The sequence below is a fragment of the Giraffa tippelskirchi genome, chromosome 1 (assembly GCF_054371585.1).
Source record: "Giraffa tippelskirchi isolate mGirTip1 chromosome 1, T2T-mGirTip1v1.2.pri, whole genome shotgun sequence".
NCBI classification, from domain to species: domain Eukaryota; kingdom Metazoa; phylum Chordata; class Mammalia; order Artiodactyla; family Giraffidae; genus Giraffa; species Giraffa tippelskirchi.
Window position 1 is genome coordinate 132,882,011 of NC_137275.1, and position 144,179 is coordinate 133,026,189.

Here is a 144,179-nt window from a genome sequence, read left to right on the forward strand (position 1 = left end):
GACTTCAGAATATACTACAAAGCTACAGTCATCAAGACAGTATGGTACTGGCACAAAGACAGAAATATAGATCAATGGAACAAAATAGAAAGCCCAGAGATAAATCCATGCACCTATGGACACCTTATCTTTGACAAAGGAGGCAAGAGTATGCAGTGGAGAAAAGACAATCTCTTTAACAAGTGGTGCTGGGAAAACTGGTCAACCACTTGTAAAAGAATGAAACTAGAACACTTTCTAACACCATACACAAAAATAAACTCAAAATGGATTAAAGATATAAACGTAAGACCAGAAACTATAAAACTCCCAGAGGAAACATAGGCAAAACACTCTCTGACATAAATCACAGCAGGATCCTCTATGACCCACCTCCCAGAATATTGGAAATAAAAGCAAAAATAAACAAATGGGGCTTAATTAAACTTAGAAGATTTTGCACAATGAAGGAAACTATAAGCAAGGTGAAAAAGACAGCCTTCAGAATGGGAGAAAATAATAGCAAATGAAGCAACTGACAAAGAATTAATCTCAAAAATATACAAGCAACTCCTGCAGCTCAATTCCAGAAAAATAAACGACCCAATCAAAAAATGGGCCAAAGAACTAAACAGACATTTCTCCAAAGAAGACATACAGATGGCTAGCAAACACATGAAAAGATGCTCAACATCACTCATTATCAGAGAAATGCAAATCAAACCCACAATGAGGTACCATCTCACACCAGTCAGAATGGCTGATATGCAAAAGTCTACAAACAATAAATGCTGGAGAGGGTGTGGAGAAAAGGGAACCCTCTTACAGTGTTGGTGGGAATGCAAACTAGTACAGCCACTATGTAGAAACGTGTGGAGATTCCTTAAAAAACTGGAAATAGAACTGCCATGTGACCCAGGAATCCCACTGCTGGGCATACACACCAAGGAAACCAGAACTGAAAGAGACACATGTACCCCAATGTTCATCGCAGCACTGTTTCACTAGCCAGGACATGGAAGCAACCTAGATGTCCATCAGCAGACGAATGGATAAGAAAGCTGTGGTACATATACACAATGGAATATTAATCAGCCATTTAAAAGAATGCATTTGAATCAGTTCCTATGAGGTGGGTGAAACTGGAGCCTATTATACAGAGTGAAGTAAGTCAGAAAGAAGAACATCAATACAGTATACTAATGCATATATATGGAATTTAGAAAGATATTAACAATGACCCTGTATGCGCGACAGCAAAAGAGACACATAAGTAAAGAACAGTCTTTCAGACTCTGTGGGAGAAGGCGAGGGTGGAATGATTTGAGAGAATAGCATTGAAACATGTATATTATCATATGTGAAACAGATCGCCAGTCCAGGTTCGATGCATGAGACAGGGTGCTCAGGGCCGGTGCGCTGGGATGACCCTGAGGGATGGGTTGGGGAGAGAGGTGGGAGGGGGGTTCAGGATGGGGAACACATGTACACCCATGGCTGATTAATGTCAACGTATGGCAAAAACCACTACAATATTGTAAAGGAATTAGCCTCCAGTTAAATTAATTAATTTTAAAAAGAGAACTCTTATGCAGATAACCTATGCATATACAGAGTATATACATGTAAGTATAGTCATATACAGGGGCTTCCCAGGTGTTGCAGTGGTAAAGAATCTGCCTGCCAATGCAAGAGATGTAGGTTCGATCCCTGGGTCAGGAAGATTGCCTGGAGTAGGAAGTGGCAAGCCACTCTAGTATTCTTGCCGAGATAGTTCATGAACAGAGGGGCCTGGCAGGCTACAGTCAATGAGGTTGCAAAGAGTCAGACATGACTGAGCATGTACACACACACACACACAGAGTCATATATGGAGATCCATGTATGCTTGTGTATATTACAATATATAATAAATGTAAACATAGTGTCAAAACTTATCTAGGAACCATCTTTACAGTTAAGTATTAACATGCTTTCTGGGTAGTCCCAGCTGTGAGGGGGCCAGAAAAAATATTCGGGTGTAGGAAACTGATAATTCTAACCAATCACAATTCATTCACCAAGACTGGCATTTTGGTGCTTTTTTAAATAAAGACTGTGTCTGGAGCTTCCCTAGTGGTCCAGTAGTTAAGACTTCCCTTTCCAATGCAGGAAATGTGGGTTCAGTACCTGGTCAGGGAGCTAAGATGCCACATGCCTTGCAGCCATAAAAACAGAATGTAAAACAGAAACATCATAACAAAATTAAATAAAAACTTTAAAAATGGTCCACTTGAAAATAAAATGTTAAAGAAAAGAAGACTGTGTTCTGAGATGCAGGAAAAAGAAGGGCCACAGCTAGGGGGCTGCCCAAAGTTAATGTTGCCTCACGTTGTTTTGCCTGATTTCCTATTTTCTGATGCCTTGTAAAATTCCCAAAGGGAAAACATGGTTTTGGTAAAACTTTTTGCCCTCTGAGCCCAATGTGAAGTGCATAAATAGCCAAAATTATATATCTAATTTTTTTGTGTGTCACTTTTTTGTGTGCTTAAAAGATATTGTGACTTTTACACACTGAAGGTTTGAGGCAAGTCTGTGTCAAGAAAGTCTATCACTTTGTGTTTCTGTGTCACATTTTAGTAATTCTCACAATATTTAGAACTTTTTCAATATATGTTTGTTACAGTAAGCTGATGGCTCAGATGGTGGTTAACATTTTTTTAGCAATAAAGTTTTTTAAATTAAGATATGTATTTATTTTAGACATAATCCTGTTGTACACTTAATTGACTACAGTGTAAGTTTTATTTGCACTAAAAACCAAAAAAATTCATTGGACTCACCTTAGTATTAGTAGTAGTTGCTCAGTTGTGTCTGATTCCTTGTGACCCATAGATGATAGCACTCCAGGTTCCTCTGTCCATGGAATTCTCCAGGCAAGAATACTGGAGTGGGTAGCCATTTCCTTCTCCATGGGATCTTCCTGGCCCAGGTATGGAGCCTGAGTCTCCTGCATTGCAGGCAGATTCTTCACTGTCTGAGCCAATTGTGATATTTTCTTTATTTCAGTGGTCTAGAACTGAACCCACAATAGCATCAATAATATCTCTAATTGGCTATTAAATTAAATTAATAAATTGATGAAAGTTGATGTCAGGATTCTTTTCAAAACCTCTGAATCACCTCTATGAAAAGTTTGCAAGATGCCTGACCAGGAAGCTTTCCCACATAGTCTGCACACAGCTGTCAGTCTTTCCCTGGGCCATTCCCTCTGCTGGAATGCTTTTTCTTGCCAGGGTCTCAATACTACCCAATCTCTTCAGTAAGAGATTAATACCTCCCACACCCCTGTTTGTTGAGCCTGCTCTGGCTGACCCCGACAGAATACATGTCCTTTCTTTCTGGATTACTCTATTGCTTGTTCTTCCTGTACTTTGCTGTGTCAGCATGTTTATCCTCTGCTGAACTCTGAGCTGTTTCAGTGAAAAGTTAGGTATATCACTAACAGTTAGCATACTGAGTGCCTGTCACAGAATCAGTATTTGATAATGACATTTTATTTATAGTTAATTTAATGTTTTTGAAGAGTGGTTGCTTACAATATTAGTTTCAAGTGTACAAAGTAGTGATTCAATATGTTTATAGATTTTACTCCATTTAAAGTTGCTATAAAATATTGGCTATCTTTCCCATACTGTACATTACATCCTTGTGTCTCATTCATTTTATACCTAGTAGTTTGTACCTTTTAATCTCCTCTCCCTATGTTACACCTTCTCCAACCCGTCTTTCCATTGGTAACCACTAGTTTATTCTCTATATCTGTGCATCTATTTCTGTTTAGTATATTCATTCATTTTAGTTTTTCATATCACACATATAAATGAACACATATAGTATTTGTTTTTCTCTGTCTAATTTAATTCACTGAGTATAATACCCTCCAAGTCCATCCATGTTGTTGAAAATTGCAAAATTTCATTCTTTTTTATGGCTAAGTAATATTTTATCATATGTGTATATACACATATGAAAATGAATGTGTTAATTGTTCACTCTTGTCTGACTCTTTGTGACCCCATGGACTGTAGCCACCAGGCTCCTCTGTCTATAGAATTCTCTAGGCAAGAATACTTGAGTGGATTGCCATTCCCTTCATCAAGGGATTTTCCTCACCCAGGGATAAAACTCAGGTCCCCTGAATTGCAGGCAGATTCTTTACCGTCTAAGACACCATGTATATACATTATATATAATCTACATATACATGCCAAAGAATGCTCAAACTACCACACAATTGCACTGATCTCACACACTAGTAAAGTAATACTCAAAATTCTCCAAGCCACACTTCAACAGTACGTGAACCATGAACTTCCAGATGTTCAAGCAGGATTTACAAAAGGCAGAGGAACCAGAGATCAAATTGCCAACATCTGTTGGATCATCAAAAAAGGAAGCGAGTTCCAGAAAAACATCTACTTCTGCTTTATTGACTACGCCAAAGCCTTTGACTGTGTGGACCACTAAAACTCTGGAAAGTTCTTAAAGAGATGGGAATAGCAGACCACCTGACCTGCCTCTTGAGAAATCTGTTTGCAGGTCAGAAAGGAACAATTAGAACTGTACATGGAACAGACTGGTTCCAAATAGGAAAAGTAGTACATCAAGGCTGTATATTGTCACCAAGCATAATTAACTTATATGTAGAATACATCATGAGAAACCCTGGACTGGATGAAGCACAGGCTGGAATCAAGATTGCCAGGAGAAATATCAATAACCTCAGATATGCAGATGACACCACCCTTATGGCAGAAAGTGAAGAAGAACTAAAGAGCCTCTTGAAAGTGAAAGAGGAGAGTGAAAAATTTGGCTTAAAATTCAACATTCAGAAAACAAAGATCATGGCATCTGGTCCCATCACTTCATGGAAAATAGATGGGGAAACAGTGGCTGACGTTATTTTTTGGGCTCCAAAATCACTGCACATGGTGATTGCAGCCATGAAATTAAAAGACTCTTACTCCTTAGAAGAAAAGTTATGACCAACCTAGACAGCATATTAAAAAGCAGAGACATTACTTTGCCAACAAATGTCTGTCTAGTCAAAGCTATAGTTTTTCCAGTAGTCATGTATGGATGTGAGAGTTGGACTATAAAGAAAGCTGAGTGCTGAAGAATGGATCCTTTTGAACTGCGGTGTTGGAGAAGACTCTTGAGAGTCCCTTAAACCACAAGGAGATCCAACCAATCCATCCTAAAGGGAATCAGTCCTGAATATTCTTTGGAAGGACTTATGCTGAAGCTGAAACTCTAACACTTTGGCCACCTGGTGCGAAGAACTGACTCATTGGAAAAAACCCTGATGCCAGGAAAGATTGAAGGCAGGAGGAGAAGGGGACGACAGAGGATGAGATGGTTGGATGGCATCACCGACTCAATGGACATGAATTTGAGTAAACTCTGGGAGTTGGTGGTGGACAGGGAGGCCTGGCATGCTGCAATCCATGGGGTTGCAAAGAGTCAGACACAACTGAGTGACTGAACTGAACTGAACTGATACACATGCATACATATATCTACAGAAGAGGACTGTGACACACAATTGATAACCTCAGGGGTTTTCTCTACATATACACAAAATCTAGCTTACACCTATTTTTGTTACAGTTCAACATTTTCTCTTTAGCAAAATATCTTTAGTTTGCAATTTTATATATATATATATATATATATATATATATAATTTCTCACATTTTCTCACATCCCCTTTATTTATTTACCTGTTGATGAACACTTAGGTGGTTTCCATATCTTGATTATTATAAATAAAGCTACTAAGAATATTGGTGTGCCTATATTTTTTTTTGAATTAGTGTTTTTTTGTTTCTTTCAATATGTACCCAGGAGTGGAATTGCTGGATCATATTATATTTTTAAATTTTGGAGGAACCTCCATACTGTTTTCCATAATGTCTGTACCAATTTACATTTCTACCAACAATATACAGGGTTTCCTTTTCTCCACATTCTCACCAACAGTTATTATTTTGTCTTTTTGGTGAAAGCCATCTGGCATCTGTGAGGTGACATTTCATCATGGTTTTGATTTTCATTTTCCTGATGATTAGTGATACTGACCATATTTTCATGTGCATGTTGACCATCTGTATGGTCTTTGGAAAAAAGTCTAGTCAAGTCTTCTGCTCATTTTTTGAGGAGAGTTATTGTTTTTTTTTGTTTGATATTCAGTTGCATGAACTCTTTATGTGTTTTGAATATTAATCCCTTGCCAGACATATCATTTGCAAATATCTTCTCCCATTCAGTAGGCTGTCTATTTTGTTGGTTTCCTTCACTGTGCAAAAGCTTTTAACTTTAAATATATCCCATTTGTTTATTTATTTATTTTTGTGTCCCTTGCCTTGAGGAGACAAATCTGAAAAAGCATTAATAAGACTTCTGTCAAAGAGGGTACTGCCTATGTTTTCTTTTAAGAGTTCTAGGGTTTCTGGTCTTACATTTAAGTCTGTAATCCACTTTGAGTTTATTTTCGTATGTGGTATGAGAAAATGTTCTAATCTCATTCTTTTGCATATAGATGTCTTGTTTTTCCAGCCTCTTATTGAAGACTCTGTCTTTTCCCCATTTTATACTTTTGCCTCCTGTGTTATAGATTGATTGACTGTATGTGTGTAGGTTTTTCTGGGCTTTCCATTCTGTTCCACTAAACTATGAGTCTGTTTCTGTGCCAGTACTGTGCTCTTTTGATTAATGTAGCTTTGTAGTATAGTCTGAAGTCAGGAAGTGTGATACCTCCATCTTATATTTTCTCAAGATTGCTTTCACTATTTGGAGCCTTTTGTGGTTCCATACAAACTTTAGGACTGTTTGTTCTAGTTCTATTAAAAAAAAAGTCTGGGTATTTTGATAGGAATTACATTGAATCTATAGATTGCTTTGAGCAGTATGGACATTTAACAATACCAATTCTTCTAATCCTTGAACATGAGCTGTCTTTCCATTTATTTGTATTGTCTTCAACTTCCCTTATCAGTGTCAGAGTTTTCAAGTCTTTCACCTCTTTGATTAAGTTTACTCCTAAGTATTCTTTTTGATGTTTGATATGATTGTAAATGGGATTGTTTTCTTGCTTTCTCTCTCTACTAGTTCATTATTAGTGTATAGAAAAACCAAATACTTCTGTATGTTAATCTTTTGTTCTGTAACTTTACTGAGTCCATTTACTAATGGGGGAGACTGTAGGGTTTTCTATATCAATATTATGTCATCTGCAAATAGTGACAGTTTCACTTCTTCCTTTCTAATTTGGATGCCTTTTATTTCGTTTTCTTCTGTGATTGCTGTGGCTAGGACTTCCAACACTCTGTTAAATATAAATGATGAGAGTGGGAATCCTTCCTAATTTTAGAGGAAAAGCTTCCAGTGTTTTACCATTGATAATGGTATTTTAAAATGATTCATGTCGAGGTATGGCAAAACTAATACAATATTTTAAAGTAAAAAAAAAAATTTAATTAATTAAATTAAAAAAATAAAATGATATATTCAGTTTGCTGTGTAGTTCCTGTTTACAAACTCTAAAAGATACATGCAAGCACTGGGAAAGAAAGGGTCAAAAGATTTAGCTTCCCTCAAAAAGACACAAGAGTAGCACAAAATTCATTGCTTTTTTCAAGTTTTTGTGATAATTGAAATATATTTCAATTTTTCCCCAACTTTCAGACCTGGTCATCATCAACTGTATGTTTTTCAGAAACTACATTACAATTTGTGCCGCTAAAATTGCCACCTTTAGCTTGAGTCAAATTTTATGAAAAGCTTAATTGTCTTTGTTTTGACTTTTCCGTGCTTATTTAAATTTACGAAGTGATTTTTTATTCTCTCATATTATCAAAGTCCAAACAACAATTTTTCTAAAGAGGAATGCCTCAGGGTCAGTTGTTACAGCAATTATCAATTACATTTGGCTTCATTTAATTGTTTGCAAAATTAGCTTTTGAAAGTACCATTTAATTTTCTTTCCAGTCTCACTTCTCAAGAAGGTAATTAATGGACTAACTCTAATTAAACATGAATGATAAAGCACAGGGAACTTTTAAATTAAATCATCATTGAACTTCTTCTGTGCTATCTATCAATTGGTACTTGGGTACTGAGGGCATTGAATACGTTAGAGAACTCAGTGCTCTCTCCTACCCGCACTACCCCATCCCATTTTATCACTGCCTGTAGTTATGGTCTAATTTATTAATGTAATCAGAATGTCCCATCTGAGTTCATTTCTTAAGTCTGTAAGCTATCAGAAATGTAGTTAAAAATACTCTAGTAGGAGCTGCAAAAAATAATGTCAACATTGATCTGTCTAATCCCAGTGACATAAATAACCATGTCCCTGATATTTAGGCGCTGGTAAGAAAAACATGTCCTGCTGCAAAAATATGTGAGCATCCATTTTATATTCTAGGTGGCAGCTATACCTGCAGCCTGCACCTCCTATCTCATGTTAAGGTATATGACTGAGAAGTACAAAAAGGGACTCCTGGTCAGAAAACTTTGGGGCAACCCACTAAAAATATCTCTGAATCTCATTTTTGGAAAGTTACAGATATATAACATGGCATCTGGTCCCATCACTTCATGGGAAATAGATGGGGAAACAGTGGAAACAGTGTCAGACTTTATTTTTTTGGGCTCCAAAATCACTGCTGATGGTGATTTCAGCCATGAAATTAAAAGACGCTTACTCCTTGGAAGGAAGGTTATGACCAACCTAGATGGCATATTTAAAAGCAGAGACATTACTTTGCCAACAAAGGTCCATCTAGTCAAGGCTATGGTTTTTCCAGTGGTCATGTATGGATGTGAGATTTGGATGGTGAAGAAAGCTGAGCGCCAAAGAATTGATGCTTTTGAACTGTGGTGTTGGGGAAGACTCTTGAGAGTCCCTTGGACTGCAAGGAGATCCAACCAGTCCATCCTAAAGGAGATCAATCCTGGGTGCTCATTGGAAGGACTGATGTTGAAGCTGAAGCTCCAATCCTTTGCCCACCTCATGCGAAGAGTTGACTCATTGGAAAAGACCCTGATGCTGGGAAGGATTGGGGGCAGGAGGAGAAGGGGACGACAGAGGATGAAATGGTTGGATGGCATCACTGACTCAATGGACATGGGTTTGGGTAAACTCCAGGAGTTGGTTATGGATAGGGAGACCTGGCATGCTGCAATTCATGGGGTTGCAAAGAGTCGGACACGACTGAGCAACTGAACTGAACTGACAGATATATAAAATATGTCTGTTACCTTGATTTTGGTAATGTTTTCACAGGTATATGCATATCTTCAAACTAGTATACATTTAAATATGGACAATTTTCTGTATGTCAGTTTATACCTTGATAAAGCTGTTTAAAAAAATAGAATTAGTCTTGAAGTGACTATTCATTTGCTGTCCTTTTGAATACATTATCACAAGTTTGGCACCTTAGGCCAAAACTCTTTTATTAGCTCACAGTTCTGTCGGGCAGACACCTGGACTGAGGTGGCTGGGTTCCCTGCTCAGGTGCTTATAAGGCTGAAATCTGTGTGCTCTCATTCAGATTCCAAGGCTCTAAGTTCACAGGGTTGGGTCAGAATTCACTTCCTTGCAGTTATAGAACTAGCATTCCTGTTTCCTTGATGGCTTTCAGCTGGAGGCCACTGTCCATGTTCCCTTGTCATGTGACCCTCACAGTCTTCAAAACACTCGATGAAAGATCTTTTGACTCTGCTTGGGATGCCACAACAAAAGCACCATAGACTATGTGCGTTAAACAACAGAAATTCATTTTCTCACAGTTCTGGAGGCTGTAAGTCCAAGGTCAAGGTGCTTTCTGGGTTGGTTTCTGGTGAGAGCCTCTATTCCTGATTCACAGATGTCTGCCCTCTTGTTGTGGCCTCTATGTGTGTGCAGAAAAGGGGCTGGACTCTGGTGTCTCTGCCTCTTACAAAGACACTAGTTATATTGCATTAAGCCCCCACAGTATGACCTCACCTAACATTCACTGCCTTCTTACAGGCCTTGTCTCTAAATACAGTCACACTAGGGGTTAGGGTCTCAACATATACATTTTGGTGGGAAACAATTCAGTCTGTGATACTTCCTATCAAATTCTCTCATGCTTTGAAACTCTCTCACCAGGGAAATTCTTGCATCTTTTAAGGGCTCATATGGTCATATCCGATCCATGGATAATCTCTGTCTCTCAAAGTCAGCTGATTTGGGACCTTACTTACTTCTGGAATACTCCTTCAGAGCACTGCCTAGACTTTAGTTTTAAACAGAATAATGCAAAGTTCATGGGGTGAATCGAAAAGGTGTGTCATATTGGGGGCGAGAATCTTGGGGTCCTTCTTAGAATGGGCCAACCCCACCTGAGTCAAAGGATATGATGAATATTGCCATATAGCACTGGTGTGATATTTTATTTATTTTTGGTTGCACTGGGTCTTTTGTTGTTGTGGACAGGCTTTCTCTAGTTGCGGTGAGCCGGGGTTACACTTTGCTGGCGGTGCTTGGACTTCTCATTGTGGTGGCTTATCTTGTTGCTGAGCATGGTCTCTAGGCTCACAGGCTTTAGTAGTTGCAGAATGTGGGCTCCGTAGTTGTGGCTAGCAGGCTCTCAAGTGCATACTCAGTAGTTGTTGCACATGGGTTAAATTGCCTCATGGCATGCGGAATCATCCTGGACCAGAAATTAACCCTGTGTCTCCTGAATTGGCAGGCAGACCTTAACCACTGGACCACCATGGAGGTCCTGACCTGATACGTTAATTTTTAGGAGGCAAGAATTACCTTTTTGTTCCGCTTAGCAGTTTTCCTTTCTTTTGCATTTTGTCTAAACTTGTCCCTTTTGCTATGCACTGACAACAGTGGTAATTTCCTCAAAGTTTAAGACAGGATAACGGCACAAAGGTGAAAAAAGTATAGCTTAACTCTCCCCTTCTAAAGAGCCTCATGATGGAGAGCATTCCCAGGGCACTTTAGATAGCTTCCTGACTTGTAATCTGACCCTGTGGCTCCTTTAGATGGTAGTAGCTCATGTCCATGAGGCTATATTTAAACACCAGATGACAGGCATTTGGAGAGATTTTAGAGTTTTTCAGTTTTGCCCTTGTCATTTAACAGGCTCCTTCAAAAGAGTGGTGCTCAGCATGGTGGCGGAGTCCTGTGCTATGAATGTCTGATCTCCTGCTTTCATATTGCATGATTACCACCTAATTCCTGAGGTGGTATTTTATGCTTATTTTCCCATACTAATTTATCAGCACCACCTCTACTTTTCTCTTCAGTGCTACTACTCTCCTGTGGTGCTCACCAATGCATCGTCAACAGCCTTTCTTGAATTTACACAGTGCTACCAGTCATCCTGACTGCCCAAAGCAAAAGAAGAAGGAATTCACTTCCATCTTCATTCTTTGTCAGCTTGTAGCAATTCCTGTTAAACAACAACAAACCTCTTAAGCTCTTCAAACAAAATGCATGTGAATCATCCATTGTTTTACATTGTCCACTTGTATATTTACATAAGTTCTTCAAGGAATACAGGGTATTTGCATACTATTTCAATGGTCCTTGAGTACTTGCCCATGTTTACAATCAATGCAGAGAAGTGTTCATGATACTTAACTGGCTCTATTCTTTGAGATAACGGCAGTTGATTATCCTAGTGGACAGCTGTAATTTCCATCTTAAAATTGCATTATAGTCCTGGTTTCCTCCACCAGTGTAGCAGGTGATGATAATAGTGGTGTCTGCTAACTTCTGAGGGCATTTCCTTGGTGTCAGGTTCTGGACTAAGTACTTTATGTATCTTACTCTACATATATTACATACTCCTCATAAAAGCACAATTAAGTAGGTATTGTGATTATTCTGTTACATATGAAGAAATTGAATTCAGAGAGCCAACGTAATCAAGTCCAGTCACAGAAACAATAGATTGCAAAGATAGTGGATGGACCAATTATTTCTTAAACCACAGATTATTCTCTGTTGGAACACATCACAAAATATTCTAACAGGTTTTAAAACCTTTTGCCTAGACACATAATCTGGTAGGCCAGCCAGAGCAAAGGCTAAGGAGCCACACAGAACTGAATTCAAATTCCATTCCAGTCATTTACTAATTTTATGTCTGTGTCTAAAGTATTTACTCTTTATACTTTGGTTTCCTTATTTCTCAAAGAGGAAATAAAACAGTCCATGATGAATATATATATATGTATATATATAATTTTTTTTTATTTCACATGACATATGCAGAGATGGGAATACCAGACTACTTTACCTGTCTCCTGAGAAACCTGTATGCGGGTCAGTAAACAACAGTTAGAACCCTGTATGGAACAACTGACTGGATCAGGATTGAGAAAGGAGTACAACCAGGCTGTCTGTTGTTACCCTGTTTATTTAACTTACATGCTGAGCACATCATGAGAAATGCTGGGCTGGATGAGTTATAAGCTGGAATCAAGATAGGTGGGAGAAACATCAACAACCTCAGATATGCAGATGATACCACTTTAACGGCAGAAAGTGAAGAGGAACTGAAGAACTTCTTGATGAAGGTGAAAGAGGAGAGTAAAAAACTGTCTTAAAAACTAAATATTAAAAAAATCTAAGATCATGGTATCCAGCCCCATTGCTTCATGGCAAATAGAAGGGAAAAAGTGAAAATAGTGACAGATTTCCTCTTCTTGGGCTCTAAAATCACTGCAGATGGTGACTGAAGCCATGAAATCAGAAGACTATTACTTCTTGGCAGGAAAGCAATGACAAATCTAGACAGTGTGTTGAAAAGCAGAGATGTCACTCTGCTGACAAAGTTCTGTATAGTCACGGCTATGGTCTTCCCAGTGGTCACATATAGTTTTGACAGCTGGACGGTAAAGAAGACAGAGGGGCAATTAATACCTTTGAACTGTGGTGCTGGAGAATAATCCTGAGAGTCCCTTGGACAGCGAGGAGATCAAACCAGTCAATCTTAAAGGAAATCAACCCTGAATACTCATTGGAAGTACTAATGCTGAAGGTGAAGCTCCAGTGTTTGGTTACCTGATGTGAACAAAGGACTCATTGGAAAAGTCCCTGATGCTGGGAAATATGGACGGCAGAAGAAGAAGAGGGTATCAGAGGATGAGATGGCTTGATGGCTTCATTAATGCAATGGACATGAACTTGGACAAATTCTGGGAGATGGTGAGGGACAGGGAGGCCTGGCATGCTGCAGTCTATGGTGTCGCAAATAGTTGGACATGACTGGGTGACTGAAAAACAACAACATGCAGTCAATTAAGAATGGCTAATGGACTATGGCGAACGGTGTGGAGATTTCTCAAAAAACTGGAAATAAACTGGAAATAGAGCTGCCATATGACCCAGCAATCCCACTGCTGGGCATACACACTGAGGAAACCAGAATTGAAAGAGACACGTGTACCCCAATGTTCATTGCAGCACTGTTTATAATAGCCAGGATGTGGAAGCAACCTAGATGTCCATAAGCAGACAAATGGATAAGGAAGCAGTGGTACATATACACAATGGAATATTACTCAGCCATTAAAAAGAATACATTCGAATCAGTTCTAATGAGGTGGATGAAACTGGAGCCTATTATACAGAGTGAAGTAAGCCAGAAAGAAAAACACCAATACAGTATACTAACGGATATATATGGAATTTAGTAAATCGGTAAAGATAACCTTGTATGCGAGACAGCAAAAGAGACACAGATGTATAGAACAGTATTTTGGACTCTAGGGGAGAGGGTGAGGGCAAGATGATATGGGAGAATGGCATTGAAGCATGTAAATTATCATACATGAAATGAATCGCCAGTCCAGGTTCGATGCATGATACAGGGTGCTTGGGGCTGGTGCACCGGGATGACCCAGAGGGATGGGATGGGGAGGGAGGTGGGAAGGGGGTTCTGGAAGGGGAACACATGTGCACCCATGGTGGATTCATGTCAATGTATGGCAAAATCAATACAATATTATAAAGTAGAAAAATAGATAAATAAATAAATTAAAAAAAAAAGAATGGCTAATGGATGCTGTTGCCATTTCAATAGGAAACTATTGTGATGAATTCGTGAAGTCAGCAAAGAATACTTAGTTTTTAGAGTCACCATGGATACTCCACATTGGCTTTCCCTAGGTAAGTACATAATGGAACCTAAGAGGTAAGAGATAAGGGTTCCCTTCTCCTATTGTCAGATTTTCTTATTCTGCAACTGTATATTTAGAATGCAATTTAGCATTTAAGTTTCTTTCATTGTCAAACATTGAGTGAGCTGCTATGTGAAATAAGATATGATCACTGGGTTTTAACAGTTCATGTTTAAGTAATGGTAGGATGGGAGAAGAAAGAAAAAAAAGGCAGATAACAGCTAACTTTGCTTGGGTACCAAGCAAATTTTATGTACCATAAAAATACAACAATCCTCTATTTAATATCAGCGTAATTACTTGCACCATAAGTCTAGAAATTTCATGGGAATTAGTAGGTAAAATGTCAGCAGCACCAAAGCATAATCTGACAGGTTAAAATTATTTTGCTTTCCTCTTTATATTCTCGGCATATGTAAACTCTTTAATACCCGCCTTCCCCTAATTTTTTTTTTAATTATTTATTTGGCTGCATTGGGTCTTAGTGGCAGCACACGGAATCTTTGTTGGGTCATGCAGCTCATGGACTCTCTAGTTGTGGCACACAGGCTTAGTAGTTGCTGCCCGTTGGCTGGCTCCAGAGCACATAGGTTTTAGTAGTTGTGCATGGGCTCTCGAGTTGTGGCACATGGGCTCTTGAGTTGTGGGGCATGGGCTCCAGAGCAAGCAGATTCAGCAGTTACGGCACACAGGCTTAGTTTCTCCACACATGTTAGATCTATTTCCTGGACCAAGGATCGAACCCTCATCACCTGCACTGCAAGGTCTTTTAACCACTGGACCTCCAGGGAAGTCCCCCGTTCCCCTAATTTGTTTCCCTAGATGCTGTCCTATCCCAAATCTCTGACCCATGGTACCTGAACAGACATTATCCTAGAGAAAGACTCAGACAAAAACACTCCTGAGTAAATACTTGTAGGGGATTTCATTTCATTTGTCTCCAGGTCCAGACTGGCCCTAAAATAGCCACCAGTCTTCCTAGTGCCTCAGCGGTAAAGACTTCCTGCAATGCAGGAGACCCAGGTTGGATCTTTGGGTTGGGAAGATCCCCATGGGAAGGAAATGGCAACCCACTCCAGTATTCTTGTCTGGGAAATCCCATAGATAGAGGAGCCTGGTGGGCTATGGACTATGGGGTCGCAAAGAGTCAGGCACAACTGAGTGCATCAGAGTACTCTAGAACTTGGTATTGTGGGGCACTTCTTGGTGCTATGGTTAGCCGTGTGCAGCTACCAGAGTCCTGGGAGGACAGCTGATGTAGATGGGCTGAGACTGAACTACATTTCCAAGCATCCTCCAGAAGTGCTCACATAGCTGATGCCCCTCAGAATCCAGTACCCTGTTTGCCATCGCCTCACCCTGGTGTGCCTGAGAACCAGCTCAAACTTCTTTTCTCAGACGTGACTTTTTTTAAGTGACATTAAGTTCATTGGGCGAATGTTCATGGGCTAGGAGGAAAAAGTCACATTCTAGACATCAAACACCTTAGGAGAGAAGGTATTGCCTTTTCTTCAAACTAGTATTTTATTTCCAAAGACTATTTGGGCGCTAGATGTCCTTGCATGTCTATAGTGGTTTAACATAACCAGAGGTACATAGGTGGATAAATGATCATTCACTGACTTTGGGAGCATTGGTTCATAGCCCTTATTAGAACTATTAATTTTAGCTCTTCACTTAGGAGCTTGATGAAGTAAGTTGGCTCTGAAACCAAGGAATGCATGTGCCTAAGTGTAAAATTGACCCTTGAGCAACACAGGGGGCTAAAGTGTCAATTCTCCACACAGTCAAAAATCTGCTTGTTACTTAATAATCAGTCCTTTGTATCCAAGGCTCCTCTGTATCTCTGGTTCCCTTTGTGAATTAAGCCAAGTGGGATAGTTTAGTACTGTTGTATGTACTACTGAAAGAATTTCACATATAGGTGGACCTACACAGTTTAAACCCATGTTTTTCAAAGGTCAACTGTATATGTGTATGTGTTTCATACAGTCTTGACCTAACCCAGCTCGCTTTCTGTTGGGTATCTTTGTTCTTAGAGGCTCAGCAGGTTCTATTATATTTGGGATGTTTAAAGGGAGGGAATCATGATTATGACTTTCTGCTTTAGTTTACATTAATTATGAACATAGAGATATTGACTTCTTCTGTAACTTTTATAATTTTTTGAATGACTGTATTCATTTATCTTTTTCAGAGAAATTGAGTATCTTGCAAAACCTCTATTCTTCACTATTATGTCTAAATAATGTTACCTGCTCCTTCAAAGACCTGAGGAATAAGATAGCTTGGCTCTCCTGGAAATAGCCAACCCTGATAAGATCTTGCTCGCTTTTATCTCTTCCTGATCTATGTGTTGGGCTTATCCAATAGCTCAGCAGTAAAGAATCCACCTACAATGCAGGAGACATAGGAGAGACGCACGAGATACAGGTTCGATCCTCGAGTCAGGAAGATCCCCTGGAGGAGGAAATGGCAATCCACTCCAGTATTGTTGCCTGAAAAATCCTGTGGATGGAGGAGCCTGGTGGCCTACAATCCAAAGCATCTCAAAGAGTCAGACATGACTGAGAATGCATGAGTTACGCATTACTTGATTCTAACATAAAAGTACCAATATTTTCACTTCAGGATGGTTCGATCACATACACAAAATATATATTGACAATCTGTTTTGCTTAGAATAATTTTCCTAACTTTTAGGCTCTAATGTAACTAGCAAATTTCATGAGTCAAATATTTATGCACTTCAGTATATGTGCCAGTCTCCGCTCTAAGCATTAGAGATGCTATGTAAGTAGCACGCACACATAAACACACACACTCAGTCACTGTTGAGCTGCCTGTATTAGGTTTTTATTGCTACACTAGCAAATTACCACAAACTTTGTGGCTTAAAATGCATTCAATATCTCACAGTTTGTTTGGGCAAGGATATGGAGTGGCTCAGTTGGTTCTTAGAATTTTTCAAGGTCAACTTAAGATATCAGCTAGAGTACTTTCCTATCTGGAGGCTCTGTGGGAGAACCTTCTTTCCAAGCTCATTCAGATTGTTGACCGAACTTGGTTCCGTGCTGATCTCATCTTCTGGGAACTTCTGGCATTCCTTGGTTCATGGTCCTCCTCAAAGCCAAAACAGGCAGAGAATCAGATTTCTAACTTTATCTCCTACCTTGTTCTGCTGTCTCTCTGACTCTTTACCCTTTTTCTTCTACATTTGAGGGCTCATGTGATTATATTAGAGCTTCCCAGGTGGTGCTAGTGGTAAAGAACCCACGTGCCAATGCAGGTAAACTTTAAGAGACACGGGTTCAATCTGATCCCTGGGTTGGGAAGATCCCCTGGAGGAGGGCATGGAAGCCCCCTCCAGTATTTTCTGCTGCAGAATCCCATGGACAGAGAAGCCTGGCGGGCTACAGTCCATAGGGTTGCAGAGTTGGACGCAACTGAAGCGACTTAGCCATCATCACATGATTATATTAACACATCTGGATCCAGGATAGTCTTTTTAAAGGTCAACTGATTAGTGGCCTTAACCTGACCTACAGAGTCCCTTACAGCAGTATCTAGTTTACCATTTGTTTAAATCATCAGGTTATCAGAATCTTAGAAGGACATCACACTTCTGTCTACCACCTACCTTTTCTCTATGACATTTCTAAAGTTTTGTTTTGAGACAGTTGTTCGATCCATAGCCTACAAAAGTGCAGGTAACAATGAGACGTGAGAAGCAGTCTGCTTTCATTGCCATTTTTCAATCATCAGCAAGTATCTTAGAGGTACACTTGTGTTTCCTTGTAACAAGTATACCAATAATGGAGTTGTCAAAGCAAACATCTTTTATTTTATTTTGTTCTCAATAATAATAGTCAGAAGTGCATAACAGTGAGTCAGCTTTCAAAAAATTAAAAGATAATGAATAAATAGTGGAAATGCAATTTGCTGTAAAGTGATATCTGACTCAGACTGAGTCTTATTGTTCCAAAAGTTTTCCAAGAGAAATTTTATTTGAATTGAACTGAAGAATATTTGGGGAATGCGAGAAAAGTATTCTGAATCATTGGAGAAGATATTTGACATAATCTCTCAGATATTCCTCTACTTCTTTAGAGTCAGAGGTTAGGAGGGTCATTATCCCAGTTCTGCTGAAAATGATTCGACAGTCATTTCAAAATCTGTTCAAAATATTGTTTGTCTGATCATCTGAGTCATCTTGACATCCTTGATAAGTCAGATTCTGACTTATCTTTTCTGTAAACATATTTGAGGGTATATAGAGGTGGTGGAAGGGGCAGTGGTGATAATCAATGAGAGTGAAAGGGAAGGAGAATAGTCATGCTATTTGTGGTGTATGTATTAAAATCTATATGTAATGAAATATTAGGATATTATAAATGGAAAATATTTTGGATAAACCACATAATTATAATGCATAAGTTATTTAAGTTGTATAGTTATTTATTTATAGTGGTTTAAATCCATACATGGTTGATTATTTTTAATATTTTTATATTAGTTTCACATAAAATAATCTTCTGTATTTTATAGTTTATAAAATGATACTAGCTCTTGTGTCAAGGAAAACATGGATGCTAAATGAAGTTTCCTTTAAAGTATACTGTTAGCTCTGTGACTATTCTTTCTCCTTTTAAAGCAATAATATCAAGATTAAAAATAATTTTCATGTGTCCACAAAATTTGTTACTGTTATTTAAGATTTCTAGTAATGATATCAGTATTGTGAAACAACCATTCAAAAGGGCCAGTTTGTAGAAATAACATAAATAATTGAAATTTAGCTTATTCTTCTTGTAAATTACATAGAAAATTACCTGTGAGGGACAGGGATGCGTGTGTGTGTGTGTGTGTGTGTCAAGGTGAACCTAATACTTGAAATCAAATTACATGCATTTTCAACATTTAAGATAAGTTATCAAGTATCCAAAATGTGCTAAGTGTATAGGTGTAGGGGAAATCATTTTGAAAGGGAGACATAATCCTGACCTTTGAGAATTAAAGTTTAACTGGGCAAAAACAGGTTTAAAAAATCAAAAAACCTGGGGAAGGATCTATATGTGAAAGCTTATAAAATGAGCATTATAACTTAATAAAAAATAGCTTCACAATGTTCTTCCCCTTTATTTTTATTATTTAGTTGCCTTTTATTTTACCTTAAATATAAGAAGAGAGTCTAAAATTCTTTGCAGGGGCTTGTTTATAGGGAGGATACACACACACACACACACACACAAAATAAATCCATTTACAGATGACCTTCAATTATTTTAACCCAGGCAATTATTTCAGTTTACTTTCGAACAAATGTGCAATGGTCATGAAACCCAACAATGGTCTGTGCCTGTTACTGAAAGTTTCATTTGGTATTGGGAGATAATAACGAGAATCTGACTGAATGAGAATATAAAAGCCACTAGTTCATAACAGTCCATCTACAAGTCTTTCTAGTTCTGTGTCTTCTGTGCTTATCTAGTCTCTATGATGAATAGATCTTCTAACGAAAATAATGTGAATTAGTACAGAAGCTTAGATTGAATTAGTATCATAAAATTTTCCACTGATGAGCTTTCTAAGGGAAAAAAAGAGAATGTGACACAAACAGCTTTAAGAATATTGTTTTCAATTCCAGTACTGAAATTCTGAGGGTAGAGTCACATTATTTTCTCAAGTTTTAATGTCAAGAAGGGAAAATAACTTATACTTGGAGATGGATTGGGAGCATTTGAAGGACCCAAAATAAATGCATATCCTTCCATTGTATCTATGTAGAATTACAGATTACAGAATTGTAATGCAAGATTAGCAAAGACCAATTGTCTACTGAAATTCTTTATTCCCTTATTTGAAAAGACAGTGTATACTTCCAAGGCTCCTTTGCTGTTAAATGTGGTCATATGTCTAAGTTCTCATCAGTGAGGGTGAATGTTAGTAATCTGAATTTCTCTCCTGCCTGGACCATAAAACACTGTGATGGACTCTCCCTCATACTTTTCCTCCTCTGCCAACTGGATCCAGAGGGAGATGGGGCCAAGGAGATGGCACAGCCAGAGATGGAAGAAAGTTGGATCCCTGAATTATTTTAGGGAGAAAGGCCCCCTACTGAAGAAAATATACACAAAACTGATACATGAGCAAAATAATAATTTTAATTGTTTTTAAACCACTCAAGTTTTCGAGTCTATTTACTATCAATGGAATATTACCAAATAGACTACCATCACTCAATCCAGAAAAGTGTCTCTTTTTCAAGGTTAATGTTTATTATTTCTCTTATATCCTGAGACTGAGCCTTCACAAGATCCCAAGATCAGTAATCAAAAAGCAGCTCTAAATGGTGAGGAAATTTTTATTCAGTTAAGCCTAGATTTGCCTATTTGTAACAGTCACATTGGTTCCAAGTTAAACAATCAATACAAATTGCTGTGATTAATTCAAAGTGATTCTTTTCCTTATCTATCTAGCCCTGTTTTCAGGCAGAACGGTATTTAACACTTTATCCATCAATTAATATACTTTGAGGAGATTGTCTACTAAGTGCTAGAAGTACAGGGTGACAAAAGCAAGCATGCCTTTATGATAAGGTTTGCATCCCTGTAGAAGAAAGATATTAAAACAAATAATTCCTATTTGTTCTATAGGAATCATGCACAAAGAATGGTTAGGTTTCTAAAATTACCTGCTCTCACCACAATAAAATCATAGATTGCACAGATTAGAAAGTAATACGTTATCTAATCAACTACTGCAATTCATAAGTGAGGGAACTGCAACCTAATAAAGGTACCGGTTACCCTATATTCACTTACATTGTTAGTACAGCCACTATGGAGAACAGTGTGGAGATTCCTTAAAAAACTGGGAATAGAACTGCCATATGACCCAGCAATCCCACTGCTGGGCATATACACCGAGGAAACCAGAATTGAAAGAGACGCGTGTACCCCAATGTTCATCGCAGCACTGTTTACAATAGCCAGGACATGGAAGCAACCTAGATGTCCATCAGCAGATGAATGGATAAGGAAGCTGTGGTACATATACACAATGGAATATTACTCAGCCATTAAAAAAAATACATTTGAACCGGTTCTACTGAGATGGATGAAACTGGAGCCCATTATACAGAGTGAAGTAAGCCAGAAAGAAAAACAACAATACAGTATACTAATGCATATATATGGAATCTGAAAGATGGTAACGATAACCCTATATGCGGGACAGAATGAGAGACACAGATGCATGGAACAATTTTATGGACTCTGAGGGAGAAGGTGAGGGTGGGCCGTTCTGGGAGAATGGCATTGAGACATGTGTATTGTCATATGTGAAACAGAGCACCATTCCATGTTCGATGCATGTGACAAGGGCTCGGGGCCGGGGCAGTGGGATGATCCAGAGGGATGGGAGGGGGAGGGAGGTGGGTGGGGGGTTCGGGAAGGGGAACACATGTAAACCCATGGCTGATTCTTGTCAATGTATGGCAAAAACTATTACAATATTGTAAAGTAATTAGCCCCCAAGTAAAATAAATAAATTTATAAAAAAAAAAAAAAAAAAGAAAACTTGGATACACTTAATTGAAGCATGTATTTTATTTGAACTCTATTAACATTGAGAATTTCTCTGTTCCTTAATTAATACCTAAAATTTATTAATATCTTGGTTATAACATATCTATTGAAATATCAAATATGTGAGATTTGACTCATAGTTGTTAGAATTGATTGGATAGTCCCTTGTTAACAAACTGGCTTTATCGTCAGGCAGATATAGATCTGGCATTAATTGGTCTTGTTATTTTAGCCAATATAGATAACTTCCCTATGACTAGTTTTATTTTATTAATAATGTATGCAGATATAAATTGCATCCGTTAGAAATGATTCAGATGAAAATAGAGAACTTTAGAAGTCATCTCAAAGAAGAGGAGGCCTATTTATTTATCTCACATACAGGAAAGTTGAGGTAACTGACTGCTGGCATCAGATCAGCATCACCAGCAGTGATGTTATGGCCAGCATGTCCCTGATTACCTTCCTACCCCCATGCTCCAATACTTTGGCCACCTGATGCAAAGAGTCAACTCATTAGAAAAGACCTTGATGCTGGAAAAGATTGAAGGCCGGAGAAGAAGGGGACAGCAGAGGGTGAGATGGTTGGATGGCATCACTGACTCAATGGACATGACTTTGAGCAAGCTCTGGGAGATGGTGAAGGACAAGGAAGCCTGGAGTGCTACAGTCCATGGGGTTGCAAATAGTCTAACATGACTGAGTGACTGAACAACCCCTGATAACCATTGTATCACTGGATGTTATTTCTGCCTTCCATAGAAAGATGAGGGGAGAGTGAATGTCTTTGCTTTAGTTATTTATATATTTTTAAGGGATGCTATTTTCAGAGAATTCCACATACCATAGTTTAGCCTGAAGTTTTTCACTTGACTCCAAATAGTTATTATATAAGGATAATGTAAGCTTTATATACTGTTATCCCAGATGAAATCTCAGTTCTATAAATCACATCAGTATTGAGGGAATGGATATTGGAAAGGCAAGTAGCAGTGTCTGATAGAGCAAGGTACCTGCCGTACAGACCAATATGAGAATTCACTGAGATGACAGGATCGAAGCCCTTACCAGAGGGCTCTGAACAGAGTAATCTATCAGTACAGCAAGCTATTAACTATTGTGATCTATCCAGGATCACTGAACTTATCAAAATGCTATGTGTTTTCATATTATGTGTTAATATAAAATATTGATATAAAATACAAGCTTCTAATATCCCTTGTAGCACATGATAGGATTATACTTCCCTGTCCTCTTGCAATATAATCAATGAGATATCAGCAGAAGTAACTTGTGTTAAGTCTAGGTTGAAGCTTTATTTTTTATTTTTTTTAATTGGAGTATAATTGCTTTACAATGCTGTATTAGTTTCTGCTGTACAACAAAGTGAATCAGCTACATGTATACATATATTCCTTCCCTCTTGAACCTCCTTCCCACCCCACTAGGTCATCACAGAGCACGGAACTAAGTTCCTTGTGCTATTCAGCAGCTTCCCACTAGCTCTCTAGTCTACACTTGGGAGTATATATATGTCAATGTTACTTTAAAGTCAATATGCAACTTGCTAGGTTTCCATTTCCTTCCTTGGCAGGCTGGCAGTGTTCCAGGTGGCTATGTGAACCTGGGTCCTGGAGCGTTATGGTGGAGCAGAAAGGGCAGTTGCCCAGCCATACCTGAAGCTTGACTGGGGAATCAAGTGTGCAGTTTTAAGCCACAAATGTTTTGGAGTTGTTAATTGGCCATAGCATAGCTCGGAATGCCCTGATTGACACATATTTCACTAAATTCTCTGTTGAATAGTACTTGCTGTTTTTGTCATCCGCAAATGGGTTTACAGAGTCAGAGGTTAATGATCTGCCATGAATCACACAACTAGCAAGCAGTGGAATCCAGATTTGTACTCTAGTTTTCATGTTTTCATAGGTCATTCTGGTGAGCACTGCTGGCTGGCTTCAGGACAGTAATTGAAATGGAAGAGATGGCTTTAGTATATGAATTCTTACTTTGTAGCCTTTTATCAGGATTTTTATCAGTCATGGACTCAATGTTTCATTTTGTCACTGACAATTTTATGATGACAAGAATCTTTTCTATTGAATAGTAAGATAAAAATAATGAGAAGTCAGCTTAGGATTTATGATTATTTTACAATAATTTTCTTTTTCTATATTTTCTTACCTAAAAATTAAGGGCTATAGTTCTTAACAGGCTTTCACAAAGTACTTTGAGAATATCATATTAATGAGTTATGCCAAATAAAATATTTTCTTAAGTTCGCACCTATTATTCTAATTTTTAAGTTACATCCAAACATTAACTATTATGTTCAAATAAATTATAGAACTAAAAAAAAAAATCCCACTACATCTAAATAATCAAGTGTTACTTCTATAATCATCTTCCTTGGTGGCTCAGTGGTAAAGAATCTGCCTGCCACTGCAGGAGATGTGGGTTCAATCCCTGGGTGGGAAAGATGCCCTGGAGAAGGGACTGGAAACCCATTCCAGTATGCTTGCCTGGGAAATCCCATGGACAGAGGAGGCTGGTGGGCTAGAGTCCATGGGGTTGCAAAGAGCTGGGAATAACTGAGTGACTAAACCACCACTACTTCTATAATCATAAAGGCCAGGGAGAAAATAGCAAAAGCAGGATTTAGTTTCAATGTAAATAGAATATATGTTTACCTTTTCAGATGTCAAACTACCTTTTGTCATATCTGATTCAGAACATATTTTCTAGTTTCAGTCAAAGTTTGTAGAACATACCTGATGCCTGTCTCCTTAAATAAAGAGGGAAATTTTTATTCCTTTTATTGCAAAAGTATCTCTCCTTGAACAACATTCTCCATGAAAAGAGAATAATGGATTACTCATTTAACAAACATGTCAAGAGCCTTCTGTGTGCCAAAGATTGTCCTAAATACTGAATGTGTAAACAAAAGTATGAACTGGCTTGTGCCCTGAAGTGTAGCAGTGGGGAATAATAGGCCAAATTATAGTTATCACAGCTATACTGTGTTAAGGGCCCCATGGAAGTACATGCTTAGGGAAAACAGGAATACTCACCTAGACTTTACTGAGTTATGGGAAGCTCTGTGCAAAAAAAAGCATGAGCCACCCTTTTCAGGAAGTATGTTGATTGCCAATGGACATGAAAAGGAAAGCCATTTTAGGAAGAGGTACGTGTCATGGATTAAGGATTGGTGGTATATTAAAATACCATGTTCAAGGAAATCTAAGAAGTTAGTTGTGGATGGCTCTTAGAATTCATTTAGAGGACTTACTGTAAGTGAAAAGATTTAAGAGAGTGACTGGCAAATATAAGGTGCTCAGATCATGGAAGGCATATTCTGTTAAATGAGAATGGGTGCAATTCTTCCTACACGCAGTGGGTATGCATGCTTTTACACGTTGTTCCTATGAACAGATTTATCTTTCAGAAACTTTACCTGAGCATCAGTATGAAAGTTGGATTTGTAGAGAATAAGGACCAGATTCTGAGGGACCATTTGAATACTGTTCCAAAACTTCAGAAGAGATATAATGAGGGTAGAACAGAGAATATAGAGAAGAAATGTGAATTGGAGACATAGGTAAGAAATATAATTGAAAGAAATTCATAATTTTTTCATGGAGAATGAAGGGAAGGTTAAAGAGGAATCACAGCTTTCTGATTTAGGTGATAAGGTAAGTGCTAAGCCATCTACCAGTACAGGAAACACAGAATGAGTCACATGTTGGGTCAAAGAAGAATGAGTTAAATTTGACATATATTACAATTGACATTCCTACAGGAAATAGTGTGAAGGTAACACAAGTTTGGTTATAATATAGGTCAGATTATAATAGTCTGGAGCGTACATAGGAGATTCATTGTTTTAAAGGTGGCAGAAGAATCCCTGATTCCCAGTACAATGAGAAGGGGAAAACATATTTTAAGCAATATAAAAAGAGAGGTGATATAGAAGAGTGAGGAGGGTTATACAGATAGGGAAAGAATTAAGACAAGTCAATGTTAAGTCATTGGAAAGCTATGTAGTTTCAGCAGTGTTATTTTACTTTTTATTTTTAATAGAAAGGACTTAAGCTTGCATATATGTGAAGGAAAGAAACCAGGAAAGCATTTGGACCATGTTAGTGTTGACGGTGCAGCAAGAAACATGCTGACTTAGGAGGGGATAGGATCTAACACTTAGGCTAAAAGAACGTGAAGATAGAGACAGAGGTAGAGTGTGGATGGAAACAGGTAATGGTGGGGAGAGAACATTTAAGGATGAAAGCGTTGTTACCTTCAGTGATTTTATCTATAAAAGCAAAAAAAGTAGTCACAGACTGATATTAACTCCAATTGTGTTCAGACCTAAACTTAAATATGAAAATTATACAAGTTCTAGAAGAACATTGGAGAAAGTCTTTTTGACCTGAGGTTAGGCAAAGATTTCACAGATGCAACACCAAATGCATGATCCATAAAAGAATAAATTGATAAACTGACATTTCTGAAATCACAAGTTTCTGCTTCGTGAATGACACTAAGAAGAGAATGAAAAGATAAAACACAGATCAGGAGGACACATTTGCAAATCACCAATTTGATTAAAAAAAAAGACTCATACTCAGAATATAAAAAGAGCTCTCAAAATTCAGTAAAAGAAAACAAGCAGCCCAATACAAAGTGCAAAAAAAAAAATTGAGTAGACACTTCACCCAAGATATACTTTTGGCAAATAAGCACATGAGAATATGTTCAATGCTGCTGTCTTAATATAATGCAGATTAAAAAAACACAGTGACATGCTACTATATATCTATTATGAAGACTAAAATTTTTCAAGATTGACAATACCAAGTTTTAAATATGAGGCAACAGGAACTCTCAAAGACTTCTGGTGGAAATTTAAAATGCAATAGTCTTGGAAAACAGTTTAGCAGTTTCTTGAAAAGCTAAACATACATAGATCATATGACCCAGCCTTTCTAGTCCTAGATATTCACACAAGATTAAAAAAAAAAAACAAACATGTCCATGAAAAGACTTTAAATAAGTGTCCACATAAGCTTTATTTGTAGTAGTCCCAACCAGAAAGCAACACAAATGTCCAGCATTAGGTGAATGGATGAATATACTGTGGTATACACACTCAATGGAATATTGCTCAGGAATGAAAAAATTTGTATTGATACAGCACAACATGGATGTATCTCAAAGAAGTAATGTTGAGTGAAAAAAGCCAGACCAAAGAGAGTACATTTCTATAGAACTCTAGAAAATTGAACCTGTGGCTTCCCTGGTTGTTCAGTGGCAAAGAACCCACCTGCCAAAGCAGGAGACACAAGTTTGATCCCTGGGTTGGGAAGATGTCCTAGAGAAGGAAATGGCAACCCACTCTAGTATTCTGGCCTGGGAAATCCCATGGATAGAAGAGCCTAGGGGGCTACGGTCTATCATAGAGTCACAAAGGGTCAGACATGACTTAGCAACTGAGCGCACACACACGTGAAGAAAATTCAGCCTAATCTGTAGTGACAGAAAGATAGTTGTTGCCTTGTTTGCTGAGGCTGTCCTAACAAAATACCACAGACTGGGTGGTTTAAACAATACAAATTTGTTTTCTTACCATTCTGAGGACTAGAAGTCTGAGGTCAGGTTTCTGCAACGTTCATTTCATTCTGAGGCATTTGTCTTTCATTTGCAGAGGACTGCTTCTCCTTGTGTCCTCACGTGGTCTTTTTTCTGTGCACATGTGGCCTGCCTGTCTCCTTGTGTGTCTGAATTTCTCCTTATTGTAAGAACACCAGTCAAGTTGGATTAGGGTCCACCTTAATGACCTTAACTTAATCACCGCTTTAAAGACCTTGTCTCCAAGTGGAGTGATATTTTGTGGTACTGCGAGTTAGAGCTTCAACTTATGGATTTGAAGAGTGGGCTTCCCTGGTGATTCAGACAGCGAAGAATCTGCCGGCAGTGCAAGAGACACGGATTTGATCTTTGGGTCAGGAAGATCCCCTGGAGAAGGGAATGACAACCCACTTGCCTAGAAAATCCCATGGACAGAGGAGACTGGTGGGTTACAGTCCATGGAGTCTCAAAGACTTGGAAGGGGGCCACAATTCATCCTATAACATCTGGGATGGAAAGCAGAGAGCAAGACTTCACAAGGATGGGAGGGAATTTGAGGGGACAACAGATATGTTCATTTCTTGGTTATAATGATGGATTCATTGTAGCACATATACATATATATATATATGTTAAAATGATTACATTGTACATTTTAAATATATGCAGCTTATTGAGTCAACTATATCTTCATAAAGCTGTCAAAATATGTTAGAAGAGATGTGACTTAGGCAATGTAAAATGTGTTACAGCACAAGAGTAAATTCTATCTGTACCATTTTAACATGCTGCTGCTGCTGTTAAGTCGCTTCAGTCGTGTCCGACTCTGCGCGACCCCATAGACGGCAGCCCACCAGGCTCTGCCGTCCCTGGGATTCTCCAGGCAAGAATACTGGAGTGGGTTGCCATTTCCTTCTCCAGTGCGTGAAAGTGAAAAGTGAAAATGAAGTTGCTCAGTCCTGTCTGACTCTTAGCGACCCCATGGACTGCAGTCTACCAGGCTCCTCCATCCATGGGATTTTCCAAGCAAGAGTACTGGAGTGGGGTGCCATCGCCTTCTCCGACCATTTTAACATAGCAGGATATATTCCGAGCTGGATGCCAAATATCAGCAATTTTGGGGGTGACTTTGGTGGGCAAACCTCTGTCTGTTGAAGAAATATAAACCCCTTTCTCAAATCAGATATCTCATGATCTGATTGTGAAGACATTCCATGATGTATAAAAAGATGACATGAGCAGTGTTATCATAAATCTGTTCAAAATATTTACTGGGTGCCCAATCAGTGTAAGCAATCGCTAGAGCTTTCATTGTTAGAAGAGATAAATTAAAAAGGAAGGGCTCTGACATTCAGGGATCCTAGGGTATAAACATGACTCCCTGTTACAAGTTCCATGTAGATGACTTCATTTAACTTTAGATGAAATACATCCAGAGATACACGACTTCCTAGAGCAGCTCAGCCCGATTTGGAGAAATATCAACTTTTAGACTGCAGTGAAGGACAGAAAGCAGGAATCAGTGAAAAAAGCCTTAGCACAGATGATACAAACAAGGATGAATAACTGCTGAATTTACCACTGATAATTTTGCTGAGTGATATTACTATGGTCCAAGATAGTCTCAATCCAACACTCACAGTGTTAAGAAATACCACTTTAGTAATGTGATGGGTTATTATTTGTGGGCTCAGCCTTAACAGCAAAATGGCAAACTATTACATACTGACATAAAATATACTGAGGTGACTGGTAAATTTTTTGGACAAGCTTGGTTCAAAAATTAATAAAAGAGGAGAGGCAGAGAGTTGCTCATGCTAGACAACACCTTTATTAATATTTCTCAGATAATTTTATAAAGAGGGCACAGGTTTTGTTTTCCATTATTTTCTTCATTTTAATTTAGTCTAGATTCTTCTCCACATTAGTAGAGACTGTGCTTAGCTGACACTAGATGGTATTGTGGCTCCTTCAATTCAAATGGCTTCTTGACTGAGAGACATTTTCTGTCCTTCTGTGATTGGTGTGCTGTATATGTATTTAAAGTGAGATCAGTGCCTCCTAGAAAAAATAATCGCTCTTTGTTTATAAAATATGGTTTAAGAAAATACAGGACCAATCGCTTTTCTAGTTTTAAACATAAAACAAAATGGGTTCGTGACACTCACAGTGCATATTCTCAAATAACTACATTTGTATTTTGTCAATAAAATACTATTGAGAATATAAGAAAGAAGAAACCTGGTAGGGCAAAGGAGAAAAGGCAGTATGCTACCTATTGTTGTTATGTTTAAATGCTACTGAAGCAGGTTAATCTGTCTCTGAGACAATACCATGGAAAGATCTATTATCCATTTCTTTCTTTTTAAAAAAAAAAATTGTAGTGAGGTCTTCAAATTAGAATTTTTTCCTTAAAATGATCAACCATTATTTAAATATAGTGCCAACGTTTGAATACATGACTGACCAAATAATTTTATTACTAATCTAGATAACAGTAATAACATTTGCAATAACAATATATCCAGAAATTAGTAACACCAAATGATAGTATTTAGTCTGGATGCTTTGTCTACTTGTTTGTTCTCTTTATCAAGAAAACTCTTTTTCTTTTCTGCTTCAAAAAATATCTGCCCATATTTCAAAGTCTTGTTAATGTCACTTTCTCAGGGAACCCATTTGGATCTTCCAGTCTTGAGTTAATTTCTCATGCTCTCATCATGCAAAATTTACTTCTTGCAGAACTTAAGAGCAGCCTCTTTTGTCACAATTATCTTGGGAGATATGCATCTTCTCTGTAAACGTAAACATTTTGGAGCTAGGGAAATATCTTGCTCCCTGTTTTATTCATTGTCCTTGTTTACTCAGTCACTCAGTTGTGTCCAACTCTTTGAGACCCCATGGACTGTAGCCCTCCAGGCTCCTCTGTCCATGGAATTTTCCAGGCAAGAATACTGGAGCAGGTTGCCATTTCTTAATCCAGGGATCTTCCTGACCCAAAGATCCAACCCACATCTCTTACATCTCCTGCACTGGCTGGTGGATTCTTTACCACTAGCACCACCTGGGAAGCCCATTCATTTTCCTTAAGGCAGAATGAAGAGAAAGCCTTTAATGAATGTTCATAAATGGATCCTTTTACCTAAAAAAAAGACACATAAAGACAGAAATCTTGAATAAAACTCATATTTACTATTCTATGAATAGACTTTGAGAGTGTAAAAATTACATCCACTCCATATATGTTGGTATTTTTTTATGATGAAGAATCTGTGGTTTATTAGATAAGAATAATTTGTAACCAAACTCTTGAATATATTTAGATGGTAAGTTCCCAGAGGACAGGACTATTTTGGCTTCATTTAAGAATCCTACATATTTCCACATGAAATGTTTTATTCTTGTCTGAGAAAGCCTTTTTCAAGGGCAATTAAATGTGGCCATTTTCCAAGTGTAGCAAAAACAATATATAGGAGATCAAGTTAGGGAACTAATTAACCTTCGGGTATAAATTAATTCAGTCAGCTAAATTCTAAAAGGGAAAGGGGAAGCAGTTTTGCCATTTAAAAAAATGAATAATATAGACAATTGGACAATGCCTTTCTTGATTAGATATTTCAGAGGAATGGGGTTGAGGAGAATGAGACCAATCCCATGGCCAGCTGCTGTGATAATTAACCAGAAGCACTGAAAGGTGAGGAAAACTAGAAGTCTTGGGTGAATGTCCCAGAAATGCCTAATATTAGTATAAATGAAACAGGAGTCAGCAAATGTTGCCAGAGAGCACCAAGAGTAAATATTTTTAGATTTGCTGGCCACATGGTTTCAGTTACATTATTCAAATATGTCACTATCCTAAAATATACATCAATAGTAAGTAAATGAGGTGGCCAAATTTGGCCTTTGGTCTATATTTTGCCATGCCCTGGTTATTGTATAAGTAAACATTTATAATATTTTTAGCAGGTCTGTATAAAAGAATAGATTTAAACAAGTTGATAGATACTAAGTTTTAGATAGAAATTGACCATATTAGATTTAAGCAATTCTATATTGCATTTATTTAAACTCTTACTAAAACTTCATAAAGCTTTTTAAAACTTTCCAGAATAAAATAGTCTCCCCTCATTTTCCCCAGTCATCTCATGCATCCTATTACAGTGTGTTTTTTACTGGTGTCCGTTTCATATAGGTAGTTTTCCTTCACTAAAATGTGAACTCCTTGAAATCAAGGATAATGTATTATTCACATTTGTTTCAAAACTTCAAAATATAACGGCCATATTTTAATATCAAAATGTTCTTTGGAATCTCAGATACATGAAATTGCATTTTAGTATCCACTGAAGAGTACCTAATAATAAAAAGCTATGAATTTAGAAATAGTTAAAACAAATTATATTTAATTAGTTGTAATATCTAGATATATTTTTTAAAGGCATAAATTATCTAGGAAGCATTATGTATTTAGTTCATAAATAGTAGTTAGTGCAATTATGGGTTACATGAAGTTTGCAAAGCTTCAAAATTCTTCAGGAATAAACCAGGCCTACCCTTAAGCATTAATTTTAAATAGAGGAACTTCTTCAGTGATGGTGTGAGTGTATTTCTGTAACACAATTTGCCATAATACATATTTATATTAAGTACGATTTTATGAATACTTAAATATTACTAAGTGAAAGTGTTAGTTGCTCAGTCATGTCTAACTCTTTGTGACCCTATGGACTGAAGCTTGCCAGGCTTCTCTGTCCATGGATTCTCCAGGCAAGAATCCTAGAGTGAGTTGCCATTTCTTCCCCAGGGGATCTTCCTGACCCAAGGATTGAACCTGGGTCTTCTGCATTGTAGGCAGATTCTTTATTGTCTGAACCAACAGGGCAGCCCTCCAATCAAAATAAATAATTTAAGAGGAGGCAATATACAGATTATATTTAACAAATATAATAACAGTATACAAATTATATTTAATAATTATATTTAAACTAATTATATTTAAATTAAATTTGTCCATCACTGACTCGATGCACATAAGTGTGAGTAAGCTCCAGGAGTTGGTGATGGCCAGGGAAGTCTGGTGTGCTGTGGTCCATGGGGTCGCAAAGAGTCGGACATAACTGAGCGACTGAACTGAACTGAATATACAGATACAAATGTGCTTTCATAGTAATGAAAAATTGGAAATATTAGAAATGTCTAGCTAAAGCCACTATAAGTGAGCACAGAGTGTTAAAGTAAGAGCCAAGGATATGGGCAAAAACTTGATTTAAAAAAAAAAAAGGTATTAAAGTGTCACAGGTTATGGCTGAGGAGCCAAGAAGGATGTAGAAGGAATTCAGAATTCAATCCATCAGCAAAGAAATGAGTTGAACTCAGTGTGGATGGAGCTGTAAATAAAGTCCAAGTAAATCATGTACCTAATTTGGACTATGAGAAATTGGATACTTGGGGTTTCCTGAGATGTAGGAGATATAAAATCAACTCAGTATGTCTACCTGAGGGCTGGGTAGGGACTGAAAACTGTTGCTTAGAGGTTAAAATAATTTTAGACCATCTGAGAGAGTAATTGTGTTAAGCATATGAAAGAAAGTAAAAATGTTAGTCACTCAGTCATGTCCAACTCTTTGCAATCCTACGGACTATAGCCCACCAGACTCCTCTGTGAAATTCTCCAGGCAAGAATGCTAGAGTGAGTAGCCATTCCTTTCTCCAGGGGATCTTCCTGACCTAGGTATCGAACCCAGGTCTCCCTCATTGCAGGCAGGTCCTTTACCATCTGAGACATCAGGGAAGCCCTCTTAAGTGTATAAGGGGTAAAGATTTGAGTATAGAGCTGGAAAGATAAAGTAAATATTCAGTTCAATTCAGTCACTCAGTCGTGTCCGACTCTTTGCAACCCCATGGACTGCCGCATACCAGGCTTCCCTGTCCATCACCAACTCCCGAAGCTTACTCAAACTCATGTCCATTGAGTCAGTGATGCCATCCAACCATCTTATCCTCTGACATCCCCTTCTCCTCCCACCTTCAGTCTTTCCCAGCATTAGAGTCTTTTCCAAAGAGTCAGTTCTTCGCATCAGGAGGCCAAAGTATTGGAGTTTCAGCTTCAGCATCAGTCCTTCCAATGGATATTCAGGACTGATTTCCTTTAGGATTGACTGGTTGGATCTCTTTGTAGTCCAAGGGACTCTCAACAGTCTTCTCCAACACCACAGTTCTAAAGCATCAATTCTTGAGTTCCAAAGCAGAGATATGAATAATTGCTAATTGGAACAGGGAGGGATTGCAAAGAGAAGGAAGAAGCAGTCAAAAAACCACCTGAGGCCAGTTTCTAGGAACCAGAGAAGGTCATCAAGATTAGGAGACCATCTGAGGCCAGACCCTGCACACAGCCAAATCTCATCAGCAAGCCCATCCTTGAACTACTGCTATAAAACTCCTCACCAAATCCTCCTGGATTGGGACACACAGCTTTTGAGGGCAGGAGCCACCTGTGTGACCTTTTTCCTGGCAAAGCAATAAAGCTATTCTTTTCTACTTCACCTAAAACTCTGTCTCCAAGATTCAATTTGGCACCAGTGCACAGAGGCCAAGTTTTCAACATAAATAGCTGTTTGAGAGATATCAGAGTCAAAAGAGATATGAGTTCTGTCTTCATTAAACTTAAAATCTAGTGGAACCAGATAGAAACACATGCATTTAATAATGTAGGACAGAATACTGTTAATTTTGCAATGAGTAAGCAGTGGTTCTAGAAAAAAACATCACAGGGTGATGGATTCCATCTTTAGAGAACGAGTCACTTTTTGGAAAAAGGTGTCTTGGAGCTAAGCTGTTTTCAACTGTTTGAGTTTTACTTGGCAGAGAAAGTCAGAATGTTTTAGCTACATTTTTTCATCTGGAAAATATAAATAGCAGTATTTGTCTTTTTTACCAAATGTAAACAAGCTAGTAGTTCACAGGATTACTCAAAGTCAGCTTCTAATTAAGTTACTAAACCACCTTGGTGATAGAAAGGGGAAAAATAACCTATTGATGAAGCCAGAGATGTAAGTATTGTTCTGCTATATTACACAAGGGGAGTTTAATGATGATCTTATGTCAACCTATCAACTCAAGCATGATGTCTATTTTGCTAAAATAATAAATTATTTTTGTGGTTTAGTCACTAAGTTGAGTCCAACTCTCTGTGACTGCATGGACTGGAGCCTGCAAGTTTCCTCTGTCCATGTGACTTCCCAGGCAAGAATACAGGAGTTGTTTGCCATTTCCTACTCCAGGGGATCTCCCCAACACAGGGACTGAACCGGGTCTCCCACATTGCAGACGGATTCTTTAGAGTCTGAACCACCTGAGTAAATACTGTCACAATTGATTTAAATTGTAGGACACTCAGCTAAAACCAGAGAAAGGCTTGGTAAAGTGGGGAACCCTCCTCCCACACACACACTAGAACTGGAGACAAAAGCTTTTCTTGTGGTTTCATCTAGGGACCTTGCCTGCTCTGTAATCATTTGGCCTGTTCTAATAGATAAGAGAGGTTGCCTCATACTTTCAGATCAGAGAAATTAACCAAGGCTACAGATCTGATTCTCATGAAGAGTCTGTTGAGGCTAGGGTCTACCGTGACCACTGAGAAATCTCAGGATGTTTTATTTCTCCACACACAATTAAACAAAGGATTTTTTCTTGAAAAGAATTAATACTTATAAATATGATTGTTCATGTATAATTTTATAATCAGCACAATATGGGAGCTTATAAATGAAAGATTTTACCTACATAAAACAGATTCATCAGAGTAAAGTTTTAAACCTTAAAGGACAATACTGGATTATTAACTCTACAAATAAACCCTACAAAAATTCCAAAGGATAAAAGAAATATGTAATTTTAGTAGTTTTATTGAGTGTTGCTAACGTCAGTATTAAAGAAAAACGATTGGTATCATAAAAACAGTTGTCTTCCAAACCCATCATTGAATGTTCTACCTTGTGCTTTAGGGACTCTGCAAATCACATTTCTCCTTTGCTGGCTAGTCTCTTGTTGGGTTCTGACCACAGAGGGCACTAGAAAGAGACCAAAAGACTATAGGGGGAAGAATGGACTTACACTCACTTGCCTGTTGTTACTGTCAGCATCACCCCAGAAGTGTTCCTTTATTCTAGCAGCTTCAGTCAGCTCCTATCGCAGAAGATGGCTCCAATTTCCAGTATTCTGTTAGACTCCCCCAGAGAACCTCATGAACCCCTTTCAAATATATGATTACTAGCCAGATAGCATCCAGCCTTACAGGTCTGAGAGCCACGTTCTGACCTTCTGAGGCAAGATTAGGCTCCTTTCTCAGGAGTCTGGACCCCTAGCTTTGTTCTTTTAGCCTAAGGAGTGGTTAATTTTTCTTGCTGTTACCTCTGTAACCCATTTTTTTTCCAGTTGAATATCCAGCATATGTTTAAGCAGCTTCCTATATTAATTTTTTTCTTTAAAATGACTGGTATAGTTTCCCTTTTCTGCTGTAACAATGACCCATAGAGAGTTAAAAATCAGAGGGACCACCTAGAGGAATAATGTGAACTTCAAAGTCAGCAAGATGAAGATTCAAGACCTGTAACTTAGACAGATCCATAATAGAATCAAGATCTTATTTCTTAACCCTGAGCCTTTGAAACATATGGATTTTAGCATTAAGTAAGCCAGTATCTGATGATGACTAGGATCAAATGGCTTAAATAATTTAGGACTCCTCTACTTGATGTGAAATATTTGGACAAGAAGAGTTATTCGTATTTAGCTCCAAAATTCCATTACACTTATTGAAAAATTTTTAAGGCTATGCTAAAATATAGTCATGTGTGAAAACATTTCTAATCAAAAGAGGTTTATCTTCAGGAGCAGCAACATCGAATCTAGTACACACACACACACATGCACACACACGGATTCAGACTTTATGAGACTGAAAAGCACTCAGGAGTTAACAGATCTGGAACAAGTGGAGTTAACCATATTCTTCACTCATCATAAGACAATTTATATGAAGTTCTTTTCTCTTCCCAACTGGAATTCCAAGTGAAAAATGAAAGTACATCATACATACTTCACACATATGTAATGCAGTTATAATAAAATCTTTGTTTTTTGAAATTTTCACTTACAAAAGACTTCTCATATATTGTCTTTAACATATATTAAAATTAAGATAAAGGAGGTTCTTTTCCATCTTTATTTAATCTGTTTGGGAATTTATGTTTTTATATGTTACAGTGTATCAATTTGGTGAATTGTCTTGCTCAATTATTGTATTCCCTAAATGCTGATTCGGGCCAATTTTATATACAATTTGTCTTTCATAAGAGGTAACAGCAGGTAAAATAAAATATACAGAAGTACCAAAACCACCTTCAACAATAAGTTATATACAATATTGTACACTGCATTCTGACAGCAGATTAATTTTTCTCTTTCCATAATCTTTATTTCCAAGGTGTCCCTTTGTAATGAATATTCCCAGACTAATAAACAGCATGATAATTTAAAGTCAAATTGCTTAGGGCTTTCATTTTGGCCATGTCGCAACAGGCCCTGCATCAGTTTTCTATAAAAATGAAGAATATAAAGCATGTTCAAATCTTACCTAACATAAAATGAGTCTCTCCATTCTGCTTAAACTTCTGTCATTCACCTTTCCATTGGCAGATAGTCTAGTTTTTCTTGAAAGAAGCATTCATGCACTTGCCTAGGATTTTTAAGTTTCTCATGATTTTTGTTGTTGTTGTTGAATACTGGACACTTACATAATGTGGCTACCCTGTAAATCAGACTCTCCAACCCTCAGGTTTTTGTGTAGCTGATTTTTATTGTTGTTATTAATAATGCTTTTTGCTTGTTTATTGACTTTCCTGAACCAATTCCATTACGTCTCTATGCTTGGTAATGTGTGGCCAGTCCCCACTTGGTTGGCTCAGTAGTCAACTAATGACTGGACAGGGACTTCGTTAAACACCTTGTTTCTGTTGGCCTCTCACCCTTGCTAAGGGTCTGTATGTGTATCTTGGGAAAAACCTTTAATGCTCTGGCAGGCAATTCATTTCTCTGCCTCACCTTCATTTCCGCTTCTACTAACAGAGAGTTCATTCATGTTTTCCAGAATCTTTTCTAATAATTGTCTTTAATTCCACCTTTTCTCATTTTACTTGAGACAAAATATTCATGTAATCGAGATTATTTAACAGATCTCACTGTTGCTATGAATAAACATGTGCTCAATTTGGAGAGTGTTCAAATGAAACTGATCTTTGGGGGAAAACAGGAATGATTTGCTAGGAAAAATATCCATGTAGCAGAAGTATGCATTTTTATTTATTTATTTATTTATTTTGCTACTGTAATGGGATTGGGTAAATGGCATTATTGATCTTGCCTGTTTCTTACACTTGTCAGAGAACTCTGGGAACTCAATAAACACTTGTTGACTGATGACTTGGAAGTTCTTACTCTGTCTCAGGGGAGCCAAACAACCACTGTACATCATCTTTATTCATAGGACTATGCAGTGTCTTTTTTTGTGTTCTGTTTATAAATAGATTTTGGAGGCAAACATATTAGTACATACACATATATTTAGCTATAATTTCTCATATTTATATGTATGGGGATCAACTGTAATGTGTGTTTCTGTTTGTATATATGTAATATTGTGAGTGAGATGGAAAAGAGAGAAAGGGGATGTCATGATTTATTCTACATGACATTATATGTGAATCTGATTTTATAAAACAATGTTGCCTATACAGTTCTCATCAGTATTGAGTATCTGAGGAGGTAGATACTCTTTTAAATGCAGAAGGAATTGTTCATTCATTCTAGGTTATTAATTCTTTCAATATAAAAGTATTTGGGATGAATCACCTATAGATAATCTGTAAATCTCCACAAGACAAGTCCAATACCAAGACAGTGTTACTGACAATCAATTCAGTTAAGTTGCTCAGTTGTGTCTACTTCTTTGCAACCTCATGGACTGCAGCATGCCAGGCTTCCTTGTCCACCACTAACTCCTGGAGCTTACTCAAACTCATGTCCTTCGAGTTGGTGATGCCATCCAACAATCTCATCCCCTGTCATCTCCTTCTCCTCCTGCCTTCAATCTTTCCTAGCATCAGAGTCTTTTCCAATGAGTCAGTTCTTTGCATCAGGTGGCCAAAGTATTGGAGCTTCAGCTTCAACATCAGTCCTTCCAATGAATATTCAGGACTGATCTCCTTTAGAATGGACTGGTTGGATCTCCTTGCAGTCCAAGGGACTCTCAAGAGTCTTCTCCAACACCACAGTTGAAAAGCACCAACTCTTCGGCTCTCAGCCTTCCATATAGTTCAAATCTCACATCCATACATGACTACTGGAAAAACCATAGCTTTAACTAGAAGGACCTTTGACAATAAGCCAACATAAATACTGTTACTGCACAGCTAAATTTAAACCCATAGCCAAACCTACCAATTCACTGTTAGATATATTTGCATGTTTTGTCCACCGTTGTTTAATTTGTGACCACACAGACTATAGCCCACCAGGCTCCTTTGCCCATGGAATTCTCCAGACAAGAATTCTAGAGTGAAGCTGGAGTCTGTTTCCAACAAAAAAGAAATGGGAACAGACAGACTTCTATGCCCAGGAGCCCCACAGGGTCCTGCCACTCAGCCTACGGGTTCAAGTCTATAGGCTTGTTACAAAATCACAAATGTTAGGGACTTCCCTGGTGGTGCAATGATTAAGACTATGTGCTTCCACTGAATGGGTCATGGTTTCCACCCCTAGTCAGGGAACTAAGATCCTACATGCTACATAGGTGGTCAAAAAATATAAATAAATCATAAAGTTTTGAAGTTTCATATTAACTCCTTTTCCTTTTGCATTCATTCTGTGATAATCCCATACCTACCATCCCTTCTCCAGTCCAAAACATAACAACATCACACTCAAGAAAATCTGTTTACTAGATGGAAGTGTGCAGAAGGGAAAAGGAGAAAATCTTATCCATGTGTTGCCACACTTTCCCTCTGTAAATGGTGCAGTGAAGAGACTGATAAATGGGCACTGTACACTGGTCTCAGAAATAATCCCTTGTTTATGTTTCTCACTAGAATATTATCTTCTATATTTTCTATTTTGAAAAAAAATGAGCTGATTTGCCTTTTTCAGTTCAGTTCAGTTCAGTTGCTCAGTCATGTCCAACTCTTTGCAACCCTATGGACTGCAGCATGCCAGGCTTCCCTGTCCATCACCAACTCCTGGTGCTTGCTCAAACTCATGTTCATCAGTCACTGATGCCATCCAACCACCTCATCCTCTGTCATCCCCTTCTCCTCCTGCCTTCAATATTTCCCAGTATCAGGGTCTTTTCCAATGAGTCAGCTCTTCGCATCAGGTGGCCAAAGTATTGGAGCTTCTGCTTCAGCATCAGTCCTTCCAATGAGCACCCAGGACTGATCTCCATTAGAATGGACTGGTTGGATCTCCTTGCAGCCTAAAGGGACTCTCAAGAGTCTTCTCCAACACCACAGTTCAAAAGCATCAATTTTTTGGCAGTCAGCTTTCTTTATACTCCAACTCTCACATCCATACATGACTATTGGAAAAACCATAGCTTCAACTAGATGGACCTTTGTCAGCAAAGTAATGTCTCTTCCTTTTATTATGCTGTCTAGGTTGGTCATAGATTTTCTTTGAAGGAGCAAGCATCTTTTAATTTCATGGCTGCAGTCACCATCTTCAGTGATTTTGGAGCCCCCCCAAAATAGTCTCTCACTGTTTCCATTGTTTCCCCATCTATTTGTCATGAAGTGATGGGACCAAATGCCATGATCTTAGTTTTCTGAACGTTGAGTTTTAAGCCAGCTTTTTCACTCTCCTCTTTCATTTTCATCAAGAGTCTCTTTAGTTCTATCTCTTTAGTCCCTTAACAATCACCTTTCTTAGTTCAGGAATTTGTCTGCTAGCTCTTCTCCTCTAGTTAATACTCTCATTCTTTTCTACATCCTCCTTGGTGTGGGGAGAAACTACGTATTTCTTACCAGTCTGGAATTCCATTACATTTAGGAAAACTGTCTATCTTAAGAGAGTCATTACAAAAGGCATGGTCCAATATTCCCTCTATTCATGGGGCCCATGCCTGCGTTTTTTGACCCTGACCTTAATTATGAGAATGTTCAAACTACCAAATGTTCAAATTGCCAAAGAATGTTCAAACTACTGCACAATTGCACTCATCTCACACGCTAGCAAAGTAATGCTCAAAATTATCCAAGCTAGGCTTCAACAGTACATGAGCTGTGAACCTCCAGATGTTCAAGCTGTCTTTAGAAAAGACAGAGGAACCAGAGATCAAAGTACCAACATCCATTGGATGATAGGAAAAGCAAGAGAGTTCCAGAAAAATATCTACTTCTGCTTTATGGACTACACCAAAGCCTTTGACTGTGTGTATCACAACAAAATGTGGAAAATTCTCTAAGAGATGGGAATACCAGACCACCTTACCTGCCCTCTGAGAAATCTGTATGCATGTCAAAAACAAAAGTTAGAACCACACATGGAACAAGGGACTGGTCCAAATTGGGATAGAAGTAGGTCAAGGCTGTTATATTATCACCCTGCTTATTTAACTTACATGCAGAGTACATTATGTGAAATGCCAGGCTGGATAAAGAGCAAGCTTGAATCAAGATTGCCAGGAGAAACATCAATAACCTCAGATAAACAGATGACACCGCCCTTATGGAAAAAAGTGAAGAAGAACTAAAGAGCCTCTTGATGAAAGTGAAAGAGGAGAGTGAAAAAGCTGGTTTGAAACTCAACATTCAAAAAACCAAGATCATGGCATCTGGTCCCATCAGTTCAGTTCAGTTCAGTCACTCAGTCGTGTCCGACTCTTTGTGACCCCATGAATTGCAGCACGCCAGGCCTCTCTGTCCATCATCAACTCCCGGAGTCTACCCAAACCCATGTCCATCGAGTCATCAATGCCATCCAATCATCTCATCCTCTGTCGTCCCCTTCTCCTCTTGCCCCCAATCCTACTCAGCATTAGGGTCTTTTCCAATGCGTCAACTCATCTCATGAGGTGGCCAAAGTATTGGAGTTTCAGCTTCAACATCAGTCCTTCCAATGAACACCCAGGATTGATCTCCTTTAGGATGGATTTATTTGATCTCCTTGCTGTCCAAGGGACTCTCAAGAGTCTTCTCCAACACCACAGTTCAAAAGCATCAATTCTGCGGCACTTAGCTTCCTTCACCATCCAACTCTGACATCCATACATGACCACTGAAAAACCATAGCCTTAACTAGATGGACTTTTGTTGGCAAAGTAATGTCTCTGCTTTTAAATATGCTATCTAGGTTGGCGATAACCCTCCTTCCAAGGAGTAAGCATCTTTTAATTTCATGGCTGCAATCACCATCAGCAGTGATTTTGGAGCCCAAAAAAATAAAGTCTGACACTGTTTCCACTGTTTCCCCATCTATTTCCCATGAATTGATGGGATCAGATGCTATGATCTTAGTTTTCTGAATGTTGAGCTTCAAGCCAACTTTTTCACTCTCCTCTTTCACTTTCATCAAGAGGCTCTTTAGTTCTTCTTCACTTTCTGCCATAATGGTGGTGTCATCTGCATATCTGAGGTTACTGATATTTCTCCTGGCAATCTTGATTCCAGCTTGTGTTTCTTCCAGCCCAGCGTTTCTCATGATGTACTCTGCATAGAAGTTAAATAAGCAGGGTGACAATATACAGCCTTGACGTACTCCTTTTCCTATTTGGAACCAGTCTGTTGTTCCATGTCCAGTTCTAACTGTTGCTTCCTGACCTGCACACAGGTTTCTCAAGAGACAGGTCAGATGGTCTGGTATTCCCATCTCTTTCAGAATTTTCCACAGTTTATTGTGATCCACGCAGTCAAAGGCTTTGGCATAGTCAATATATCAGAAATCGATGTTTTTCTGGAACTCTCTTGCTTTTTCGATGATCCGGTGGATATTGGCAATTTGATCTCTGGTTCCTCTGCCTTTTCTAAAACCAGCTTGAACATCTGGAATTTTACGGTTCACGTATTGCTGAAGCCTGGCTTGGAGAATTTTGAGCATTACTTTACTAGCATGTGAGATGAGTGCAATCATGCGGTAGTTTGAGCATTCTTTGGCATTGCCTTTCATGGCAAATAGATGGGGAAACAATGGAAACAGTGAGAGACTTTCTTTTTTTAGACTCCAAAATCATTGTAGGTGCTGACTGCAGCCATGAAATTAAAAGATGCTTGCTCCTTTGAAGAAAATCTATGACCAAGCTAGACAGCATAGTACAAAGTAGAGACATTACTTTGCTGACAAATATCTGTCTAGTTAAAGCTATTGTTTTTCCATATGTATGGAAAAACATAGTCATGTATGGATGTGAGAGTTGGACTATAAAGAAATCTGCTGAAAAATTAATGCTTTTGAACTGTGGTTTGGAGAAGACTGTTGAGATTCCCTTGAACTGCAAGGATATCAAACCAATCAATCCTAAAGGAAATCAGTCCAGAATGTTCTTTGGAAGGATTGATGCTAAAGTTGAAACTCCAGTACTTTGGCCCCCTGATGAGAACTGACTCATTGCAAAAGACCCTGATGCTGAGAAAGATTGAATGCAGGAGGATAAGGTGATGACAGAAAATGACATGGCTGGATGGCATTACCGACTTGAGGGACATGAGTTTGAGCAAGCACCAGGAGTTGGTGATGGACAGGGAAGCCTGGCGTGCTGCAGTCCGTGGAGTTGCAAAAATTTGGACACAAGTGAGTGACTGAACTGAAATTTATTGTGAGAAAACACATGCTGTGGATTGAATTGTGTGACCCCATTGCCCAAATGTATATGTTGAAGCTTTAACATCCAACATTATAGTATTTGGCGATGTACCTTTGGGAGTTAATTCGGCTTTGATAAGGTCATGAGGGTGGGCCCTCATGATGGGATTAGTGCACTCTAAGGAGAGACATCAGAGAGCCTGCTCTCTCTCTTTCCACATGTACACACTGAGGAAAGGTTATCTGAACAGTGTGAGGAAGAGGCGTCTGTAAGCCAGGAAGTGGATCTTCACTAGAACCTGATTATGCTGGCACCCTGAAGTCAGACTTTAGTCTTCAGAGCTGTGAGAAAGTAAGTTTCTGTTACTTAAGCCATTCCATGGTAATTGCCATAAGATGGTAATCCACACAGATACTCCAGTGCCCAATACCTTCATAGGTTATGTAGTTTTACATAATTTTCAAATTCTAGTTCCAAGTAAAGCATTTAAATGCATAGATACATTGACATATTTTACCTTTAATAATTTTTAAATATGATATATTGATGTCCTTATTAAATATACTTTGCCATTAAATGCATACTTGTGCTCAGTCATGTCCGACTCTTTGTGACCCTTTGGACTGTAGCCTACCAGGCTCCTCTGTCCGTGGGATTCTCCAGGCAAGAATACTGGAGTGGGTTGCCACTTCCTCCTCCAGGAGATCTTCCCCACCCAGGGATCGAACTCACATTCCCTGAGTCTCCTGCATTGCAGGCCGGTTCTTTACCACTGAGACATCACAAAAGTCCCATAAAAGTCAATGCCTAAGATAGTGGAACTTTTGTTTTATCTGTTTTGCATTCACTTTCTCACAAGTCACATTTAATATGATCTTTTAAGTAGATAAATTTTTTCTTCTAAATGTTATTTTAGTATTAAACAAATGCTCATTGCAAAAAATATTTTGATCGTACCAAGTATGATATACATGCTCAGTCATGTCCTACTCTGCAACCCCATGGACTGTTGCTGGCCAGGCTCCTCTGTCCATGAAATTTTCCAGGTAGGAATCCTGGAGTGGTTTTCCTCCTTCAGGGGATCTTTCTGACTAAAGGATAAAACCCTCATCTCTTGAGTCTCCCTCATTGGCAGGCAGGTTCTTTACAAGTGCTCTACCTGGGAAGCCCCAGTTCCATGTTTACTCACTAATTGAAAAATATTTATTTTATGCTAGAAACTGAAATTAACTTACTTGCTAATACCCCCACTCAAATGAAAATTTTAATTTGAAAGCACAAACATTTGTCTAAAATTTTTAAGTTTGTGGTGTCTTAATATTGCTCTCATTATTTCTATACTTTGTTGCTGTTCTCACTTAAACAGAATTTTATGTATCAAACACTTAATCACTTTAACTAATTTAAAAATGATAAGCACATTAACATACTGTAATAGATTGGGCAGTCCTGACATTTTGTAGTATAACATAATCACTTGAATTCATAGAACTTTAAAAAATTATTGCAGTACTGCTTATTTAATATAATTCAGCACAAGTTTATTTTACACTTCTGCAATATACTGAAACATCCAGTACATTTAACCACATATCTGGGCACTGGGTCACATCTAAGTTGACACATTAACTAGCCATCAAAATTTGTCTGCTTTCCATTATCCATCACAACTGACTCTTCAGATTGTATGTGATTATGTAATGTGGTCATTGGTGATATGGAGAACTGCAAAATGAAACGATTGCTGTAGGTTGGTATATCTGGTGAGGGAGTCATTGATTTGTGTGATTTTCAAATTTAAAGTTACCATGTAGAAGAGTAAGAATTCACACCTCATCTGTGTGACAGCCACACTCATTCTCTAGCCACAGGATGACTTGTCTCTCACATCACATCACTTCAAGCAATTCACTGTTGCACTTAATAAAGTTAAACTTGCCCATCTTTGTAAATATCAAAGGAAGATACAGGCTACTAGACTGCACAGTATCTCTTCTGACCCTTCAGTTTCAGGGAGGCAGAATTCTAGAGACATATGGAGAAGGAAGTAGAGCCAGTAGAAAACTCACAAAGCTTGGTGAGGCTTCTCTGACCAAGCCTGGGGTCCTGATTTAGCAGGGTGCCTGTCACATGGAAAATGTCTAATATAAAAATACCACACTATTCTGTCTCCCAAGGGGCGCAGACATCTAACATTTTAAGTTTTTCTTGCATCTCTCCCTCTCTCCCTACTAAAAAAGGTTTTGACTTGTCTTAGGAGATCTTGAGAGCCAGAAACTAAACTGGATGCTCTGGAAATGTGCAAAAGTTCCTGAATTAATGACTAGGAAGGAGTGCCCCCATCCATGATAAGTGGGAAAGATGGATAATTTTTAAGGCATAGGGAATCGTGGAAAATGTTAAGAGAGAGCAAGCTGATAAAGGAAAAATTGCCATAATTTTATTGTTTAAAATGATGATGGGTTTTAGTATTTTCATTGGTTTGTAGGATTTCTAAGATTACCCTTTTAGGTACATGAAAAGGTACATATATTTAATATGCATATATAATATACTTTTTATAATATGCATATTAATATACTTTTTAATGGGCCCATGCTATATAGTCATGCTTTCATTTTTAAAGCCAAAAACTCACAAAGAAATCTGTGCTTAATGTACTAATATTAGAATAAATATTTGACAGAATTCTGAAAGGTATTTACTCTTATTTGTCATTGTGAAGATCTGATCATAATTATGCTAAAATACACATTTTACAATGGAATTTTCACTCTCTTTTGATGTCTGAAAGGACAGTATTTAATATCCAGTATAAAACAGTATTATTAAAGTTTTGTTGTCAGGGTACTATTGAAAATCTAGTGAATATTTTCTCAGAATATATGGACACTTGGAGCTTAGGTATAAGAATTTTAGTTGATGACTGGAAATTTTCTATTTTCATAATTTCCCAACAGAGTACATCTCCAGAAGGCATATTCCAATTGGGTAGCAAAAGTCCCTTGTTAAGAGAGACCATAAGGAAGCACTATATTTTAAATGGTTTTACATAAGACCACATGCAACTTCTGAAATTGCTGATGTTATAGAAATAATTCCAAAATGAGAATAAGGGAGATATATGTTAAAACATAGAGGATCTCTAGTAATTACTAATAAAAGAAGGATATAGGATGGAAATTAGACCAGGCATGGCTTTACTCACCATCTATTTATATACTCATTTCAATGAAATTTATATTAAGAGTAATAGGTGCTTTTATGAATTATATTTTCTGTATAGAGGTATCAGAAGCCAAATGAAATTTGATGTTAAAAAAGCAACAACCAGTGTTTTTCAAAGCATGTTTTTTATAATATAGCCATTAGTTCAAAAGAGTGAGGTAACGTCACACTAGAGCAATAGAAAGTTATGTTCATCTATTCAGGCTGCAGTATGTCTAATGTACTTTGTTCTGTTATTTGAAATGATCCAAAAATGTCATTTATGCTAGAAGAAGAGGAAGTAGAAGAGTGTGTTGACTTACAGCTGTGTCGTCTTTAGCCCAAAAGAAGCTTTGTACCATCTAGAATCCTTGTGAATCACTCACCTATTCATTCCTAGGCTTCAAGAAATGCAAACTCATCTTTTACATAACATTTAACATTAACAAAGTAAATCATGTTATTTTGCTCACATTTATGACTTTTGACCCCAAACTGGCCTTCAATGTATGCGATCTCTATATCTACCCTTTCATCACCCAACTCCCTTTTTCCATCTTCTTTTCTATTGTTTGATAATTCAGTGTTGCAAGTGAATTTAAGGTTCTTTCTTTGTGCCCCCCAAATTCAAAGTTGAAATGATAGGTAAGAAGTGAATGTATTTATAGAGAAACACACTTCACAGACAGAGTGTGGGCCATCTCAGAAAGTGAGAGAGAAAGTCCTGAAATACAGCATGGTTATTTTTTATGAGTTGGGTAATTTCATAGCCTTCCCTTGTAGCTCAGATGGTAAAGCATCCGCCTGCAATGCAGGAGACCCAGGTTTGATCCCTGGGTCAGGAAGGTCCCCTGGAGAAGAAAATGGCAACCCTGTCCAATATTCTTGCCTGGAGAATTACATAGACAGAGGAGCCTAGTGGGCTACAGTCCATGAGGTTGCAAAGAGTTGGATGACTGAGCGACTAAACACACAACAATGAGTGGGAGGATTATTCCAGTTATTTGGGGGAAGAAGCAGGGATTTCCATAAATTAGGCCACCACCCACTTTTTGGCCTTTTATGATTGGCCTCAGAACAGTCATGGCATTGGTCAATATGTCATTTAGCATATGCTAATGTATTATGCCAAAGAATTGATGCTTTCGAGCTGTGGCACTGAATAAGACTCTTGAGAATCCCTTGGACAGCAAGGAGATTAAACCAGTCAACCCTAAAGGAAATTGTTAGCATTCCTTACACAGTTTGATAGGGAATCCATTGGGCCCAGTCATGTAGTCACCTATGTCTTGGAATTTATGGCCATTTGGAATCTATGGCTTGTTACCCACAACAGAAGTGAGAGCTAGGAAACCGGTTAGTTTATAATAAAGGAGCCATAGGAACAGGTTCCTTGATGTTGTCAGGAGATCAACCTTCATTACAAGATCTAAAGGAAACAAACTGATCTAATGTTAACTGTCCAGTCCAATACAAAAGCTATTTTTAGTAACAGGTCAAAAGCTATATAATAAGATGTCTTGAAGACTGCAGGGGGGTCTCTCCCCACCCTCTTCTGGTGTCTGTGCCAGAAGCTGTCTCTGTTACTTTCTGACTTTAAATAAAGCTGTTACACTGTTGTAAATACCTGAGCAATTATACTCCTTCGGTCCCAGAGTGAATTCTTTCCTATGGAGATCATGAATCCATAGCCAACACTGAATATCGTGAAACAAAATCAACACTGAGTATTCATTGGAAGGACTGATGCTGAAGCTGAAGCTCCAATGCTTTTCCACCTGATGCAAAGAGCCAACACATTGGAAAAGACCCTGATGCTGGGAAAGATTGAGGGCAGGAGGGGAAGGGGATGGCAGAGGATGAGATGGTAGGATGGCATCATTGATTCGATGGGCATGAGTTTGAGCAAACTCAGGGAGTAGTGAAGGACAGGGAAGCCTGGCATGCTGCAGTCCCTGGTGGCACAAAGAGTTGGACATGACTGAGCAACTGAACAACAACAACAATGTATTACAATGAGCGTATGATAAGGCTCAAGGTCTAGTGGAAGTCGAATCTTCTACCATCTTGCACCTAGTTGGTTCTAATTAGTTTTTATCATGGCCTATAGCCATGCCATTCTTTTGAAAGTTGTTTAAAAGAACTTCCCTCTTCCCTCCTGTTTCACAAGTAAAAGTCACCTCTCCATCATTCATTCTTGAAGTGTGAATTCTTCTCAGAAGCAATGTCATCTCTTATGCTTTAAAAAATTATGATTATGAGCTTCAAATCCCATTTTTCTCTCCTTTCCTGTGATGGCTTTCTAAGCATAAACTGTTTCTCTATGTTGCCCTCAGCATGGACTTCAGTAACAGTTTTCCCACTCCGCTTGCTCTTGTCTGCCACTCATCAGGCCATCCTGCAGCCCCATGCCAAATCTTCATCCCAGGAATCACTCACATGTGCTCTAAGACTGCCCCTGTCAGGGACCATATGGCTTCTGTCAGACATGGCTTTTGTTACCTATGCTCGGAAATGTCTGCCCGCCAGGCAACTCTGCCTCTCCCGGGCACCCGTATCATAGCCACTTGTGCACTGTTGCTTTGGCAATGTGTCAGCATGATTGCCAGTCATTTCTCCTGCTTTCGTTCAATACCACCACATCTGCCAAGCCTTGCTGACATCACCTGCCAGGCACAACAGTGGACCACCTGGCCCTGTGGCTTCTGCCATCTCTTTCCAAGAGCTGCTCCAGCTCAAAAGGCTCAAAATTTAAACCTATAAAGTGCTCTGTGATAACACTGGGGGACAATGACCCCACTTCATCTCTTCATATTATACTCTGAAAAAGGAGTCTTAAAGGACCTTTCTGTTTTTCACTGAGATTTACTGAAGTGTGTTCATTTCTTACTCAAAGCCCTGTTTTGCCTAAGTCCTGCAAAAGAGTCCTTGGGAGTTTGGAGATGCTCAGATTTGAATACCATAACTGTCGATGGTGATTTGTTGTATGAAGTATAATGAGAAACAAGTGAATAAATTCATTAATGCTTACTTTGGGTCAGTTTTCCTCAGAGACCCTGCAACAAGGATTTCTGAGCAAATAATGAATTAATTAAATGTTCATGGGAAAAAGCAATAAGGGAATGCAGAAGCAGAACCTAGACAGGGAGAGGCCAAACAAAGGTGTGATTAGGTAAAATCTCAGCCCCAGTCTGATCCAGTGGGGAGCTCTGATATGCAAATTAGGTTTCATCAGCATTTTTTCTCAGAGGAGCTGGACTCTCATACTTACCATTAGTCACTGGCTGAGACTACCCTACCGTGGGCATGACAGAGTCAACTCCTAGGCACTTTTAGCTGCCTAAATAGGTAAAGTGGCTCCAGCAACCAGGGCAGCCATTTGAGAGCAGCCATAGATGCTGGTCATTACAAGCAGAAAATCCCAAGGCACATAAACTTCAAGGCAGGTGTGGACAGACAGGGTTAACGGTATCCATGGGCATCATGGCAGCAGAATACTGACTGGTCCACTATGCTGTCTTGGTTGCCTAGTATGAGAACAAAACAGAGCCAAAGAGGCCCAAAGCTGTCAGAATTTCACATGCATTAGAGTTCAAAAGGACATTCTTGTGTTTTTGCAAACTAAACTTGACCTAAAGGATTTTCTAAGATTTATTTCATGGACATTTTTAAAGATTTTATTGAAGTATAGTTGATTTGCAACAAGGTGTTAATTTCCAATCCAGCAAAGTGACTCAATTATTGCATCTAGTTCCCTGTACTATGTAACAGGAACTTGCTGTTTATCCATCTATACTAGTTTGCATCTGCTAATTCCAAGCTCCCAATCCTTCCCTCCCCACCCCACTTGGTAATCACAAGTTTATTCTCTATGTCTTTAGGTCTCTTTCTATTTTATAGATACATTCATTCCTGTCATATTTTAGACTCCACATATAAGTGATATTATATGGTATTTGGCTTACTTCACTTACTATAGTAATCAATCTCTAGGTCCATCCATGTTACTGCAAATGACATTGTTTCATTCTTTCTATGGCTAAGTATTATTCCATTATACACACACACACACACACTCACACACACACACACACAGTGCATCTTCTTTTTCCATTCAGCTGTCAATGACATTTAGATCGCTTCTATGTCTTGGCTTTTGTAAATAGAACAGCTATGAACACAGGGGTGCATATATCTTTTCAAATCACAGTTTTGACTGGGTGTTTGCCTAGGAGTGGGATTGCAGGATCATATGGTAACTGTTTTTAGTTTTCTGAGGAAACTCCATACTATTCTCCATAGTGGCTGTACCCAATTTACATTCCCACTGAGTGTAAGGGAGGTGCCTTTCTCCACACCTACGTTCATGGATTTTATTAAAGCAAACAAGTTGTAGAGTTGAGTATGACATTTATGACACAAGAATATGAACAAAATGGAGTTTTTCAAATAGTCACCCCAAGTGATATCTAGTAAACACAAATAGCCCTCCAGAGTGACTGCAGTGTGATTCTGCTCTGAGGAACCAGTAAAATGCTTAATACCATAGGGCTGTAGCAGCTGCCTGTTATGTGACTGTCTCTGTACGACATGGATTAAAACAACTGGTGAATTTCCAGGGAAATGCAGATGGAATCTCATTTTCATGTATCATTTAATGATAAAGATAATAATAAAACGCATCTAATCATGTATTCCTATAAACTTTCCTTTCTTCACATATAAGCCTCTGTGCTTCCTTCATCATCTCTTGTTCATCACCCATTTTCCTGCAATTTGGCTTCTTTCTTTAGGGCTCTTTTTATTAAAACATGAAACGAAACAGCTCAGAAAGCATTAACATCTAAACCACACTGGCTAATCATTTCAGCAACTGACTTTAGCTGTAATGAAGGGATAGCCATCACACAGTTAAAACAATGAGCCATTTCTGTCTCATTTCCTCATGCTTTTGGTATCTTTAAGTACAGTTGGCCATTGTTGGTAGGGTTCTCTGGCTACCCATTTTATCTTATTTGAGATTTCATCTTCGTCTGCCCAACAAAGTATTCTGTTCACTTCCATTTTTATTATCCCTTCCCTTACCATAACAACTTCAATGGCTTCATCTACCTCCCAAATTTAAATACCATTTCTCTGCTGATAACTTTGAAATAGATGTCTTCAGTTTCAACTGGAACAGAATCCAATGTGAGCTTGTCCTGGAAATACAAGTTGAGCTTTACATATGTTGAGAAGTCCTTAAAATTTTAACTTAAGAAATAATAATTTCTGACTTGTCTTTATGTCTGATTTGTCTTTTTACATCTGCAACATGTACACATCCTTCTGATGTTAAGGATTTAGGTGGTAGTTGATACATATTAAATTAATGAATGTCTTAAATTCTTATAAAATGCAAAAGCAGCTGCTCTATTTGCCTGTTTGAATTACCAAGTGTAAAGGTATTAATGCTAAGTGTAAATTTTAAGGAAAGGCATCTCTTCATAAACAGAAATGTTTTCATCATCGTTTAGAAAATTCAGCAAGAGAGTTCTGTGTGGCCCTGAAGACCATGTCACATATTCCTAACAAGTTCTCAGAAATGCAGTTCATTATCCAGCTGTTCTGTGGTTTATGAAAATTACTTGCCCTGAAGAACTTACACCTATAATCAATCAGTCACTCAGAGATCAGTTAGTGCAGTTGAGTTGACAATGTAAAGTCAACATTCCCCAACATCTTCCCTTTCCATTACTGATCTGTGATTTAATAGTGATTTCATGTTTGTTGTGTCTTGTTCTTGCTCTTTTAAGATAAAGCCTTAACTGATATTACAAAGACTACATTAAGACCTACATTTCTAGGAAATAGAGAAATTATATTAATAAATAAATGATTTAAGATGATTTGACTCTAGTAAATTATGAACTCAATGGATTTTATCAGTTTGGTGACAAGGATATGCTAAGTGATTTCTCAGGTTTTGTTTCCACTAATTCCTAACAATAAGTCAGTGAAAGGTATTATCATCCTTGTTTTGGAAGTGAGGAAACCACACAAGGAGTCTGAGAAAGAATGAAAAGAGCCAAGGGAGAGTGTGTAAGTAGTGATGCTAGCGGAAGAGAGGAGAACCAGAGAAAGTGGTTTCAGGGATGTTGGATTAAAGAGTTTTTTGAGAGAACTGGTCCATTAAGTTAAGTATCAGAGAGAATTGTGTAAGTTGAGATGGGGAAGTGGTAACTAGATTTGGGAGTTAGAGAGTTCTAGTGGACTTGGTAAAACTTACTTTAGTGCAAAGGCAGAGAAAGGGAATGGGAGATGAGAAGATGACCAGAAAATGTACATCATCTGGGAAAACTTGATGCAAAGGGAAGACATGGACAGAATAATTGCTCAAGAAATACAGTATCTCAAGAGGGCTTTCATTTTCATTGTGATTGTTGTTATTTTGCTCTTTTTTTTTTTGGTTAATTAGAAAAGTGATATTGACTAAAAAACGTATGAGATGATTACAAGCAGGAACCAAGAGAGGGAGCAAACTGAAAACCCAGTAAGTAGGTGTGATGATAGAGAAGGACATTAAGGTGATGGGAAGGTACCAAAGCCCAGACGCAGGGCTCAGTTTCAGTCAGGAGTAACAAGCAAAGGATTGAATGTCAGAGGAAGACCAAGGCAACTATTTTAAAAAGTGAGTTGAGGGTAAATTGCAAAGCCAACTTCTCTCAGGGACAAAGTAGAAGGAACCCCATGACCCTGAGGCTTAGAGTCTGATGAATCTGATCAGTCAGTCACTCAGTCATGTCTGACTTGTTGTGACCCCATGGACTGTAGCCCACCAGGCTCCTCTGTCCATGGAATTTTTCCAGGCAAGAACACTGGAGTGGGTAGCCATTTCCCTTCTCCAGGTGATCTTCCCAACTGAAGGATCAAACCCAGGTCTCCTGTACTGCAGGCAGATTCTTTACTGTCTGAGCCACCAGGAAAACTCCTGATGAATCTGATCAGACCTTCAGCAAACCAGGATATTACAGGCTCTGCAGCAGGATATTTCAGATAATCAGGAAACATTCCAAGCCAGTTAAGTGCACACATGGCAAGCAAGTTGTGCCAGAAAGGGTTAACCAGTAGTTCTGGATTGCTGAAAACTTTCCCATTGGAAAGAAAGGCCTTTCTCTAGAACTAAGCCTTGGCTCTCTCCTGGGAGATAAGCTTTGAGCCCTCAGAATATGCTGCCTGAGAAGAGTGTTTTCATGTGACCAGATGAGTTTATCCTAACAATGTGATTTATGGCTCACACCTGTTTTTGCTCTCAGGGAATGAGGCTTGAGAATCTGAGGTCAGTCATGTGGGGGCCACCTACATCCCCAATAAAAATCCTAGAAATGGAGGCCTGAGTAGCTTCCCTTGTGTGGTAACTTGTCAACCATGTTGACGCACATCCCTTCTGGAAAAAGCAAATGTGTTCTCATATGATTCCACTGAGAGAGGTCACCTGGAAATTTGCTCCTGGCACCTCCTGGACATCACTCCATACACCTTTTTGCTTTGCTGATTTTAATCTCTGTCCTTTCACCGTAATAAAAATGTGGCCATTAGTACAATAGCTATCCCGAGGCCCATGATTTCTTCTAGCAAATCATCAAACCCGAAGGTGACTTTGGGGATCCTGGCCCACAGGTCAGTGTTATTTACTACTCTTTAGAAAGTGTCTGCCCTTATAGTTTAGTCATTTGTCTGTTTACTATTTATTTATGCATGGGGTGCCCACTGTGGTCCAGGTACTGTACTAGGCAGAGAACACGTAGTAGTGAGCCTCGTTCTACAGGGTAGTCTCACAGAGCTCAGAAGAACTACAGAGCAAACTGAAATCCCAGGATGACAAGTGCTAATCATTAATACAAACAAATTCACCAAGAGACGGACTGGCTGGGAGAGTGGGAGGGGTGGGCAATGTAGATGGTGTGGTGTCCATAGGAAGAGATGCTTTCTGGAAGGAATATAAAAGGATATAGGTAGAAGAAAAGCAAATGTAAAGGCCTTGATGGTGGGAATGAGCTGAGCATTTTCTTTGGAATAAAAAAAAACTACATTGACTGTAGAATAAATGAATGAGAAGAAAGTTGGTAAGAATTGAAATCAGAGCTTGGAGGATATGATATATTATCTAAAAATATTTTTTCTTGATATTCTGTGTTCACATGGATAATCTCTCTGACTTTGACATATGGAAATTTTTTACTTTAACTCTGTCTTTATTCTCATATGTATTTTACTTGATGTTTTGATATAGCAAATTACTTGATTTGATATAGCAATTATTAATCATTGATACCATGTTAACCAGTTGTATTTGCATTTGAACCAAAAACATATGGAGAGTATAATGCTTTTGGACATATGTCTTAATCTTTATATTTTGTAGCATAGCAAAGATGATTTCAATTTGTAATATAGTTTTCCACAGAATTATAATAATATTTCTCAAAATCTCTATGGTACATACTTCCTATCCAATTGAAAGTAATTAAGGGATATATAAATAGGATATAAGTAATCATCTATAAGCTTTTCACATTGAATTACTGTCTTGTTTAAATACTTTTTGATATAGACACTCATTAATGACATTCCTCTTTCCTCAAGCACCTGTTCCTAGTAAAAACAAGGGGTATATTGATTTGCTGCAATTTATCTTCTCCCGGGATTTTTGTCTTGACAGTGTGAGAAGATTAATTGGAATTAATGGCATTTGCACAGCTAATTAAAGTCACTCTTCCTAAAGTCAAATCAATTCCTTTAATCAGAGGAGTGACAAAGCTTTGCTTGCTTTTACAGTCTGCACATAAATGTTCCCTGGATGAATCAGAATCTTTGCAAGCATTAGGCATAGAATACAGTAACCACTTGGGTTGCCAGGAATTTCTCTGGCATTTAGTAATTTACAAAACATTGCTATGCCACTTACATATATACTATGAATGTTCTGAACCATATGCAATTCAACAGAATTAATTTACATGTGTTTTACATATAGTTTATTATGGAGCTTCTTACAGTGGTTGGCATCCATATGCATAGATTCCCAGGATAATTCTTAGCCAAGTTCACATAATATGAGAGGAAGCAGAGTGTTAGTAATTATTGGGTTAATTTAGGCATCAAATTGATGTTTAATTTGCTTTGTCTGATTTTACCAAATTCTATCATCTCCTATCTCCACATAGACTATATATTTCTAGGAAATGTGTTTATCAGGGACTGAATAATTCAGACAAGAAGAGGACACATTTCTAAGAGAAAGTTTAGAGAGATGCATCAACATTTTTGTCTCGTTTTGCTGGTCAGTGTCAATGTGACAGTGATACAGCAGCAAACATGGGAGGGGAGTGTGGGGATGGGGACCTGTACATTCTCTTCCCCCATTTTGTTATGAAAGTAGTCTTTGGTCTGTGATGGTGTGAACGTCAACCATCTATCACACGTCCATGGTTCTGTTTTTGTATTGGATACTTACTAGACACAACTTACTGGCCGGGTCACTGAGCCCAGTCAAAGCTATAGTGTTTCCTATAGGCTTCCACATCTTTAAACTAAGCACCTTGCCTCAAATATGCAGAAAGCCTCATGTTGCCCTTCCAGAAGTTTCTCCAAACAAGAGCTGATGCACTCACGAATATGTGACACAAAATTCAGGGAACTACTGCCTCAGGGATCAACTCTTAAACCACAGGTGACAGGAAGTGATATATAAATCTATAACACATTCCACAGGCTCTTAAGAGGTCCTGTTAGTAACAATAACTTAACCAAGTATATTTTAAAGATCTAATTGGCTTTTATTCAGTGATTCATAGATCAGACACCATCCCATCTAACAATCAGAAGAGACCTCCAAAGACTACAGAAAGGGAGAAGTTTTCTAAGACAAGATAAGGAAGTCATAAACAAATCAAAAAATGACTTCAGATGAGGTCATCTCCCTTTGAGGAAGACATGATTGCTGCCATTGCAGCCATAATTAGCCTCCATCATGTTGCATTATTGTCTTTTCTTTTTAGTGGTTGGAATAATTCAATTCTAGTTTCTCATCAAGTTTGATTATAGTGTAATGTTGTTGTCCATATTCATTATATAGTGCATTGGATCTCTAGGGCTTATTTACTACTCATTGAAAGTTCCCACCTTGAACAACATCTGTCCTGTCGCTTCAACCCCAGCCTCTGCTAACCACCTGCTAACTGTTTTACAAGTTTGGCTCTTTTAGATTCCACATACAAGTAATATCATACAGTACTTGTCATTTGTTGTCTGATTTATCTCACTTAACATTGTGCACACAAGATACACATCCCTGTCGTTGCAAATGCAGGATGTTCTTCTTTTTCATTATGGATTAATATTCCATTATATTTATGGAAGGGGGGCTGAATACTTTTGCACTGAATCATGATTTTCAGGTGAAAAGGCACTGGTTAATGCCTTCATGTGGAATGAGGTTTAAGGGAGTTTGGGAAATGAGATCCCAGAGATTACTTGTGGAAATTTAGGAAAGAAAGAAAGAGAAACCCCATTAGATACTGTTGACCTGAACAGACTGTCAGATATTTTTCCAGCAAAGATGAGTTTATTTAGGATCAGCAGAGTATTGTGTTTTGGGGCCTGCAGCCATGTCAGGCTAAGGGCGGGTCCCCTATACAGCAAAGGAAGGAGAACTCTTTTATAAAGGGTAGAAGGAAATTGGGAAGGCCAAAATAAACCAAGTCCATGATTGTTTATTGACTGAGTCCTTGCCAGAAAGGAGGAAGAGTCTTTCTTTTTCCTGCTGGGTTCTGCTATGGTCATAGGACATGAGAACTCCCTACCAGCATCTGGTCTCCAAACTCTATTTAATTGAGACTTCTGTTTATTAATTTTTTTTATAGTACCCAGGCTATTTGCTTATGTTTCTTAAGGAGATAGTAATATGAGGCCAATTTGGGAAGGATCATTTACCGTTGGTGAAATAAAGTTACAAAGCTATAGATATGCTCAAACAAATAACTTTTAAAAGTACAACTCAGTCTTAGATGTATATACATATACATTTTATTTTTAGGAAACCATGACCCATCTATAAAATTCTGTCTGCCTAGGTGATATAACATTCCTCACCTCCTATCCCAGTTCTTCTAATAGCCAGAGTGAATTTGCTACCTTTTATTTCTCTTACTTTCTATCCATTTTTGGTAAGAATTCTTCATTTTTCTCTCAGATCAAAACTCAGAAAATCTGTATGTGTCTATAAATGCTAACCAAATACTTTTATATTTATACTTTGATTCTTCATGGTAGAGAAGAGATTTTATTTCCCCTATTTTTCTTCCAGATTATCTGAGGATGTAAAGAAGAATTTATTCCACCATAATTATAAGAATTCTGTAGCTCTTTCTTTGCAGGAAATAATGCTTGGGGAAATCAAACAAACAAAAAACAAGCCAAAAAAAAAAAAAATGAAGACAACGACATAGCTTTAGCACACTTACCCACAGATATTCCCTTTCTTGTTTCTCTTCATATAAAATCCTTCAATCCAGTGATATGTGTGTGTGTTTTGTTTTGTTTTTTACTACTTATTCACTTTTGCAGCTTCTTGTGTTTCTTATTGGAAATTATAACCCATCAAATGGATACACTAATTCAGAAAGGGCAGGCCCAACAGCAGTTTAGGGGAGCCAAAATATTCTATTCTTTCCGTTATGTAGAAGCATATTTTCCCTCTGCCTTCTAGTGATGGGGTCCCTGGTTTTGAGACATCGAGGTGAGCAAATGAGTGATTGTTTCTCACTTCCTGCCTCTCTGGCCTGACTGTTCCAAAGTTAACCACTGGTACTTCCATTAGCAGAAAAGGCTCCAGAAGTTTTATGGATATTTCTACACTGATAAAACTTCCAATCTCTTACTTTTTAAGGAATGTTTAAATGGGAAGTTCAAGTGAAATTAATGAAGCACTGGAAGTTTAATAAGCATCTTATGGGGAAGCCCAGCTTTGCTCTGTGCATCTCTCCCTGATTATGATCAGGTAATTGTCTGAAGTCCACTCTACTTTCAAGAGTAGCTAAGCAGTGTGAGGAAGACTCATGGAACCCAGTATGTTATTTCCTGTCATAATCCAGAGAAGATACAAAACAGATTATATTATTATATTTTATTATATCATAAATCTAGTTTCCTGCTTACTTCCATATGTAATAAATATAGCCTGGGATTTGAAGTGGACCTTAAGCTAAGATAAATGTTTGATTAAAAAGGATGGAAAGAAAGTGTATATAAAGCACTCCATATCAAATTCTAAAAGCTCTGTAAGTGTTGATTCTTACTATTAAAAATATTGATTGTTCCAGAACAATGAAGATAATAAATAAATGCAAATATCAAGATAAGATAGTGATAGGAATCTAGAGTTTAAAACCAGAATTACCTGAGTTGAAATACCGTCTTTTCACTGTGAGGTATATGACCTTTATCTGTAAATTAAAACCATTAACAGATTTGAGAAAATTAGTGGTAATTAAAGTAAAAAAAAATAGGCTGTGACTTATAACTTACTTTGGAGTCAAGAGACATGAAAGCAGAGTAGAGTATAGCAGACATGATAATAGCTGCTTATGTTAGGTTTTGGTCCTGGCAGTATCAAAGATGGATGGAAAACAAGATAGGAAATACTGAAATGAAATACTTTGTGGAAACTTCAAGGGAAGGCAAAGCCAATGGTTCTCACTCACCACTACCTTCACCCAAAAGTTTGATAATGCTATCTTTATAATGAAAACTATCATTGTGTAGTAGATTATAATGATACATAGAATTTTCTTACTTTGGTCATTTTTATATTCTGTAACATGTTTCACCTTCAAGAAAAAGAGACATTTAATTTCCCTAATTAAAAAAAAAATTTCCCCATACTTTCCTAGGTAGTATTTCATCCAAATTTATAATCAATTCAGTGGACTAATTTGTATTTTATTCCTTGGGAAATTGGACACAGTGACTCTTGTTAAGAAGTCTTCTTTTACATAACTCATTCTAAATTTACTTTCCGTTCATCATCTTGTTTGATTCTCTTATGCTCTCTTATCTCCCAGCAAGAGAGGTTCCTGATGTTCTCCCACTGAAACTATTGGTAAATCAGAGTATGCCATTTGCCAGTTCTTCTCACCATCTTCCACAAAAAGAATCGTACTTAAGAGATTTTTTTTCTAGGTAGATATCCATCTCAGAAAACAGAGTTACCCGTATATAATCGCATCATGATGGATCCCATCAGTTGTTTCAACTGAAATGAGTATTTTGCTGTTATTAAACCTTTAGCATTTCACTTCCATAGCTCTTATGTTTCAATATAAATTCACATTTAATTTGTTTCCCATTAACACTCCCAGGAATCATTCAATAGTAATGTTTTCTATCTCCTCTGCTCATTGAATATCTATTACTATTTATGCATCCCTGGAGATATTCATTTGCATCCTTCCAGATAGAATTATATCTTGTTATTTTGGGCTCAGAGTTCTGAGACTTTTGTATATATTTCAACTGTATTTCTCTCAGTTACAGATTTTTCAACAGTTTCTGACTTAATATTGTTGAAAACACCAATGCATACCATGTATTCCCTCCTACAAATCGTTAGAGCTATGACACAGGACCAAAGGGAATGCAACCTGCAGGTTTTATTCAGAGGTCTCCTGAGTGTACAACCTTTTAATTACCATCACCTTTTTTTTCCTTAAGGGTTTTGGATAGTTCAAGTTTCTGCTTTAATGCTATGTGAACAGATGTTGAATGAAAAGTGGTAGATGGAAATATAGATGTAGATGATATTCTGGGGTGATCACGGTAGCTAATATTGATGATATTGATAACATGTATGCATTGAGGTCATAACAAGTGTTTTATATGTATTACTTCAGTTCAGGTTCACAATACTTCCAAAGTTAGTGACTCTTCTTACCTCTCTTTTTGCAGACAGGTGAATTGAGCTTCTGAAAGTTTCAGTAACTTCTCAAAGATCACAGAGCCAGTAAGTGAGAGATCAACATGCTGTTCTTCTTTCATTGAATTGTTTACTATTATTATATGTTTATAAAAAAATAACATATAAAACTCAAAATCACTACCTACCCATGTCTATAGTGGGGGAAAATAAGCAATAAAAAGAAACAATGGCTTTTATATAGTTTTCAGTCTTTGGACCCTACTTACTAGAAGAAGAAAAAAAGCAATGGTTTTACATATTGGTCCCAGTATTTGCTCCTTTTCCAGGTTTTATATTTATTTCTTAATATACTCTTCACTTTGTGGCTTTTTTGTCTCTATATTGACAGTTTTACAAAATCACACTTCCCCAGGTTTAAATTTAAAAAGTTGTTTATCATTAGTACACTGCAGTGATCTTTAAGTGATATCATTAAATATGAATATGGGATTTTATGAAAAATAAAGTATCTGATGGTTCATTAATTATAATGTGCTGATCATTATCAGCAAGATATTTTCTTACACTGTTGAAGATGAATATAAATGCTTATGAATGAAAAATATTATTATAGTGTAACAATTATGAAACTCAATAAGCTTTATATTCAGCTCCCTTTCAAATCATATGATTTGCTCTGTGGTGGGTATAAAAGCAACTATCTGGGTAAATCTTCATTTGTTTAATAGTGTTAGGATTTAGTGTTTACATAGCAATTGTGAAAGGCCTGAGTTTTGGTAATTTTGTTTGTTTTTAATTTATTTTCTTTGTGGTTTTTTTTTTTTTTTTTTTTTTGCTCTGGTATTTTATGACATATTCTAAATGCTGTCTAGTTTGGACTAAATATTTAATGATATAATTTGTAGTAGTATTTATTTGGAAACTTTTCCCATGTTTGGAAAAAAGCAACATTTATAAAGATTAGAAAAACATGCAAGAAATGAGCACTCGCTCTTTTAAGAAGAGAAATAGCACTGATATGATCATGAATTAGAATTAGATTATGTTAACATCTGGACACATGCCAGCCTCTGATTATCAGTATCAAATGCTTTTTCATTTTCTTGTGATCACTCTCATTTTTAACCAGTTTTAAACTCAATTTTGTGATTTACCAAAGTAGACAAGCATGAAATGGATTTTTCATAGGAAAGAGGTATTCTTGGTGAATAATAATGTTGTGCGATGGTGTCACTTCTCTAGATTTTTCACTTCTTCACTATGTAACCTCTGGTTTTGATGACCAAAGTGTGTATCTCTTGCTCTTGTGCTCAGAGCTACATGCTTCCTCAACCCCTTGATGTTAGGTGGGACCATAGGACTGGACTTAGGCCAATGAAATATGAGTATAAGTGATATTACCACCTAAGTGACAGTAATATCATCTTCACCCTTTTGTAGACAGACCTGGAAGCCAAGTGTGATAGAAGGTGAGTCTTATATTGAAATGGGCCGCTGGATTTCTTACCTCTCCTCCCAGTACTCGTGCACATATTCACACACACACATACACACAAACACTGGATGTTAGACTGTGATGTGAATGAGCAATAATGTTTCTGTATTAAGCCACTGTGATTTGGGATGTTAGAGCAATAAATCTGCCCTGAATAATAGCATTATTCCAGGTGAAATACAGGCATGGTTAGTGGTTAAGAGCACACATTTTGTGTGAGATATATCTGAATCCTTACTCCAGCTTTCCTTTTAATTGTGTGGTTAATTGATGAATCTTTCTGTGTCTCAATCCTTTTGTCTGTAAAATGAGGATAGTAATATCTACTTCACAGGTTTAAGTGTTGCACAATGCATGCTACTTAACATAGTGTTTAATAAATAGTAGAATTTGATAAATCTAAGCTTTTAGAAACCTTTTGCTGTAAGAACTGCTGTTCATTTAGGTCATGTTCCATCTTAAATTTACAGAGAGCATGTCTCCACTTCATTCTTGATTACTACAATAGAACTTTGGATTTTCCTCTAAATTTCTGTTACTTTCTTTACCTGGGGCTTTGTCTCCAATCTCTCAGGCCTCAGGGAATTTCTAGGTTTTTAGATGGTAAGGAAGACCATTGTTCAGTGTTCATAACCTGGTGCTTCTCCTGGTCATTCAGGGCATTCTCAGACCTCTCCCTCCCTGTAATTACTGTCAGTGCAGCATGTAAAACCCTATGCCTTCCCAATGCTACTGAGATGATCATATTCACTCTTCTTGTATCCCCCACAGTCCTTGAATGCAGAGTAAAGAACTCCTTTAACAGGACATCTCACCTCTGTTATTTACAGATAACAGTTTGATATACTTTTTAACCTTTAATTTTAGATGGGAGTACAGTTGATTCACAATGTGTCAATTCCAGGTGTACAGCAAAAATTAAATTATGCATATTCTTTTCACAATTAGGTTGTCACATAATATTGAGCACAGTTCCCTGTGCTTGTTTGTTATCCATTTTAAATATAGTGGTGTGTACATGTAGACAACAGTTTAAAGACATTTCAAATAGATTCAGTTATCCTAAGGATGATTGCTTTTCCTAAAGTCCTTCATGATTCTTAGCCTGTCATCCAGATTCAGGAACTCTGTAATGGGTGCTGTTTTTCTTCCCTAGAGGACAAGCTCAAGGATTTGCATATGAGAACAAGACAAATACTCCCTCAGATTAGGACTGCAAATTCAGATCCGTTCTTTTTACCATTGTAAGTGGTCCCATTCAGTATAAAAATTTAATTCAATCTCTTAAGGTTTGTTGAGGGCAAATCTAGATAAAGGAACATGGGCGTAAGAGGATATGTGAGCAGTTCAAGATGCCTGGAAATTATTGCAGCAGAGAATGAACTAGGAAGAGAGTGGAGTACTATATAGCAGAGAGGATACGGATATCTCATGTTAATTAAGGCTTTGCTGTAGGAACAATGGGGGTTCTTTGAACAACTTTTAAGAGGAGGCTTGAAGTTCAGAAGTTACAGAAAGATTCCTTTCCATCTCCATTTACTCACCTATTTAAATATCAAAGATTTGTGATATTTTAGAAATAGGAGGATTTTAGAAACGCTGTTCATTTCCTCCACTTATATAGGAAGAAATGATAGGCCCCAGAAGCTCAGAGACTTGCCCCAGACCTGGATCATTCCATTACAAGCTGCCTCTTCTTCTTACTTCTCTCCTCAGAGTTTTGTATTTGCATTAATTCTTTTCAAAATCAGCTATGTTTATGTAAATAGTGTCACTTTTTGAATTTTTCATAATTGTAGTCGAATTTTTAAAGAGTACAAATATGAGAAAAGGGCTCACTGACTTTTCATGTATGAAAATGTGGTCTATTATTCGCTAATTCACTGTAACCTAGTTTGTTGGCTATTTAATACATTCAACATGTCCTAACCCAACCATCTTTAAAATGTCATGAATTAGAAAATTATATAGCATTGTGGTCAGAGAAGATGCTTGAACTGATTTCAGTTTTTTAAAATTTACCAAGGCTTAATTTGTGGCCCAAGATATGATCTATCCTGGAGAATATTCCATGTGCACTTGAGAAAAAAAATGAAATCTATTGTTTTTGGACGAAATGTCCCGTAGATATCAGTTAAGTACAACTGGTCCAATGTGTTGTTTAAAGCCTGTGTTTCCTTGTTAATTTTCTGTCTGGATGATCTGCCCATTGGTGAAAGTGGAGTGTTAAATTCTCCCACTATTATTATGTTACTGTTGATTTCCCCTTTTATGTCTGTTTGTGTTTGCCTTACATATTGAGATGCCCTTATGTTGGATGCATAAATATTTACAATTGTTATTTCTTCTTGGATGCTCAGCAACCCTCATTGTTAGAGAAATGCAAATCAAAACTACCATGAAGTAGAATGGTCATCATCAAAATATCTACAAACAATAAACACTGGAGAGGATGTGCAGAAAAAGGAACCCCCTTGCACTGTTGGTGGGAATGTAAATTGATATAGCCACTGTGAAGAACAGAATGAAGAGTCCTTTAAAAACTAGGGATAAAACTATCTTATGATTCAGTAACCCCATGAATGGACATATACCCTGAGAAAACCATAATTCAAAAAGACACATGTACCCCAATGTTCATTCCAGCACTATTTATAATAGCTAGTATGTGGAAGCAGCCTAGATGCCCATCATCAGATGAATGGATAATTAAATTGGGCTGCATATATACAAGGATATATTACTCAGCCATAAAAAGGAATGGATTTGAATCAGTTCAACTGAGGTGGATGAACCTAGAGCCTGTTTTACAGAGTGAGGTAAGTCAGAAAGGGGAAAAACAGATATCATATATTAATCAAATGTATGATAATCAAATATCATACATTAATATATGTGTATAGAATATAGAAAAATGGTACTGATGAGCCTATTTGCAGGGAAGGAATGGAAACACAGACATAGAGCACGGACTTGTGGGCGCAGGGGAGGAAGGAGAGGGGGGGACAAATTGAGAGAGTAGCATTGAAACAGATATATTATCATATGTAAAACAGGTAGCTAATGGGAAGTTGCTATATAACACTAACACTGGGAGCTCAGTTTGGTGCTTTGTGACAACCTAGGAGATATGGGAGGTGGGAGAGAGGGTCAAGAGGGAGGGGATATATGTATACTTATGGCTGATTCATATATGGCAGAATCAATACAACATTGTAAAGCAATTATCCTTCAATTAAAAATAAATTTTAAAAAAGAAAATTATATAAAGGCTTATCTCATAATTGTGCCCAAAGCCAAACCCAAATACACACCTGTCAGTTTTTTCCCTGTTATTCAGAACACTAGTAATAGCTTTTCTTATTTTTTTTTTTTCTATTGCAGTGAGGATATCACAGTATCTCATTTTTTTAAAAAAAAATTTTTTGTTATCTCTTCTTTCATACTTTATCTATGGTATCAAGGAGACACTACTAATCTGAATGAGCAGAAATCCAGTTCCCTTCTGGGCCAGGCTCCCAGTTTATATCAGTTTGAGAAAAAAAATCATTAACTCATACCTGACTCACTCTCTTTCACTCTCCCCCTGCCTGCTGGGGGCTCTACTAGCTAGCACCATGCACTTGGGGTTCGACGGTGGGTGCGTGGCTCGAGTTCTTATTCTGCACAAACACCCAAAGGATCAAAGGTCTGCTTAGATTTCCTCTTTAGGGATTTAAAACCCATTTTTACAGAGCTCTATATTGGGATAATGATAATTTGCTTTTAAAAATAACTTCATATTTTATTTTCAAGGGCGACTATTTTTCCTTACACCTATCCACATTGTCAACATTGTAAGTGGAGAGATACAACAATATGGATAGGGTAGAGTTTGGATAGACGTGGACCTTTCTGATAATTTTTTATCTCAATCTAATGAGACTGACTGAATGAGATGCATGGCAATAATGGGGCAGAATGACAGCCATTTAGAACATAGTGGCAGCTGTGTATTCTACCTCTGGACAGCTGGCTTACAAGTGAGAAGAATAAGTTTTATTTTGTTTTCTACTTGTTTTTCTAATTGTAGTCATAAAATCCTAGAGTTGGAAAAGCAGTTACCAGTTTCTATGATGGTTCATTTTATGTGTCAACTTGTTAGGTTATAATGCTCACTAGTCAATCGAACACTAATCTTGGTGTTACTGTAAAGGTAGTTTGTAAATGTGGTTAACATCCATATTAAATCAACTTTAAGTATAGGGGATTATCCTTGATAGTGTGGGGTAGGCCTCATCTGCTCAGTTGAAAGGCCTTAAGAGTGAAACTGGAGTTTCCACCAAGACATGCTGTCTCAAGACTGAGGCATCAGTGTCTGCCTTTGCCTGAGACTTTAAAAGCTGCTAGCTTGTCTGGTAGGCTACAGTCCATGGCGTCGCTAAGAGTCGGACACGACTGAGCAACTTCACTTTCAGTTTTCCCATTCATGCACTGGAGAAGGAAATGGCAACCCACTCCAGTATTCTTGCCTGGAGAATCCCAGGGATGGTGGAGCCTGGTTGGCTGCCGTCTGTGGGGTCGCACAGAGTCGGACACGACTGAAGCGACTTAGCAGCAGCAGCAGCAGCAGCAGCAGCTTGTCCTATAGATTTCAGACTTGCTCATTCCCACAATTGCATAAGCAAATTCTTTAAAATAAATCTCTTTTTCTCTGTCCATCCATCCATGCACCTAGATAATCTATCTATGGATCTACCTGTCTTTATGTATTTTTACAGGTAGATCTATGGATCTAAATGTCTATACCTATCTATCTATCATCTATTAGTTATCACTAGATTCTTACAGATTCTTCTGATTTGATTTCCTCTAGAAAAGCCTGACTGTTACTACTGTCTAGTCTGATTTCTTACCCAATGCCAACATTTATTTTACATATATGACAAAAGTCCTCCATTTATTGAGTATATTTATTTATTTTGCATCACTGTATTTATTGAATTATTTCAGTATTCTACATTTTAAGCTTCATAATAAAACTTCCTACTAAAATCATTACTCCAGCCTAATTTTCTTGTGATCTTTAAAATTTATTTAAATATGCTTAGAGTTTCCTTTTTGTTCATTAGATTTTATGATGTCCTTTGGACAAATTAGCGCAACTCCTTATATATAGTATGCAGTGTATTAAACTTCCATGTAAATACATTTCCTCCTAATGTATAAGTACCTGGTGGATAAAAACTGTGAAGGACTATACCATGTTCATATGATTATCCTTGTGCCTCTCTTAGATACTCAAAATCACTGTTGAATTTGATGTGAATCTTGGGATCAGTGAAATCTGCCTCACCATTACTCATACTTGTTAGTCCTCTCTTTTCTTTCTAGTGCATTGGCTATCACCCCTTCAGGTCAGAATATCTTTCAAAAGCCCCCCAAAAACATTTAAAACAATCTCTCTAGAATTGGGCCCAGTTATGAGGGTTTGGGGGTTTCCCAGTTGGTTCTAGCAATAAAGAACACGCCTACTAATTCAGGAGACTTAAAGAAGCGGGTTCAATTCCTCAGTGGGGAAGATGCCCTGGAGGAGGAAATGGCAACCGACTCACTCCAGTATTCTTGCCTGGAGAAGCCCATGGACAAAGGAGCCTGGCAGGCTACAGTCCATAAGGTCACAAAGAGTTGGAGACGACTGAAGCAACTTAGCGTGCGAGTTTTCAAAGAGCTCCTCAGGTGACTCTAGTCCTTAACCAGGGTGAGCAAAGGTTGCTGCAGAATCATATAGAACTCCTTCCATTTCCTCACAACACTACTCTAATATTCTGAAGACATTTTTCATATCTCCTTATCTCTTTTCCAAATGAAACACTGTATTTATAACTCATATCATTATGACTGCTTCTCTAGAACGTGCACCATGCAGTTTGACTTCCTCTGGGGCTCCCATTAACTGATCAGAACCTTTGTTAAACGCAGCATTCTCAGCATGGAGCTTCTGTGAACCTTTTGGAGATTATTAGCCTCCCAGCTGAGATTCAGAATTTATGAGATAAAAGCTCTGTTTTCATGGAATCAGTTTTTGTTTGGCTTATTTGCAAGTGATGCTCAGAGTAGCTGCCATTGGCTGCTCTGCCTTATGACTGATTCCAAATTTACTGTTTAATAACCCTTGTTTTATTTATTCCTCTTCTAAATCAGTAGCAGCCTGAAAATATAGAAAAAAGAAAACACAGGGTTTGAAATCTGAAACACCATGAATTGGTTTCTGGTTTTATCAAGTAGTAGTGAATGGGTCACTTGGGAAAAGCAGCGTTAGTTGGGAGAGATTTGCTTTCCTCATCTGTAAAAGGGGTCAATGCAGTTGTATTCTCTTGCTGTAATAGTGAAGATAAATAACATTTGTAAAGGATAGAATCTGGCATTTGCAACGTATCTATTAAATTGTATTCATTTTTATAACGTACATGGATTTAAAGTACCCATGCCTCCTCTATCTTGATATTCAATGAACTGTGCTATAACCGTTTTATACTAATATCTGTAGTTTTAGTATGATAAGTATTTATAGCATGCTGTTTTGAAAGGTAGAAGTCTAAAAGGCACATGGACTGCAAGTCTCATCTCTGCAGAACCCATTTAACACTTCCTGCCTGGTTCAGGCACAGAGATTTTGGTTATGAACCCACCCCTGATGATGTTGGTAAACCAGCAGAGCCTTGGTGCTCAGATTGGGTATTGGACCAGACTGGGTATACAAACCTACTTGTCAATATCCTGCAAGGTAGATCTTATCTTGTTCCCTACCTGCTGTGCTTTTAATTAGAACCAAAGTTCACATCACATAGCATGGATTAAAGAAGGGTCAGGTAGAATGGAAAATGTATTAAGTCCAAGTCAGTAAGAAATAAAATAAGGCATACATTTCACATCTCTTGTTATCTGACTTAAGGGCACAGTGGGGGTGAGGCGACCATTCTCTATCTCAAATTTGGATCTATATTCTAGAAGAGGAATCCTTTATCCCTATGAGTTTCATTTTCTTTTCTTTTGGAGAGGTGGGGTAGGAATTAGAGTTAGAAAAAAAAAAAAACACAACCTTGTCCATGGAGGAATATTCAGATGATTTTGACTCCTAGAAGTCAGAAGCTGGGAGCCAGCTGTTTACAGGTGTTAGCTGAGAAATGCACTAAGAGTCCTGGGGGATGCTCTTCAGAGAGAAAACCTCAGTTTCTGCCAGAGTATTTTTCTTGGAACAGTTCATTCTATTTGGAGAATGGCTGCTTAAATTTCCAGCAAATCAAGCAACCCAGAGTAAGCTATTGGAAGCTTATACATCCTCTTTCACTTGGTTTCATCACCTAAAAAATAAGAGTTAATTAAAACCATGTCTTAAACTTGCTGAATGTCTTAAGTTAAAACCTTGTTATGTGGCTTGGCATAGCGATTGTCCTGAGTATAATGGTAGCTATTATCGCATTCCAGACACAATCACTCAGAAGTTGAACAGCACTGGGGTATATATTAAAGTGTATTATAATATAAATAATAGATTTTATCTCTAAGTAACTTCCATCACACTTGCCATTTCATTAAGATCCCAAATTGCTTTCTTTATAGATGAGTCCTTACAAACTGCTAGTTTACTTGGCCCGAGAGTCAAAACCATATTTAAAAGAATGCTTACGCAGAGGAGCTCGACTCCTAACTTGTCCCCATTTTCCAGGAAAGAGAACTATTTTCTAATAATTCTAGTATGTTATTATGCTTCCAGTGTTTTGAAGGCAAATGCAAACTATTATATCTATATATCCCAGGTGGCTCAGTAGTGAAGAATCTGCATGCCAATGTGGGTTTGATCCCTGGGTTGGAAAGAGCCTCTGGAGAAAGAAATGGCAACACACTCCAGTGTTCTTTCCTGGAGAACCTCATGGACAGAAGAGCCTGGTGGGCTACAGTCCATGGGGTTGCAAAAGAGTAGGACATGACTTAGAGACTAAACAACAAATATACACCCTTCTTATGTAAAAGATAACATATTGTATACAGTGTCCTGTTAAGGTTTTTAATGACTTCTGATACTGCTCTCACTGGAACTGGAAGTACAGAGGGAGGAGAGAGCAAGAGATTTTTCTCTTTACTACTGGCCTGCTCTTGTTTTTAGTTTTCCACCAGTGGCCTTGCTTTCTGTTTCTTATGCTCACCTCATAGCATTCTCCATTACCAACCTTGGTGCAAATGGTGACCACTCTTCCACCCCAGGGCCTAGCACACTGCTGGCCACGTAGAAGGAAGTGGTAATAATAACAGTTGTTGAGTGAGAAAATAAATATCTCAGTGCCTGTGACATAGGTTTGTGTGGCACACTATGGTGGTCCTGCCAAAACATCCCTCCCTGTTGCAAACTAGCATGTCTTAAGAATTGCTATAGCTCTGTGGAGATAGTATTGAGTATGTCAGTGAAGTATGAAAAAATATATTTTTTCTTGCAATGAGACAGTTTCAGGTGCTCATAATTGTGCTGTGCACTCAACCCATTTTAAAATGTATTAAAAAATGATTCATGATGAGTTAGGCAAGTACATTATGCAAATTATATACCTAAAGTATAGTTTAACTCCAAAGCCGTAGTTCTTCTCACACTTTAAATATTAATCATTCGGTTCACACGTCTGATTTTCGGTAAAAAAAAAAGCAAAACTGGAATAAAAGCACCAATTTTCCAGAACTCAGTTGTATCCTAACACATTTCTATCTAGCTGGAATTTGAGATAAGTAGTTGAAAAAAGATATTGGGTTATTTTATGGAAGAGGATATAGAGTCTATGATGACAGCTTAATAGAATTTCCATTAAACAGAAACTGAACTGAAATTCAATCACTTGGTTAAAATAATAATTGTCCACTTAGAGTTTGAAATACTGAAGTTAAATGATGGTAGCATGCATTTAGATTTTTATACTCAATTCTGTTGAAAAATAAAGTTTTGGAATTTTGTAACACGCTGTATAGACAAGTAACTCCTCTGCAGTGAAAACAGAATGGGGTTTTACACTGTTTTACCAAATTCTTTCTCAGAAATAGTTCCTACTCACGGGGTCAGAACAGATAGAAGCAGATTTTATTTTGCTGTATTCCCATTTCACTAAGGGTTTAAAATTCCATGTTTAAATTATGGATATATTTTAATTTGTTGGATTGCTGTGAGGCAACTTCAGAAGGTCAAATAGCTTGCACAACTATGACCATCCCAGCACTTAAATTTATCATAGTATCATTAATTTAATCCTTAAAAGAAAAAGAATAACCAAATGGCAGCTTTATTGCCATTTTAAAATCAAAGAAAAAAAAGGCAACATTTCTGATGAAGATCGTTTATAGATTCTTATTTTTTAGGATCTCATGGAATAGCCAGCTGAGTATCTTATGACACATGCCATTAGTTGGCTCATTTACATTTATGAAATATAGATATAAATAAAGAATCTTTTATTCATGTGACTTATAACTAGTAGACAAATCCTAGAGGTCTAATGCACAATAGTGTAAGTAAGTGTTAGTCACTCAGTCGTGCCCGACTCTTTGTGACCCCATGGACTGCAGCCCACCAGGCTCCTCTGTCCATGAGATTTTCGAGGCAAGAATACTGCAGACGGTTGCCGTTTCCTTCTTCAGGGGATCTTCCCAATCCAGGGATTGAACCCGGATCTCTGCACTGCAGGCAGATTCTTTACCAACTGAGCTACAAGGGAAGCCCTAAATGCACAATAGAGTGAATACAAACAACAATATTATTTTTATAATCATCATACTTGGTAAATGATTAAGTCTTGGTTATTCCCACAACAAATAAGAAAGGATAGTTATGTGACAAAGGTGCTGACAATAGCTACAATGGCAGTCATGTTACAATATATAGATGTATCAAATCAACATATGATACACTTCAAGTTTATACAATATTTGTCAAATATATTCGAAATAAAAATGTTGCCAACCATAAAAAGATTAAGAAAAATAAAAATTTTGAAATGTAGAATGATTTCCTAAGATTTTCATAAAGAACATCATTGATTCCATATGTTTCTATTTGTGAACAAAACATTTGCCCTGAAAGCAAGAGAAATTCATAAAATTCCTACTGTAGTTGTTGTTGTTATTGTTTAGCCACTCAGTCGTGTCTAACTCTTTGGTGACCCCATGGGCTCTAGCCTGCCAGGCTTCTCTGTCCATGGGATTTCCCCGGCAAGAATACTGAAAGGGGTTGTCATTCTCCAGAGGGATCTTCCTGACCCGGGGATTGAACCCATGTTTCCTCCATTGGCAGGCAGATTCTTTACCGCTGAGCCACCTGGGAAGCCCATATAAGACACTCTTTATTTTGCAGTTAGTTCAAGTGCTTGTTTGTTTTAACATATATAGAGTATTAAATTGTATCTACAATTCATCATTTTGATCCATTCAAATTGACATTTAAATTAAGATAGATACGAATACACACTTTAAGTAACAACCAGTTAGAAAGTGAAATTCCAATGACTTGAAAAATACAATGTTGGTGGTGGGTCATTGCTCTGAGAATCAGAATTCCTGAGGGAGTGTGTGATCTTAAGCAAACCAACCCCCATTGTTTGCTTGGATTGGGGGAGGCGCTCAGCTTCCCTTTGGAAATGTAGACTTTGAACTTTGCCATCTCTGACTGATCTTCAAATTTCTACTTGTTTATGATTGGTGAAAGCATGATCTGCCCTCAAGATTTTTCTGTAATCATTCTGATAAAATTCTTCTATCTCCTTAAGTTTTTGAAAGAAAAATTATTTACCCTTTTTATGACAGCACCACTTTTCGCTCTTTAACAGTCAAGATTAGATTTCCTTATAATCAGAAGAAAGCAGTATTGATAAGATTCCCAGTGATTTCAGAGTTGCTAAAATAAGTGAGTACCCAGTGGTCTTTACCTTACCTGATCTCAAGCTTTAAACTGGGAAGGCTCTTTCCTTTCTGAAACTGCTACCTCCTTTGGCTTTTTGATATCACTTTTCCATGATTTTTCTCTTCCTTTAGTGGGTAGTGACAAAAGTATATTAAATTTAATAAAATTGGAACTAGATCAACAAATTTGATCATTTTCTTCCATTTTGAATGGTGTTACCACACACCAAATTGTAAACATCAGAAATTTTAAAATTTGGAAGCTGAAAAAAATAAGCCTGTGCTTAGCTCACCAGGCAGTGTACCTTGGTGTAGTTTCACATACCATGAAGAAGGGACAGATTTTTCATCATACAGATATAAATTTGCTCATCAGATCTGTGTACTACTTGAGCAGACAAAAGGTGGTATTTGCCCTGCACACATTTCCCTTCTTCAGCCTATTGTCAACTGTGATAGTGCAGTAGTATTTATCAATTTATTTAGCTCTATTTTTATCCAGATCTAGGCAGTAAATATATATGCAGAGTTAAACTGGTAATTTGGGATGAAGTTAGAGGACTATTTACAAAAGTAAGAGCAGAGTATAAAAAAGCCTCAGATACAAAGAATTGTAACTATAGGGTGTCATCGTTTCCATAGACCAGAATAGAAGAGGAGCAGTGTGGTGAATTCAAGATAGAGTTGTATGTGGAGTGTGACGCTGAACAGTAGCTAAGGCCTTCAAATAAGAGTTTGATGGAAAGATACAGCCTGCCTACTATTACCTTCTTTCCTTCTCAGGATGGAAACTGATTAAATACTCTAGTATTTCTTTCATCCCTCCCTTTGAGCTTCTACCATTGCTTCGTTTTGGTGAAGTTGAATCAGAAGCCATAGAACAAGTTCACTTCAGTCACTCAGATGTGTCCAACTCTTTGCAACCCCATGGACTGCAGCACTCTAGGCTTCCCTGTCCACCACCAACTCTCAAAGCTCGCTCAAACTCATGTCCATCGAATCGGTGATGCTATCCAACCATCTCATCCTCTGTCATCCCCTTCTCCTCCTGCCTTCAATCTTTCCCAGCATCAGGGTAATTTCCAATGAGTCAGTTCTTCATATGAGGTGGCCAAAGTATTGGAGTTTCAGCTTCAGCATCAGTCCTTCCACTGAATATTCAGGACTGATTTCCTTCAGGATTGACTGGTTTGATCTCCTTGCAGTCCAAGGGACTCTCAAGAGTCTTTTCAAGGGAGCCCATCAATACAGTTCATACAAGTCAACTTCGATAGGAAGAGCCGAGAGTAAAAAGATACAAAGTGGGTTCCAGGGGACAAATTGACGTTATCTAGGACACTCACCGAACTAATTATTCACTTACCATTTCATTGTCTCAGATTTCTTCAAAGTATAAATGCAAATATCTTTCATCATATGCAAAATGCAAATGCACATTACACCCAAGGCTTCTTATCCATATTTAGTGCTGTAAGTCCTTCTTCCTACTGCTGCTTCATGTCTTGAGTATAGCACTCTACTTGCAGTTGCTTTTTCCTATGCCATATAATATGTCTCTATGTATTTTGAAGTCTAAAGTGAAGAGAATTGCAAATTAAACTTACCTATAGCCATTATACGGGCTTCCCTGGTGGCACTAGTGGTAAAGAACCTGCCTGCCAATGCAGGAAATGTTAAGAGATGCCAATTCAATCCCTGGGTTAGGAAGATCCCCTGGAGGAGGGCATGGCAACCCACTCCTGTGTTCATGCCTGGAGAATCCCGTGGACAGTGAAGACTGGCAGGCTACAGTCCATGAGGTCACAGAGTTGGACATGACTGAAGCGACTTAGCAGGCATGCACATAGCCATTATATATTAAAACTAAAATAAATTGTTAACATATTCTCACCTGTTGATTTTGCTGAAGAATTTTAGTGAAAAATACTGATATGCTGGTATTAAACCCATAAACTTATCATGTACATCTATAAAATATGACACCATGCTTTCCTTAGTTAAATTAATCCATCCTTAATATAATTTATCCTCAATCTGTATCAAAATTTCCTAGTAGTCTCCAAAATCTCATTTTATAGATGGTTATTTTAGGGTTAGTATCTCTACAAGGTTCATGCCTTGCATTTGGTTGTTAATTCACGTAGATTTCTTTTATCTAGAAATATCAAAATGCAACCGTTTTTCTTGAATAGTCATTTTCCAGCGTTGGAAGCTTTTGTTTAATTTCCAAAGTTCATAAAAGATGATTTTGATAATTCTTCTCACTGCTTTTAAGAAGGAGAGATTTTTTAGAGATGATTACTCATTTATGCTGACCTCATTTTTCCTTAATATGTTTGCTTTCTTATTTTCCAAAGTGACTCTTCCAAACTTTCTCAAAAAAAAAAAACCACATTCTTTTTCCCATTGCTGCTTGCTGATGATACTTCAGTAATAAAATAGATGGAATCTGGAGATAGAAACTTACCTATGTAGTTACATTACCACTCACCCTTCCTTTCCAGTGGAAGGTATGGACCCTCTCCTATTGATTCCAATCCATTCACCCCTGCTGTAAATCACATCTCCTCTTTCATATTTGAGAGCTTCATTCTTTCAAATTTCTCTTATCTTTTGAAACACTGTATTTTCTTTCTTTACTATATCAGGACCAGAAAGATACAAATACTTTATCATAATATATTCTCTCATGAAAAATTTCCTCTGTTGGTCACTTGTTTCTTTACTATTAACTATTTCCCTACTATTAATTGAATAATTCTCTGCTGACTTTTCTGCCCAAGGTTCACAGATATGTTTTTCTTAACTCTAGTTTCTAAGAAAGGACCATTTTATAGCTGAACAGTGAGCTGTGCCAGCCTCAGGGGGGCACATACTGGGTCTGAGAAGGTCTTAGGGGAAGAAGTAAAAGCTGAATTATTATTTAATGCAGGAATAACTGGTGTAAATTCATAACTGAAAGGTCCAAAGGAGACAATAATTTAACATATCAATTATCCTTGCCCCACATAATCCCTTAATTATACAAAATAAAAGGAAGTAAAGCCTCAGTTCAGTTCAGTCGCTCAGTCGTTGTCTGACTCTTTGCAACCCCATGGGCTGCAACACGCCAGGCTTCCCTGTCCACCACCAACTCTTGAAGCTTGCTCAGGCTCATGTGCATTGAGTCAGTGATGCCATCCAACCATCTCATCCTCTGTCATCCCCTTCTCCTCCCATCTTCAATCTTTACCAGCATTGGGGACTTTTCCAGTGAGTCAGTTCTTTGCATCAGGAGGCCAAAGAATTGGAGTTTCAGCTTCAGCATCAGTCCTTCCTATGAATATTCAGGACTGATTTCCTTTAGGATGGACTAGTTTGATGTCCTTGCAGTCCAAGGGACTCTCAAGAGTCTTCTCCAACACCACAGTTCAAAAGCATCAATTCTTCAGTGCTCAGCTTTCTTTATAGTCCAACTCTCACATCCATACATGACTACTGGAAAAACCATAGCTTGGACTAGATGGACCTTTGTTGGCAAAGTAGTGTCTCTGCTTTTCAATATACTGTCTAGGTTGGTCATAGCTTTTCTTTGAAGGAGCAAGTGTCTTTTAATTCCATGGCTGCAGTCACCATCTGCAGTGATTTTGGAGCCTAAGAAAATAAAGTCTGTCTCTGTTTTCACTGTGTCTCCATCTATTTGCCATGAAGTGATGGGACTAGGTGCCATGATCTTAGTTTTTTGAATGTTGAGTTTTAAGCCAGATTTTCACTCTCCTCTTTCAGTTTCATCAAGAGGCTCTTTAGTTCTTCTTTGCTTTCTGCTGTAAGGGTAGTGTCATCTGCATATCTGAGGTTATTGATATTTCTGCTGGGCAATCTTGATTCCAGCTTGTGCTTCATCCAGCCTGGCATTTTGCTTGATGTACTCTGCATGTAAGTTAAATAAGCAGGGTAACGATATGCAACCTTGACGTACTCCTTTCCTGATTTGGAAACAGTCTGTTGTTCTATGTCCAGTTCTAACTGTTGTTTCTTGACCTGCATACAGATTTCTCAGGAGGCAGGTCAGGTGGTCTGGTATTCCCATCTCTTTCAGAGTTTTATATAGTTTGTTGTGATCCAAACAGTCAAAGGCTTTGACATAGTCAATAAAGAAGAAGTAGATGGTTTTTTTGGAACTCTCTTGCTTTTTCAGTGATCCAGTAGATGTTGCAAATTTGCTTGATGCCTAACATATCTGAATATTACAGTACTCTGTCCTAATACCATCCTGACTCCATGCTCAAACACTTTTTAAGTGGAATAATCCCTGAGCAGACCAAACAGTAGTGAGTGACAACTGCAGCTAGAAATCTTAGGTTTGAATTATCTAGAATTTTACCCCTGTGCTCAAACTTGTAAACTAAAATGCAATCACAGGTCAATTCAACTATCCCTAATATTTTTCACCTTATCTGGGAGACTTGAGAAAGAACTTCTGTTCTCTAAGGAAAATATATAATATTATAATATATAATATATAATATTATTATCCAATCAGCACTATTCCTATCTATACCATATGTAGTATATACTGAAAGAATACAAATTATACAGAGAAACAAGAATCTAGAACCTATGTTTTAGCAAAATTTATTCAACAGAACCAACTCAGAGATGACCTGGATATTAGATGTAGAAAACAACTTTACAATAATTATTATTAATATGTTCAAATTATTACAGGAAAATATGGCAAAATGAGTTAACGAATATGGACATGTAAACCGTAAAACAGAAACCATAGAAATTTTAGATTTCAAAAATATAGAATAACTGAAAGTTGAAACTTTGGAAGATTTGGCAGGATAATTACTACTACTGAAAAAATAGTAGTGTGAAGACAGACCAAACTAATGCACAAAAATGAGGCAAAGGGGGGGCACTCTCCTTTTCCCTTCTGATGTCTACATCAGAAGGTTTCTCTGTCCCTTTTTTACTTTAATAAAACTCTGCTACATAAAAGCTCTTGTTTGATCAAGCCTGGTCCCTGGTCCTGAAGCTAAATCTTCTTCGGAGATCATGAATCCAACATCGTTCACTGTAAGCTATAATCTTGGGGACTCCTCTGGGATCTTTAGGACAAGTTAAGAACACTCAGAGCTCTAGCCTCTCTGCTTTCTCAGAATACACATTGTCTGCTGTATTTGACTACCTCTACGGTGTGCTTATGTGTGTGATCAATTAAGAGAGACACCTGCGTGAACCAAGTGCTCTGTGCTAATCTGCGGTTCTGAGGTGACTTCATAAGGCCTATGGCAGAGACCCTGTAGGAGGATTATACCGACCAGCCAATGCCAAGAGACACCCAACTTCCCTGCAAGGGGAGCACCCAGAGATGGGCAAAGTGTGTGGACTGAACTTTCCTTTCTCGTCATCTTTTCCCGGTCTCTTTGACCATTTCATAATTGCGTGGGGAATTTAAACTACTAACCTGATCTGTCAGATCACAGACTTTCAAGGGACTTGCGATCCATGCTGTTATTGTGTACTTTTACTTAGACCCCATGTATTTCCATACATGGTGACTAGACTAGGCTAGTGCTAGACTAGGCAAGCCTTGCTAGAAAGTTACTAGTTCCAGGAACGTCTCTCAGGCTAGTGGTCTTAGCTGCCTGCCTCAGGGGCCAGCAACCTGAAAGTGAGTCTTTGTCATGGCTGTGTCTCCTATCTATATGGATAGAAGCACTGCTGGTGACCATGAGGTTTTTGAAGACACAGATTGGAAATTGCAAGATGTGGTCAGATTGGAAGTGATACGGGCTTCTTTCGGTAGTACTAGCTCTTAGTGGACCAGAGGAGGCTCACTGATGGCTTTTGTCTCAGCTCCTTAGATACTTCTTTCTGTGGAATCTGTGGAAATGAACTGGAAGGATTGGTCCTAGTAGCTTGAGGACAAAAATCATTTTTCCTCACCGGCCAGCCGTCCACAACTTCTTTTGCTATCACATATACTGGCGTGGTGACGCTCAGTAGGGACATCTTGATTGTTGTTCATCCCTTTATGACTCACCATTTCTACCGTGGTCAGGACTGTACTCAGGAATGTGCATGGCCACACGTAAGACAGATGCTTCCCCTAGTAGTCCTAGCTTGGGAAACATTCCAAAAAGCTACTCTGCTCCACCCTGGGTAGCATCAGAGAAAAGGGAAAATCAAACAAAGGTCTTGGTGGCATGGAACTAAATCAATCTGGGCTGCCATCAGGTCTACACCTGGTGCATCTCCACCTCACCTGGGTGGTAGAACCAGGAGGGATGAGTAAGATGCCTGAGTCAGTAAGGGGCAGACTAAGTCCAACCAGGGAAGGAAAGCTTCGGTGGAAGGTCTGTCTACACCCCATCTAGAGCAAGGAGGGATGCCTCTGGTGGAAAGAAGCCATGGCTGTGGATGCTTCTTTTTTCTCTCTTACAGATGGGAGCTAAAAGTTCCAGAATCACTCCTTTAAAATGTATTTTAAAAAACAAGCTTTGACAAGATTGATTTCCAGAATTTAAGAAGACATGCCTGATCTTTTCTATGATACTGAAGGGCCATGGTATCCCTTGGAAGACAGAGAACGCTGGCCTGTTAAAGGCTCTCTCAATTACAATACTGTTTTTTTAATTAACTAATTAATTTTAATTGGAGGCTAATTACTTTACAATATTAGGTGGGTTTTGCCATACATTGACATGAATCAGCCATGGGTGTACATGTGCCCCCATCCTGAACTCCCTCCCGCCTCCCTCCCCATCCCATCCCTCAGGGTCATCCCAGTACAATGCCCCTGGGTACCCTGTCTCATGCATCAAACCTGGACTGGAGATCTATTTCATATATGGTAATATACATATTTCAATGTTATTCTCTCAAATCATCCAACCCCTGCCTTCTCTCAGAGTCCAAAAGTCTGTTCTTTACATCTGTGTCTCTTTTGCTGTCTCGCATATAGGGTCATTGTTACCATCTTTCTAAATTCCATATATATGCGTTTATATACTGTATTGGTGTTTTTCTTTCTGACTTACTTCACTCTGTATAATAGGCTCCAGTTTCATCCACCTTATTAGAACTGATTCAAATGCATTCTTTTTAATAGCTGATTAATATTCCATTGTGTATATGTACCACAGCTTTCTTATCCATTCATCTGCTGATGGACATCTAGGTTGCTTTCATGTCCTAGCTATTGTAAACAGTGCTGCGATGAACATTGGGATACACGTGTCTCTTTCAATTCTGGTTTCCCCAGCGTGTATGCCCAGCAGTGGGATTGCTGGGTCACATGGCAGTTCTATTTCCAGTTTTTTAAGGAATCTCCACACTGTTCTTCATAGTGGCTGTACTGGTTTGCATTCCCACCAACAGTGTAAGAGGGTTCCTTTTTCTCTGCACCCTCTCCAGCATTTATTGTTTGTAGACTTTTGGATAGCAACCATTCTGACCAGAGTGAGATGGTACCTCATTGTGGTTTTGATTGGCATTTCTCTGATAATGAGTGATGTTGAGCATCTTTTCATGTGTTTGTTAGCCATCTGTATGTCTCCTTTGGAGAAATGTCTTTTTGGTTCTTTGGCCCATTTTTTGATTGGGTCATTTATTTTTCTGGAATTGAGCTGCAGGAGCTGCTGGTATATTTTTGAGATTAATTCTTTGTCCGTTGCTTCGTTTGCTATTATTTTCTCCCATTCTGAAGGCTGTATTTTCACCTTGCTTATAGTTTCCTCTGTTGTGCAAAAGCTTTTAATTTTAATTAGGCCCCATTTGTTTATTTTTGCTTGTATTTCCAATATTCTGGGAGGTGGGTCATGGAGGATCCTGCTGTGGTTTATGTCAGAGAGTGTTTTGCCTATGTTTTCCTCTAGGAGTTTTATAGTTTCTGGTCTTATGTTTAGATATTTAATCCATTTTGAGTTTATTTTTGTGTATGGTGTTAGAAAATGTTCTAGTTTCATTCTTTTACAAGTGGTTGACCAGTTTTCCCAGCACCACTTGTTAAAGAGATTGTCTTTTCTCCATTGCATATTCTTGCCTCCTTTGTCAAAGATAAGGCGTCCATAGGTGCGTGGATTTATCTCTGGGATTTCTAATTTGTTCCATTGATCTATATTTCTGTCTTTGTGCCAGTACCATATTGTCTTGATGACTGTGGCTTTGTAGTAGAGCCTGAAGTCAGGCAGGTTGATTCCTCCAGTTCCATTCTTCTTTCTCAAGATTGCTTTGGCTATTTCCATACAAATTGTGAAATTTTTTGTTCTAGTTCTGTGAAAAATACTGTTGGTAGCTTGATAGGGATTGCATTGAATCTGTAGATTGCTTTGGGTAGTATACTCATTTTCACTCTATTGATTCTTCTGATCCATGAGCCTGTATATTTCTCCATCTATTGGTGTCCTTTTTGACTTTTTTCAGCAGTGTTTTATGGTTTTCTATATATAGGACTTTTGTTTCTTCAGGTGCATTTATTCCTAAGTATTTTATTCTTTTTGTCACAATGGTGAATGGAATTGTTTCCTTAATTTTTCTTTCTGTTTTCTCATTGTTAGTGTACAGGAATGCAAGGGATCTCTGTGTGTTAATTTTATATCCTACAACTTTACTATATTCATTGATTAGCTCTAGTAATTTTCTGGTGATGTCTTTAGGGTTTTCTATGTAGAGGATCATGTCATCTGCAAACAGTGAGAGTTTTACTTCTTCTTTTCCAGTTTCCATTGCTTTTATTTCTTTTTCTTCTCTGATTGCTCTGGCTGAAACTTCCAAAACTATGTCGTATAGTAGTGGTGAGAGTGGGCACCCTTATCTTGTTCCTGACTTTAGGGGAAATACTTCCAATTTTTCACCATTGAGGATAATGTTTGCTGTGGGTTTATCATATATGACTTTTATTATGTTGAGGTATCTTCCTTCCATGCCTGCTTTCTGGAAGGTTTTTATCATAAATGGATGTTGAATTTTGTCAAAGGCTTTCTCTGCATCTATTGAGATAGTCATATGGTTTTTATCTTTCAATTTGTTCATGTGGTGTATCATATTGTTTGATTTACAAATATTGAAGAATCCTTGCATCCCTGGGATAACCCACTTGGTCATGATGTATGATCTATTTAATATGTTGTTGGATTCTGTTTGCTGAATTTTGTTAATGATTTTTGCATCTATGTTCATCAGTGATATTGGCCTGTAGTTTTCTTTTTTGTGGCATCTTTGTCTGGTTTTGATATTAGGGTGATGATGGCCTCAGAGAATGAGTTTGGCAGTTTACTTTCCTCTGCAATTTTCTGGAAGAGTTTGAATAGGATAGGTTTTAGCTCTTCTCTAAATTTTTGGTAGAATTCACCTGTGAAGCCATCTGGTCCTGGGCTTTGGTTTGTTGGAAGATTTTTGATTACAGTTTCGATTTTCATGCTTGTGAAGGGTCTGTTAACATTTTCTATTTCTTCCTGGCTCAGTTTTAAAAGGTAATACTTTTCTAAGAACTTGTCCATTTCTTCCAAATTGTCCATTTTATTGGCATATGGTTGCTGATAGTGGTCTTTTGTGATCCTTTGTATTTCTGTGTTGTAATTACAATACCGTTTTACAACTAGACCAGTTCTGTAGAAAACAAGAGAAATGTGTAGAAGTACCATATGTGTTGTTCTTTATCTCTCTGCAAGGTCAATAATTACTTTAAATGTAAGTGGATTAAATGCTCCAACCAAAAGACACAGACTGGCTAAATGGATACAAAAACAAGATCCATATATATGCTGTCTATAAGAAACCCACTTTAGACCTCAAGACACATATAGACTGAAAGTGAGAGGACAAAAGTACCTAATGAAAACCCTGAATTGAACCAGTGATCCTAGGGCAATATGAAGCATTCTAATAGATGTATAGTTTGAATCTCAGAAAGAGAAGGCAGAATAGGGTAAAAAATACATTAGAAAAAAAAATTGTACAAACCTACTCAATTTGATAAAAGCTTTAATCTACAGATCTAAGGACCACAAATCACAAACAGAATAAATGTTCAGAAATCCACATCTAGGCACATCACTGTCAAACTACAATATACTAAAGACAAAAGAGTAGATTCTAACACTATCCCAGGTTAGAAGTTATGTATGTAATACAAGGAAAAACAATTGAATTTTTATCAAGCAGTGCAAGCTAGAAAACAGTAAAGTGATATTTGTTATGAGACAGCTGGCTTTGTCTTTGAGGAGTAAGTTAAGTCAAGGTAAAGGAAACCTTTTGAGTTCTGCTTAAGGATTATAGCTGAGGTTGTGGATGCTATTGCAGGAGGTATATAAGGTACAGAAACAAATGACAGATTGAGTCATAAGCAAAGAGGTACAGAAATCATAACAAGATTAAAGATACATGAACAAAGAATGAAGTAAAGGTACCCAGGATATAGACTTACACATATATTGCGGTGGCCAAAGAGTTCATTTGACTTTTCCATATACTGCTGTGTAGAAACCTGAAAAAACTGTTTGGTCAACCCAATACAAATGATTTTTAACAAAGGCACAAGTATAATTCAATGGGAAAGAGAAAGTTTTAAACAACTGACATTGGACCAGTTGAATATCTATATGGGATGAATTGAATTATGATTTATACCTCTCATTATACACACAATTACAGTACAAAAATAACTCAAGGTAGATTACAGATTTGATGTAAAAGCTAAATTTAAAAGTTCATAGAAGAAAGCAATTGCAACATCAATGAGGTTTTAGATTTCTTACAGAGAATACATAAAGCATTAACTGCACTTCAGCAAACTTAAAAACTTTTACACATAAAAATACACAGCAAGTGACAAGCAAACCACAGACTGGGTAATCAGATTCTCAGTACATATATTTACTGAAGGAATAATACATTATGTAAGGAGCTCTTATAAATCAATAACAAAAAGGACAACTCAGTAAAAAGTAGGCAAATACTTTCTCAGGTACTTCCTAAAAGAGAATGTACAAATATGTAAAATAAACACATGGAAAGCATCTCAGCATTATCTCTCATCAGGGACATGCACATTAAATCAAAATAAGATGCCACCACTCACTAAAGTGGTTAATATTTTAAAAAGACTAACCAGGCAAATGTTGGGAAGGAAGGAGAAAAAATTGTATCTCATGTATTGCTGGGAGAAGTGTATAAAAGTACAACCTCTGTGGGAAGATGCTTGTAGTCTCTTACACAATTAAACACATACCTTTATCTTATCTAACATTTCCATTTCTGGTATTTACTTAAAAGATATGATGCATAAATGACATGTACAAAATATTGGTCATACTCTATCTATTATGGCAAAAACCTGGGAACTTTCCTATGTCTATCAGCTAAAGAATGAGTAAAAGACTGTGATATAATCATAATTTGTCATTATATTCAGCAACTGACAGGAACAAATCAAAAGGAATCTATACATGAAACAGCATGAATGACTTGCAAAACAGAACAGAACAAAACAAAACAAAAAAACCTGCTTCAACCTCTTCCTTGATTAGATTTCCAACTTTCATGAAGTGAAAGAATTAGCTAAGTAGATTACCTTGCATTTTATTGCAAACTTTCCTGATATTATTCTATCAGATATATTTGTTACTGTGTAGTTTTTTCCCATGTTGAATTGTAAATGTAGGACATGCCTGCTTGTTATGACAAAAAAAAGAATCTGTTTTTTAACTGTACTGTTTGGTGATCAGGAAGTGATGTGCTAATCATTTTACCTCTTAATGAGAAATTATAGGCAGTTTACTTTGGTTGTATTTTAGGAAATTAGATGGAAATTTGAAGCAGTAATACAATATAGTATAATTTTTTCCTTTAATATAATGGAAATAGCTTTGCCTGGTGGCCTAGACAGTAAAGAATCCACCTGCAATGCTAGAGACCTGGGTTTGATCCCTGGGTGGGGAAGATCTCCTGGAGGAGGGCATGGCAGCCCACTCCAGTAGTCTCATCTGGAGAATCCCCATGGACAGAGGAGCCTGATGGGCTACAGTCCAAGGGGTCGCAAAGAGTCAGACACAACTGAGCGACACAGCACAGCAAGCTCCAAGTTTGTGTATTTTGGAAGAATGTTTGATTGTTATGAGCAGTTTACTGATATTAAGCAAGAGATGTCTTTGTTTGATTTGACCTTTATTTGCCCCTACTTGATCAAGTAAGTGTCCCTATGACATCTCTGTGGGAAGGACATGAACAGGAGATAATGCTGCAGAAATCCGAGTAACAGTTAAAAATTTTATAGATAGAGTTGAGATGTGTGTGTGATTTGCAACCCCATGGACAGACTGTAGCCCACCAGGCTCTTCTGTCCATGGGATTTTACAGTTGAAAATACTGGAGTGGGTTGCCATTGTCTCCTCCAGGGGATCTTCCCAACCTATGGAGCAAACCCTCCTCTCCTGTGTCTCCTACACTGCAGGTGGATTCTTTACCACTGAGCCCACCGGGGAAGCCATAGTTGATATAGATATAGATACAGATATAGATGATATAGACATATGCCTGTTTTTTCCCTCAAATACCAGTGCAGATGTTTCTTCTGAACTGGAGTAAATAAACATACAGGTTTTCCGTTCCACCTTTCTTAGCTACTTAGCATCATGGTTGTGCTGTACTGTGGTCTGTACTATGAGCCTCGAGATTAGAGGTGTCAAGAAAGCTGACCTGGCTCCCTCTATAACCGAAAGTTGGCTTCAGACTATTGCTCTAGCAGCCAAAAGAAAAAAACAAAAAGAAAGCACTACTTTTTTTTATTTGCTTCTCTGCCTCCAATTATACACAGCTACCTTGACCAAGATAGTTCATCAGGACAGATTGTACAGTGAATGCTGTAGGATACTACAATACATAATGGGATGCTGATGTTTCAGTTCAGTTCAGTTCAGTCACTCAGCCGTGTCCTACTCTTTGCGACTCCATGAACCGCAGCACGCCAGGCATCCCTGTCCATCACCAACTCCCAGAGTTTACCCAAACTCATGTCCATCGAGTCGGTGATGCTATCCAGCCATTTCATCCTCTGTCGTCCCCTTCTCCCCCTGCCCCCAATCCTTCCCAGCATCAGGGTCTCTTCCAATGGTTCAACTCTTCACATGAGGTGGCCAAAATATTGGAGTTTCAGCTTCAGCATCAGTCCTTCCAGTGAATATTCAGGACTGATTTCCTTTAGGATGGACTGGTTGGATCTCCTCGCAGTCCAAGGGACTCTCAAAAGTCTTCTCCAAAACCACAGTTCAAAAACATCAATTCTTCTATATAACGCAAATCCAATTTTACGGAAGGGAAGTTAAACCTATTTCCACAGAGAAGCTCAACAAGCAAACAAGCAAAACTTTTCATTTTAAATATATTTTAAAGTTCTACAAAATGTAATAAATATGTCAGATGAGTTTTAAAATATCCTCTCCTCAATTTCGGTGCCTCCCTGGTGGCGCTAGTGGTAAAGAACCCGCCTGCCAGTACAGGAGACTTGAGGTTCAGGCTCCATCCCTGGGTTGGGAAGATCCCCTGGAGGAGGGCATGGTAACCCATACCAGTATTCTTGCCTGGAGAATCCCATGGACAGAGGAGCCTGACAGCTACAGTCTATAGGGTTACAAAGAGTTGGACACAACTGAAGCTACTTAGCACACATTCATGTACTCCTTAATTTCAAGGAGTATTTTTTAAACATTTTCTCAAGAGAATCTGCCTGCAATGCGGGAGACCTGGGTTTGATCCCTGCGTTGGGAAGATTCCCTGGAGAAGGGAAAGGCCACCCACTCCAGTATTCTGGCCTGGAGAATTCCATGAACTATACAGTCCAGGGGGTCGCAAAGAGTCGGACATGACTGAGTGACTTTCACTTTTCAAGTTCTTTGGTCTGCTAAGTTTTATGTATTGACTGATTTTTTTTTTTTTTTAATCATCCCCAAAGCCTTAAGTTGACATGTGAACTATAGTCTTAAATTCATCAGCACATTCACTCAGGAAGCTTGCCAATTGTGTTTTGTGCCTGGAGTCAGTGTCACAGGTTATTGTGGTTATCTTTTGTTAAATTGAGGAATGCATCTCTTGCAAAATGTCTGTATGTTGTAGACAAAAGTAAAATAAAATATTTTATAGATGTTCAAGTTTCTCGTATTTCCCCCAAGATTATTTAAAATCATTTTGTTTATTGATTTAATTTGCTTCTAAAGTACAAATGCCATCATTACCTTTACAGGTATTATAATTTTCATTTAATGATGACAGCATAATCAAAAATTTTAAATTATTGTCTAAAATCTGCACCCTTGCTCATTTCTGCAAAAGTAGGAGCAATGCTATTTTTCTGAAATGTTTGTGAAAGATATAAATTTAAAAAATATTTCCAGGAGTCTAATTTTATAAAGGAGAAAAAAAAATCATAACCCTGATAATATATCTGATGAAGCATAGTGAAAACTGGAGTCAGAGCATTCTTTCACTGTGTGTGTATGCATGTGTGTGTGTGTTTGGAATTAAACAGATGTTACAAACCCTGTGATGATCTCTTGTCTACCTGGTTTTTTTAAAAATAGAGTATTTGCAATATTCTTGTTCTTAAGTCTGGTCTTTTCAGGGAAAAGATCAAATGGAACAGAAAGAAATCATTTTGAAATGTTTATCTGATCCTGATCCATTTAATCTTGTGCTCAGCTTCCCAGCAGCACTTTTCCCTTAAATCTGATTATCAGTAGGAAAACACTTCTTGTCAAACTACAAAGAAAATCTTTCTAAATCCAGGCTCCTGTGAGGTCCTCTTGTTTTTAGTAACTCAGAAAACTGGTATGATATATTTGTTTGATGTAGGATAGAATTGTGATTTTTGTTGCTCTATTTGTTCATGTTGTTTTTATTCTCTGGAAAACAGAAGTTCTTAAATCAGTCTATGAAACTCATAATAGTTTTAGATAAGCTCCATGGAGGCTTTTACTTCAAAGAGCTTCCCATTGGGTAGATAGAAATACTCTGTTCTTCATACAGAGTCATTTCAAATGGTTTTCTAGAAACAGTGAAAAGCTTGTGAGGATCCGTGTATCTTTGGGCCACTGTCTTTCTTGCAAACCACACTTATTTGCAAAACAGCTGGAGTTTCAGGCTATATCAACTACCTTGGAACAGTCTGGAACACCAAAAGACAGCTCTTTCCCTTTCTCACAGCCTGAGAGGGGAGCCTCACATATGAATATTTCAGGACAAAAGCAAATCTTATGACCAGACTGGGGACTAAGCCCATAGCCAGTTTTCAACCTTTGTTAAATGATCCACATTGCAAAATAGTTTATTGAAGTGCTAAAAGAAACCCCCAAAATCAATATTTAAATGAGTTTTAGTTTGGACAACATTGGTATCCTCTCTGTTTATGACATAGGTCATTGCATCTAGACTCTTGGACCTTCATTTGTTGTTTGCAAGAAGAAGGGGTACTTTTAAATTCTGCTCCTAAAATTCCTAGTATTCCTCCCCTTATTATTATGAGCATACATATTTCTTTTCCCCAGCCAAGTTATCAAAGTGTTTAAATGAAAAATACTGGTGCCATGTTCCGTCTATGTGATCTTCACAATAGCTCAAGATGAATAGAGCTTTTTCCACTTTATCAAAGGGAGAACTGTGTTTTTTAAGTACCTGATTTTTAAGCAGTATACTTGATTGATGTTTTTGAATGGATACTTTCAGTATCTTGCTAAAAACAGGATTGCATTACATCTGAGAGGAGCTCATCTAACAGCTCGTCTAACAGCTCTACAAATGTGAAGCTTTCCATTTTTAGATAGAAAATGCCTGTCTTGGACCTTTGTTTTTTTCATCCCCACCGTGGGTCATTTGCACCATTCCTAGAAATATCATCTCACTCAGCAGCTTTTCATTAAACGAGGGAGTGAATTTGTCAGTGTCCTCATAGAAGGCTATATTTATATTTATCAGGGGTAGCTTTACATATTACAGACTCCCTGCTGTATTGGGAAAGCCAGGGTGAGCTGTCAGTCATCTATGCATCTTTTTGCCTATTGAATTTAAACAGCTCAGAAATGGCATTGGCCCAACATAGAAACCAAGCGTCACAAAGCAGTTCATCTTCTTTGTAATTTTCTAGTGTTTGTGTCTTATTACTAGCTGAAAACCAGTAGGATATAGAAAGAGAAAATGCATCTATTTGTCATTATTAGATGAATTTTCATGTAAAGATAATTGTCACTGTATTTTCACATTTAATCTCTATGCGTTTACTCGTCTGGTACAAATTCATTACTTACTAAGGAGAAGAGATTTCATTATGCCAAGATTCAATCCATGTTTGCTAGTCTTGCTGATGATTCCTGCTATACCATTTGTTACACATTCTGCTCATCATACATGAGAAATTTGCACTCAAGTTCAAGTTATCTTAAATATTTGAGACAGTCATAGAATTCTATGTTTTTTCTCTCATGTTATGATATCAAAAGTTTTTGATAAAATTCACTCCTATAAAATTTCCACAAATACACTGAGCAAAGGCTATGTGTTCTTTGTTGTTGTTTAGTCACTAAGTTGTGTCCAACTCTTTTGTGACCCCATGGACTGTAGCTCGCCATGTTCCTCTGTCCCTGGGATTTCCCAAGCAAGAATAGTGGGGTGAGTTACCATTTTCTTCTCCAGGGGATCTTCCTGACCCAGGGATCAAACCCACATCTCCTGCATAGCAGGTGGATTCTTTACTGCTGAACCACCAGGGAAGCTCTGTGTGTTCTATATGCCTTATAAAATCAAATAAAGTCCTTTAAAGTATATTAAAATGATATATTCTTCAGCATCAAGGAGTAGAGTCCTTGTAAACTCAGCTCTTCTTTCCTATTTATTGGTTCACTATTAGTATCATTCAGCAGGAGTGTGCTAAGTGACATGGATAAGACTTATTCATTGCCGTTTAGGAGTTTATTATACTATGGAATCTAAAATTTTCATGAATTTATTCTCAATCTCCATAAATGTATTGAATTAACTGTTGCCTCAAGGGAGAAGATACTGGGAAATATATAGATTGATGTTTCATAAAGGAGACATAAACTTATAGGAAAAGTAATGGTATTGAAATCAATACAGGATTCCTTTCAAATCAAAACTGCAATAAGGTATCACTTCACACTGATCAGAATGGCCATGATTAAAAATTAAAGCTGGGGAGGGTGTGGAGAAAAGGGCACCTTTCTACACCCTGGGTGGGATGTAGATTGGTATAGCCACTACGGAGAACAGTGTAGAGGTTCCTTAAAATACTAAAAATAGAATTGCCATATTATCCAGCAACCCCACTCCTGGGCATATGTACTGGAAAAGATTAAAACTCTAATTTGAAAAGATACATGTACCCCAAAGTTCATAGCAGCACTATGTACAGTAGCCAAGACCTGGAAGCAACCTAAGTGTTCATTGTCAGATGAATGGATAAAGAAGATGTGGTACATACATACAATAGAATACTGCTGCTACTGCTGCTGCTAAGTCGCTTCAGTCGTGTCCGACTCTGTGCAACCTCATAGACGGCAGCCCACCAGGCTCCTCCGTTCCTGGGATTCTCCAGGCAAGAACACTGGAGTGGGTTGCCCTTTCCTTCTCCAATGCATGAAAGTGAAAAGTGAAAGTGAAGTCGCTCAGTCCTGTCCGACTCTTCGCGACCCCATGGATTGCAGCCTACCAGCCTCCTCCGTCCATGGGATTTTCCAGGGAAGAGTACTGGAGTGGGTTGCCATTGCCTTCTCCTAAAATTCGCTATAATGATATGTAATTATTATGAGCTAACATTATGGATACTAGAAAATACAATATAATGTTGGTAAAATACCTAAAATACAATAACAATGATAATTATAATAATTATATTTCTAGAGTGAATCCGTTATTACGTATCAGGTACTATATAATATTTTTTAATATATTTACGTATATATTGTTATTATGTATATGTAAATATTGCAATGAAGTACCTGTATTGTTATTTTCAATTAAAGGTGAGAAAACCAAAGTACTTGGAAGTTTGGTACTTGGTCCAAAGTTTTGCTGCTCTTATAGGCTTCCCTGGTGGCTCAGACAGTAAAGAACCTGCCTGCAATGCAGGAGACCCGGGTTCAACCCCTGGGTTGGGAAGATACCCTGGAGAAGGGAATGGCTACCTACTCCAATATTCTTGCCTGGAGAATTCCATGGACAGAGGAACCTGGTGGGCTACAGTCCATGATGTCACAAAAGGGTCAGATACAACTGAATGACTTTCTCTACTACTACTACTATGCTACTCTTACATAGAAGAACTAGAATTTGAACCCATGCAGTCTGACTTCAGGGTCTATGACTAGAACAATTATATTGTAAAATGGTGAAAGCAGCAGAATGCTCTTGTGTTTGTCTTACAGTTTGCATATAATTCTAAAAAAAACAATAAAGAAATTGACAAATATCCTTTTAAGTGGTCGATCCAAATTAATTTCAGCTACTCACTACAAGATAAACCTTGCCGCTATTGTGTACACTCCCTAACCCTCTGCCCAGCACATACACACACTACAAATAATCTGATCCATATAACATTAACATTCAGAACCATCTTTAAACATATCTGTTTATGCTTAAAAAATAAGATCCCTACTCAATCATTTTTATTGTCAACAGAAATAAACATAAGCCTTCTGGTAGCAAGAGCTTTGCCTAATTAACTTTTGTGTTAATCATGCACTGGCTGCACTCCGAGCTTTTCTCCAACAAACTTTATATCATAAACTTCTAACCCTAGAAGCTCTTAAATATTTAAGAAGGATGTTTGAATGAGGAGCTTGAATGATGTCTAATGAATATGTATTTGTAGTCTCCCATCCTCCCACTTAAGGTAACTTACATCAAAATGTCTATCACAGATCCTGCATTCCTATATTAATCTCACCATTTGCTAAATGTGTTACTTTACTTTAGATTCTAAATAGTTTTATGTCTAAAGAGTGATATATTTGGACTGAGAAAACCTAGACTCTTGTCCTGGCTTTTGAGTGACCTTGGAAAGGTCTTTTCTAGATTATGACCCTGCACATTGCAGAGGGTTCTGATCCTGGCTAGCCCCATGACGCCCTCTTTCTCTCTTCTCCTTGTCCTCACTACTCTTCAGCCTACTTTAAAAAAATAGCTTTATTAAGGATTAGTTAATAAAAGAAAAACTACATGTATTTACTTGGGTGACTTGTCTGTTCTGAAACCTACTTAGTACTTTATATTTTTAGGGCATTTATCTGGGAAAATCCCCTTAAACCTATCCACTCAGATCTTCTGCTTGACTTCTCTCCATTCAGGTTCTCATCTTAAATAACTCCTTTTCATAGGACGTTTTCACTAGTACCCTTTGTAAACCTAACTCAGCCCCCAACCTTACTGGCTTCTTAACAATCATTATTATCTGAAATTATGTTTTGGTTACACTTTGTTTGCATGATGTTGTCTGTTTATCCCTGACAAAATGATATTTCTATTAAAGCCCAGGCCTTGTCCACCTTTTTTCAATGCATTATCAGTTCAGTTCAGATATTGTAAAAAGTGTGTAATTTATTACTTTACTGTTATTTTTCACATAGAAGAAAGTGTTTCTCAGTCATCAGTTCAGGTCAGTTGCTCAGTTGTGTGTCCAACTCTTTGCAACCCCATGGACCGCAGCATACCAGGCTTCCCTGTCCATCTGCAACTCCTGGAACTTGCTCAAACTCATGCCCATCAAGTCGGTGATGCCATCCAGCCATCTCATCCCCTGTTGTCCCCTTCTCCTCCTGCCTTCAATCTTTCCCAGCATCAGGATCTTTTCCAGTGAGTAAGTTCTTCACATCGGGTGCCCAAAGTATTGTAGCTTTAGTCAGCCTTATATCCTGACACAAAGTAGATGGTCAATAAACATAGATTTAATGGAGAGAGAAAAAATTACTACCATATAATTCTGAGACAAATAAGGTAACAGTTATCATGAGGACAAATAAGGTAACAGAGATGAACACATCTCTGGCACTGTAAAGTGCATTGCAAATTACCATTACTGGCTATATCTTAACACTTTTATCTGACTTGCCCCAAGTTATAAGAACTATTATGTAAAACTAGACACTGAACCCAGATAGTCTGACTCAAAGGCCTATATTTGTGGTCATTTACCTGCAGTCACACACATGCAACTACAGAAGCTAGGCAAGATGGTGATGACCAACTACTGCAAACCAAACAATTCTTTCTTTATAAGCTCAAAACATTTCAGTAAATCAGGGCTTCCAGTAGAGTCCAACATGAGTTGGGAAACTTTGTAACTCATTTTAGCAACTTGGTATGGACCATTTAACTTTTTGTTAATGTCTAAGATCTCTTGGATTGCCGTAGCTGGTTGGGATTGCCACAGTTGGTTGCCACAGTGAACCATTCTTCCTTTCTTACCTTACTTTGAAAGGACTGAGGACACGCCAAGTAAGGACTCATTGGTGAAAAGAGTAGCAGGGAAGTAGCTTCATGAAGCCGATAACTTTCAACCCACTTTTACATGACCTCCAGAGAGAAGCGTGGCTATATTGAGTCTGATTTCAGTATTCAAACATATTTGCCTGGTGTGAACTCTCGGGATTTAATTCACAGCTGTTAGAAAGAAAATGACTTAAGCAAAGCCATATGTGCTTATTTTATAATTGTTTCAGGCATTGCTTGACAAAATTGAGGGTTTTTTTTTAACCTTAAAATATTTTTTATATAACTTGCTTATATGAGTGCCACTCCTGGAGCCTTTTTCATGATATAAGCAGGACAATATGTGAATATGAGTTTTTTCCTTTTCTTCTGTCAGTGTCATTTTATGCTCATTTGATTTGTCTCTATAGTTCTTATGTAATGTTGAGTAAGTGTTTCTTTTAGACTTAGAGAAAACTTATATTTTTTCCTCTTTATAAGTTTCTTTGTACAGTTTGCCCGGGAGATATAGCTCTGAATTACTGACATTCCATCGAGAAAACAATGATAATATAGTAGAGGAGTTAAATACTAAAAAAATTCAAATGTTTTAAAGTTTACTTTTGGTCAAGTATGGTAACTAATGAAATGAGAAAAACTGCATTATAGGAGAATCCTGATAAATATCTTCGAAAATGAAATATTTAGGTCTTATGTAAAAAACTTTGAAAGGAGTACTGGTGAAGTAGACAAATCAGAATGCTGAGCAAGCTCAAAAGTATATCATACAGCACAAAGGAAATAGGATATTTTCAACCTAGGAAAGGGGAGATTGCAAAAAGACTTATTATTGCTATCAAATATTGGAAGAAACATGTACTGAAGAGCCATGGGAACACATATTGTTAATAACACATTCTTTGAACCACTCTTTGGAAAGCAAGTGTTGTGTTAGTAGATGACGAGTTTTCCATAACTGTGATAGGTGACTGTTAACTGAAGATGTTATAGGTGAAAACCGATTTTTCAGATCGACAAAATAAACTTCAGAATTTTTTCAAGTCCTGTGTGTTTGAGGAATGAAAATTTATTGGCAAGATCAGAACCCTAGATGTCAAAAGACCTGAGATGTATAACTAGGTCTCTTACTGACCTTTGGCCACATCACGTAAGCACAGTTTCAATACGTTTAGTAACTATTTTATGTCCAGCCAAGTGCTCAGATGGAACTGTACTTTGGAGCACCTTTATTGAAAATTTTAAATATTTCTCAATTACCTGGGACCAGTCAGGACTGACGGTGTTCAGCAGGCTGCCCCAAACCAGTGCCAGGACCTGTGTGAGTCTCACTTTCCAATATACTTCTGGATACTCCTAACTCTGCTGCGTTCAAGGGGTTGACCAGATGCCTCAATAATCTCCAGAACTGACAGCACCTAAGGGTCCCATCCTTGAGTCCAAGCCTGGCAAGTTAATTGCTTCCACTGACCAGCATGGCATTTCTTTCCAGATTGCATGAGACTGGTTTAACATACTGAATTTGATTGATCTTTGCTCATGTTGGTCACAAGATAAATTCAGGATTACCAGTGCTCCACTGTCAAACTCTGGACTGAAGCCATGTATGTAGCTTCGTATGTAAGTTTTCATTCATCTGTGTTCCAATCTTAATGAAGTCTCTGCTGCTGCTGCTGCTAAGTCGCTTCAGTCGTGTCCGACTCTGTGCGACCCCATAGACGGCAGCCCACCAGGCTCCCCCGTCCCTGGGATTCTCCAGGCAAGAACACTGGAGTGGGTTGCCATTTCCTTCTCCAATGCATGAAAGTGAAAAGTGAAAGTGAAGTCGCTCAGTCCTGTCCGACTCTTCGCGACCCCATGGACTGCAGCCTACCAGGCTCCTCCGTCCATGGGATTTTCCACGCAAGAGTACTGGATGAAGTCTCTAGTGTTCAGCAATTGAAAGCAACAGGAAAAACACGAGAGAAACTTTACCCTGTACACTTCCTGCCATTGACACTCATATGGTCACCTATACATTCTCTGTGACATAGTCTCTGATAGCAGCAGAACCTATTTCTTCTCAGAACTTTCATGGCATTTGCTTCTCTAAAACAGTGAGATCTTTTATCTGATGTCTTCTCTGGATCCAATCAATGCAGTGATGTTGTGCTTCCCCAGGTCAGTAAGCCACCCTGGATAAAGAACAGACATTCCTTGTATGAATGAAACCACCTATGACTCTGCTCATGGACTTTTTGTCTATCCTTCCACTGTTGGTTTAGGGTGGAAAACGATTATGACCAATAGTGAAATAAATTACCTGGTAATTTACCATGTTAGGTGACCCCATGATTCTGGGAGTGTTATTTTATACACTTTAATCTAGAGTCTGGGGAGGAAAGGATGTCTTTGCTGAAGGGCTTTCCTCATTACCATAACGAAGTTCATACAGTTAGTCAGTTGATTTATTGGTGCACAATTCAACACACTGGCTGGTTCCTCAGGCAGGTCTGGCTATAGGCTACTCTCTGTTCAAAATAAGTGTCCCTTACATTTAAAAAAAATGAGAACAATTAAAATATCAAGGTATATGTTAAAAATTAAAACTGCCCAGATTTTTAGGGCTTTGTAAACACATGAAACAAGTTATAGCCACATCTTCAATCAAGGAATGATGGGTTTGAATACTATTTAATGTGAAGACTCCTGATACTATAATGTCTTATCCTTTAAACATTGAGCATAATGTGATTCAAGGGCAGAAGTTGCAATGAGTGCTGTTATTAAGTCTAGAGCAGAATCTGGGGAACTGTAAGATACTTGTGGGAGAAAAGTTGATAAAGGAGCTCCAAAGATGTAACAAAACTTATTTGCCAACTTTCATACTGAAATGGGTAAAGAAGTGAAAGTGGTAAAGTATCCGCATGCTAGTGCAGGAGACATAAGAGAAGCAGGTTTGATCAGTGGGTTGGGAAGATCTCCTGGAAAAGGAAATACAAACTCACTTCAGAATTCTTGCCTGCCTGGAGAATCCTATGGACAGAGGAGCCTAGTGGGCTACAGTCCATGGGGTCTCAAGGAGTTGGACACAACTGAAGCAACTTCACTTCAGCTTCATACTGAAATGGGAGAACCAAGGATTCAAAGATTGCACAGCATAGTGGATGCGTATGTGTTTTGGTGTCAGATAACTTGACTTTAGAACTCATTCGTTATTTACTAGTGTCATATTGAATGGAGCCGCTGTGTATGGTTGTGCAACTTATGCACTGCCCAAGTTCTCCCAGCCAGTAGATTTAGTCAATGATAGCCAGGAGACACTCAGAACTGCTTTTACCTGGAAGTAAGGAAGCCTTTTTCTCATTGCCACAAAGGCATTTTGTGTCCTGAGGATGCTAGTTAACATCTCTGAGACTCAGTTTCTTCATCTTAAACATGTACCTAATACTATTTACCTTGTGGGCTTGTTGTGACCATTATAGAGAATGTACGTGGAGTGCCTTCCACAGTTCAGGCTCCTGATTAGAGGCTGTTAGAATAATAGAACTATTGCTTTGTGCTTAGCTCTACGTGTGAACAATTATATGCCTTGTATAATGTCTTCTGGGAGATTATCAATTATTTGTGGAAAAGATAATGTGCACGTGAACCATATTGATTAGTAAAGGATCAGGGTGGCCAGGAGAATAAAGTTTCATGACAGAAGCTGGGGCATTTTACTGTGTAATTTACAAATTATATCTCCTTGAGGAAAAGTTTTTAAGAAATCTTTTGTTTAGGAAAAATGCATATTCATCATGACTAGTAATAGGCAAAGAGTCCCTTGAAAAGAAGCCTTAGATGAAATACACCAACACATTAATAGCATAGAAGGAGCACAGTGAGTGGGCTAGAGTTACGGAGTTAATCATTTAGACTCTTTCTACTGTTTATCAGCTTCGTGCTCTTTCACAAGTTATTCACTGAGCTCCTATTTCCTCAGGAGAAGAACCTAACACTACAGAAGAACCTAATAAAATAGAACCTAACACTTTGCTGTGAGAGTCATCTGAGATCATGAATTAAATAACTATAAACTATGAAAGCATTATTTTCATCATTGAGCAGGAACACCAAAGGTGACTGACTTCATTCATTTCTGAGTTTTCGGTTTTTCTGTAATGAACATGAATTATATATGTAACAGAAAAATATAAACTTAAGTAGAAAAACATTCTTGTAAAAGGAAAAATGTGATTGTATGAAAGAAAGCAAGTATGTTTCAGAATCAAAAGCAATGAAAATTTCTCTGGCTTATCTTAAATGGAGGGGAGAGAAGTACTTTCTTAGCATAACTTTTTTTCAAGTTATACTTGGTACCTCTATTGAACCACATAATACTTCTACGGAACCATCTTTCATGTTCCCACTGAGCTAGTATAACAGGTGCCAAAAGAAAGGAAGGAGTGAGTGATCCTGGGTCAGATTTAGAAAGAAAATATAAGAACATGCAGTTACATTTGAATTTTAGATAAAAAAATGAATGTAATTTTTTAGTGTGTTTATAGCAACAAATACCCTACATGATATTTGAGTAATACTTGAGTATAAATACTCAACTAGTATTCATTGCTTTTATGAAATAAAAATTTAACTGGGCATTTTGTATTCTGTCTGTCAAGGCTTCACAAGGGCTCAATAATTGCAAAACTTTAATCCCTTATCTTTCCGGAGGCAATGAAGCTCTCTCAGATTTGCAGAGTTAACTTTTCCCTAGGCTACCAGAAGAGGGAACAGAGTGAACCACCAATACAATCTAGATCTTTTTCTTTACTCAAGGGATAATTAGGCTAAAAAAACAACAACAAAAAAACAAAAACAGAAAAAGGGAAAAACATGAGCAGAGATGTTTTGGAGGATAACCAGATGACATCACAAGGACTCAGCATAAAATATAGAGGAAATGATGGAACCGGGAGGTACTTTAAATGTAGTATCAGCAAGGCTAGCAACCCCTTGGAATAGTCTTTCAAATCAACTTTTTCAAGGCAAGCATTGATTCACTTCACCTGAAGAGATCAAGGTATGAGAGGAGTAAGTTTTCAAATTTAGAAAGCTATCCAACTCTTTTTTTAAAAAATATTTATTGAATTGGCAGTTGCCAGGTCTGAGGCACATGGGATCTTCAATCTTTGTTGCAGTGTGTGAGATCTTTCGTTGTGGCATGTGGGATCTAATTCTCTGACCAGTGTTTGAACCCAGACCCCTTGCACTGGGAGTGTGGAGTCTTAGCCACGGGACCACTAGGGATGTCCCAGAAACCTATGCAGCTCTGCTGATGTGGGAAATTAAGATTCAAAAGTGCACTGGAAATGGGCTAGAAGCTGTCAACACTTGGGATCCCACATGAGAGGTACATGAATCTGGAGTGCATGTGGGGCCATCAGCCCTAAGTGCCATCAGGAAGATACATCCGCACTTGCCTTTCAGAGTTCCACAAGGCTTTTAAAAGCGTCACGTCTAGTATTCTGAGCCTAAGCTAGTTATATAAAACTGAAGATTTGAACAGTAAAAGAGCTATTCATATTCAAGATACCTGTGAGAGGAACTGATAACACATGATTAGAATGTTAATTTGTTGATTGAAAAAAATGCATTATGAAAAAATGGAAGAACATTCCCATTCTACATTTTGTCATCAACATTTTCCATTTGGGTAAAGGAAAATTTAGCTTGAGAATCCCTATTGCTTTATTTATTTTATGTTAATTATGAAAGCATTACTTCAGACACATTAGGAAGGATTGTTTATATAAAACTTTTACAAATTATTGTGTAGATTGGTTATGAAAGTCTAATATTTAATATTTCTAATCTACTTCTTTGAAAAAAAATTAATTTTCTTTGATGTGATAAGGAAAGTGCTTTAGCGTGTATTTGTTAGCAGAAGATTTTGCCCCTTAGTATATTTTGGTGAGAAGAAGTTTTTAGAGCAATTAATAATGCATTAACTAACAAGTTATCATTGCTTTTTTTAAATCAAATGTCTCACCACACCACTTTGTAATTTTACTCTCAGCCATCTGCCAAGCTAGGTACTTTAACCACATTTTATTTTATACATGTGGCCTACTTTGAAACTTTCAACATTTGTCTAGCTTTGTTTTCAACAGATACCAAATTCAAATAACGGAATGTGTGAATGTTCCACATTTTTATACAAATATAAGCACCACAGAAAATATACATACTATTATTACTTGAGAAATATTTCTTGTTAAACTGTATTTAGTTAAGTGCTTACTTCTCAATAAAGTAATCTGAACATTTCTCTTTTGGTTAAAAGAATACTTTTCGGACGGCTGGAAAAGAAAAAAGCCTTTAAGATTTTCTTGACTTTTGGTTATCCTCACATTTAGTGAAAAAATAATTTTTTCTGCACCCATTGCTGGTAGGCCAGTCCCGCAGATATGGCTTCCAGCAGTGAAGAGGATAAAGTTGTAGTTCTTCATGTCCACATGGTAGACATGAACAGAATAATCCATATTCGATGGATCATATATATGACAAAGAAAGCTTCCTGATGTTTACTGAGCACAGCAGTAGGCTGAAAAATGCCCCCAGTCCACCAAAGATATGCCCATGTGTTGTGGTCCTTTAATGGACCGGACCGTGAGGGTACAGAGTTGACCGACAAGAAAAGAAGGAAGAAAAGAGGCTGGTATTCCCTGGTTTACACAGTATGCCAATATAACTCTAGGACAAAGAGCTAGCACCATCTACATAGGCTCAGGGCGCCCTCTCGAAGAGGTCTTGAAAGCCGGGGCAAATAAGTAGACACGGTGGACACCTGTGCTCCGTGGAAGCAGCCTGAAAGGGAGAGAGGGAGAGAGCGAGAGAGAGAGCGAGAGAGCGAGAGAGAGAGAGAGACAGACAGAATGAGGAAAGACACGGGGACCAGTGCTCTAGTGGAACAAAGGCATTTATTCAACATATTGTGGGCATATATATACTCTCTTACCAGATAGCCCTTTTTAGCAGAGATAGGGGTCAGAAATCTAACAAGTCATCTAGAAAGCTGGAGGCTAGAATTATTCCCTAGAAAGGGGGTTGTAAAAGTAACTTTACATATCAGAAAGGAGGAGACTTGTAAATGGATGCTGTTCACCATATGGAATTTCCATATGAATGAGATACATGAATTTCTGTTATCCCCGAATGCCGGCTTGCCAGCTCTCTGGCACCTGTATTCAGGTGCTGCTAAGGAACATAGAATTCATGCAAGACTGAAAACAGCACACAGGAAGCCTCCTGTTAAATGTATCCTGACACCCATGTCCTAATCCCTAGAGCCTATAAATGTTACCTTATTTGGAAAAAGGGTCTTTTCGGATATGACAAAAGGGTCTTTTCAGATGTGTTGAGATGAGGAGGTCATCCTGAATTATCTGGGTGAGCCTCGAATGCTATCAAAAGTATCATAGAGAAAGGAGCAGACACACACCCATAAGAGAAGGCTTTGTAAAGAAAAGGGCAAAGGTCAGAATGATGTGGAAGCCAGCAGAAGAAGGTTGGGAACCACCAGAGCTGGAAGAGGCAAGGAGCATATTCTTGATTTCGGCTCATTGGAAGTGTTGAGCTTTTGACCTCCAGAAATGTGAGAAAATAAACTTCTCATTTTAAGCCATCAAGTTTGTGGTAATATGTTAAGGCAACCACAGGAAACTAATATACCTGCCCACTATGGTTAAGGCCTAAATATGTGGCTGGTGCTCTTGTTATGTTATCCTACTTTTTCTTCAGGATTATCTATAGTTTTGATGCCAAAAGCTCTGCCTCTGTGCACTGGTGCCAAATTGACTCTCTTTTGGAGACCGAGTTTTGGGTTAAGTAGAAAAGAATAGCTTTATTGCTTTGCCAGGCAAAGGGGAACACAGTGGGCTCCTGCTCTCCAAAAACCATGTGTCCCAACCAGGGAGGATTTGCTGAGGAGTTTTATAGCGATAGTTCAAGGGTGGGGTTACTGACAAGATTAGGGTGCGTGCAGATCCTGTATTCCTCTAACTGGTCTCAAGTAATCTTCTTAATGTGCTTGATGTGTTCTCATTCCTTTAAGGTAGCCTCAAGTGGTCTTTCATTGGTATGAAGAATGCTGACAACTTACAGAGCTTAAAGACATTGTTATATATATATATATATATATATATATATATATATATATATATATATATATATATCTCCTTTGAGGTGGAATCAGGACCCTTCCCCAAGGCTGCACTATTGATTCTTAGCTGCCTGTCTCTAGTCTTTGCATGCCTTCTCTTACAACTGTTTGAATTGGACCTTGGGAATTCAGGGAAATTCATGAAAGCCAAAGTCTGTACCCTACAAGAAAACTGACAGGGGACAGAAAGGCTTCTGTGCCCAGAAACCCCACAGAATTTTGTTAGGTTTAAGTTTTTGGAAGATTATATTTATCCTAGGGCTTCACTGGTGGCACCAGTTGTAAAGAATCTGCCTGCCAATGCAGGAGACATAAGAAATGTAGGTTCGAACCCTGAGTGGGGAAGATCCCCTTGAGAAGGAAATGGCAATCCACTCCAGTATTCTTGCCTAGAGAATCCCATGGACAGAGGAGCCTGGCAGGCTATAGTCCATAGGGTCACAAAGAGTCAGACATGACTGAAGCATCTTAGCACACACATATTTTTCTTAATTGTACACAGGAGGAAAATGAGGGAATTTACCCAGTGTCCAAAAATTGCAGTGCAGCATGGAAAGATGTAATAATTTGTCTAAGTGAACCCAAAACTTATGGTTCATTTGCCTACTCATGTTTGCACACTAATGTATCATTCCTTTAAATACCACCCTAAACACTGATGGTGTCTCATTTAAATGTTGCTTAGGTAGGTAGCAATGAAAAGAAGAGACAACTATTGTCTTTTTTTTTTTTTTAGTATATCTTTATTTGGGTGTGCTGTGTCTTATTTGTGGCACGCAGGATCTTTGATCTTTACTGCAACATGTGCGATCTTTGGTTGCAGCATGCAAACTTGTTGGTTGTGGCATGTGGAGTCTAGTTCCCTGAGCAGGGATCAAACTCCAGCCTTTTGCATTGGGAACGCAGAATCCCAATCACTGGACCACCAGGGAAGTGGTAATTGCTAGGGAAGGAATAATCATTATATATTTCCATTATTTTTCTACTCTTTTTCACCATGATAGTTATTTTCACACAAACCTGGCCAGATGAAGACAGACTGGTTAGGTAGACTTTAAAATTGGTAGTGAGCCCCAGAGTCTTGACAGCTGGAGCTTCTCTTCATGAAAATCTTAGCTTTACTCACAAGACCAAGTCTGAGAAAGCCTGTTACTCAAGAAAATGATAGATTTTCATTTATGTTACCAAAGAAAAGAATAAAATCAGAGTGAAAGTGATAAGCAACATGAACACATTAAATGTGTTCTTTAAAAAGTGACTACATGAATGCATTTATGACACAAATGGTTTCCTGTTTTCACTTAATTTGACAGAAAATTACACTGTGTTTCTCTTCCCTATCCTTGTATTTCACTTGTAACATGCTAACAAAATTCATTCTATCCTAAATCTTATTTTGTTACTTATATCTTATAAAATCAGGTGTAGAGGTGACCAAGGTTGTTGCTAAATTATAAATCTGTCCTCAAATTACTTTCTCCTTGTTCACTGGTCTATCTTACTGCCTTTAGATTCAATCTTACTCTAGTTCTCAGTCTTACTCTAGATCGCTGGGAGGAAGAACTATGTTTGGTGATCTGAAGAGTAGTCTTTAGCACAATCAGATAGAATCAATAGGTCGGCTAATCCCAGTATAGGTACTGCAACAATGACTAGAAGGGTTCTTTAATTGTAGGTGTTATCCAAAATATTAATTGGAATAAAATGAAGCCATTCAAAAGAATCAAAGAGAATGTTTCATTATATAAAATTTGTGTTTTATATGGTTTTATTCACATGAACATAAATCTATCCATGAATACCTGGCCCATTGTTATTAAAGACACAGTGATTCTCCTTAACCTACTGTTGTTGTTCAGACACTAAGTCATGTCCAAGTCTTTGCCATTTCATAGACTGCAGCACTCCAGGCTTCCCTGTCCTTCACCATCTCCTGGAGTTTGCTCAAACTCATGTCTATTGTGTCTATGATACCTCCAACAATCTCATCCTCTGTCATCCCCTTCTCCTCCTGCCCTCCATCTTTCCCAGCATCAGGGTCTTTTCCGGTGAGTCGGCTCTTAGCATTGGCTCTTTGCATCAGATGGCCTAAGTATTGGAGCTTCAGCTTCAACATCAATCCTTCCAATGAATATTCAGGGTTGATTTCCCTTAGGATTGACTGGTTTGATCTCCTTGCTGCTCCAGGGACTCTCAAGAGTCTTCTCCACAGCCTGCTAGGTTTCTCTATCCATGGGATTCTCCAGGCAAAAATACTAGAATGGGTAGCCATTCCCTTCTACAGAGAATCTTCCTGACCCCAGGATTGAACCTGGGTCTCCTGCATTGCAGGCAGATTCTTTAGCATCTGAGTCATGAGACAAGCTCCCTTAACCCACTAGGTTAAGTCATAATCTTTGCTCTTGATAAGGCTGGACGTCCATTTTTCTTAGGCTGCATCCACTGAACTGACCCTTTTTTCCTTTTTTTCTGAGTCCTGTGATATCTGATCATCTGTCATTTGCCATTAGGATACCATTGCCTCATTTCATGACTCGAATTGTGATTTCACTTAGGTAATTTATGTAGTTTCTCTACATATTCAAGGTTCACTCTGTGTTCAGTCTTTGGAGTGGTTTGACTGATCTCCTTATATTGTACACAAAACAGGTGCCTTCTCTGCTGGATAATTTTGTCAATCTGCTTGGCTTGGCTGCTTTCTCTCTATCTGGAGCATGCTCGCCTCCTCCATCAGCATCCTCCTCTAATTTTCTGTGGCAGTAACAATTATAGAGTATTTTCCTCTTGGCAGAAAAAGTTACTTTTTAACTAAAAATGGATTCTGCCATGAAAACTGCCATGGCACTTGCTGACAACATCACTTTGGCAGCAACATCTTTTTATCTGTGAGGTCAATTTATATACAGTAAAATGCACATATCTTAAGTTCACAGCTTGACAAATGTTGACATCAAGATATAGAATTTTTTCATCACCTATTGTAGGTCCCTCATTCCCTTTGCTATCAACCCATCCGCTTCCCCAGGCAATCACTGTTCTAATTTTATCACATTGATTGGTGTTGCCTGAGTTTGAACTTCATATAAATGGAATAATGTATCATACATAGTTAATACATCATACATGCATTATGAATCTTTTGTGCCTAGCTTATGGTGCTCATTATAATGTTTTTGATATTTATCCATATCTTTACACTCATTAATACCTGAATTTTGTTAATGGATGAATGGGCTTCTATTCCATGAATATACTACAGTTAATTCTGCTATTGATAGACATTTGGACTGTTTTCAGTTTGGGGTTGTTATGAATAAAATTGGCTTGACAGTTCTTGCACAGAAACATACCTAAAAATGGAATTGCTGTGTTGCAAATCGGTGTTTGTTTCAATTCATGAGAAATTGCAATATCAGTATTGTAAGGACAGTTAAAATATTTTATGGCCACTTTGGACAGGAAATAAGCATTCAAATCCCTGTAAAAACAAAAAATCAACAAATTGACTTTTATTTCTAAATGTTTGAGACTGAGTGTTGAACTTTTAATAGAGAAAGAAAAGCAGGATTGTCATATTCCTGACCCTAGAAACTCAAGTTGCCTCATTACAGATGGACTATAAGCAAGGATGCTTTTCTTAACAGGAGGAGCTTTTCTTACACAAATGACTTTCCTTGACACCAAATATGTGTCTAATGCCATGTCCCCACCTTCCTCCAGTCTACTCTGCCTTGCTGCAAATATATTGCAATGTCTAGTAGTTAATTCCTCAATTTTGACAAGAGTATTTCTATGAAAGGGCTGCCCAGGTGGCAGTAGTGATAAAGAATCTGCTTGCCAGTGCAGGAGATATAAGAGATCCAGGTTTTGTCTCTGGGTTGGGAAGATCCCCTGGAAAAGGAAATAGCAACCCACTCCAGTATTCTTGCCTGGAAAGTCCCATTTGAGAGAGGAGCCTGGCAGGTTACAGTCCATAGGATTGCAAAGTGTCAGACACGACTGAAGCAACTTAGCATGCATGCATGCACTGTTCTATAAAAAAATAGAAGAAGCTGATTTAATCCTTCTTTATCTTATTTGTGGCAGATGACCTGTTGAGAAATTTGCTCTGGTACCTTCCCATGGACTTAACAGGAAAGGATGGCAAGTATTTGTTGGCTCTTTTTCCCTTACTCTCACTGAATAGAGAAGAGTTTTAGAGAAATAAATGGTGGACTGAGACTGATTAAATTCTAGGTTTTGAAAAAAAATGAGAGATGACTGAGTGCATATCTATTCCCTAAATCTTGTAAATTGGGTGCTTTGAGTTTTGAAACAAACCTGCACTCCCAATTTCCTCACTGACCCGGAGGTGGTAGGAGCATTTAAAGAAATATATAGCCTGGAGACTGAAATATAAGTTGTAGAACTGTGGGAATCATAGCAATGAAAATTCTAGGTGTTGGTTCAGAGAATCAACACAGTAAGGCCTTTGAATGGTCCATGCAGTCTCAGATAGTGAACATATTTTTGGAGACCATGGCATAGAGATCTATGATTTTTCTTCAAGCTTTCCTGAGTTATTAAGTATGGAATCCTGCATGACTCTAAGGAAGGGAAAGGATCTCCTGCAAAATGACTCACTGAATTTCTCATTAAACATTTAAGGTCAGAGATAAGGAAGTCCAAATTCAAACTGAACTCAATTTGGAACATAGAGGGAGAGAGTTCATGCACACAAGTGTTGAGACTCAGGCTTCCCTGGTGACTCAGATTGTAAAGAATCTGCCTGCAATGCAGGAGACCAAGGTTTGATCCCTGGGTCCAGAAGATCCCCTGGAGAAGGAAATGGCTACCAACTCCATTATTCTTGCCTGAAGAATTCCATGGAGAGGAGCCTGGTGGGCTACAGTCCATGGGGTCGGAAGGAGTTGGGCACAACTGAGCAACTAACACTCACTTCACTTTACATTTTACAGTGTTGACTTTGTTAGATTTTGACCATATGCTCTTACGGAGATAGACCATCCATCTTGAATTTATATCATTCTATCTTTTTGATTTTTCTTCATGACACTTAATACTATCTGATGTAATGCCACCAGATTCTTCCCAGCAATGCATACTGTCTAAAGAAAAGAGAAAATTATTGAGCTGTAAGACTTTTCTTTACCATGAAATCTCACCAGGTCATGTGTCTCTCCAATGGGACATATTCTCCTTCCTTCGCTATCTAGTGCATGCATGCTAAGTTACTTCAGTCATGTCCAACTCTTTGTGACCCTTTGGATTCTAGCCTGCCAAACTCCTCTATCCATGGGATTCTCCGGGCAAGAATACCAGAGTGGGCTGCTATGCCCTCCTCCAGGGGATCTTCCTGACCCAGCAATCAAACCCACGTCTCTTATATCTCCTTCATTGGCAGGTGAGTTCTTTACCACTGAGCCATCAGGGAAGCCCCTAGTTATCTAGTACTTAGTAACAAATCTTCCAAGTATGAATGTCTTAATCCAACTATAATGATTTGATATCATTCAAATTTTCTCTGGGTCAGGAATTTGAAGGTGACTTAGCTGGGAATTTTTGGCTCAGGGACACTCCTGAGTTTAAATGCAGCCAGATACCAGCTAGACTACAGCCACCTGAAAGTTTCATTAGAGCTGAAGGATCCACTTTTAGGAGAAGATTCTGTTACAAAGCTGGCATATTGGTGCTGGGGATTATGAAGAGGCTTTGATTCCTTTCACACAGGCCTGTCTGTGGGGCTGCTTGAAATCCTGACATCATGCTGAGTTTTCCATAGAGTTAAGTGATCCAAAAAAAAAACCACCACAAAAAAACAAAAAACCTAAGCAGAAACTGCAACGCCATTTATGGTATAGCTTTGGAAATCACACTTTTACTATGTTTCTTGGCCCCTCCTGTTTCAATGTGGAAACTAGAAAAATACTATTACAAGGAGACAATAGGTATTAGAGTCCATCTTGTGGGCTGACTTCTACAATTTTCATAACTAAAACTGTCTCTAGGCAGAATTAAGGAGAGAGAAAGCAGAAACTTATTTTCTCAGTTGTGAATGCCCACTCTATTAGTCTTAATGGTATTTTTCTGCTCTCTGAGCTGCTCATCAATATCTACAATATCTAACCATATGATACCTTGAGAGAATTCAAATGATATTCAAATAGACATGAAGGAGACCTAAATATAAAACACTAAAGTACTTCTTCTTTTTTTCTCCCTTTAATTTTTTTTCCAAATATCAATATTGGTAAAATTCACCTGTTCTCATTTGATATTATGAAGCGGAGAAATAATAGAGCAATAATTGTACCACATTTTCTTAGTTAATTTTCTCTTTGTCTCTCTTAAATTAACATTTTCTGTCTTAACTTTCCTCAAATCTCTAAGCCTCCTATCTTCTCACGGTCAGATGATGACCTTGTCTCTTAGTTCCTTAACAATGAAACCCACTTTTAAATTAATTTTCCTACATCTGCACTCATTATTAGAAAATTAATGGCATATTGGTGCTGGGTATTATGGCATATTAGGTGCTGAGTATTATGACTCCCATTATTAGAAAAAAAATGGTCTGTGCTTTAGCTACTGTCAGCCCTTCCCCTCATGTACTAGAATGCATCATCTTTTACTCATGGAATCGTCTCTAGAATCTGATTTCTTTCTTTCCTCCATTTTCAATCTTTTCTTTTTTGGGGTCATTCCTCTCAGTTTAAGGACATACCATTAATTTTCCCATTTTATTACATTTTACTCGACCTCACATTCATCTCCAGATGTTGCCCTTTTTTCTTTTCCTATTTAAGAAAGCTCTCCCAAAGAGTATATTAGTACTTGAAATCTCCAATTCCTCCTGTTACATTCTCTCTTGAACTAACTTCTTTCAAGCTTTTTATTGTCATGGTTTCACTGAAACAGCTCTTGGTAAGGCCACTAATAACCATCATATTGCTATGTTTAAAGGTCAGTTCTAAGTCCTTTTTTTTTTTTTTTTAATAAATTTATTTATTTTAGTTGGGGGCTAATTACTTTACAATATTGTAATAGTTTTTGCCATACATTGACATGAATCAGCCCTTTTTTACCTGACTAATCAGTAACATTTGACATAACCAATCACATCCTCCTCCGCAAAATATTTTCTCCATTTAGCTCCCAGGCACCAAATACACTCCCACATTTTCTGTCTGTCACAAAGGCTGCTTGTCTTCAGCTTGTGTTGTTTCTTCTTTCTCATCTATTTGATTTCTTCACAACAGTATATAACAAAAACAATTACAGTCTTAAGAGTTGATAGAATTGAAGTCTATATGGGAAAAAAAAACTTGAAAATTGGAGAATTTAATATGCTCTCATCTCATGACAAAGAAAAAAAAAAGGTATCCAAAATATATGGGTAACACGATTATAATGCTCAAATAATATAGATGAGCTAAAAACAAGCCCTGGCTGACGTTTCCTGAGAAGGATTTCCGGACTTCCATGCTGGGACATAAAACTGGTCAGTTACCATATCCATGCTCTAAAAGACCCTTCTTTTTACCAGATGTATAACTGTTCACGTCCCTTATAACTTTATTCATAGACTTAGGATCTTGTGGATTTGTTTACATTATTTTGTTTTCAATGTTTGTTTCTGTTAGAAGAAAATAATAGGAGAAAACAAGGAGAAAAGCAAACATTTCTGCTGCCACTAGTGTTTAAAGATTTTCCTGTTGGCCTTCAGGATTGGATATGTACTATGAGTGTAGAAAACTGAGGGAGAAAGAGATTAACAGTAGGTCATGATGATGTAGGATCTAGCATTTTAGGTGAAATTACTGGACAACTATGGGTTAGGAGAGAAAAACAAACTCACTAACAAAGTTTTTGGTTGTAGGTAAGATGTGTGAAAATTTATGTTTGGGATTTTCCAGAAATTCTTACTGTCAATAAATGGTATATACACTTCAATGTTTAAAATGTATCTACTGTTAGTTATTTTAATATGTTAGACAATGCCAGTAGTAAAGAACTGAGTAAGATAAGAATATTCTATAATTTTTCTATGTGGGGAATGTGAGTATAAGAGTAAAACTCTTGATCAAATAAAAATACAAGAGTTCTACAGCACACAGACTGATAAAGAGTTGCCTTAGCAAGAATGATGTGACTCTCAGCCAGTGACTTCCTTTATAGCCCTTGGTTAGGTTTCATTGTTATTTCAAAGATGAGTAAGTATGAGTATTATATTATTAGATGTGAAGGCATAATAGCAGTTCTTATGAAAAACATCTGACCATTTTGCTTGTAGAATGTCCATTATCTTTAGCAATGCAAATCCTCTGTGATATTTGCATTAAGTATGTACATTATAATGTACTCTCTCATTCTTCATTTTTATCCCTAATTTATAATTGGGACCCATTTTGCTTAGAAGAGGATTAGGATCATCATTATTATTAGGAAAACATTCCTTCCTATTTAGAATCAATATATTCACTAGAGATTGTGGCTGCATGATGATTACTTGATTAGGTACACCTGGAAAATCATAACAGGAAAGAGCCTGAACAAGAGGGAATCTTCTTATTTTTGCTGTTCAGACATCGTGTAGGCATGTCTGAAGATACTAGGGATGCTCAGGCTATAGAAATCAAGCTATTTAGTTAAAATGTGAATCCATGACCCTCATTGATACTGGTGTTCCTATAGCAGAGACCTGAAACCTACTACATTTAAACTGAACAGAAGCTAAGGCTAAAATAATAAGAGAATAGGTAGGAAAGTAATTTTTAAAGGTGAAATGGATAGAGAATTTTGATGTAAAACACCATACATATACAAACTACTTTGACAAGAAAAATTAAGCCTATAGCAATTTTCTGGGGTGCAAATATAAAAAATTAGGTTTTTTTATACCTAGGTTAACAATTACTTTTTTAAAAGCATTATAATAAATAAATATGATACTATTCCTGGTAAACATTTTCCTGAAGCTAGTCTTTTCAATAAATTAAAAGACTTAGGAGGACTATTATAAATGCTGGTGGTGGTTTAGTGGCTAAGTCGTGTCTGACTCTTGTGACCCCATGGACTGTAGCCCACCAGGCTCCTCTGTCCATGAGATTCTCCAGGCAAGAATAGTGGAGTGGGTTGCCGTTTCCTTCTCCAATTGTAAATGCTATTGAGAAGTATATATTGATAGGGTTATTAGGTAATTATGTTATAACTCATCATCTGAGGTATCAAAATTGTTTTGTTATTAAGCTATCATGATTTTCATCTTATGAATTTTTTAAATTTTAATTTGTAGGCTGTCTCTCATAAGAATAGCATTATTTATTTGTCACATGAGTCTAGTAGCCTCCTTATTTTATTATTTTATAATACTAAAGAGCTAATATTATAAAACATGGAAATGATAGCATTATTCTACAATGGAACATATATTACTTGCAAATCTGGAATGGATATGATAAGAGACAATTTTTTCTGCAAAAACACACATAGTGTTAATATATAAATTAATTCTGATAGAGTTAGGTAATATTTATTTTTCTTTATTCGTAATTGGTAATATTTATTGTCTCTGACTTGCTAAGAAAGGCTATGAATGTTGGCTTGAAACTAACTAGAGTGGGTTTTATTCCTTCCTTTCTTGATCTTTACGGTTTTTTTCTGGTGGGTTATTTGAAAGCATGATGTGGTGGGAAGCATCTGTGAAGTCACTCAATGTCTGTTGTAGTAAGCTCTTACGCTATTTTTGTTTTAAGGTAAAACCCTGTCACGTTATTCATCATTGCTATTTAGTGGACAATGGCTTCAGAGACAAGTGTTTCGTGCTGTGTTAGTGTCTGCACAGGCCGATTATCAGCACTACATATCAGAAAGGCCAGGAAAATGTTGAGGAAGGAAAATTAAACTGTTAAAGCTGAAATGATTGTTGGGCTTTGCCTCATATAGGGTGTAGCATATATGTTGAAAGTCATGGGAATAAGTAAACAAAGGCACCTATGATAATAAATACTGCTTCTGTAGATAGATGTGATAGAAATGAGCAACAATATAATATGTATCTTTTAGAATAATATATAATAATGAATTAGATAATTCCTTTCATGACTGTTCACAATAAGTAGGAAAATAAAGTCTATGGCTCAGAGTATAGCTGGTAGTTATTAATTACTTCATTCTTTTGGCTAGTCAAAGACTTTTACCTCTACTAGGATAATAATAATTATGGAAATAATTATAGTAGCAGAAATGATACATGCTTGCATATCTATTTTAATACTTAGGGTATAATTATAATGTTGGGCATGTAGTATGTAATACATGCTAAAATTCCAACGGATTGGAATTTCCCAGTGCCTTGGACTATTTTTATGCAACTAAAGAATTTTTTACTGAAAAATATGTTACAATACTTGAAACTATTCCAAAAATACGTTCTTCAGGATGTGTAATTAATCAGAATAAATGTTGATATTAAGCTAAGGTCTCTACCTCCTGCAGAATCAAAAGATTCCATTTGGCTAACATAATCTCTGCTGCAATTATGGAAAGTATTACTGCTAATAAAATAGCAATAATCAATAGAAATCAGAGTAGTTTCTGGTATTATGATGTAAAAGGTAGCATTATGTTAATTAGTTGCAATAATATATTAATGGTGCCTAACATTGATGACAACTCCTCCTTTAGATAAGGGGAATAGATAGTTAAATCTATTGCACCTACAGGTGTTAGATTGTCGGTTCACTTTGTCCTTGCTTTGACTTCTGCTATTGATGATGCAAGTAGTAAAAGGAATCATGGGAGTAATAATCTATAGCTTATTTATTTATTATAATGCTATATCTGATGCACTTATCATTACTACTATTAATGAGTTTTAAAACCCTCCAACCATGGTGGCATTGCTATAAAGAATTATTACTAAGATCTGAACAATAATAATCAATGATAAATTTAAGCAGTTCCTAATAAAAGCCTCATTTATTATAAGCAGCCTAAATTAGCTGTCTTGATTAGTCATCTCTACTATTCTATTCTAGTTTAAAAACCAAGTAGTCAATATACAGAAGTGACTACTTTGTGATTTACTGAGAATAGCCGAGTGAATAAATTTATGTAAAATTCCTAATAATAAACTTTATAGCAGATATAAGGGCAGAGACTAATTCTTCATTTTACCAAGTTGGGATGTTTAACATATACTGAATTACAAATTCCAAGAAGCAGTTAAATAAAACCTTGTCTTGGCTTCTCCTGCTTCTGTCTCTAAAAATTAAATGTAGATCAAAGCCAGTATTTAGGGAAGGTAGTTGTAAATAACACACATGCATATATTTGTAATTATTATTACATATAACAGAATAATTACTAATGTGACCTCATATGGAAATTATGTTACACACAGAGTGTTCTGACTAGGGCATATTCTGAACTTAACTGATTATATAGCTAAGCTTGATATGGACAAATTAGTATTTTGAGGTTTAACTCTGTTAGTAGATATGGTCTTAGTGTGGACATTCAGATTGCTTATGCAAGGTCAGGACAATACTAGGTTATACAAATATTGATAAAGTTAGAGGTCAAAGTTGTTCTTTGATGTATCATTTTATGATATTTGCAGTTGGTTGAAGTCCATGAGGACCTGCGATATTTGATTCTTTCTGAAATGTAATGTGACCTAAATTTTTTGTTGAAGCCTTAACAAGGCCAAGCAAGTATAATAGGGAAAATTGATAAGTATTAATTAACTAAGAACTTGTTTGTTAAAATAAAAAAGTTGATCTCCTGAATACAGTTTTAAATTTATACTATTGGATCCTATTACCTCAATGAGCCCAATTCTTGACTTATATAATACCTAATATCTGTCTCTCTTGTGGAATCGACCTCATTTCTTAAGTCCTTTCATACTGTGAGACATCTTTGTTTAGAGAGGAGCTAAATAGAAGTGCTCTGATTTGAACTCAGCTCACATAGAATTTTTAATGATAGAATGAAAGAACCTTTTAAACAGAGGTTACATCTTTAGAATGTCTGGGCATAACAATAAAACCACAAACTTTAACTTTGATTTGACCTTTAAAATAGGACCTTATTGTTTCCATTTGAGGAATCTGTTCCATTGGTGAAAATTTTGAGTAAATTAATAATAGTTATATATTTAGCATAATTAGTCTAGATTTGATCATCTGTTGGTCTTATTATACTGAGGTCACCTCAACCAAAATAATTAATTCAATTTATTAGTTACCTTTACAACTAATTTTCATATTCAATTAATAATGTTAAGTTTTATGGGTTGTTTTAGCAATAGAGGGAAGGCTGAATATTTATGAAGTTACTTTAACTTCTTTTAAGCTTTACCACATTTACATTTTAGGTTGTTGTTTCGTTGCTAAGTCATGTCCGACCCTTTGCAACCCCATGGGCTGTGGCCTGCCAGGTTCGTTTGTCCATGGGATTTCCCAGGCAAGAATACTGGAATGGGTTGCCATTTCCTTCTCCGACTTTTTAGGTTCACAGTATATTAAGCAGACACATTCAAATTTTTTCTCAGTCTATTCTCTAGGAATAGCTTATTTATTTTGGCAAAGGGTTATGCAAAAAGTATTTCTTATTACTTATGTTAACTTATTGTTCCACATATATAGTTAACCCAATATGGTGTTAGGAGGTGGTTTTGCTTGCAGGTAGTTAGTATGGTTGTGCTGGTGTGCATTTTTGATTGTGCTTCTCTTAAACCAATTATAATTTTATGAGTGATTACTGTCTGAGGAAGGTTTTATTCTGTTTCAAATGATTTGTACATCTTCTGAATAATGTTTAAATTGACACTAGATTGATTCTTCTTTAGGTAAATTCAAAGTTGAACTTAAATTCTGCTTTGGATAACCAGTCATCAGCTGGTTCAGTTTTGATTTTGTTGTTGTTGTTGTTGTTAACCTCTGCCTGTTAATTATTCTTATTATTTTGTCTCAGAGAAAAATTTTGCCATATTAATTGCTTACTAGTAGCTTGTATGTTTTCCATCTGTGTTTTGAGTTAAAGCTCTCTGTTTTTTTATGTTCTAGTTAATTCATTAATGCCTAAGTGTAAGAGTTACTCTTTCATTTCTTTCCTGGTTTTTGACCTGTAATGAGGGAAAATGTACTGCTGAATTCAAAAATATTGTGTTTGAATGTCACTGGGTCTAGAGTTGGCGATTCAGCTAGAACTAGCAAATAGGTTATACATAAAGATATACATGATCATGGAATGAAAAGCTGGTGCCTGGCATGGTTATGTCTCAGTTTCTTATTGTTCATGTTGAGGATCCTGCAGACACTGGGAATAGGCATCTGCTCTCTGGGTACTGTAGGCTGCCCTCCAACACGTCCACCTCCAGCAACACGTGGTGAATCTTCCTCAGATCTGTCTCATCAGGTTCCTACTCGTGAACCAGCCCTTTGGTACTTTACCAGATGCAGTGTATCAGCTACCTCCAGAAGCACTGCTCACTCCACCTTGAGTATCATGCACTGAGAAGTTTGGGTTCAAGTTCTCTGGGTTGATGCAGAACTTGTTGGCCTGGAGATTCAGAGGGAAGCCTTGGGCACCGCTCCTGCCTCTCCTCTCACCTGTGACCTCTGAGAATCACAAGTTTACTTTGGTAACCAAGCCATCTTGTCAGGCTGAACAGGAAGGAGGTTGGAACTCTACCTTCCTCCCTTCCAGGATGTTCCACTTGCTATATCCTGTAGGATGGCTGGTAGGAACAGAAGTGGGTGACTTGCTGGAACTGTTTCCTCTTTTTAATATTAAGTTTATCTTTTGTTTATTTTCTTTAACTTTGTGATACTGTCTTTTACATTTAAATTAGATTTTTTCTTCCATGCCGTACTTTTAGATAGTTGGTATAATTATTAGTAATAGTTATATTTGCTTTATTAGTAGAAATTATAATTTTTAATTTGAGCTAGGATTGGTTCAAAGTGGTTTCAAGTCTAGTTTAAATTCCCTAAATGCATGCTTGGAGTTTTTAAGTGTAAATTGCACTTTAGTTTGCCCAAGTGACTTTCTAGTGTACTTGTTATTGTATAAGATTTTTAGATGAATATGACTTATTTTTTATTCATATTATATTTGGATTTTTATTTGTGGAAAATGAGCTACGTGCACTCTTCCAGGCCTGATTCAGTTGACTTTTTATTGTTAATTTGCTTTTAGCCTCTTAGTTTCCTAAAGGTTCTGTTAATGGACTCAGAGAATGTAGCTCATTCTCTATATGTAGCATTGTTATGATAATTCTTGTTATTATTTCAAAACCCTTCATAGTGTTTGCCGAAATGGCGCTATCCTGGTTAAATCAGCAAGTGGTAATGAAGATTTACTGATTATAGAACAGGGTTCTGTAGAAGAGTTTAGTGCATTGCAAAACATTTTCAGTTTTGAGCTACAGCTAGTAGTATTTTGGTGATTTTTTAAAATATGTAACAGTGTGTGTCCTAATGCTTATAGGCCAACTATTACAATTTGTGGGAATGCTTTTAATATATAGTGACAAAATATTTTTTTAACATGTTTTTAGAGAATTTTATTTCAAAGTCAAGATAAGTTCTTTTAAAATCTTATCTATAACCTAAATTGAGAAAATTATTTTTCTTTAAAATATGTCTTTAGAAAAGATATAGGTATAAACATAATTTAATGTTATTAAATATATTATAAAACTCTCTGAAATTCAAATAAATAACTTTTAGGTCCTTTGGTTGAATATCCATTCCTAGTAAAATGAGAAATAATCTCTATGCTGTTGGCATACTACAATTTTTTCAAGGTGTTAACCTTGAGTAGAACAATCTTATTCTCCTTTTGAAACTTGGAGGAAGAATAAGATGGCTTGTGAATGGATTAGTGAAAGTACTCTTTATTCTATTTATTTTTTATATGGTTTCTTTTCTTTTAAAAAATCAGTATTAATACATTAATTTAATTCTTTGGTATTTTAATTCACATGTGCTTGCACCTAGGAGGAAAGAAAGAATTCTAAAGAATGAGTAGAAGGTAGTCTTGGAAAAAGTGTAATTGAAGTTTTTCAAGCTCTGAGAACTGCTTCTGCCAAGATTCATAAAGTAGGAAGAGTATACATCTTTCATGGGGCCGCATACTGTTTGGTAAACCAGGATGTAGAACATGACATGGACAGTGAGAAAGTGAAAAAGGATGCTAGCAGCTCATGGCTAGAAGCTGATAGTGTAGTGGTAGTGTTTCCGACTAAACATAAACAACTTAGAATATAATCACTACTCAGATGAGGTCACTCCATGACCACAATAGAGTAAGACAGAGAAAAGGACACTTCATAACCATCTAGGATCTGGTGTTAGTCACTCAGTCATGTCTGATTCTTTGAGACCCCATGGACTGTAGCTCTCCAGACTCCTCTGTCTATGGAATTCTCCAGGCAAGAACACTGGGGTGAGTTACCATTCTCTTCTCCAGGAGAATCTTCCCAATCCAGGGATCAAACCTGGGTCTCCTACACTGCAGGCAGATTCTTCACAATCTGAGCCATGATGGAAGAGGATTTTGGCACTCTGCTTCCTACATAAGAACTATGAAGATACCCAGTGACTCGTCCCTGCTACCTGACAGCATTCTACACCTAATAATCCACAGACCTCTAAATCCTGCTTAAAATCTCTCAGCATGAAGAATACAAATATTACAAAAAGCTGCTCCTAACTCTCTTTTACAGAGGCACTTCAGTGATCTTCTGATGTGTGTTCTCTCTTGTTATAAGAAGTTAAATAAACCTAAGTTTGTTTGATTACAAATGTGTGGTGGTCATTGGTTGGCAGGCTTTGATAGTAGTGGCAGGAAATGGTCCTGTATTTTTAGGATAGAGTAAGATCATAAAGGGATACTAGAATGTATAATGTCAAGGAAATGATCCTTTGTCTTTTCTACTATGGATAGTCATTGGAAGGTGTAGCACACAGGAAGGAACATAACAGAATTGTTTAAACAATCATTTTGGTGGTTCAGTTCAGTTCAGTTCAGTTGCTCAGTCGTGTCCGACTCTTTGTGACCCCATGGATTGCAGCATGCCAGACCTCCCTGTCCATCACCAACTCCCGGAGTCTACCCAAACCCATGTCCATCAAGTTGGTGATACCACCCAACCATTTCATCCTCTGTCGTCCCCTTCTCCTCCCGCCCTCAATCCTACCCAGCATTAGGGTCTTTTCCAATGAGTCAATTCTTCACATGAGGTGGCCAAAGTATTGGAGTTTCAGCTTCAACATCAGTCCTTCCAATGAACACCCAGGACTGATCTCCTTTAGGATTGATTGATTGGATCTCCTTGCAATCCAAGGGACTCTCAAGAGTCTTCTCCAACACCACAGTTCAAAAGCATCAATTCTGCGGTGCTCAGCTTTCTTCACCGTCCAACTCTCACATCCGTACATGACCACTGGAAAAACCATAGCCTTGACTAGACGGACCTTTGTTAGCAAAGTAATGTCTCTGCTTTTAAATATGCTATCTATGTTGGCCATAACCTTCCTTCCAAGGAGTAAGCGTCTTTTAATTTCATGGCTGCAATCACCATCAGCAGTGATTTTGGAGCCCCCAAAAATAAAGTCTGACACTGTTTCCACTGTTTCCCCATCTATTTCCCATGGAGTGATGGGACCAGATGCCATGATCTTAGTTTTCTGAATGTTGAGCTTTAAGCCAACTTTTTCACTCTCCTCTTTCACTTTCATCAAGAGGCTCTTTAGTTCTTCTTCACTTTCTGCCATAAGGGTGGTGTCATCCTCATATCTGAGGTTATTGATATTTCTCCCAGCAATCTTGATTCCAGCTTGTGTTTCTTCCAGCCCAGTGTTTCTCATGATGTACTCTGCATATAAGTTAAATAAGCAGGGTGACAATATACAGTCTTGACGTACTCCTTTTCCTATTTGGAACCAGTCTGTTGTTCCGTGTCCAGTTCTAACTGTTGCTTCCTGACCTGCATACAGGTTTCTCAAGAGACAGGTCAGATGGTCTGGTATTCCCATCTCTTTCAGAATTTTCCACAGTTTATTGTGATCCACACAGTCAAAGGCTTTGGCATAGTCAATAAAGCAGAAATAGATGTATTTCTGGAACTCTCTTGCTTTTTCGATGATCCAGCAGATATTGGCAATTTGATCTCTGGTTCCTCTGCCTTTTCTAAAACCAGCTCGAACATCTGGAAGTTCACGGTTCACGTATTGCTGAAGCCTGGCTTGGAGAATTTTGAGTATTACTTTACTAGCGTGTGAGATGAGTGCAATTGTGCAGTAGTTTGAGATTCTCTGGCATTGCCTTTCTTTGGGATTGGGATGAAAACTGACCTTTTCCAGTCCTGTGGCCACTGCTGAGTCTCACATATCGAGTGCAGCACTTTCACAGCATCATCTTTCAGGATTTGAAATAGCTCAACTGGAATTCCATCACCTCCACTAGCTTTGTTCGTAGTGATGCTTTCTAAGGCCCACTTGACTTCACATTCCAGGACGTATGGCTCTAGGTGAGTGATCACACCATCGTAATTATCTGGGTCATGAAGATCTTTTTTGTACAGTTCTTCTGTGTATTCTTGCCACCTCTTCTTAATATCTTCCGCTTCTGTTAGGTCCATACTATTTTGGTGGTAGGTTGGAATATAAATTTGTATAGGGGAAAGATTAAAATGAAATAATTGGGGAGACACTTAGCAATCTGGACAAGAAGTGATGATGTACTATGCTTAGTCACTCGGTTATATCCAACTCTTTGCAGTCCTTTGGACTGTAACCTGTCAGGCTATTCTGTCTATGGGATATTTCAGGTAAGAATACTGGAGTGGGTTGCCATTTTCTTCTCCAGGGGATCTTCCTGACCCAAGGATTTAACTAGTGTCTCCAGTGTCTCCTGCAGACCACAGTTAAACATTGTCAGTATGAATTTAAAGCTGACAGAGAGGAAGAGCACAGGGCTCAGTAACTGATAGTAGTGATACCTTTGGGCTTCCCTGGTGGCTCAGATGATAAAGAATCTGTCTGCAATGCGGGAGACCTGAGTTTGATCTTTGAGTTGGGAAGATCCCCTGGAGAAGGGAATAGCTACCCACTCCATTATTCTGGCCTGGAGAATTACATGGACAGAGAAGCCTGGCAGGCTCCAGTCCATGGGGACACAAAGAGTCAGAAATGACTGAGCGACTTTTACAATGTGTAAGGAACAATTTGGGGGAGGGCTGGTTGATTAACTGAGTAAGAGTTACTTGTGAGACTAGAGTTTGGTAGTCCAAGAGGCAACTCAGTCCATTGATCTGAAACTCAGAAGAGATATTTGGGTTGGAAAACAGATTTGGTTGCTATCAGCAGAGAGAGGCCAATTACAGCCATTTCATTTTTATGTGACATTCAGTTATACACTGAATGAACCCTGAAGGCTCTGTTATTCTAGTTTCTGCTGTCTCCTTCTATCAACTAACTGATTGATCCATTCAATTGTAAAACACCATGTGAAAGTTAATAGGATAATTTTTACCTGCCTTAAGAAGGCAAATAAACTAGATTTAGACAATTTATAAATGCAGCTCAGCTATAAAGTAAGATAATAGACACTCTCCTATTCATGAATCCAGGTTGCCAGGCAGGAATGCCCTCAGGAGTAGAGCTACTCAGCTAATTTCTCAGATCCAGCCAAGCCTATGGCCATGGTGGGGAGCAGATGAATAGATGCATAAGTGGAGGATTTCCCCGTGAAAAGAGTTTAATCCCTCTCGCTTTTCCGGGGGGAGATAACATACATGAATGAGTGCGTTAAGTGCCGGTGTGTATGGTCGCTTCAGTCATGTCCGACTCTATGTGACTCTATGGATGGTACCCCACCAGGCTCCTCTATCCATGGGATTCTCCAGGCAAGAATACTGGAGTAGGTTTCCATTCTCTCCTCCAGGGTATCTTCCCAACCTAGGGATCAAACCCACATCTCTTACCTCTCCTGCATTGCAGGTGGGTTCTTTACACAGTGGATTTCCCTGGTGGCTCAGACGGTAAAGTGTTTGCTTACAGTGAGGGAGACTCGGGTTCGATCCCTGGGTGCAGAAGATCCGATGGAGAAGGAAATGGCAACCCACTCCAGTACTCTTGCCTGGAAAATCCCATGAATGGAGGAGCGTGGTAGGCTACAGTCTATGGGGTCGCAAAGAGTCGGACAGGACTAAGCGACTTCACATTCACTTTCGTTTCTTTCTTTGCCACTAACGCCACCTGGGAAGCCTGTATGAAAGAGTAATAGTTGATTATTCCCAAAGTATAGCTGTAGGGAGGAGAATGTTGATAATTCACTGTCAGAGGATTTTCAGGAATTATTCATTCCACATCCTTTCCACTCCAAAGAATTGTTTAAAGATAGCTTGTATCTTGAAGTGCATATAGATTCTTCCAGAATAAAACCTTCTTAGTCCAGGATTAAGCAAAGCCTTTCTATACCTGGGTTTTATTGTTGTTGTTTATATGTTTGTCTCCAGTAGCTATAAACAATGAACATTTATTGTTTGAGTTGACTCATTTTTTTCAGTCACAGCTTTGAACAACATGAGCATAGTTATAGGTATAAAAAATATTGGACTTTCCTGCAGTAGATACTATGCTACATATTTTACATACCTTGTCATATTTAGTTGCTATCTCAATCTCATTGAGTTAGTTAACAATTTCATCCTGATTAGGCAGTTGGCACAACTGTGGTTTTGAGGAATTGCTCATTATGATATAGCATAGTAGGTCCAATACCTACAATGTCTCCAGTGGTAGAACTCTTAAAGGTTAGTTCTCAGTGTTCTGATAAGGAAAAAATGTCACCAACCTAATAATTATATTGTTCTTACTTTACAGTAGTATTTATTATAGTTTGCTTCAAGGTTTTGATTGGTTTAAAACTATAATCATTGCCAAATTTCATATAGAATTGCTGACATTTTACATAGTATTGTGGTTTCCATTTCTCATTGAATGCAGTCTCATAATGAATCCATCCTCTCTCATTATCACATCTTAAAACTGGAAAATCCTTGTATTATCTATTACAATTAGTCTCCCTTTCAGGGATATACTCTTGAACAATAGAAAGCTTTGATATGGGTGTCCTAACCTTTTCATTTTCTACTGTTTATTTGGGTTTTATCTTTATAGCCTGAGAAAAGTTCCCTCTCATCTATAACCTCTACTTATCCTTAGGTCACATTTGGCATTTTGCCTATGATGGGTTGTTTTTAAAACTCAGTTTCCTGGCCTCCACATTGTATTTATTGAATCAGAGTCTCTAGGGATGAAGCCAGTGAATCTGGAATTTTATCAGGATTCTAAGAAGTTTTATGTATACTCTAGTTGATGACCACAGCTCTAGGGAAAGATGAGTTTCTCAGCTGCTAATCTTTTACTGTTATGATGAAAACACAAGATTTGTTTTTGTTCCCTCTGAAATTGCAAATAATACATTATTGCTCCACAGTCCTTATAATTATTAGAAGATATTTTTGGTAGCACATAATTAGTACATGAATATAATCATACATATAAAGCTCAAGGATGAAAAGATGCACTTTATGCAACATATGATTCACTGTTGGAAGTCATTAACATGAACTAACACTTTTAAAGAACAAAGAAGACCCCTAGCCATGGACACAGGGAATAAGTTTATGTTGAAAGGATGAAGGAGATGATACCAGGTATTTCTTACCATATTATCAGAAAAGAATTTTTCTTAATTTCATAGCTAGCCCAACTGAAAGGTGTGAGTGGGAGGTTGATTAAATAAATCAAAGGCATCAGGGCTCTGTTTGTCAATTTCTTTAGAAGAAAATAAATAATTAGTCTTGCCACTTTCAAAACTAGTGTAAACATAAAATTACTTATATTGAATAAAATGAATATAAAGAATATGTTTTTTTCACAGGGCTTCCCAGGTGACGCTAGAGGTAAAGAACCTGCCTGCTAATGCAGGAGACACAAGAGATACAGGTTCTATCCTTGGGTTCAGGAAGATCCCCTGGAGGAGGAAATGGCAGTTTTGGTTTTATATTATATTTAGGTAAGGAAATGAAAAAGGCATGTAGGTAACAAGCAGGAAAGGGAAGCCATTGAGAGAGGAAACAGCAGGGTGAAGATAGGGAGGCTTATGTGTTTTGTTGTTGTTCAATAGCTAAGTGATGCCCAACTCTTTGTGACCCCATGGACTGTAGCCCACCAGCCTCCTCTGTCCTACACTGTTTCCTGGAGTTTGCTCAAATTCATGTCCAACCTATGTGTTAGCAAGGGGAAAAACAGCAAACTTTTTCGGAGACTGATAATTGCTGCACAAGACTTATTTCCTCCTTCTTCTTCAGGAGCAGATCCTGAGAATTACTTGAGTACTCAGTATTTTGGTGGGGTTCCCTGGTGGCGCCAGTGGTAAAGAAGCTGCCTGCCAATGCAGGAGACTTTAGAGATATGGGTTTGATCCCTGGGTAGGATCCCCTGGAGGAGGGCATAGTGATGTACTCCAATATTCTTCCCTAGAGAATCCCATGGACAGAGGAGTCTGGTGGGCTATAGTCCATGGGGTTGCAAAGAGTCGGACACAAGTGAAGCAGTTTCTCACATGTGCATGCATGCATTCACTCAATATTCTCAGCTAAATGACAACACTTCCCATTCTCTTATATCTGGATATAATATTGAGGTAAAATATGAGCCAGTATGATATAAGGAAGCCACAGATGTTGACTAATTGTGTCTCCCTTGTTGGGAGAAGCACTCTTTATTCTTCTGATCTTCCTCTATCCTGTTGCCTGAATTTGGGTGTGGTGGACAGAGCTCCCAAAGCTCTCTTGTACCATGAAGTACACTTGGGCACAGATACCAAACAAGGCTGTGGCAGCAGAATGATAGGAAGAACTCCATCTCCTTGATGATGCTCATACCAACCCTGTACTTCCAATTTCAGAGACTTTATATGAAAGAGAAATTTTGTCTTTATTTGGCCTTGGTAGCTTTTGTGGCTTATTAGTTAGACAAAGCTGAAACAATTTGAGCCAAACAAAAGATAGACTACAAAGAGAAAATACAAAATTTTCATTTCTCCCATCTCTTCATAAGGGTGCTACAACTTATCTTACTGCAACCAAAATCCTAACCAGAACTTTGACCTTAAATTCAGTTGTTTGGCAATTCTAGTAGTAAGGGAAAGACATGTTACAGACTTGTATTCAGGGAAAGTTATCTTACTTTGGAGAGTCTATGAAAAGACTTGAAGAAGGGTGATAGTTTAGAGTTTCTGCTTCCCAATTTAGTTCTTCCATTTAATGACACTAATAATATTCTTGATTAATAGCTTTAATTCCCACAACAAACCAGTGCTGACTCATATCCAATACATAGTTGCTTGAGGATCCCAGACAAAATCCCACTGGTATAGATCCTACTTTTCTTCATTGCACTTTTCAAGCTGTTGCTTTGCAGTTTAGCCTTACTAATCTGACCATGATCTCTTACGTTCTGAGAGTACTATTTCAGAAAAAAGCAGTGAGGAAAGGCCCGGAAGCAGTTAAATAAGGCCCTCAATGTTTGTTTTTTTTTTAATTAATTTTTATTGGACTGTAGTTGCTTTACAATGTTGTGTTAGTTTCTGCTGCAAAGTGAATCAGTTATACATATACATACATAACCTCTTTTTGGATTTCCTTCCCGTTTAGGTCAGCACAGAGCATTGAGTTTCCTGTACTATACAGGACCTTCTCATTAGTTATCTATTTTATACACAGTAGTGTATATATGTCAGTCCCAATTCATCCCACCTCACTTCCCCCCTTGGTATCCATTTGTTTGTTTTCTACGTCTGTGTCTCTATGTTTGCTTTGCAAATAAATTCATCTGTATCATTTTTCTAGATTCCATACATAAGTAATATTATATGATATTTGTTTTTCTGTTTCTGACTTACTTCCTTCTGTATGACAGTCTCTAGATAGTTTGGGAATCAGTTATTGATACATTAAGATACAAAGAACAAAGCAAACAGGATAAAAGTAACTATTACTTCAAGGAAACTATTACTTCTTTTCTATACAAAAGAAAATGAAATCATGGTATAATTCAGCAGGTGTTTTATTTACAGTATAATGACACTGACACCACTCATTGACTTTAACAAATATTATGTTACTGTACTGGGAAGATGGAGGAATGGGAAGTGTATTGTGGGGTTTGTCATGTAAGAGATCAGTTAAATCCACACTGGATATTTTTAAAAACTGAAAAACAAGAAATAACAGGTTAAGTGTGTTATTTAGAAATATGTAGCTATATAACAAATGATCAGCAAAAGGAGTTGAAAGTGGTGGCCTCTGAGGAAGAGAAATAAATACTGAGAAAGAGTAAATGGTTTTCATAAAAATGTCTTGTCATTTTACTTAACATCTTAATATATAGTATTTTCGTTTATAATTCTAAATACAATCACAAGTATTAAAGAAAAAGATGTAAACACTCCTTTTGTGATTCCATTTTAAGCCTGTCATGCCTTTGACTTTTGGAGTGCTCAGTTATTATGCTGCTGCTGCTGCTGCTAAGTCGCTTCAGTCATGTCCGACTCAGCGCGACCCCATAGACGGCAGCCCACCAGGCTCCCCCGTCCCTGGGATTCTCCAGGCAAGAGTACTGGAGTGGGTTGCCTTCTCCGTCAGTATTATGAGCTACTTTCTAATATTGCTTTGTTCAGAGAAGTGGGAACAAGGAAGCACAGAAAACTGTCTTTGGAGGAGATTGGAAGATGAAGACACAGCAATGCAGGTTTTATATTTTCTAGTTTACCCTTGTGTTGCTTAGGATTCTTATTTATTACTTAATAGTAAAAGACCAAATATAATCCACTAAATTAAAAATACTAAGCCATTTTAGGAAAATTTCAAAATGCCAGAAAACACTGTAATCTCTCTAAAAACTTAAATGTGTGTGTATATATGTATATATATATATATATAAATGTATTATTAGGCAATATGCTTTTCTTTCATTTGACCATTGCACACTATACCAAGTGACCCAAAGTAGGACTCTAGCTTTCACAGTTACTTCAAGTTATTCTGCACTAGGGCAGAATAATTTACATATTATCATCAAGGCTTTTATAAAAAAAAATCATGCCTATTCTATGTTACCATTTTTATTCCACCTTCCTTTGGCAATCAGTATTAATGCTATTTCAAAACATGATAGGAAGATCAATCTGAGAGTTATTTTTTTCAAGGGTTGCCTCCAGGGGCCTGTTTACAAAGTTAAAAGTCTTCCCCTGGACTCTCTTATCTGGTGTGATTGAGTGGAGAGATTAATGAAGTCAAACAAACTTGCAAAAATCTGTTAAGAAAAAAATTCTGTTATAGCCTAATTTTATAAAGCAGAAAAACCTTAATATTTTGTTAAACCAGACCTTTTCCCTCTCTCTCTGTTCCCACCTCTCTCCTTTCCGTACATACACAGGCATGCTAAGTCACTTCAGTCGTGTCCAACTCTTTGTGACCAACAGGCTCCTCTGTCCATGGGATTCTCCAGGCAAGAATACTGGAGTCAATTGCCATGCCCTCCTCCAGGGGATCTTCCTGACCCAGGGACTGACTTCCTGACCCAAGGATCAAACCCATTTCTCTTATGTCTCCTGCATTGGCAGGTGGCTTCTTTTCCACTATCACCACCTGGAAAGCCCACATGTACATACACGTGCATAGACATGTTAATATAAGTAGCCTCTCTCTCTCATCACCCTATCTGTGTATAATTATATGTACGAAAGTGTATGGAATTGACATGACAACAGATATTGTAAAAAGTGTGTAATTTATTACTTTTTTATTGTTATTTTTCACATAGAAGAAAGTGTTTCTCAGTCATGTCTGACTCTTATTTTTCACATAATTCTAAGCTAAATATGAATACATATGGAGCATGATTCATAACAGTCTTTAATCACCCAAAGCAAACAACATTCTTTAATCCAGTGTTTCTCAAAGAAGTACTGTATATAAATGCCCTGAATATTTATTAAAGTTGCAAATTACCAAGTCAATGTCTACAAAATTGTCATCTCTGGAAATAGAGCCCAAAATGTGTGCTTTAAAAATGTTTGTTTCTCTATAAAACTTTTTGAGAATCACTGACCCAGTCCTGGGTCTTTTCTTACATTTGCTATATATTTCTCCATCTGAAAAATTATCCTATTACCATGAACATAATAGTCAGCATCTAAAATTTTGACTCAACTCACTGTATTATGAATGGATATGAAAATATAAAAAGAACTATAAAGAAACCCTAGTTAGATTAAGTCAGTAGCTCCCTAAAGTGGTCCTGTATACTAGCTGTATCAGAACCTCCTGGAGGTTCATATTTAAAATAGATTTAGAACTTATCCCACAACTGTAAGGCCTCAGCTTTTTCCAGTGTGTTCTGGTAGCCAATAGATAACAGTTGAGATGTTTCAAACTACCTGCTTAGACTGAGATTATTTTTGTCTTTAACACAGCCTTTGTGTACACTTAATTGTATAAACCCTGAATGGTAATCAGGGCTAATTTGTTTCAGTCACAGTTTTAAGGTCCTTATTACATAAGCCATAGCCCCAATGGCTGAAGGTAGATCTTCCCTAGAGATACACATTTAAAGCACAAGAAACCAGGAAAAAAATCATTGCTTTAATTTGTTCCTGAGTTTTGAGCTCTTGCCTCTTCTTTTGAAATACAGATTCATCCTTTAAGCTTTCAGGTTATTTTTTCAACTTCATTTCACTTTCAGAACCACTTATGAATGTCTCAGGGAACACATAGTTCAAAGCTTTTTCTCAAACAAGATATCAAGTCACACGTGTCATGAGGGAGCCAATGAAACTTCAGACACAGAGGCCCATATTTAATTGCCAGAGAACTTCAAGAAAGAATAATTTTTATCAATAATAATGCATTAAAAAAAAAGACTGGAAATAAACCAAATGTTAATAATAGTTAACTATGAGTTAAAGGGACAATTTTTTTTTTTTAATTTTTATTTTTTTTTTAAAGGGACAATTTAATTTTTTTTTCTTCTTTATTGCATTCTTTTAACTTTTTGATAAAGATCATACATTACCATTATATTCAATAAAAAAAAGCAAACATAATTATACACGCTTTCTTTAATGACAAAACAATTAAGTTTTTCCTCAAGACTGCAGAGCTGGAAAGTGAGGGGGAATTAAAATTGTACAAATTCATCCTATACATTAGGAAAGCCCCTTGTTCATTTTGAGGTTTTGGATTTTCAGTTTGGAATTTGAGGGAAGAGTGTGTCTCTAGGAATAAAGGACAATCTTGGAAATAGCTATTATATGGGATAATATATTAAATTAAACTTACTTATGGTGTTACTTTAGGAGATAATGAGAGTTTATTATTAATTATTATTAAAGGCTGTTAATGGAGATAACAGAGAAAATATCCAAATAAAATTAGGACATTCCTCTTCTCTCTGTTGTGAGATTACCAGAAAGACTATGATTTTAGTAAAGTTCAATATTTATTTAGCTACAGACTTAGATAGATGTAGCTATGAGTTTGACAAACCCATGTGACAATCTGTTTGTTAGATGTTGGTGCAGCTATTAAATCTGAATTTGCTTATTGTAAAATAAATACTAAAATGTTAAATGATCTTAACACTGTGGATATAAATATAGAGATGGTCAAGAAAACATTTTTTATAAGGAACCAGGATTATCAGATACTGACCAACATTTCTGGACTGGAATATTGATGAATGGTTTTCTGCTTGTGACAACTTGGCAACTGTTACTATAGAGAAGGACAGTTATTCAGAATAAGTTTGCAGGTCATGGTCTGAGATCTGTATTTCATTAAGAAGTCTAACTCTCTTTAATTTCCCATTTGAATCACACATGTGTAGCTAAATATGAAGTTTTCAATTTATGCTCTGAAATTTGATACCCCTTCTTGCTCTGAAAAGCAAGAACTTTTCAGAGTCCTCTGAAAAAGGAACTAGGAAGCCCTTCTTGAAGGACATGGAAGTATGGACAGATATCAGTTGCCTGGATATCTCCAAGTCTATTCCCTGATCAGTCACTGTACTTCATGTGAGTTAAAACAATGGCATGATCTCATATCCCATTGGTTGTAGAAGCTAAGCAGACCTTTCTTGTAAAGTTTAGGGAAAGGTTTCACTACTCCTAATCACTTCATCATGATTTACTACTCTGTGTCTTCTTGTGATAAAACTCACTCAAATGATTCATGACTGCTCTAGCCATCGATTTATTCTTCCCTCTACCTGGAACATTCTTTCTCAAGATAGCCATAATCTCACCTCCTTGACAGCCTTCAAGTTTTGCACAATTGTCAACTGCTCAGGGAGACCTTTTCCTTTACCAACATATTTAAAATTGCTACCCCCCATCATTCCATATCCTTCCTTCCTTGATTTATTTTTCATTATAGAACTTTCCATCCTCTAACATAAAATATATCAATTTTGTTCTCATGACTAAAATATAAACTTCGTGTTGGGCATTTTTACTTTTTTTTTTTTTAATCAATATTATATTTACCGAAACACTGTTCAGCACCAGGGTTTCACATCAATGTGCCTGGAATGGTTGCACAGGGTCCCAAACTCAGAAGGGCTCTCTCACTTGGACAACTTGACAACTTGCAGTTGTCATCTTGAAATGTTATTCCTGAGGATAATTCTTAATGATTTTCTCTTTGAATTTTTATTGTAAGTGAAATCCAATTAGACGATGGAATAAGCACCTGGGGCTTAAAGCCTGAGCTCCAAGGGTCTGTCTTCTGCCACCTCTCTGCTGCCTCTGACAAGTTCTCAGCTACCTGTTCCCCTGACCTTGAGGTCCCTTAATTCTGCCTAGTTGCTCCCTATTGAGACCTGCCCCTGGCATCTCGGGCAGATTGTGTCAATGGAGGTTTCAGCCTTGGACTGGCATGATCACAATGCATTTGGTGAGTGACTCAGTGGAGCTGAGTCTCCTCTGCAATCAGATCCAGAAAGTGACTCAATATCACAGGCTCTATTTTTAAATATCTCCATATTATAACCACCAACATCTCCCTCCTACTTTTACTAAATTATATTAAGATACGAGCTTCTCCTTGGACAGCAAGGAGATCAAACCAGTCAATCCTAAAGGAAATCAACCCTGAATAGTCATTGGAAGAACTGATGCTGAAGCTGAAGCTCCAATACTTTGGCCACCTGATGTGAAGGGCCTGCTCACTGGAAAAGACCCTGATGCTGGGAAAGAGGAAGGAGAAGAAGGCGGGACAGAGGATGAGATGGTTGGATGGCATCACCGACTCAATGAACAGGAGTTTGAGCAAACTCCAGGAGATTGTGTAAGACAGGGGAGCCTGGTGTGCTGCAGTCCATGGAGTTGCAAAGAGTCAGACATGACTTAGCAACTGAACAACAACAACAATGGGCTTCCCTGGTGGCTCAGTGGTAAAAAAAAAAAATCTGCTGGCAATGCAGGTAGCTGCAGGAGACATGGATTCAATTCCTGGGTGAGGAAGATCCTTGGAGGAGGACATGCCAACCCACTCCAGTATTCTTGCCTGGAGAATCACACAGCAGAGGTGACTGGCGGGTTACTGCCCATAGTGTCTCAAAGAGTTGGACATCACCTAAGAGGCTTGGCACATACACACACACGTATTAAGATATGATCATTCTTTGCCTGGATTCTATAGCGGTCCAGCTGGTCTCTGGCCAATTCTCTTTATTCTTTCCAAGCTTCAAGGTTAGGTTTTCTCCCTCCCAGCAAGTCCCCAGGTGCTCTCTCTCTCAGAGGATTTTTATCTGTCTTTGTTTTATAGCAGTATATGTCATATGCCAGATTCCTTTAATGGGAATGATGATGTATTAGTTGAGTTTTAAAGAAGTTAGTTATGAATTGAAAATAAATTGGATAGCATCCCTACTACAGGCCTTCGAAGGTAAATCAGTGTTCAGGAAATAGCTTTACATTTTAAAGAAAGTGTATCATTATTCAAATAGCATATTTCTAAATTATAATTGGTATGATAACTATTTTTATCCAGTTATTGCAGAAAACAAAACTTCTTAAAGTTATTATTATAAGAATCAGAATATCTTAATCAAAATCCTAGGAAACCTAACCAACTCTGCAGAACATGGAAACATTCTCCTAAAAGGCCTCATTTTAATGAAAAAAAACAAACGTGCTCACAAATTGTCCTGCTAGTTTTCTCCTCCCCTAGTCAGCGTAGATCAAATTCAAATATTCTGGGAGTAGGACATTCTATAATGAGACAATAAATAGATTTTACTTTTAGATTTCAAGACGACTTATTATGCTATTTCATTTGGATCCCCTTTTTGTAGAGGTCCTTTCTGCACAGCACAGATTGTCGGTATTTTCACATCTGACTTGATGTGAGGAAGTAAGTGTGCATGAGTAAGGATAGTGAACTAGAAAAATGAAAGGTATAAGAAGGGAGAATAAAAACAAAAAGCTCTTTCATGGGGATAATGAGAGACAAAGGCTGTAAATGATCCTCAGAGCATCCTATTGAATAGCACATTCCCTACTTTTTACCTTTCACTGTGTTAAAGTTCAAATCTGAATCAAATCACCAAACTAAATGCTATTGTCTAATGCTTATTCATTTCTTTAAATAATTATTCTGTTACTAAAAATTTAGTATCTTAGATAACACAATAAATAACTCTGCTTTTGTTTGAGATGAACAATCCAGTTATTTCAGGGTTTTGATGCAATGTAGCTCCCAGGAGATAAATTTAACCATTCGAAGCATAAAATTACAAAATATGTCTTAAAAAGCAAAAAGGATTTTTAAAGCACTCCTACGAGTTATTAAAAATAAATATTCATTTGCTAACCAGTTAATCATCAAAATTTATTTATCATCATTGTGGTAGAGTTGTCTAGAGACCATGAAGAATTAACAAATTTTGAATATATACCAACTCTCATGAAAATTACAAACAGAAATACTGGAATAATAAAAGCTGCCATATGTAAGCAGAGCTACTCAAAAGTACCAGATAGTGTAATGGAGCTATTACAATTAATATGTGTTTGGTGCCTACTGTGCGTGATGTTTTGTATCAGGCATTGGGTATATAAAGGTGAATGAGAAGCACAAGATTCTGGGTTCTGGAATAAGTGAAAAAACTGAAATGAAATGAAGTTAACATGGGAAACTGTAACGGGAATATTTCTTCCACATATTCTGGGATGAATGAGAGAAAGAGGGAAATAAAACACATAATTTCATTTATTGAGTATAAAAACCTTACCATAATACTAACTGATGTTTATGTCTTGTTCAGTGGGTGCCAGGGGCTCAGTTAAAAGCATTAAATGAATTAATTTCATTTAAACCACAGAAGATCACATGAAACAAAGATTATCCTTATCTTCCATTTCTAGAATTTTGCCCTGAGGCTCAGAGAGATTAACTGACTTTCTAAATTTACACAGCTTTTAGAGGCAGACTGATCCCAGAGGCAGTGCCCTTCGTAACTACTTTGTGCAATCTGAGACTTGAATATGAGAAACTAGTGAGGAACTCAAGTCAGGGGTAAGTAATATTCTCAGTGCACAAAACTTTTATGAGAAAGAAATGCTATTAAAAGTAATACTGACATGATTTCATATTACCTGTTTTTTTTTCCTACTAAAGCAAAACTTCCTCCTAATTAAATTAAAATGGAAGTTTTGCATGATGAGCAAAAGCTAGAACTGAGTAGAAATAAGGTTGACTGGGCAGCAGGGTGAAAAATCAGTGGGAGGTTGAATAATTCCTAGTTATGCAAGTTGTGTATTTTTATATTATAACTTGACACCTTTTCCACATTTCAATTTGCATGAATTTTAGAAGAATTAATGTAATGAAAAAGTATATTTAATCTTTCAGAAGAAAAAAAGCAATATTTATTTTTATTTCTCCATCCAAATGTCACAGACTCTACAGTGGCTAGAATGTAAATGAATACTTTAAGTAAATAACACTGTAAATCTTTCAGGAAATATGACTTCCTTAGATCTTTGAGGCAAACAGTACACTTTCCAGAATTGATGATGTGTATTTACATTGCACTTGGAGAGAAATAACTCATTTTCCTCCAAGTTGTTGGATGAACTTTAATTTTATGAATTGATATTTCAGATGCTGCTCTGATGATACATTTTGTAACCATTCTTGGTTAAGAAGCTTTTTGACATATGATGCTCAGTATGTTAATAATTTATATTGTTAATGATGACAATGCTAATAATTTTATGCTTTGAAAGGCATCCCTGAACTAATAATTAAAGCATATACATGTTCTCTTTATTCTAAGGTTTAATGATATTTAATTTTTTAAACAAGCTATTATAGAAACACAATTATATTAGAAATAATTAACTGTGATATTATAACTACGCTCATTGATTGCTTGTAATTTGCTCTGTTTAAAATCTTTGTATGAGTTATTTCATTTAAGTATTTTTTTAGATGATAAAATTATTAGGCCTGTTTTACAAGTAATGGGCTTCCCTGGTGGCGTACAAGTAATGTTCTTTGGCTTAGAGAGTTGAAGTAATTACCTACAGCAAAAGAGAAACACAATTTGTATTAGAACCTTGCCCATAGACTTCATGCTTACTCCTATCATTTTTTGAAATTCATTTATTTATTTTAATTGGAGGCTAATTGCTTTACAATATTGTGGTGGTTTTTGCCGTACTGATATTAATCAGCCATGGGTGTACATGCGTCCCTCATCCCGAACCCCTCTCCCACCTCCTCCCCATCCCATCCCTCTGGGTTGTCTCAGTGCACCAGCTTTGAGTGCCCTGTTTCATGCATCGAACTTGGACTGGTGATCTATTTCACATACAGTAATATACATGTTTCAATGCTAGTCTCTCACATCATCCCACCCTCCCCTTCTCCCACAGAGTCCAAAAGTTTGTTTTTACATCTGTATCTCTTTTGCTGTCTCACATGTGGGGTCATCATTATCATCGTTCTAAATTCCATATATATATACATTAATATACTGTATTGGTGTTTTTCTTTCTGAATTACCTCACGCTGTATATAGGCTCCATTTTCATTCACCTCAGTAGAACTGATTCAAATGTGTCCTTTTTAATAGCTGAGTAATATTCCATTGTGTATATGTACCACAACTTTCTTATCCATTCGTCTGCTGATGGACATCTAGGTTGCTTCCATGTCCTGGCTATTGTAAACAGTCATTTTTGTTCCTATTATCTTTCATTCCTAACATTTCTTAGATTGTGTTCTCTCCTATAAAACTGGACTTACTTAATTCAGAATGTCAACATAATAGCTCCCCCACAATCACAAAATAGTATTCAGGTATCAAAACAGCATTAACTGAATAAATTGTTTCAAACACAACTAAAAATGAAAAACAAAAATCTCCACATATGATTTGTGTCGTTTACTATTCATTAACAGGAGATGTTGCAAAAGTCCACAGCATTTCACACCCATATCCTCTACAAGGCAAGGTAAGAAGCTATTTAATATACCACCAGACTGGAACTATTTAAAGACACATTCAGTAATGTGTTAAATATGTATGTCTTAGACAGATTTGCATTTCCGTGTTTCATTTTATTTTAATAGGATGAGGTTATAAATAGGAAAAAGAATGCACTAGAACCAACTGAGTTTGTGTCATAATCTTTATCTTCTTCTTACTATTTTCCTCACCTATCACATCTTCCACCTACATTTTTTCCTTGTATTTTTCAGCCTTGACAATGTCTTTTAATTCCATATGAGATTTTCTTCTAGTCCATTATGCAGTAAAATCGTTATCATGTTTTCCCTTCATTTTATTAGCCTCATTTTACAATAAGGCTACTTGTCATCTACAGTCACATTTTTATGTTTCCCAGTCTTTGAAACATAGTCATTGGTGGGACTCTGATGTTTTCCTTTGACTCAGAGGAGATGCTAAGGACAAACCAAGAAACTGACTGGAGAATGCTTATTGGGTGTATCAGGTTTCATGTAATTTCCTTTTGTTTCCTTTTTGAACTATAGATTCCTCTTTTTGTGACAATCCTTAGTCACTTTTAAATATTCAGGTAACTTTTTTTTTTTTTTAAGCAGATCTGGTCTTTCAGAATGTATATTATGACCTTTGCCTTTGGATACTTAGTGTCTCTTTGGCCATTTTCTATCTGTCTGTCTGTGTGTCTCTCTATCTATCTGTTGTTGTTGTTTTTCCACTACCATCTGACTTACTTCTCCTGGCACTGTTTCTATGGAACTTAACTTATTATTTAGAATATGTTTTGAATAAGTGTTTTAGGAAAAAATCATAGTTGACATTCCTTTGAGCCCTGCATGTCTGGGAATGGCTTTCAGTTTTCTTGGTAAGTAAAAGACAAGCTAGATAATTAAAGAAATTGCAGGTCCATTTCATTTACTATAAAATTGTATAATTGTTATTTATCTGCTGGGATTCAATACTTTAGATAATAATTCCATAAATGGTGTAATTCTATTCCTTTTAGTAAATAACCTTAATTATTAATTTTTTACTTTAGGGTGCATAGGGTTCTCTATTTTCAAAATATAAATATATGATGTTTAAAAAACAAAACAAACTAAAAGGAAAAAGAAAAGAAAATTCTACCACATGTCAACTTATCTTCTATAAAAATATCAAGTCAATATGATATCTGGATTTCACAAAGAAGCTTTTCTTCAGCTAAGACAGTGTTTTATTACTACAATTTCCAATCTGCTTCCTATTTATTCTCTATCTTTACACTTTTTAACCAAGTGTGGAACCTACATTATCAAAACTTTATAACTTACTCTTCTTAAATTAATCTGCCTCTTTGTCCTTTGTTTAAAATTTCTCATATTTACTTCATTGTTATTTTATACATTTTCTATAGTACACTCCTTTTCTATAATATTTTTGAAGTTAATAACTAAGTTATTGTTTTTGTTTTCTTACATTCTTAATTCTTTAGGATCATAAAGAGAAAGGGGAAGAAAGGTATAGATACAGGTATAGGCATAGAAAGAGAATGATGTGATACAGATCTATCACTTTCTCTTGATTTCATGTAGAGGTGTTCACTGAAATTTTATGTTTTTTGGAAAATAATATAAAGATTGACATTTCTTTCCTATATTAAATTGTTCTCAATAATCTAGTCCTACTTTTCCTCTTGCCTAAGCTTAATTTATCACTTTTACAGTTTAATTCTACATGTGAATCATTTTCACATGTTCTTATATTGGGGTTTCCTACTAATACATTCTTTCTTGAGAAGAAAAACTGGTCTTTTTCTGGTGTATTCTCCAAAACTTTTGCAAGATTTTCTCAGGAGAATTTGCTCTTAATCAGGATACAATTAGAGTTCTCCTCTAAGATCTTAATCTGCAAAGATGGGTGGTGAAATTTTATAATTTTATATTAGTTCAGTTATTGTGCCATAAGGTAGGTGGGAGGAAGCTAAGGTTGTGTTCAGCAGCTAACTGACTCTTCATTTAAATTCTTTTTACTTGTTGACAATGCCCAGGTCTAACAAATTATCAGAGCTTTTGTGGATTTCTTTTTTTTTTTTGGACCTTAGAAACTCTGCTTCATTGTGGTTGAAATCTTTCCTAGCATTTATTAGTAATAAATCATTTAAAAATGATAGATATATATAAAAAAAAGCCATGTCTTATGAATATCTGTGTCCCGCCACTGAAGACTTTTAAATTGTTGTAATGAAGCCTTCCTCGCGGTACCATATGAAGTTGCTCATCGGTTAAGTTTTCTGCGACCCTTCTAGTACTTACAGATATATGTGTTGTATAATTATGTACATGAGAAAGTGGGACTGTTTGTTGCTCAGTCGTGCCCCACTCTTTGCAACCCCATGGACGATAGACTGCCAGGCTCTTCTGTCCTTGGAATTCTCTAGGTAAAAATACTGGAGTGAGTTGCCATTCCCTTCTCCAGGGGATCTTCCTGACTCAGGGATTGAATACAGATCTCCTGCATTGCAGGCAGATCCTTTACCATATGAGCCACTAGGGAAGCCCACATGTACACACAGGGAGAGGCAAGTTTTACTAGGACTCTAAGAGTGTCACTTATTTTTAGCAACATCATACTGGTACCACTGGAAAAAAACAATGAGTTGAAAAATTGCTTTCAGTCCTTTGTTCTTTGCACTATATATAGCACAAATGATTAAAAAATATTGAATTATAAGATTAAGAAAACTTATTTGAGCCCCTCAGGGAAAAAAAATAAGCTGATTAAAATTGTCTTTCATTTTTGAAGGCATGTGAAATACATTTGTAAGTACTTAGAAATATAAAGATTTATATGCTTCTTGGGGAAGAAAGAACCCAACCTAAAAAATGTAATAACATGTTCTCCAGGATAAAAGATAGGAAAGCTTGAAAACTAAGGAATCAAGGATGAGCAGAGCTGCTATTTCTTCGGGAACAGAATATCAGTAAGCTTTTTGAATTATAAAGTAAATCTTTTACAGCCTAACTCTTCACTCTTCTCCTAGTAAAGAATGCAATTAGGTGGATATAATATAATTAAACAGAGATGAAGGGTTTGAGTAAGCAATAAATATGTAGAAATCATTGGTGTATAATTAGAATTTCCAAATGAATGTGTAGCTGAGATTGACTTGGGAGAGAAGAAAGACTGCAAAGAGAAAAGAACTCAGGGCTGAGCCTTAAGAATTGCCAACATTAAGTATAGAAAGTCAAGCAGGTAAGTTAGCAGAGCAGCCTGAGAAGATCTGGTTAGAAAGAAGGAAAATAGTAAGAGCTGGGCTTCCTTCAGAAGCTGAGGCAGACCAGTGTTTCAGGGAGAGCCTGACCCAACTACTAAAGAAAGAAAGTGAAAGTGAACGTCCCTCAGTCCTCTCTGACTGACACTTGATGACTCCATGGATTGTAATCCAGGGAACTCTCCAGGCCAGAATACTGGAGTGGGTAGCCTTTCTCCTCTCCAGGGGGTCTTCCCAACCCAGGGATCGAACCCAGGTCTACCACATTGCAGGTGGATTCTTTACCAGCTGAACCACAAGGGAAGCCCATGAAAACTGGAGTGAGTAGCCTTTCCCTTCTCCATGGGGGCTCCCCGACCCAGGAATTGAACCAGGGTTTTCTGCATTGCAGGCAGATTCTTTACCAACTGAACTATGAGGGAAGCCTACTATTAAAGGCTGCTGATAATTAACAAAGGAGGATGTGTTCGCTAGGCAGTGGTAAAAGCCACTGAAAGTAAATGCAAAATTATACAGAGAAATATCCGGTTACCTTTGGCAACATGAAACTTTGGTGGGTTTTGTGAATGAAGTTCTGGTGATCTGTTGGGGAGGTAAAAATAAACCACCATGGGTAGAGGAAGAATGAGGGAAAGATAATGGTGTAAGTACAAGACTTCCAGAAATTTGGGTATGAGGAGACCCAAGATAAGCTGGGAACTGGAGGGGAGAGGTGATTAAAAGAGGACCTTTTTTAAAGATACTAGGAAGATGCAAGTACTTAATATGTGTAACAGCGGCCTCAAAAACAGAGGGATAACAATTTTAGACTATTAGAAACACAGGTTATGTAAGTATGAAATTGAATTCGATTAAGAAGAAAATATATAAGAAAGAATAATGCTATAGTGAGGGCTTCCTTGGTAGTTTAACAGTAAAGAATCTGCCAGCAATGTGGAAGACGCAGGTTCAATCCCTGGGTAGGGAAGATCTCCTGGAGGAGCAAATGGCAACCAACTCCAGTATTCTTGCCGGGAAACTCCCTTGGACAGAGGAGCCTGGCAGACTGCAGTCCATAGGGTTGCAAAGAGTGGGACATGACTGAGCATGCACGGCAGCATATAATTTATATTTCAAATGTGTCATTAATAGCACTGTGTGTGTATGTGTGTGTGTGTGTGTGTGTGTGTGTGTGTGTGTTTGTGCTGTCCTCAGTCCTGTCTAACTCTTTGCGACACTATGGACTGTGGCCTGCCAGGCTCCTCTGTCCATGGGATTTCCCAGACAAGAATACTGGAATGGGTTGCCATTTCCTCTACTAGGGGATCTTCCTGACCCAGGGATCGAACCCACATCTCCTGCATCTCCTGCATTGGCAGGCAGATTCTTTACCACTGAGCCACCTGGGAAGCATATGCTGCTGTATACATGTATATATCTACATATATATATATGAAAAATGTGAATTAAATTAAGAATACTTATTTTTATTGGTATTTTCAAATTTTTTACTGTGTGCATTTCTGATTTTATAAGTTAGTAATATATAAATATGTATATATATATATAACAGTTTGTGTTTATATATATATATACACATAGAAGCATAGCTAGATAAAATTTATAAATAAAAACACTTGAAAGAAATATGTCAAATATAGTTTTGTTGGTAAGTGGAACTGTGGATTTTGTTTTTTTTTTACTTTTGTCTTTTAGAGATTTTTTACAATAAATGTATACTACTTTTATACTAAAAAATACATTACTCTTAAGACCGGTTAAGTATAGCATTTAAATTTGCGTTTTATTGCTTTATTCTTTTCCTTTACATTATGTGGTGTGTGAAGCCATTGTTTAGAGATTTGCTATGGCCTGTCAGTGTAAGAACATTGTGGACACATTTGTGAAGTCTTACCATGGAAGAAGCTAAACATACTTATGTGACATTTCATTAGTTGCTTGTGACTGAGATTCTCTTTCAATTCAAGCTATTGAAAGCTAATATTAGGAAAAAACTTAGAAAACTTTTGGACATATCAGTAAAATTGAAAGAAGAAATAAACAAGTTTCAAAATATTAGGACCTCTGTAAATAATATCAGGACCCAGAGAACAGACAAATTTGACACATCAAAAATAAATTTACATTAAAAAAGACACAGGTGCTCCGTGGGAAAGTTTAAGGATTCTAAATCTAATTTTTAAAAAAGGTATAATATACATTTATGTAAGTCAAAGGTAATATAATGCGTTAAACTGATCAATATTTGGCAACATAGTAATATTTATCAAGAGGAATACTTAAAACCCTCTAAAACACCTAATTGTGGCCAAAACAATATTTTCAAGGCTGAATAACCCACTAATTCAACATTTAGTAATGTATTTTAAGGAAATAATAAAAAATTCTTATGAAAATTTGTGCACACACACGTATGACATCATTGATTATAATAATAAACTTTGGAATACTCTTAATTTACAGAATTAGTAAATAAAATTATGCTATATAATCATGAAATAATGTTGGGAGAATTAAGCCATGTTTTCAAATAATTTTATTTCCATGGGAAAATATTCACTATAACATAATGTTAAAATGAAAAAAGAGATCCCTAAACTATATATTCAAATACTTTTAATTTTGTCAGTGTATATAAATATGTGGCATTTGATGACATCTTATATCTAGAAAAGATTTATTTCTACATGGCTGAGCAAGAGTAACCAGGGTCCTCTTTTTGTATAATTAATAGCTGCAAACATTTTATTGAGTTAGAAATACAAAAACTCAAAATCTCTTGAGAATATTGGATTAAGATAGGGAAAATTAGGCTTAACATGACCTGGTATAGCATTTGACACCAAACAGCTATGGTGGTAGCTTTTTAAATGTTGGTTTAGGTGAACTACAAATGCATTTACCAGAGTTCCCTTCCTTAAGTTGAATCTGGATGAAGGTTGGGAAATTTGCTGCATCAATTCCACTTTGTTAATCATGGGCATATTTCCCAACCATCAATTCCACTTTGTAAATCATGGGTATATTTCCCAACCATCAATTCCACTTTGTAAATCATGGGTAGTCTTTGCTCTCACACAGGTCAGTGTAAGGTTACACAACCCTCAGCTGGACCCGCTGTTCCTACAGCTCCTGAGGTTCTCTCCTTCAGTTTTATAAAATGCTGAGCTAGTTTCCTGTACATTTCCATGATGTAGCACACCAGCTTTTCTGCTGGCCACTTGCATTATATGAATTGAAGATCTGGAGACAAATAGAGACCAGTGTATGTTCCAGAGAAAGACAGATTCAGGTTTTAAGTTTATATTCATGGGTTCACTCATCCTCATGGGTCACTTATTCTCATGGGTTCTAGCTTGTTTCTTTCACACCATGTCCATATCTTCTTCCCAGCTGCCAGCCCTGCTGACCTGTGACCAGACTCAGATGCAACAGATTGATTGACACCAACTGCCTAAATGAACTCCCACAGGTCAGGAAAGGTCTGATCCAACCCTCCAATCTAATGGATCTCAGTAGTACTGCATCTTTGGGTGAATCCTAAAAAAATACAGCTAAATGTGTTAGCCCTGCTTGATCTTCCCATTTGTCAATGTTAATACTTACCATGCTCAATATACTAATCAGTTATCACAAATGTCATAATGTACATATGCTCATTTAGCAAGAGAAAATTGTAACTGCACTATGGTATTGTCAGTGAAGGAGGACTTGGTGTAAAAAGGCCACTGTTATACAAAGAGTATAAAAATCACATTTCTGAAAAGTAATGTGAAAGGATACCATTGCCTCCCCCTACTAGACTTTTCTGTCACCTTCTCACAAACATCTATGTTCTTGGGGAGAGTTTTCTTCCTTTTCTGACATACTTTAAGAATTAGAAACACTTACCCACAGTGGGCTGAAAAAGTGGTTCTGACATCAATTCTATTCTTTCCCCTCTTTGCTTGGGAAACTATTCCTGGGAATCATTGATGTTCTGTTTGAAGCCTGACCTAGATATATTCATCTTAACTTCTAATTTTATCACTTCTTGAGGAGTAGGAAGTCTGTTGTTATGACTTTGGATTTTATTCAAGCAAACACTGTCCTGGAGGGAAATATTCTCAGACGTGTTTCCTTCTGATGTCCATGAGTTTCCTGAAAAAATCTGAATTGCAAGAGGGCAATAGCTGACAATTGTTTTTCTCACTACACATTTATCTTCATTCTTCTCTCAGTTTGGACAACTCTTTGAATCTCTGGAGGTGTGAGGAAAGAAGAAAAGGAGATCTTTGTATATATGATATATTTCTTTTCTGGAGATATGATTAACTTGTCTCAAGGACAACATTTTTTAGATAAATTGCTTTAGTTTAGACATGGGTCCATAAATAGAATTAGAAAGGTCTTGAAGATATAACCAAATTGAATGTTCTGAATCAGGAAATCAGTAACAACCATCCCCCTATTGGAAGACACAAATCTATTTATTTTTAAAAATTTGAAACAAGAGAAACATGCATATAAAAATCATGGTTGATCATCCATTTCTATAGGATTCTGAAATATCAAAGTGTCGGCTTTTAGAAGAGCTGAACTATGGCAGAGTTTGCTTTGCTGTTCACAAAAACAGAGAGCCTTGTACCTTCTTTGCTTTGTTCCAAATTTTATTGACAGACCTCATTACAGGGCTACCTCAATCTAATTGAGAACATTTAAATAGTAATAAATATTTAGGATATTACATTCCGTGTAAAGTCAGACAAATCTGTTATTGTCTAGATCCATGTGGGAAATATCTTGTTAAGATACAGATGGTTTAGCCCTGAAAAATCATGTAACCATTTCTTTTCTTTTCAGTTGACTTGCACAGTCTCAGTTTTTCAGTCTCAAATCTCTGTTTCCCGCCAGGGACTGAACCTGGGCCATGGCAATGAAAGCCCAGAGTCCTAACCATGAGACCACCAGGGAAGTCTCAATTTTTATCCTTCTTTTCTCTTTTTCTGGACAAGAGAGACTCCAATAGCAAAAATAGCAAATCATTTAGGTATAAAATATGCTTCAGTTACAATAATCCGGTAGATTTAATCATGAAAACATTAGGCCTATAATTAAAGGACAAAGGTCACTTTATCATAAAATATTGCAAAGATTTAACCACTACTCAGAATAGACACCATGCACACTGACTCTGAATGCTGAGCTATTGCTCCAAGGGTGCAGTATAGGATTACAAAATTCCTGCAAACCTCTGGTCACATATTTTTTCAACTGAAACATCTTTTGTGTTAGATAGGTTCAGTTGCCAAATCCTTGTTTAAAAAAAAAATGTTTTTCTCTTTCACATAACTCTCTTCCTGTGTAACACAGCACGCATGTGTGCTCAGTCATGTCCTACTCTTTGTAACACCATGGACTGTAGCCCACCAGGCTCCTCTGTCCATGGGATTTCCCAGTTAAGAATATTGGAGGTGTTGCCATTTCCTTCTCCAGGGGATCTTCTCAATTCAGGGATTAAACCTGAGTCTCCTGCATTGGCAGGGGGATTCTTTACCACTAAGGCACCAGGGAAACCCACATTTGCCACTAAGACTTTTTAATTTCATGTTTTGAGGTTTTCATTATTCCTGTACATTTTGTGTGCTGCTGCTGCTGCTAAATCGCTTCAGTCGTGTCCGACTCTGTGCGACCCCATAGACTGCAGCCCACCAGGCTCCCCCGTCCCTGGGATTCTCCAGGCAAGAACACTGGAGTGGGTTGCCATTTCCTTCTCCAGTGCATGAAAGTGAAAAGTGAAAGTGAAGTCGCTCAGTCGTGTCCGACTCTTCGCGACCCCATGGTCTGCAGCCTACCAGGCTCCTCCGTCCATGGCATTTTCCAGGCAAGAGTACTGGAGTGGGGTGCCATTGCCTTCTCCACATTTTGTGTAACCCTTGGTAATTGTGACAATTTATTTACACTGGCACCTTGAGAAATTATTAATTCATTCATGCATTTTACAAAGACATTCATGCATAGGCACATTTTTTAAGATAAGGATGGCAACCAAAATGGAGAAGTAAGGAATTTTAGGGCTGCTAATGAGCTGGGGAAATTGTCAAAATCAACTTTTACAGAACTCTGGAATCTAGTCAAATACTTGCAACTACCAAAGAAAAGCTTATTGAAGAAATAGACTTCTGTTTTACAGAAAGAAACACTGTGGCATTTTAAATTGCCCCGTAACTGTCATGGCCATTAGGAATGCAGCCCACATTTTATTGCTGAGGAACTTTGTAGAATGTTACATGGTTTCTGATAAGAAGTCCATCATAATTGTTATTCTTATTGGTGCTCTCTAGGTAATTTAATTACTGGCTCTTTTAACCATTTTTCTTCCTCTTTGGTTTTCTGCTGGTTGATTATGATATACCTAGATGCAGGTTTTGGATTTGGTATGTCATTAAATTTGGAAAATTTTTTATAATTATTCAAATATTCTATATATATAAAGTGTGTATGTATTTGTTTTTCTTTCTTTTTTGCTATTATTCTAATAGTGTGAATACTGTATCTTTTGAAAATTTCCTATAGTTTCTGGATCTTAGGTCTTTTTCATTCTTTTTCTCTTTGCATTTCACTTTGGGATATTTTTATTAACAAATCTTTAAACTCAGTGATTATTTCTTTAGCCATGGTGAATCTAATGAACTATATAAAAGCATTTTTCATTATTTTTATAGTGTTTTGGATTTGTAGCAGTTAATTTTTATCCTTTCTTAGAATTTCCACCTTTCCTTACGGTTCTCATCTGTTTTTCACGTTATCTTTTTTTCCCACTAGACCCC